Consider the following 144,179-nt stretch of genomic DNA (forward strand, 5'->3'; position numbering starts at 1 on the left):
AAGGATCCTGGTTCGAACCCCGGCTCCCCACCTGCAGGGGAGTCGCTTCACAGGTGGTGAAGCAGGTCTGCAGGTGTCTTTCTCTCCTCCTCTCTGTCTTCCCCTCCTCTCTCCATTTCTCTCTGTCCTATCCAATAACGACAACGACAATAATAACTACAACAATAAAACAACAAGGGCAACAGAAGGGAATAAGTAAATAAAATAAATATTAAAAAAAAAAGAGAGAAGGTGCCTGCAGGATTCAGATTCCAATCCAAATGCAGTAGCTTGTAAGTCACTGTCATCAAAGTCATGAACTGATTTGTAGTTATCTTGGTACAATGTTGGTACTTCCCCATGTGGTTGCCACTCTTTGGCCAACTCCCCTCTCCAAGTCCCCTTGAGACAGTCACTACTTTTACAGGCCCTGGAGCAGGCAATTCTAGAAAATTAGTTTCCCACAAACCTGGGAAGTAAAGATGAGAACAAGGAAAATGATTCCTGAACTTGTGGGAATCTTCCCTTTAAAGTTCTGCTAATTACACCTAAAAATAAATAAATAAATAAGGTACGAGGCATTTTTCCCAGAATGATAAAATTTAATTTGAGCCTCTCTTCCTTGTCTTTCTCCTCATCTACGATAACATTTTCTCAAATTAATTATTGTAGGTGCAGTCTGTGGCTACAGAGGCTCTGAAAGGGTTACCCACTTAAAAAAAAAAAAAGAGTTGGGAGTCGGGCTGTAGTGCAGCGGGTTAAGCGCAAGTGGCGCAAAGCACAAGGACTGGCATAAGGATCCCGGTTTGAACCCCGGCTCCCCACCTGCAGGGGAGTCACTTCACAGGCGGTGAAGCAGGTCTGCAGGTGTCTATCTTTCTCTCCTCCTCTCTGTCTTCCCCTCCTCTCTCCATTTCTCTCTGTCCTATCCAACAACGACAACAACAATAATAACTACAACAATAAAACAACAAGGGCAACAGAAGGGAATAAATATTTTTTTTAAAAAAAGAGTCAATATTTGAATCTAATGCCATACTAGGTGAAGAAGTGTGTACAGAAAACAAAACCCCTATCTGTGACCCCCATAGGAGTTGATTTCCATTGTCTGCTGTGGCAAGTAACTAAGTGTGGGGGAACGATACAAGAATAAATTTGAGTGGTCTGGGAGGTGACACAGTGGATAAAGCACTAGACTTTCAAGCATGAGTTCCCAAGTTCTGTCCCCAGCAGCACATGTACCAGAGTGATGTCTGGTTTAAAAAAGAAAAAAGAATGAATTTGAGAACTGAGAGACAGCATAATGGTTATGCAAAAGACATCCATTTCTGAGGCTCTGAGGCCCCAGGTTCAATCTCCAGCACCACCATAAGCTGGAGCTGAGCAGTGCTCTGATCTCTTTTTATTTTTCTCTCTGTAAATCTCTCATTTAAACAAATAAGATTACTTTGTAAAAAGCAAGAATGAATATAAATTCATATCAAATTGTGAACTGCAAACTCCCTGCATGGTAAGTTAGAAAGAGAGAGGGGGGCATAGTGACGCACCTGGATAAACACACATATGCCTACGGACTCAAGGACCGGCGCAAGGAACCTGGTTTGAGCCCCTGCTCCCAACCTGCAGCCGGTCTCTTCAGGAATGGTGAAACAGATCTGCAGGTGTTTATCTTTCTACCATCCCCTCCTCTTTCAATTTCTTTCTTTTTTATTTAAATTTTTATTATATTTATTTATTGGATGAAGACAGCTAGAAATCAAGAGGGAAGGAGGGATAGAGAGGAAGAGAGACAGAGAGACACCTGCAGCACTACTTCACCACTGGTGAAGCTTTTCCCCTGCAGGTAGGGGCTGGAGACTCAAACCTGGGTCCTTGTGCATTGTAACATGTGTGTTCAAACAGGTGTGCCACCACCCAGTCCTCTCAATTTCTCTTTGTCCTATCCAATTAAAAAGACAAAAAAAAAAGAGGAAAAAATGGCCACTAGGAGGGATGGATTCATAGTGCTAAGCCCCAGTGATAACCCTGGAGTCAAAAAAAAAAAAAGTTAGAAAAGGAAGAGAGCCCTGTTAATTATAGTCAGGAGACCATAGTGAAAAAGATTCCAGTGCCATTCTTGGGCCCTGGGCAGTGGCTCACCTGGTTAATCACACAAATCACCAAGCACAAGGACCAGGGTTCAATCCCTGCCTCCGCAGCTGCAGGGGGTCCACTTCATGAGTGGTGAAGCAGGTCTGTAGGTATCGCTCTTTCTCTCTATCTCCCCATCCTCTCTCAATTTCTCTCTGTAATATCTAATAAAAACTGGGGGAGGGGAGTTGAAGGGGGAACTGCCCGCTGGGAGCAATGGATTCATAGTGCCAAGCCCCAGCAATAATAACCCTGGCAGCTATAAATAAATAAACACATAAGTAATTTTTTTAAAAAGAGAGAGATGCCATTTCCAAAGAGTGGTAAGTTGGAGCCATCCTGTAGCCGCAAGACCCTACATCAACTTAGGGAAGCAGTTCCAGAGGAAGAGCAATTTGGCCAGTGAAGCTCTGAACACCTGAAATTCAGGGACACACAGTCATCCCACCCACATCTCTGCACTCAACCACAGACAACAAGCAAAACCATGAGGTCTTTTCCTAATGCCCTTCCACACACATGTGCACAGTCAGCCACAACTGGCCATGGCTCCTTAGTGAAACTGGTCCAGCATTTGGCTCTATGAAATGGAATGAAATACTAATCTGGAAGATTTTCAGTATCTGATACCAAAGCATCAGGGACAAATAATATCCAGTTCTACTCTTTTTTTTTAAATAGCTTATGTTCTATTTTTTTTTATTATCTTTATTTATTTATTGGTTAGAGACTGCCATAAATCGATAGAGAAGAGGGTGATGGAGAGGGAGAGAGACAGAGAGATACCTGCAACACTGCTTCAAAACTCGAAAAGCTTTCTCCCTGCAAATGGGAACCAGGGGCTTGAACCCGGGTCCTTGTACACTGTAATATGTAATACCTGGCCCCTCCAGTTCCACTCTTTACCACAAGCTCTAGTATGTGACTTAGACTGCCGGGGGCCAGGCGGTGGTGCAGCGGGTTAAGCGCACATGGCACGAAGCTCAAGGACTGGCTTAAGGTTCCCAGTTTGAGCTCCCGGCTCCCCACCTGCAGGGGAGTCACTTCATGGGAGGTAAAGCAGGTCTGTAGGTGTCTATCTTTCTCTCCCCCTCTCTGTCTTCCCCTCATCTCTCCATTTCTCTCTGTCCTATCCAGCAACAACAGTAATAACAACAACAATGATAAACAACAAGAGGAAAGGGAAAAATGGTCTCCAGGAACAGTGGATTCCTGGTGCAGGCACCACACCCCAGCAATAATCCTGGAGGCAAAACAAAAAAGAGTTTGCCATCCTAAACCTTCCATATCTGTCAAGTATGGATGATAATAGCTCCCTTTTAGGATTATTATGACGATTAAGTAAAAGATATACAGGGCCTGGGTGGTGGCACACTTGGTTGAGTGTACATGTTGTCATACGCAAGGACCTGAGTTCAAGCTCCTGGTCTCCATCCACAGGAGGAAAGTTTCACAAGTGGTGAAACAGTGCTGCAGGTGTCTCTCTTTCTCTCTCTATTTCCCCTCCCATCCCAGTTTCTCTCTCTAACCAGTAAAATAACAAATGAATAAGATAATTTTTTAAAGAATTTATTTATTTATTTATTCATGAGAGAGATAGGAGGAGAGAAAGAACCAGACATCACTCTGTTACATGTGCTGCCAGGGATCAAACTCAGGACCTCATGGTTGAGAATCTAATGCCTTATCTACTGTGCCAACTCCCGGACCACAATCAATAAGATAATTTTTAAAGTTCACTGCTTTATAAAAAATAATAATAGCCGGCATACCTAGTTGAGCGCTCATGTCACAGTGCACAAGGACCCAGGTTTGAATCCCCGGTCCCTACCTGCAGGGGGGAAAATTTTGCAAGTGGTAACGTAGTGCTGCAGGTGTCTCTCTGCCTCTCTCCCTCTCAATTACACTTTACCCTCTTGATTTCTGGTTGTCTCGATCCAATAAATAAATAAAGATAACAAAAATTTAAGTAATAATAATAATAGATGTACAGTGTTCAGTAAGTAGTATACAGTAAGTCTACTACTGACACTACCTTTCCTGGAGTAATAGTAGAAAAATAGAGCTCCCATCCAAAAATGGGCAGAGGATATGAACAAAACATTCACTCCAGAGGAGATCCAAAAGGCTAACAAACATATGAAAAACTGCTCTAGGTCACTGATTGTCAGAGAAATGCAAATTAAGACAACACTAAGATACCACCTCACTCCTGTAAGAATGGCATACATCAAAAAGGACAGCAGCAACAAATGCTGGAGAGGTCGTGGGGACAGAGGAACCCTTTTACATTGCTGGTGGGAATGTAAATTGGTCCAGTCTCTGTGGAGGGCAGTCTGGAAAACTCTCAGAAGGCTAGACATGGACCTTCCATATGATCCAGTAATTCCTCTCCTGGGCTTATACCCCAAGAACTCCATAACACCCAACCAAAAAGACGTGTGTACTCCTATGTTCATAGGAGCACAATTCATAATAGCTAAAACCTGGAAGCAACCCAGGTGCCCAACAACAGATGAGTGGCTGAGAAAGCTGTGGTATATATACACAATGGAATACTATGCAGCTATCAAGAACAATGAACCCACCTTCTCTGACCCATCTTGGACAGAGCTAGAAGGAATTATGTTAAGTCAGCTAAGTCAGAAAGATAAAGATGAGTATGGGATGATCCCACTCATCAACAGAAGTTGAGGAAGAAGATCTGAAAGGGAAACTAAAAGCAGGACCTGACCAAATTGTAAGTAGGGCACCAAAGTAAAAACCCTGTGGTGAGGGGTAGACATGCAGCTTCCTGGGCCAGTGGGGGGTGGGAGTGGGTGGGAGGGATGGGTCACAGTCTTTTGGTGGTGGGAATGGTGTTTACGTACACTCCTAGTAAAATGTAGTCATATAAATCACTAGATAATTAATACGAGAGGGGAAAAATTAATTGTATGTCTCGAAGTTTTTCAAAACACAAACTGAATCTTTTCAATATATAGACTGTGTAATTGATATGCAGACTCAAAAGCCTAGACCAAGTAGATCAGAAGCAACCAATAGCAAACACAGCTATATACAAGATACTGGGTACTGTACAGCAAACCCTAACAAAAGGACTTTTCAAAGTTAACCCAATTACCAAATAACTTGATGATAACATTAACTATCGATTGTCTTTTTGAACCCTAAGACAGCAGGAACCTCACATCTCCACTATAGAGCCTCTACTTCCCCCAGTCCTGGAACCATTGGATAGGGCCCACTTTCCCGTATGCCTTTCCCAATCCATATCAAATAATATTGCATCTGCCGATCACAACCTAACCAACACAACAATTGCCACCTCAACATGCTTCACTTCAGACTGTGTCCAGAGACTTCATGTGTGGAATGACAACCCTTCAGCTTCATTACTCGGGTGAGACCTTTCCTTTCATAGTATACTCTAATTCCATTTCAGGTGGTTCACTTTCTAACAAAGTCCCAAAACCTAGATATACACCAGTTTCTGTGAGAGAGAATATATGTTCACACGTATCCATAAACTACTGCAAAATATATACCTGAAAGCAGAAGTACACTAGAGTTTGCAGTGAGTACCCCCCTAACACTTCCTCTCCACTATTCCAAGCTTGGGATCCATGATTGCTCAACAATTTGTTTGGCTTCGTATGTTAACTCTCTTTTCAGTCACCAGGTTCTAGATGTCATCAGGATGCTGGCCAGACTTCCCTGGACTGAAGACCCTACCAATGTGTCCTGGAGCTCCGCTTCCCCAGAGACCTATCCTACTAGGCAAAGAGAGAGGCAGACTGGGAGTATGGACCGACCAGTCAACGCCCATGTTCAGCGGGGAAGCAATTACAGAAGCCAAACCTTCTACCTTCTGCAACCCACAATGACCCTGGGTCCATGCTCTCAGAGGGATAGAGAATGGGAAAGCTATCAGGGGAGGGGGTGGGATATGGAGACTGGGTGGTGGGAATTGTGTGGAATTGTACCCCTCCTACCCTATGGTTTTGTTAATTAATCCTTTCTTAAATAAAATTTTTTAAAAAATTAAAAAAAGAAAAAAAATTGAGCTAAGAACCACTGTCTCATTGCCACACTTTTCAAATCTATACTTTCTTAGATCACAAACTATTTCCATCTTTTTTTTTTTTTTTCCTCCTCCAGGGTTATTGCTGGGCTCGGTGCCTGCACCATGAATCCACCGCTCCTGGAGGCCATTTTTTTCCCCCTTTTGTTGCCCTTGTTGTAGCTTCGTTGTGGTTATTATTATTGCCCTTGTTGACGCAATTCGTTGTTGGATAGGACAGAGAGAAATGGAGAGAGGAGGGGAAGACAGAGAGAAGGGGAGAGAAAGATAGACACCTGCAGACCTGCTTCACCGCCCGTGAAGCGACTCCCCTGCAGGTGGGGAGCCGGGGGCTCGAACCGGGATCCTTACGCCGGTCCCTGCGCTTTGCGCCACATGCGCTTAACCCACTGCGCCACCGCCCGACCCCCCTATTTCCTTCTTGATGAAGTTGTTGGTAGTGTTTTTCCTTCTAGTGCATTTTCAGCAGAAATTTGAATTAGTTATAATTTCCACAGCAATTTGGCTTTTTTTTTTTTTCTGGGACTGGTAGAGCAGGTTAAACTTTAAGAAGACCGTGTCATTAAGAATTTAATTTGGTTTCTGGATTTGATCCATCACAGTGAAGCTTTTAAAAAGGAAGCTCCAATGAAACTTGATGCTGTTGAATGGTAACTCAGGCAGTCAGTTAACATTTACAGAGCTCCGGCTACACCAAGACCCCTGTGCCACATACAGGTGACTGCCTGTTTGTGCGCTCGTCTCTATCTTTATAGTAATAACAGTAGTTCTCATCAATAGTAATCAAAGGTAATGATAAGTGCTTGGCTCTGGAAAGGTGTGGAAACTAATTTTTAAGTGTGTATAATTTGTATATAATCATCCAAATCATATTTTAAACGTCATAAATCCCATTAAATCATGCTCAATAAAAGGACATTTTCAGGAAAAAAGAATTGAAATGATCAGTAGGCACACGGAAATGCAGTGGAAGGGGCCAGGGCGTGCTGCTCCTGGTTAAACACTTACACTCTGCCAGGACCCAGGTTGAAGTCCGTGGTCCCCACCTGCAAGAGGAAAGCTTCATGAATGGTGATGCAGGGCTGCAGGTGTTTATCTCTCTCCCTCTCTATTCTGTTCCCCCCTCTCAGTTTCTCTCCGTCTCTGTATGCGATCATTTAAATGACTATGTTAATATAGAATTGCCATATGACACAACAGTCCCACTGTGGCTGTCTACTCAAAGGAGTTGAAACAGGTATCTGCACACCTCTTCTCATGGCAGCATTATTCATAGTAGCCAGAAGGTGAGTATCTTTCAACAGATAAATGGGTAAAATGTGTTCTATGTGTATATAATGCAATTATTCATCCTTTAAAAAGGAAGGAAATTATGACACCTACTACCACATGCCTGCACTTGGAAGATAATATGCTTACTGCAATACGCCAGACACCAGAGTATACATATCCTATAATTCCAATTCTCTGAGGTATCTGGAGTTGTCCAGTTTATAGAGACAGCAACAAGAACAACCATTGTCAGGAGCTAGGGTGGAGGAGGGAAGAATGGGGGTGTTAGTGTTTCATGGATACGAATTCCCATAAGAGGAAATACGAAGACATTAGTGACAGTTACACAGCAATGCAAATTTCTCTGAAAACAATGAAAAGGGTTGTTTCTTTTTTAGTATCTTACCACAATAAAAAAAATTCTTTTTTTAAATTTATTTTTTATTTAAGAAAGGATAAATTAACAAAACCATAGGGTAGGAGGAGTACAACTCCACACAATTCCCACCACCCAATCTCCATATCCCATCCCCTCCCCTGATAGCTTTCCCATTCTCTATCCCTCTGGGAGCATGGACCCAGGGTCATTGTGGGTTGCAGAAGGTAGAAGGTCTGGCTTCTGTAATTGCTTCCCCGCTGAACATGGGCGTTGACTGGTCGGTCCATACTCCCATTCTGCCTCTCTCTTTCCCTAGTAGGGTGGGGCTCTGGGGAAGCTGAGCTCCAGGACACATTGGTGGGGTCTTCAGTCCAGGGAAGCCAGGCTGGCATCCTGATGGCATCTGGAACCTGGTGGCTGAAAAGAGAGTTAACATACAAAGCCAAACAAATTGTTGAGCAAAAAAAAAAAAAAATTCTAAACTTAGATTCCAAATAGCTATTATTCTCTTTTTACCTGTAATTATCTTTAAGAAATATTCTTCCTTCTGTTCCCATCAGTGGATTTCCTCAGTGTATCTTCACTGTTATAAAAATCAGAGGTGTGTGTGTGTATGTGTGTGTGTGTGTGTGTGTGTGTGTGTGTATAAGAACAAGGGAGACACAGAAAGAAGTCTAGCATGAATCATTATGAGGAAAGCATATGTAATATTCATCCATTTGTATTACAAAAACAAAACAGCATTGTGTGTATGAAAGCATATACTCTGGTTTCTCTTCAGATCATACAAATCTTTCGCCTTTTAAAAGCAAAGAGAAGTATCTCTAGGGGGGCCGGGCTACTAGTTCAGTGGGTTAAGTGAACATGGCACAAAGCGCAAAAACCGGCATAAGGATCCAGGTTGGAGCCCCGCCCGCTCCACACCTGCAGGGGGGTCACTTCACAGGTGTCTATCTTTCTCTCCCCCTCGCTGTCTTCCCCTCCTCTCTCACTTTCTCTCTGTCCTATCCAACAATGACAACAATAATAACAACAACAACAACAATTAACAACAAGGGCAACAAAAGGGAAATAATAGCCTCCAGGAGCAGTGTATTCATAGTGCAGGCACCAAGCTGCAGCAATAACCCTGGAGGTAAAAAAAAAAAATAGAAAAGAAAAAGAAATAATATTTCTGAAATCTTACCATTTTGTGAAACATTATTCAGTCACTAATAGAAACAGAAGAAAGAGAGAGAGAGAGAATTGTCTCTTTAAAAAAAAAAACACCTCAGGGGGTCAGGCGGTAGCTCAGTGGGTTAAGCACACATGGCGCCAAGCACATGGACGGGAGTAAGGATCCTGGTTTGAGCCCCCGGTTCCCCACCTGCAGGGGAGTCACTTCACAGGTAGTGAAGCAGGTCTGCAAGTGTCTCTCTTTCCCTCCCCCTCTCTGTCTTCCCCTCCTCTCTCCATTTCTCTCCATCCTATCCAACAATGAACAACATCAACAATAACAATAATAACCACAACAAGGCTACAACAAAAAGGGCAACAAAAGGGGGAAAAATGGCCTCCAGGAGCAGTGGATTCATGGTGCAGGCACTGAGCCCCAGCAATAACCCTGGAGGGAAAAAAAAACAAACACCTCAAACTGGTAACAGAAGTTGCCTCTGAGGTGAAGAAACGTCTGGCTTATCATTATTGTTGAATAATTAAAAATAAATCTGTGACTCCTCAGTACCAGAAAGGCTGGTGTCTCCTACCTAGTAGATTGGCAAAGTAGGCTAGGACGGCTGGGACTGGTTTTGATAGCATCCTACTAAGGGGAAAACAGCTAAGATATGCCCAGAACATAAGGAGACCATTCAGATTGCAAATAATATGAACCATTGTCTGTAAAAAATAAAAGCATATCTGTGAGATTATGAATGTCTGGTTTTGGTGTAGGAAATATGACCACCGCAGTTCTACTTGGGAGCAGCTCAGCCATGAGGCAGAAAGATACAGGGAGTCAGGATGCCACAGCCCTCCAGTTTATTGCTGTTTAATTTCTCCAAGCATCAGCTTCCTCACCTGTAAAATGGGAACAAGAATACAAAGAGGGGTGGGTGAGGGATGATTATTAAGAATCTTCTCATCTTCTTCTGGCAGGAAGAGGATCATAAGAACAGAGTTCTCAACAATGTCACTTAAGATAAGCAAAGTCGGGGCCAGGTGGCATTGCATCTGGTTAAGAGCATGTACTGCCATGCACAAGGGCCCAGGTTGGAGCATGGCGCGCTTCATGAGAGGGGAAGAAGGTCTGCAGGTGTCTTTCTATCCCCCTATCTCCTCCTGCCTCTAAATTTCTCTTTGTCCTGTTAAAAAAGAGAGCAAAAGAGAGATAAGCAAAGCCCTCCAACTCCTCCTCCTGGCCTTCAGCATGTACAATGTCACTTTAAGTTGGGAGAAATAATAAGCAGGGAAGAGGTAGAAAAGTGTGCTGCAGGAGAGGGGGAATAGAGAGTTAGGAGAAACAAACTCCAGCTGCAGCAAATACAACTAGGATGTGGACTCAGGTCCAGGTGAAGAGCCCTTGCTCTTTTTCTTTTTTTTTCTTTTTTAATTTTTTATTTATAAAATGAAAACACTGACAAGACCATAGGATAAGAAGGGTACAATTCCACACAATTCCCATCACCAGAACTCCTTATCCCTCCCCCTTCTTTGATAGCTTCCCTATTATTTTTTTGCTTAATATTTATTTTCCCTTTTGTTGCCCTTGTTTTTTATTGGGACCCTTATTCCAGTCCTTGTGCTTCGTGCCATGTGCACTTAACCCACTGCACTACCACCTGACTCCAAGTTTCCCTATTCTTTATCCCTCTGAGAGTATGAACCCAGGGTCATTATGAGGTGCAGAAGGTGGAAGGTCTGGCTTCTATAATTGCTTCCCCACTGAATATGGGCGTTGACAGGTCGATACATACTCCCAGCCTTTCTCTCTCTTTCCCTAGTGGGGCAGGGCTCTGGGGAAGCAGGGTTCCAGGACACAGTGGTGGGGTCGTCTGCCCAGGGAAGTCAGGTTGGCATTATGGTAGCATCTGGAACCTAATGGCTAAAAAAAAAAAAAAATTAAGATATAAAGCAGAACAAATTGTTGACTTATCATGAACCTAAAGGCTGGAATATTGCAGATGAAAATTTGGGGTCTCCGTTTTGGAAAAAGCTGGTAGGTCTATTTTAGGCATATTCCAAGGAGCCCATGGCTTTACTATTTTTTTTCTGAGCCTGACCTCTGATATGCAGGTGGACCCAAGTAATATCTGGGGAGATGATGTCATGGCTGGAAGAAGGGCTAGAAATCTGGATCAGGGAAGAGAGTAGCTCCCAAATATGGGAAAAGTGTATAAATATTCTTGACTGTAAACGCCATCGATTTGATCTGAGGCCCATGAAGTGCCCCTTTTCAACACTCTGCAAAAATTTTTAAATTTATTTTTGTTTTATTTTGCTTCATTGTTCTGGACCAATTTTTCAGACACACACACACACACATGCACACACACACACACACACACACACACACACACCCCACAGCACCAAAGCTTTTCCAAATGCTATAGTACTTCCAATATTTGCAGTCCTGGGGCTGGAACTTGGGTCAGGCACCTGGCAAAGCAGGTCCCCTTCCCAGTGAACTATCTCACTGATCCTTTTGTTACCTTTTAAATAATGAATAAATAAATAAAAGCTAAAACTCACCTAATGCCACTCTTAAGGGACCTAATGTTTCCCACTGCTCTGCAAACACCAACTAATGAATTCATCTCTGCCCAGTGCTGCCCCTGGGAGAGAGGTAAACAGTCCAGAGCTCTCAGCCCCAATCTGCTAAGTAAACCGCACTAACAATGGGCTAGAGGTGAAGCAGCTTGTGTGGCGAGAGGCTGCAGAGAGTTAATTAATTGCTTCACGTCTGCAGCTTATAAGGCAGGTTGATGGGGTGGGTATTTTACAGTCCCATGACTTTAAAAGGTGGAAACTGGAAATGAAATTAGCCATTTCTCCAAGAGATTTGAAGACCAGCTAATGCAGTCATTCACCTACATTGGTCAGCAAAGACGTAAATACAATAAAGACACACCCACCAGGACCAGGCACCTAAGCCATGTTTGTCCAGCTGTGGCCCCTCCCCCATCATATCTGAGCTGACCCCCCACCCCCACACCAGTGCAATGTGCTTGACAAATTTTTCAGAGCACTTTATTTGGTAAATGCTGATTTGCAAGACTTGTCACATATCTATCTCCCCAGGATAGGTGTCAGCATGTCACACCCTTCGACAGTTTGTCATCCTTCACCTCAGGACACTGGGTTCCCCTTCCTGCCTCCCCTCTTTACAGTCCTTGGGTCTGCTCCAATAAACTACAGCTCATTCAAGTTTCACCTTGTACTTTCCCTTTTCTGTTTAACTTAGTAATTGTTTAAGCTATTTATAGTGCTGGTGAAATAGTTCACTTGGACAGTGGGTTGCTTTGCCATGTGTGAGACCCAAGTTCAAGCCCAGATCCCACTATAGTGAAGGAATCTTCGGTGCTGTAGTCTCTCTCTCTCTCTCTCATTCTCTCTCTCTACTTATTTTATTTTGACAGGACAGAGAGAAATTGAGAGGGAAAGGGAGGAGAGGGAGGGAGAGAGGCAGACAGACACCTGCAGTACTACTTCACCACTCATGAAGCTTCCCCCCTGTAGGTGGGGTCTTTCACTCTATTTTGAAAAAAGAAATCATTATAGATTTCCCACATGTGTGCCGCCTTTCCCCACCTCCAATAACTCACCCAGCCTCCATAATTAACCAGTTGATCAAAAACCTGTAGTCGGTGGTGCTCAAACTATTATAGAATGATTGTGAACATCAGAATGAGGTATCTGTTAAAAAAAAAAAAAAGATCACTGGTGAGGCAGAGCTGAAGGTGTCTCTCTGTCTCTCTCCCTTGCTATCTCCCTTTCCCCTCTCGATTTTCTGGCTGTCTCTATGCAATGAATAAATAAAAATAATTTTTAAAATTCCTAAAAAAAAAAAACCCAAAAGGGAGTCGGGCGGTGGCGCAGTGGGTTAAGTGCACGTGGCGCAAAGCGCAGGGACCGGCGTAAGGATCCCGGTTCGAGCCCCCGGCTCCCCACCTGCAGGGGAGTCGCTTCACGGGCGGTGAAGCAGGTCTGCAGGTGTCTATCTTTCTCTCCCCTCTCTCTCTGTCTTCCCCTCCTCTCTCCATTTCTCTCTGTCCTATCCAACAACAAAGCAACATCAACAATGGCAATAATAACTGCAACGAGGCTGCAACAACTAGGGCAACAAAAAGGGGGAAAAATGGCCTCCAGGAGCGGTGGATTCATGGTGCAGGCACCGAGTCCAGCAATAACCCTGGAGGAAAAATAAATAAATAAATAAATAAATAAATAAATAAAATAAAAAATTTTTTAAAAAACTAGATCACTGGGACAAGGTGACGGCGCATCAGGTTGAGTGCACATATTACAATGCACAAGGACCTGGGTTTGAGCCCCCTAGTCCCCAAATGCAGAGGAAAGCTTTGCAAGTGTTAAAGCAATGCTGTCTTTATCCAATAAATAAATCAAGATAATTAAAAATTAAAAAAAAAAAACCAGATTTCTGGGACTTCTCAATTTTGGGTTGTGTAGAGGTAAGGTTGGAGAATTTGGACTGTGGGTTCCTAGCTGAAACTGATATGATGATGAAAGAGAGTGCTGGTTTCTATGTCCACTCACTGCTTGTCCTGGTATTCCTAGGGAAGGCCTTCTCAGGCTTGACATCACTGCTTCTGAAGCTGTCAGTACTCTAAATGATCATACTGGAGCCCCACCTAAAACCAGTAATAATTTATCAATGTCAAGTATCTAGTAAGTGCTCAAACTTGTAATTTTTCTCATACATATCATCTTTGAACATTTCGTTTTAAGAAGAATCCAATTAGGGGCTAGGTTGGTGGTGCACCTGGTTGAGCACATATTACAATGTGCAAGGACCCAGGTTCAAGCCCCTAGTCCCCGCCTACAGGGGGAAATCTTCACAAGTGGTGAAACAGTGTAGTAGGTGTCTCTCTGTCTCTCTCCCTCTTTATCTCCCCCTCCCTTTCAATTTCTAGTTGTCTCTATCCAACAATAAATAAAAAGGTTTAAAAAACTAAAAAGAATCCGGTAGATATACATATTATGACTGTCCCATGTATCTGGTATGTATGCATGCAAGAAAGCAAGAGAACAGAGCACCACTCCACCATGTGTGACGCTCTGTTTGTTTTCCCTCCTTCTTGTTGTTAGGTGGTGCCAGGGGTCAAATGCAGAGTCTCCCACATGCCAGAAATTTCCACCTTTCCAGTTGCTGTCTTCATGTCTTTCCATCTTCCATGTCTTTTCATGTCTTTTATCCTCCTTCAACTCTTTTAATTTTGTCGTAGTCAGCTTGTTGAAGAATCTTTTTTACTTTTTAGGAGGTAGAATACTGTGGCAAGAAGTTCTTCCAAGTCATGTGCATACTTAGTTCCAAGCTCTGCAGCCTTGTCAACTTAAGTTACTAAGTGTATGGGTGTGTGTGTGTGTGTGGGGGGGGGTTCCTGGTAAATGTTTAACAGCTAGCTCTGGCGGGGGGGGGGGGGGGGGGAGTACAAGCCTGAATCATGGGCTTGCCAGTTTCCTGAGCTGTTATCCAGATACAATAGATATGAATATACTCAGAAACACAGGTACTGGAGACATTGTAAAATAATCAGGGAGCAGTGAACTTGGAACATTCATACACTTTGTTTTGGGCATATTTGCTGACTTCTTAATAGTGGCTAGATTTAACCCCTGGCTTGCCAAGTTTACACACAAGCTGGAGAGCCCAGGGTTTGCTCCCGCACACAGCTGTCTCAAGCCTGGTCTTTCTCACCTGTGAAGTGGACACTTATAGCAACAACCTTGAGCCATGAGGGTGGAGGAGGACCGTGCACTTGAGACTACAATATAACTAAGTGAATGTATTTGGTCAAGTGGACATCAAATAGCAAGTTACTTACTCTGCTTGGCCAGGAAAGCAGCACTGTGGGACCTAGAATTGGTTTACTACACACAGGGATGCCCTTTCCAAAAGTCCAGGGAAAGAAGTTGCCAAGAGGGGGTGAGCTTGGCTGTCCAGGCCCAGGAATTGGCCCTCAGGCCTGGCTTGATCAGCACACAAATTCCAACTGCCCAGAAGAAATGCAATTTAGTTGAACTGACTCAGGCAGACTCCACCCATCCACTTTACACAGAGGCCACTTAAATTGTTTGCTAAAAAATCAAGACCCTTCCTTGGAGATAGATCTGGTTACTGGGCAAAGTGATTATTGTTTTAATGGTCTGCAAACAGGTTTTCTCCACTGTTAACCCCTCCAGTTTCTGGGGAAGATTTGGACAAGCTGAGTTTGCAGAAGGGAATTCAAGCACCAGGAAAGAGCCCAGGGATTGAGAGATGCTCCAAAGAGTCTGGATTTAAAGGGTCCAGTGCTAGAGAAAGCAGTTTGAATCTGAACACCAAGTGAAATGCTCAGTTTCTATGTTTGCTCCTCAATGACATTCTCTAGAAAGGTTCAGGTTTCTAAGAGGCCCTAACTTTAAGCCAGGGGCTGGGACGTTCCTAAGCACAACAAACACACTGCCCACAAAATAAGTAAAAAGAAGAAGCAGGATGGAATAATCGTAAATTCTTCATAGCTGTTGGATGAAATTCTCAAGCCACCATTTCCCATCAGTCTAAGTGTGGGCGAGTTACTTAACCCCCCTGAATCTCAATTTCTTTCTCTAGTGTGACAAAAAGGGCCTCTCCTTTGGAGGGCTGTAAGGTGAATCATAGATAATGCATGCTGAGCACTTTGAATGCCTGGTACTTAACAAGTATACAATAAATAGTGGTTTCTATTACTGTTTTAATGTTATGTTAGTGAATAGGTACTGTCACAGTTAATAAAATGCAAATCCATTCAAAGACATTACATTTCATCATACTTTTCCCTCCCTTCCCATGTATTTTCATATGCAACACATATTAAAAGGTCATAGGGGGTGACTTTGGTTATTTAGAAGTGGTCCCCATTCTTGGGAGACTGCTAGTCTAGCTTTTGAGAAATCATCACTTTCCTTACCCACCTTAGGAGGACTCAAATTCATGAAAGGGGACTATTTTGCACAGTTAGAATGAGGAAAAGACAATAGAGATTAAACAGCTTGGGGGCTGAGTGGTGGCACACGACTCAACAGTGCACAAGAACATGGGTTCAAGCCCTTGGTCCCCACCTGCAGGGGGAAAGTTCACAAGTGGTGAAGCAGGGCTACAGGTGTCTCTCTGTCTCAGAGAGATAATTCAGGCCTGAGGCACCAAAGGCCCCAGGTTTAATCCCCAGCACCACCATAAGCCAGAGCTGAGCTGTGCTCTGGCAAAATAACAATAATAATAATAGTAATACAAAGAGAGAGATTAAACGACTTCACCCTAAATGTTGAAAAAAGAGGCAGGATTTTTTTTTTTCCCATGAAAAGTCATTTAGAGCAATATGATGTCACAAAGGCACTCTTTATAGTGACATCTACAAAAGCTGCTGAACATGGTGAAAGCAATATTTAATATGAAAGCAGGAATCCTTTATTGTGGTGCCATGTGTTTGTAACACAGCATAATTCTCAGGTATACAGTTTCGTACTTCAAGAGCTATTTTTTGTTGTTGTTGTTCTTGCTTTTAGATAGAGCAAGAGAGTGAAAGAGACCACAGTACTGAAGCTTCATTCGATGAGATGGTGGACTTGACTCTGACCTAGGCGGTGCACATAGTAAAGCCATGCACTATATAAGAGAGCTATTTTGCTCGCCCTCTGCTTCAACATCTAAATAAACTACAGTATGATCACCACCCAGGGCTGGTTTTCACCCATCAGAATGCAGTTGACCACCTTTATCTTTCAGCAAGCAGGAAATGACTAACACTCTGATATGGCCATTTCACTCTTGCTACTTATTTCTTTTTCTTTTTTTTAAATATTTATTTATTATGTATTCCCTTTTGTTGCCCTTGTTGCTTTATTTTTGTAGTTATTATTGATGTCATTGTTGTTGGATAGGACAGAGAGAAATGGAGAGAGGAGGGGAAGACAGAGAGGGGGAGAGAAAGGCAGACACCTACACACCTGCTTCACTGCTTGTGAAGCGATTCCCATGCAGGTGGGGAGCCACGGGCTCGAACCGGGATCCTTACCGGGTCCCTTCGCTTTGCGCCAGGTGCGCTTAACCCACTGCGCTACCACCCTACTCCCGCTGCTTATTTCTTTAGCTCTGTGTCTTATGGAATAGGTTAATGCGAAGTGGGCCCATGTATGAAGGAGTACATTCATGTTCTCTAGAAAGAGTCTCTGGAAAACGATCATGTGAGATAATAGCCAACTCTGGGATGAAATTCGAATGTACTAAAAACAATGTTTGCTCACCTCACTACTTCCATATGCAGTTTTCCAACTGTAATGAACTACCTTTTTCCTTATTTTTAATTTTTAGATATAACTTATGGTATTGAAGTGCATGTTTCTTTTTTTCATCTTTAAAAGATTTATGTATTTATTTATGAGAGAGAGACCCCTAGCATCACTCTGGCACATGTGATCCTGGGGAACAAATTCAAGACCTCCTGCTTGAGTGACCATTGTTTTAGCCCCTGTGCCGCCTCCCAGGCTGCTGAAATGTGTCTCTTAAGTATGTAGTTCAAACAGTTCTAATAAATACACGTAGCATGTGAGTCATTCTCCAATTAAGATATGCTACTTTCTCAGAGGGCTGGGTGGTGGCGCACCTGGTTGAACTTACATATTACAATGTGCAAGGACCCAGGTTCAAGCCCCTGGTCCCCACCTGCAGGGGGAAAGCTTTGTAAGTGGTGAAGCAAGGCTGCAGGTGTCTCTCTGCCTCTCTCCCTCTCAATCCCCCCCTTACCGCTCGATTTCTGGCTGTGTCTATCCAATAAATAAAGATAGCAAAAATAAATAAATGAATAAATAAAAACCTTAATAAATAAACAATTAAAACAAAAAGATATATGACTTCCTCTCCACCCTAAAAAGCTCCTTCATGCCCTTTTCCAGTTAATCCTCTCCTCCTATACACCTCTGTCCCTCCCGGCCCCTGCAGGCAAATACTGGTTTGCAGTTTGCCTATTCTAGACCTTGCAAGTAGAGTCACACACGGTACACTCTTGTATCTTGCTTCTTTCTTTCACCCAGCCTATCAGTTTCATCCACATTGTCACATGTATCAGAGTTTGTTTTTGTTTTTTTTTTAGTTGATGACTAATATTCCATGACAGTTTGTGGAGTCATCTGTTGATAGAAAGATAGACTATGCATATGTACTTTTGGATTACTATGAATAAAGATGAAAAAAGAATCATGCCCAAGCCTTTGGGAAGGCATTTGTTTCCTTTCTATTGAGTAGAATTGCTGGATCAGAGTCACCTGTTTTATGCAGTCCTATTCAGGCCCAGATCCACTGCCAGGAGGAAGTGGGCAGGGGGCGTCTGAGGAAATGAAGCTGCGGTAAGAAGGAGGCCATATCTAAGACTGTTGTTTGAAAGCCCATGGTTAGCCCTGGCTTCTCAAGCCAGCTCTTTCGCTGGGCCAGGCAGCCGCACCACTTGAGTGCACACGCGTGAGGACCCAGGTTGGAGTCCCCTAACCCCCACCTGCAGGGGGGAAGCTTCATGAGCAGTGAAGCAGGTCTTTTTTTTACAGGTGTTTTTCTTCCTTTTTCCCTATCTCTCCCTCACCTTTCAATTTTTCTCTGTCTCATCAAATACATGGGGGAATAAAGGCAAGGGAGTGGGAAAGAAAACCAGCTCTTTCTTTGTGGGTAGATAACCACTTCAGATCTCAGTCTCCTCACCATGAGAAGAGGAGCAGTGACGCTAAGGACAAAGAGGCAAGGGAGGAGCCGCCATTTGTAGATGGACACGCCCAGGTGGGCAGGCCGTTATCAGGCTTCACAGCCCAGAGAGGTGTGAGCAAACATCCTCAGCGCACCAGACCCTCAGCCTGAGTGAGGAAAAGACAATGTTGGGAGTCAGGCAGTAGCGAAGCGGGTTAAGCACAAGTGGCGCGAAGCACAAGGACCGGCGTAAGGATCCCAGTTCAAGCCCCCGGCTCCCCACCTGTAGGGGAGTCGCTTCACAGGCGGTGAAGCAGGTCTACGGGTGTCTTTCTCTCTCCCTCTCTGTCTTCCCCTCCTCTCTCCATTTCTCTCTGTCCTATCCAACTACGACGACTTCAATAACCACAACAATAATAACTACAATAATAAAACAACAAGGGCAACAAAAGGAAATTAAAAAAAAAAGACAGTGCTGACCAGGGCATTCTGAGTGTGACCAGAGAAGAATAAATGTATGATGGGTTTACATCCAAAAGTTGACTCTGTGGAGTCTCCATCTCAAGTCTTTTCTTCTGCACCTACTCTTTCTTCCTCCACACAGAAGAACTGGAGGTCCAGGCCCAGAGTTCACATACTCATAGTATCTAAGTGCTCTAGTGGGAGCGGAGGTAGCTCAGTGGGTAGAGTACATGCTTTACTATGACCCGGGTCCTGGGTTGGAGCCTCTGCATCATACAGCAGAATCATGGGCAAGCAGCAGGGTGGAACTCCATTAGATGGTGGAATAGTATGTTATTCTCTCTTCCTCTTGCCCTCTCTTCCTTGAAAAATAAAATAAGTCGAAGAAAAATTGATCTGGAAGGAGGCAGTTTAGTGGTATTGCTCATACATGAGCTCATGTGTTCATTCCCTGGCACTACATAACAATGAACACATGAATTCTTCTTTAGCCAGTCAACTGTTAATGGACATTTAGGCTGTTTCCACTCTTTGGCTAGTATGAATAATGCAGCTATGAACATAGAGGTGCATATGTCTCCTCTAATTAGTGTTTGAGTGTCCTCTGGATAAATGTCTAAACCTGGTATTGCTGGATCATAAGGAACTTCCATTTTTATTTATTTATTTATTTATTTATTTATTTATTTATTTAAATAGCATTTTTATTTAATTCAGTATGTCCAAAATGTTATCGTTTCAACAAGTAATCAATATAAAGTAACTAATAATATATCTTCCATTCTTTGTCTTATACTAACTCTTCAAACTGGTGTCCTGTTTACACGCTAAGCACATCTTTCACACTAGCCGTGTTTTAAGTGCTCAATGGCAGAACCGTCCGGCGGTTGCCCCAGTGGACAGCCCAGGCTCAGATTGAAGCAATCAATGGAGCAAACTGCAAAAAGGTGCAGATTAAGCTGAAGAGCAGTGCTGCGGCTGAGAAATGGCAGTCCAATTAACATCACTGGTTCAGAAAAGAAATCAGGCCATTATCAGAATTGATGCTCAACTTGTTGGGAAAGGAACAGTATAGTAAACTAAACAGTGGTTCCTAAACCTATCAGATCCTCATCCTTGGAAGTTGAAAGTACTCTTCACACTTGTATTTTCTTTAGACTTTGCCAATCAGAGGATTGGCATCAGAGCATTGGCATGGGGAGATTAGGTTTTATAGTCGAAGTGGGCTGCCCCAGTATGCATTCCCACCAACAATGTAGCAGAGTTCCCTTTTCTTCACAACCTCTCAGACACCTGTCATTCCTTGGTTTGTTGATGGAAGCCATTCTTTCAGGTGTGAGATGGTATCTCAGTGTAGTTTAAATTTGCATTTCGCTAATGATAAGGATCCATTGATCACTGAGTCAATCAACTAACCATTCCTAGTATGGCTTCAAACTGAGGAGAAGAGAGGCTGAGGCAACATTTTCAAAGCTGTACAGGAAGGCTGCATTGCCCAAGTGACCTAATCTAGAATCATTATTTCCAGAGTTAGATTCCCCTGCTGCCAATTCCAGTGTAAGCCTCAGAGGCATGAGTCTTCTTCATGACACTTTTAGTCTTTGCTTTGGGGCAGGGATGTCCCCTGCTCTGTGTCCCCATCTTGGGCATGACATCAGCAGGGCAGAAATCTGCTCTCCAAGGAGAACTTCAGGAGTAAGACAAGAGAAAAGGAATGTTGGGATTTTTCAGAATTTCGCCCACTGCCCAGTGGAATGTCTGTGGCTCTGACTGCCATAACTTCACCTAGATCTCTAGCTCTTGTTTTACCCAAATGGCTTGCTTTTGTTTTTTGCTTTTTATTTTTTTTTCCTCCCATTTGTTGCCCTTGTTTATCATTGTCATTGTTGTTATTATTGGTGTTTTTATTGTTGTCCTTGTTATTGGATAGGACAGAGAGAAATCGAGAGAAAAGGGGAAGACAGAGAGGGGAAGAGAAAGACAGACACCTGCAGACCTGCTTCACCACCTGTGAAGCGACCCCCCTGCAGGTAGGGGCTCGAACCTGAATCCTTACACTCCTTACACGGGTCTGTGAGCTTTCTGCCATGTGCGCTTAACCTCCAGTGCCACCGGCATGGCCTTGGGAGACAGGGTGCTTTGGCAGCTGAGAGAAGTGGAGGGAAGTGGAGACACTAGACTCGAATATAAACCAGACACCTGAGGAGTGAAGTTGTGACCGCTGCTCTGTGCAGGCTGCAGTCCCAACCAATTCTGCCACTGAAGGGACAATACTTAGCTTTATTTTATTTCAAACACAAAAATAAATTTCACCAGGGAAGTAGTTTAGGTTCCGTTCGGTTTTGCGCACCATTCACCCTAGAAACTTGGGCAAGCCTTTTCTCATCCAGCCCCTCAGGAAGCCTTCATTCAGAAACAGAGCAGTGAGACAAGAAAGCTAGAAGTATGGGGAGTCGGGCTGTAGCGCAGCGGGTTAAGCACAGGTGGCGCAAAGCACAAGGACCGGCATAAGGATCCCGGTTCGAGCCCCCGGCTCCCCACCTGCAGGGGAGTCGCTTCACAGGTGGTGAAGCAGGTCTGCAGGTGTCTATCTTTCTCTCCTCCTCTCTGTCTTCCCCTCCTCTCTCCATTTCTCTCTGTCCTATCCAACAACAATAATAACTACAACAATAAAACAACAACGGCAACAAAAGGGAATAAATAAATAAAATAAAATAAAAAAAAAAAAAAAAAAAAAAAAAAAAAAAAAGAAAGCTAGAAGTGAGCCCCTGGAGGTGGTGCAGGGAATAAGGTGTCAGACTCTCAACTGTGAGTTCAGTCTCCAACTTTGCATATGTCAGAGTGATAGGCTGGTGTGTCCATTCTCTCTCTCTCTCTCTCCCTCTCCTTCTTTCCACTCCCCCCCCCCCACTAGTGAATAAATAAATCTTGGGGCCAGGCGGTAGCTCAGCCAGTTAAGCGCACATGGTGTAAAGCGCAAGGGCCAGCGTAAAGATCTAGGTTCAAATCCTGATCCCCACCTGCAGGGGGGGGGGGGGTCGCTTCACAATCCGTGAAGCAGGTCTTCAGGTGACTTCCTCTCTCCCTCTCTGTCTTTCCCTCCCCCCTCTGTCTTCCCCTCCTCTCTAGATTTCTCTCTGTCCTATCCAATAACAACGGCAGCAATAAAAATAATAATGACAACAACAATGATAAACAACAAGGGCAACAAAGGGAAAAAATGGCCTCCAGGAGCAGTGGATTTGCAGTGCAGGTATTGAGCACCAGCAATAGCCCTGGAGGCAAACAATAAATAAATCAATCTTTAAAAAATATTTAATTTTTTTTCATATTTATTTATTTTTCTTTTCTGTTGCCCTTGTTTTCTATTGTTGTTGTAGTTATTATTGTTGTTATTGATGTCATCATTGTTAGATAGGATAGAGAGAAATGGAGAGAGGAGAAGACAGAGGGGGAGAGAAAGATAGACACCTGCAGACCTGCTTCACTGTCTGAGAAGCAATTCCCCTGCAGATGGGGAGCCGGGGGCTCCAACCGGTCCTTGCACTTTGTGCCACCTGCGCTTAACCCGCTGTGCTACCGCCCTACTCCCTAACAAATCTTTTTTAATGAAATTTTTTATTTAACTACTAAGACAGGGTAATAGAGAAACAACTAGAGCATCATTCTGGCATATACAATGCTGAGGATTGAATTTGGAGTCTCGTGGTTGAAAGCCCAACATTATATCCAATGTGGAAGAAAAGAAGGAAGAAGACGGGGAGGAAGGAAGGAAGGGAAGAAGGAGGAAGGAAGGGAAGAAGGAGGAAGGAAGGAAGGGAAGAAGGAGGAAGGGAGAGAGCAAGGGAGAGAAGAAGGAAGGGAAGGGATGAAAGGAAGGAAGGAAGGAGAGAAGGAAGAAGAGAGGGAAGGAGGGGAGAAGGAAGAGAAGGAAGGAAGGAAGGAGGAAAGGAAAGAAGGGAGGGAGGGAGGAAGAAAGGAAGGAAGAAAGGAAGGTACTACAACTAAGGAGGACTAAGGAGGACTAAGGTTTAGGGATGTAGGGAAAATAAATCAAAGGGCCCAGCAATCAGCTTCTTCCAGTCGCCTGCAGTCTTCTCTTTCACTATCTTTCCTAGTTTTCCAGTCAAGTGGAATTGCCCCTTACCCCTTAACCCCCCCCCCCCCACACACACACACACAAAATGGTGATTTATCACTGGGCTCCAGCTGTTTACCTGACCTGGAAGGTTCTTCCCTCATCTCTAAAACATCACATGCTTCCTCAGAAACTAGATCAGCAGTTACCCCAGGAATGAGGACCCCTTTGCAATCTCTCAACACCCCTAGACATTACTCTTTCATATCTATGGAATGAGGAAATGCAAGGCAGGCCAGTGAAATAGCTCATTTGGATAGTGTGCTGCTCTGCCTTGTGTGTGACCCAGGTTCGAGTCTGGCTCCCAGAGGTAGTAGCATCAGTGCTGTGGCCTCTTTCACTCTCGCTCTGTCTCTTTGCCTCTCTGTCTCTAAAGAGAGAGAATACAAGGAAAGGAAAAACTGCTATTAATTAAATGACATTAATTAGGATTTTATTACTCATGGCAATATTTCCAATGCATTACAGTATTAAAATGATAATGGCAATGATTATTTGATGAGCCAACCCAGGATGAACTGGGTATGGACATTGGAGTGCTGACTCCACCCTCTACTATGCAAACGTGGATTTGGGTCAGTTACTTAATCTTACTCTTCTCACATGCAAATAAGGCCAGTACTCCCTTTCTTGAATCATTAAGAGGACTAAATTAATTATTTTCCTATTCATCTGTGTGTGGAGGGAATAGAGACAGAGAGAAACTGAAGGGGAAGGGGAGGAAGAGAGAGAGAGAGAGAGATCTGCAGTGCCTCTTCTCCTCTCCTGAAGCTTTCCCCATGTGGGTGGGGGCTGGTGGTTTGAACCCTGGTCCTTGTGCATTATAACATGTGCACTCTTACTGGTGCACCACCACCTGACTCAAGAGGACTAAATTAGAGTGTGTATCTGACCCAATGCTAGCAGAACATCGTAAGTACTCAAATAAAGATCTGAGAGATGGGGCCAGGCGGTGACACACCTGGTTAAGAGCACAACGCACATTACAGTGCACAAGGACCCAGGTTCAAGCCCCTGGTCCCCACCCACAGGGGGAAAGCTTCACAAGTGGTGAAGCGAAGCTGCAGGTGTCTCTCTGTCTCTCTCCCTCTCTATCTTCCTCTCCCCTCTCAATTTCTGTCTCTATTCAATAATAAATAAATATATTTTTAAAGGATCTGAGTGACTAACAGTATAGATGAAAAATGGGTGTTTGAGGAGTCATGAAGAAGGTCTGTTTAGCCAAGTGATAGATATGATCAGAAAAGGAACTGGAATCATGATGCTCATGAACTTAGGACCCAGCCTGTCTTATTCACCTGGCACTGTGCCAGGTGTGTCGCTGGCACTTGATTAATGTTTATCCAATGAACTGTGTCATATGGAGGCTTTGATGGCAGATTCAAAATCTGGTATTTGGTCCTTCATTCAAGTAGCATCTATAAAGGTCAACTGTGGCAGCTCAGTCACCTCTTTTTTTTTTTTTTTAGAGATTTTTTTTTTTATCTTTATTTATTGGATAGAGACAGCCAGAAATCAAGAGGACGGGGGAGATAGAGAGGGAGAGAGACAGAGAGACACCTGCAGCCCTGCTTCACCACTTGTGAAACTTTCCCCTTGCTGGTGGGGACCGGGGACTTGAACCCAGGTCCTTTCACACTGTAACATATGCATTCAACCAAATATGCCACCACCCAGCCCCTCACCTCTTTTTTTTTTTTAATAAGTTAATAGAAATATATATATATTGCTTTATTGGGGACTTAATGGTTAATGTATAGTAAAATACAGTAGTTTGTACATGTGTAACATTTCTCAGTTTTCCACATTACACTCTAACCCCCCATCTAGTCCTCTTCTGCCATCGAGTTGCAGGACCTGAACACTACCCCCCACCCCAGAGTCTTTTACTTTGGTGCAGTACACCAAGGAGTGTATTTTAACACTGTTCCCACCACCAAAGTTCTGTGTCCTTACTCCCAACCCCCCTACTGTGGACCTGAAAACCCACCCTCCTCCTCAGAGTCCTTTTCTTTGGTGCAGTACTCTAAACCCAGTCCATATTCTGCTTTATGTTTCCCTTTCCAGTCTTATTTCTCAACTTCTTGTTATGAGTGAGATGATCCCATATTCATCCTTTTCTTTCTGGTTTATCTCTGGTCCCCACCTGCAGGGGAAAAGCTTCACGAGTGCTGAAGCAGGACTGCAGGTGTCTCTCTGTCTCTCTCCCTCTCTATGTCCCTCTTCCCTCTCAATTTCTGGCTATCTCCATCCAATAAATAAATATAATTTTAAAAGATTTAAGGGAGTCTGGCTGTAGCGCAGCGGGTTAAGCGCAGGTGGCGCAAAGCACAAGGACCAGCATAAAGATCCCGGTTCGAACCCCGGCTCCCCACCTGCAGGGGAGTCGCTTCACAAGCGGTTAAGCAGGTCTGCAGGTGTCTATCTTTCTCTCCTCCTCTCTGTCTTCCCCTCCTCTCTCTATTTCTCTCTGTCCTATCCAACAACGATGACAACAACAATAATAACTACAACAATAAAACAACAAGGGCAACAAAAGGGAATAAATAAATAAAATAAAATATTTTTTAAAAAATGTAAAAAAAAAAAGATTTAAAAAAAACAAAAAACATTAGTGTTGTCTTTAGAAAAAAACAAGTGGGGGAAATGGCTGCTGGGAGCAAAGGATTCTTCATGCAGGCACCGAGCCCCAGGGATAACCCTTGTGGCTACTAATAATAATTAGATAGTTATTAAAAAGTTAAATATCACTACAGTCTTTGAACCAGCAATTCAACTTGCAAGAGTTTATTCTAACGATATATTCTCACAGATGCCAGCGCTTAGATTTAAGGAGATAATAAACGACTGTGTTAAATTCAACTTAAAATGAACAGTTACAAGTCAAAATAGAAAACAGGAGGAAGACAATAGCTCAGCCAGTAAAATACATGCCCTATCCTGTGCAAGGGTCCAAGTCTGGTCCCCAGTGTCTCACAGAATCACCACAGCACTGAGGAAAGCGGAGTAGGACAATGGTGTCACTTCTCTACCTCTTGCTTCCTCTCCTTTCCTCTGTCTAAAATTAACAAGAACAAAAAAGTCAGTGTGGGGGCAGGAGAATTAGATACACGAGGTCCTCACACTGCAACAATAAGAAGGAAAGAACAACCCACACATTCACCAACACAAAACTAATAAACTATAACTCTAAACAATAGAATACTCTGTCAAAAAAAAAAAGAGGGTTAATTTGTATTGAAAGAGGAAAATATCTTCAAAACAAGATTATTCTAGGGGGAAAAGGAATGTATATTATAATGCCTGTCTTTGAAAATGCATATAATTATGTGCATACAAAGACTAGATTCTACTGAGCTAGACAAGGTAAGCTCTACGACCCTGAGTCCCAACTGCAGTGTGCTGGGAGTACAGAATTCACAGGGATTTTCAAAGACTTGGTACAAAACCAAGAATGCAAAATATATCAATAATTATTTTTGATTACATGTTGAAATGATATTTTGAATACACTGGGTGAAATAAAACATACTGTTGCAATTGACTTCACTTAAGAAAAACCTTTACAGTATGTTTATGAGAAATGTAAAATTATATTTATATCTCACATTACATTTCCATTAGACAGCAAGCATTAACTTTAAGAAGCAAAGCTATCGGTTGAGTGCAGCATATCTGCTTGAACACACATATTACCGTGCACAAGGAGCAGGGTTCAAACCCCTGGCCTCCACCTGCTGGGGAGGAGAAAAACTTCACATGTATTGAAACAGACGTCTCTTTTTCTGCCCCTCATTATTTTTATTAATTAATTTATTATTGGATAGAGACAGAGGAAAAATTGATAGGGGGAGATAGAGAGGGAGAGAGACAGAGAGACACCTGCAGACCTTCTTCATCATTCATGAAGCTTTCCCCCATAGGTAGGGACCAGGGGCTTGAACCCAGGCCTTTGCACACTGTAGTATGTACCCTAAACCAGGTCCACCGCCTCTTGGCCCCCTCTGCCCTTCTCTATCCTCCTTTCATCTCAAATTTTCTCTGTCTCTACCCCCCCAAAAATAACAAATAACTTAATTAATTTTAATTAAAAGAAAAGAAACAAAGCTGTAACGGGTCAACAAAATAGTTCAGCTAGGAGAGTGCCTGTTTCGTCATGTACCTGATCCAGTGTCAATCCCCCAGTACATGGTATGACACTGCTACAGCACTGGAGAAAACACTCATGCGCACATATGTATGTGTTCCTTAAAATGAATGTATGGGGAGGCAGGCAGTGGTGCACCTGGAGTCTGAAAGGACACCTTACAGTCTGAAAGGACCCAGGTTCAAGTCCCTGGTATCCACCTACACGGGGAAAGCTTCATGAGTGGTGAAATGGTGCTGAAGTTATCTCTCTGTCTCTTCCCCTCTTTATCTCACCTCCTTCTTAATATTTTTATATCTCTATCAAATAAATAAATAAAATGAATATATCTTGGGTTGGGGAGATAGCATAGTGGTTAAACAAAAAAAATTTTCATGCCTGAGATTCCAAAGCCCCAGATTCAATCTCCAGCATATATATATATATATATGTATATATATACATATACATATATATACATATATATACATATATATACACACACACACATATATATATAAAATGAATGTATCTTGGGTTGGGAAGATAGCATAGTGGTTACACAAAAAGATTTTTTTCATGCCTGAGATTCTAAAGCCCGAGCGAGATTCAATCTCCAGCATAACCATGAGCTAGAGATGAGCAGTGCTCTGGTAATAAATACATACATACATACATACATACATACATACATACATAAAAGGCTGGGTGGTAGTGCACCTGGTGAGTGCACAGGTTACAATACATAAGGACCCAGGTTCGAGCCCCCGGTCCCCACCTGCAGGAGGAAACCTTTGCGAGTGGTGAAGCAGTGTTGCAGGTGTCTCTCTGTCTCCCTCTGTCTCCTGCTACTGTCTCAATATCTGGCTGTCTCTATCCAATAAATAAATAAAGATAATAAATAAATAAATAAATAAATAAATAAATAAATAAAGGTGATGTGGTGAAGTATTGAGTTCATACTTCACCATATGCACAAGGACCCTGGTTCAAAGCCCTGATCTCCACCTGCAGGGAGGAAGCTTTACAAGGAGAGGGAAGGCGGAGAGAGAAGAGACACCTGCAGCACTACTTCACTGCTGATGAAGCTTTCCCTTCTCCATCTCAATTTCTGTTTCTATCCAATTAAATGAAAATACTGAAGTAAATGCAAATAAAATAACCAATCAACAAAATCAATATATCTTATCATATAGTGAGTTATCTGTGACATATCTAGAAAATTTCAATTTTACTATAAGTTCACAGGAGTGTTAGGCATCAAATAAGGAAGATTTCCACTACCGGTCTTACACTACTTGTGAAATACTAAATAATTGAAACAAAAAGCAACATTCCCATTCTGTGCTCTCTTTCCCTCGTACTCCAGCTAAAGGGTGGAATCCTAGAGTAAGAACATGGAAGAACCATTTGTACCTTTGTCTTTGCTTTGGGAAGAGAAGATATGCTTTCGAGTCCTCTGTAGACACAGCACTGGCAGCGGGCAGTTCTGGATGGGTTGGACAATGTGCTCGGTTTCAGTTTTCACCCTGTTAACTGTCTGCAGACAAAGAGCCGGAGAACAACTGAAGGTAATGGACCATCGAATGCTTATACAATCAACAGCGTTATACCCCAGTAAAACCCAAAATAATAACCGTTGTGATAATTATGAGTTGCCAGAGGGAATATCAAAGCCATGTCCAGGCAGGGCATGCAAAGGAATAATGCCTTAATGTCTGTTTCTCTTTCTACTTGACCAGTCACTGGCAAGGCCTGGGATGTCTTCACCTGCTCCCTGGACACCTGACATGGTCTTCAAAAGTCCCCTAACCTCAGACCTCCTCTTGGCAGAACATGGTCAGACTATATTACATGCCTGAAAGCACTGCTTTGTACACATTGCCCTGGCTTAAGCAGTACAACAAAATTCCAGATCTCTATCTTGGTGTCCAAGGTCCACCTCAGTGTTGCCCCTACCTACTGATCAGGACCTATCACTGAGTCACTTCCTACTCATCTACTTCTTTCCAGGCACTGTAGACCTCTCTGACCCGGGCTCACCTTGCCAATTCAAAACTCTGCAGAGACAGTCTGTCACAATCCTCTTGCTGTCTCTAGGCTTTCTCTTTAAAAATAATAATAATTTTAAAAAGCTAGGACCTCACATATGTATAATTTCACTACTCCAGGACTAATTTTTTTTCTTTGTAATTCAGATAGAGAGATAGAGAAAATTAAGACAGAAGGAGCAAATCCCTATGTAGTGCAGGGGTTTAGACGCGGAGTTGCTGGGGTGGTGAAGCACGTGATACCTCACCTGCTGACACATCTCTCTCTAGCCCTCCCTTTTCAAACTCAACTGGGGTTCTCCTCAAAACTCTCGATCCCCTCAAGCTCAACCATCTGACCATGTGATGACTTCAGTTGTTAGTTAGCTACCCTATACAAAATTCATGGACACCTCACCTAGAGTTTTCTGAGAGCAGTCTTCTTTCCTACCACTTCATATGTTATACAATGTATATCTAAGCACCTGCCACACAATGCAGAGGCAGTAAGAGTTGGCACACATTAAAAAAGAAACTTACACGGTGTATTGCACCAAAGTAAAGGACTCTGGGGTGGAGTGAGGGAGCAATGTTCAGGTCCTGGAACACGACAGTGGTGGGGGAAGACCCAAGTGGACAGTTAGAGTGTTATGCAGAAAACTGAGAAATGTCACACATAAATAAATAAAATGTACCAACTACTGCATTTTACTGTCAACTGTAAACCATTAATCCCCCCTAAAAAAGAAAAAAAAAAAAGAATATGAACACTAAAAAAGAAGAAGAAGAAGAAGAAGAAGAAGAGAGAGAGAGAGAGAGAGAGAGAGATGGAGAGGGAGAGAAAGAGAGAAAGAAAAGAAAAAAGAAGAAACTCACCACCTCTGATCCAGTCAGTCAAGTCATGGCAGTACTCTCTCTGGAATTCTACAGACTCCACCTGCCTTTTCCACCGGCATTATCATGCCACTGTTATTTACCAGGGTATCTCAAGAATGTTCTATATAAGCATACGCAAAGATTCCTTTACCTCCTCCTCTCCTTTCTTCTTCTCTTACTTGTTCTTTCTCGTTACCTATGATTCCATCCTTTAGATCTTCCATGACTTTATTAAACTCTTCCTTGTAGGAGATCATTGACACTGGTTCTAATATTTCACTAGAAAAAACAGTGCCACTCTGAATCATTTTGTACATCTGTAAATATTTCTGTAAATCTTCAAATTAAAATTATTAGGACAAAAAGCATGCTCATTTGCAATTTTGACATATATTTTCAAATCATAACACTCCTTGGCTCTGATGAATAGTTAAGTTTGATGAATCATTAATCATAGTTATTACTGTCAAAATATTCCACTGGACAGAAGAATCATATTTGATTAAATCATTTTCTTGCTTATTTATTTAAGTTTCACTCCTATTCAACAGAAAAATTTCTTCCATAGTCCTAGACTGAAAACATGATTCCTCAGCTTATAAATTCCAGTTATTCCATGGAACAAAAGCCCAAGTATTTAACTACACATATATATGTATCCCTAAAGCAGTAAGTAAAACAAGTATATATAAATAAAGTCAAACAATGAACAAGAGGATTCAGTACAGTTCTGTAGGAATAACATATCTCAATGTGAAAGGTGTAATTATTATTATTATTATTATTTTACCTAGCTCTTAAAAGTTGTGTGGCTTTGGACAAGCCACTTAATCTCCCTGAGCTCTAACTTTCCTCTCAGAAAAAGGGTCCTACGCAATGTATGTTGACGTGACTAACAATGTATGAAGAACCCATCTAGCCAACAGGCTGGGGGTATGGGTCCATCTGCCAATGCCCATGTCCATTGGAAAAGCAATTACAGACGCCAGAACTACTACCTTCTGCAGCCCAAACGGAATTTTGGTCCATACTCCCAGAGGGGTAAATAACAGGTGAAGTAAATCAGAGGCCTCTGTACCCCCATTCTACCAGGACCCGAAGCGTTTGTCACCAGGAATCTTGTTTTTATACCATCAATGAAAAGCAAGCGAATCTGGAAAACACCAGAGGAAGCCAGACACTGTTTCTCTTATGTGAGAAAGAAGAGGAAAAAGGGAAAGACACTTGGAAGTAGTAGTAATGGATGTAGGAGTGACTTAGAAAGGAAGTGAAGGGGGCCGGGTGGTGGCGCAACTGGTTGAGTGCACATGTTACAACGGGCAAGGACCGGGGTTGGAGCCTCAGGTCCCCACCTGCAGGGAGAAAGCTTCACGAGTGGTGAAGCAGGGCTGCAGGTGTCTCTCCCTATCTCCCCGTTCCTCTCAATTTCTGGCTGTCTCTTAATAAAAATAAAGATAGTAAAAAAAAAAAAAAAAAAAAAGGAAAGAAAAAAGGAAGTGAAGTCAGGATCATTGGAAAAATGGGAGGGTGGGGGTCAGATGGTAGTGCAGCGGGTTAAGTGCACATGGCGCCAAGCGCAAGGACCCGCGCAGGGATCCCTGTTCGAGCCCTCAGCCCCCACCTACAAGCAGTGAAGTAGGTCTGCAGATGTCTGTCTTTCTCTCCCCTTCTCTGTCTTCTCTCTCGATTTCTCTCTGTTCTATCCAACAACAATGACAGCAACAACAACAATGATAATAACAACAATGGCAACAAAGGAGGAAAAAATAGCCTCCAGGAGCAGTGGATTTGTAGTGCAGGCACCAAGCCCCAGCAATAACCCTGGAGGCAAAAAAAAAAAAAAAAGAAAAAGAAAAGAAAAAAGAAAAATAAAAATGGGAGGATGGATATCTATATATAGAAATAGTTATAGAGGGAGTCCGCGGTAGCGCAGCTAGTTAAGCGCATGTGGTGCAAAGCACAGGACCCGCATAAGGATCCGGGTTTAAGGCCTCGGCTCCCCACCTGCAGGGGAGTCGCTTCACAAGCAGTGAAGCAAGTCTGTAGTCTATCTTTCTCTCTCCATCTCTGTCTTCCCTCCTCTCTCCATTTCTCTCTGTCCTAACAACGATGACATCAATAACAACAACAATGATAACTACAACAATAAAACAACAAGGGCAACAAAAGGGAATAAATAAATATTTAAGAAAATTCTTCTAGCCTAGTTAGTAATCAGCTTAGGAACTGTATCTCATTCACTGTTTAATTCCCAGTGTCTAGAGCATTTCCTAGAATGTATCATGTAATCAATACAAAATGATTGAATAACCCTTATTTTATCCACTTTGACCTAGGATAGGTCATATTCAAGGTTAGATAAAAAGCAAAAAAGAAATTTCAAGATGGGGGCTGGGCAGTGGTATACCCAGTTAAAGGTAAATAGTACTAAGTGCAAGGATCTGCACAAGAATCTGAGTTCGAGCCTACAACTCCCCACTTTCAGGGGGGATGCTTCACAAGTGGCAAAGCAGGTCTGCAAATGTCTATCTTTCTCTCTCCTTCTCTATCTCCCTCTCCCCTCTCAATTTCTCTCTGTCGTACCTATCCAATAAAATGGAAGGCAAAATGGCTACAAGGAGCATTAGAGTCATAGTGCTGGCACTGAGCCCCAGCAATAGCCCTGAATGGAAAGAAAAGAAGGAAGGAAGGAAGGAAGGAAGGAAGGAAGGGAGGAAGGAAGGAAGGAAAGAAAGAAAAAAGGGAGGAAGAAAGAAAGAGAGAGAAAGAAAGAAAATAAAGGAGAGAGTGAGAAAGGGAAGGAGAAAAAGAAAAATTTCACAATAACAAAAAAGGAAGTTGAGACAGGTGATCTGCCAGTCTGACTTACTTCCTCTCCATTTGATCATAGATTTCAGAATTTCCCCAAACCCGGAACCTTAGAGATTCAAATATGCAAGTCTTTTTTTTTTTTTTTACATAACCATTATACTGTTTCCTTGCCTCAGGAAGATGCCTCTTATAAGCCATTTTCAAATTTGTTTTCTCTCTTACTTACTAATGCATCTCAGAAGCAGCTTTGGTCTCTGAAAAAATAAGATTTTATTTTCTTTTTGGTCTCCAAGTCTACTCATCTTGAGATTAAACCCATTCTTCATAATAATCCAATTCCCAACTCAGTGAATCGATTCCTTTTATTTGGATATCACATTTTGTTCATCCCCCAGTAAAATATCTTCTGTTCTCTCTCCCACCTTTCCCACTTCTTTCCAGTTTTCTCACCACAGAATATTTGAATCCATATTAATTTTCTAGCATCTTCCTTCTCTTATAATTGTGTGTCTGCAAACCAGCTCTGTCAGACTGTATGAGAAGATCCAGAAATGTTAAATTATCTTCCTAGGGAGTCTGGCAGTAGCGCAGCGGGTTAAGCGCATGTGGCACAAAGCACAAGGACCGGCTTAAGGATTCTGGTTCGAGCCCCTGGCTCCCCACCTGCAGGGGAGTCGCTTTATGGGAGGTGAAGCAGGTCTGCAGATGTCTATCTTTCTCTCCTCCTCTCTACCTTCCCCTCCTCTCTCCACTTCTCTTTGTCCTATCCAACAACCACGACAGCAATGACAACAACAATAAAAAAACAAAAGCAACAAAAAATGGAATAAATAAATAAATATTAAACAATTATCTGCCCAGCTTTATAGAGTAGTTTGGGAAAGTGAAGTAAACATGAACTCAGACCTTCAGGTTCCTAGTCCAGAGTTTGTTCAACACTTCACTCCTCTCTGCACCCCTGCAGCTTCGCACAGATAGAATGCTTTAGTTTCTGGTTGCTTATGCAATTATCATAATAATCTTGGAGGGCATGGCCTCATCACTGTTGCTGAGCAACAGACCACCTCAAATTTCTGAGGCCTAAAACAACTATTGCTTCATACTTCAGCTCCTGCACCACAGTTCATGTTGGCAGAGAAGTCCTTCTGGCCTTGCCTGGGTTTGTACAGGTATTTCTGGGCAGTTGGTTGGCTTTGTTCTAGGCTGGATGGGCTGGGGCGGCTTCCCGGGACAGCTCTTCCCCACATATCCGTCATGCCCCTCCTAAGACAATACACTAGCCCCAGCATGCTCTGCTCAGGGAAATAACAGTAGCACAAGACAGCAAGCCCAGTGACAGAAGGACATGTTCCAACCTCTGCTTGGATCACATCAGCTAACATCCTCTTGACCAAATAGGTGGTATGGTCAGTCCCAGTGGGTGGGGGAATAGACTCTTATCTCATCTCTCAGTGGGAGGAACTGTGAAATCACAGGGCAGAAGGTAGTGACATAGAGAGGAAAGGAGACTGGGGGCACTGATGCAATCTAACACAGCGTCAAATAGCAAGCCATTATAGACCAAGCCAGTTTTGCTTCTTGCCTCTAAGAGCAGCAGAGTTTTCTAAAGCCCCATCTCCAACTCATGTAGAAGCCCAGATTACGCGGAAGTAGCCACAGTCCACACAGCTGACAACACTTCCATTGCTGGCGATTTCAGTAGGAGGTTGCTCTTCGTCTGCCAAAGAGAGGAGGATGAGAAGCCGACGCTGGCTCCAACCTCCTGGCTCTGTCTTCAGCAGCCCCCACCCTAATGGCTCCTTAGTGTGTGATTCACTGCTCTAGAAGGGAAAAGTAATTGAGGGTGTAATTTACATTAGGAAAATTATTCTGAAAAAAAATTAGGGAGCAACAAACCCGACACTCTGGCTCAAAGGGAGTTTCATACCAAAAGACCAGAGAAACTGAACAAAGAAGATGAAAGGGTGTGGGGAATGTGACGAGAAGAGATATCTGTGCAGGAGAGATGTGGGAGAGAGAACTAGGGGGGTGGAGGTGGACCGTATCAAGGACCTCCAAAATAATCCTGGAGAAGAGACATGGAAATGTATGCAATAATAAACCTCTATTTTCTGAGCTTGTTTTTGCTTTGGGGTGAGAGACAAGACACAGTTAACACCAAGTTTGCAATGACAACTTCTCAAATTTTTCTCTCTCTCGCTTCCTATTCCTCCTGTTGCCAGAACAAATATGCTAAGAGGTTGACCACATATAACATGCAAACAAAACAAACCTGACAAATGCAGAAGAACCTGAGACAGGTTCACTCTGTGCTCACCTGTTCTCTCTATGGTTTAGATGACAGTCTCACCTGACAGAGGTATTTATAATCACACAATTAACAACATTGATATGTGGCTTTGCTAAGGATGCTGAATTAGATAAGGATAGCAATATCAGTAGCCACAGAGCTGTACTAAGAAAGGCCACAAACTTGTGCATGTAGGGGTCAAGGGAAATAATTAAAAAAAAAAAAAAGGGAGTCGGGCAGTAGCGCAGCGGGTTAAGCGCACGTGCCACAAAGCACAAGGACCAACTTAAGGATCCGGGTTCGAGCCCCGGCCCCCCACCTGCAGGGGAGTCACTTCACAAGTGGTGAAGCAGGTCTGCAGGTATCTTTCTCTCCCCCTGTCTGTCTTCCCCTCCTCTCTCCATTTCTCTCTGTCCTATCCAACTACAACAACAACAATAATAACTATAATAGTAAAACAACAAGGGCAACAAAAGGGAAAATAAATAAATATTTAAAAAGTAAAAAAAAATCCCTACCTGCTCAATGCAGGCCCTACCCAACCTTTCTCCCTGAGAGTTTAACTCACTCCAGTTTCCTCCCTTTCAGCTTGTTAAATAATCCAAAATCTTCTTTCTTGGCCCACTTTCTCCACCTGTGAAGTAAGGAAGCAGAACTACATGATCATCAAAATCCATTCCAACAAACAGGTAATTCTGTGATTCCCACCCCCCACCACCATCCTGGCTCATTCCACTGAACATTGAAAGAATGAAATCGGTTTGGCACAAATCTTTGTCCAGGTATTTATTTGAAGAGGCAGGTTGACAGAGATATTTAAAACAAACTCCACAGTGGGGATACAGCAAGAAGACTAAGTTAATTAAGCTTTGTCAGTTTCAAACTATGTGCCCTGTGGGGAGTTACTTCATCTCTTTCTGTCTAGGCTTCCTCATCTGTAAAATGGGAGAAATGAAAGAACCTATTATTACTAGGTGTTGTGAGGTTCAAAAATGAGATCATGCATGAAGAACTCCATAATTTTGTTGTTGTTGTTGTTATAACCTGCTCATATGATTTTGGCAGTCATCAGGAAGGCAACTCTTCTTTCACTAAGAAGTGAATGCTGAGAAAAGTTATTTATAAGTGAGAAATCTTGAGGTTTTGTGGCATATATATATTTCATCTATTTTATTATTTATTTTTTATTTAATTTTTTATTTATAAAAAGGAAACATTGATTAAACCATAGGATAAGAGGGGTATAACTCCACACAATTCCCACCACCAGAACTCTGTATCCCATCCCCTCCCCTGATAGCTTTCCTATTCTTTAACCCTCTGGGAGTATGGACACAAGGTCATTGTGGGATGCAGAAGGTGGCTTCTGTAATTGGTCTGGCTTCTGTAATTGCTTCTCCGCTGAACATGGGCGTTGACAGGTCGATCCATACTCCCAGCCTGTCTCTCTCTTTCCCTAGTGGGAAGGGCTCTGGGGAAGCAGAGCTCCAGGACACATTGGTGGGGTTGTCTGTCCAGGGAAGTCTGGTTGGCATCATGCTAGCATCTGGAACCTGGTGGCTGAAAAGAGAGTTAACATACAAAGCCAAACAAATTGTTGACCAATCATGGACTTAAAGGCTGGAATAGTGCAGATGAAGAGTTGGGGGGGTCCTCCATTTTGTAGCTAGCTACTAGGCCTATTTTAGTTATATTCCAAAGGGCCTGTAGCTATACTCGTGTTTTCTGGGGTTTTTTGTTTGTTTGTTTCATTTTGTTTTTTTGCCTTAGCCTGAAATCTGGTGGATCCTAATTATTGTCTGGGGAGGTGATGTCATGGCTGGCATAAAGACCAGAAAGCTGCATCAGGGAAGAGAGTAGCTCCCAAATATGGGAAAGGTGTATAAATATTGTTGACTGTAAACCCCATTGATTTGATGTGATTTTTATTTTTTATTTTTTTATTTTTTACCAGTGCACTGCTCAGCTCTGGCTTATATGATGTAGGGATTGAACCTAGGACTTCAGAGCCTCAGGCCTGAGAATCTCTTTGCATACCCATTATGCTATCTACCCCGTTATATTTCATCCTTGTTGATTTGATGATGTGAAGTAAGACTTACATATGCCACATGGGAAGTAGTCATTTTGGTTGAGATGGGTGGCTTTCACTGTTTCTTATTTATTTATTTGTTTGTTTGTTTGTTTGATTTCATTTAAGTCAACTTAGGGTTTACTTTGCCTGTGAGTAAGCATTTGGATTCGCTCAATTTACAACACATAGAGAGGACAAGATATAGAGTTCTCAACTGTGGCTGTACATTAGAGTCATTTGGGGGAACTTTACAAATCGCTCTGCTGAAAATACGTGTGCTCATAAAAGTCAGGTTGCGGTTGGGAGCGAGCTGAGGTAAGGATGATGAAAGAACAGAGCATGATGCATCTACGGTGCTTGGGGGCGAGCTCTGGTTCTTCAGCTGGGCAGTGGTTTACACAACAACCTGCAGTTGGAGAAAATTCACTGCCAAGTATACTTAAGGTATGTGCATGTTTCCACATGTATAATGTACCGCAATAAAACGTTAAACACATATCTCTATGATGAAATTGCACTGAAGACCAATTAAATACAAATCTTTAAGAGTGGGAACCTGGCACGGACATTTTGGTCAGGTTTCCCGGGTGATTACAATAGTGTGTCCAAGGTGACACCAGTGTTCACAGGTCTCAGAATGGCCATTCAAGTAATAATATAGAGGAATCTGAGCTGCCAGGAGTCAGTGGGATTGACCTGGGATATGCTTAGGCAGGTCCCAAATGCAAATGTCATGAGGTAGCGTGCTGGAGGCAAGAGCACTGGACTTGGAGAGATGTGGATGTACTGCCTGGATCTGGCAAGCCAACAACTAGTCTCCCAGGTAACTTCACAGACATCCTGCTTCTTCACCTGTGACTGTGGTTTCACACTAGGACTCCACCTTATTCTGAGTGGTCATCCTTCCCCTTCGGTCACTCCAGAAACAAACCGTTGTTATCAATTGTTGCAAAGAAGCCCTTTTGTTTTTTAGTCTGATTCTCAGGGTGAGAAGAGCCTGTTAAGTCAGGCTTTTATATTTTTAGTGCCGTGGCTTCTACTGCTCACCCTCTTGTCCTGGGGCGATGAGGAAAGAAGAGGCACTGATTTCAGTTTGATTGGTGCACAGTAGTTTACAAACTAACAGTCCCAAGGGCATGTGGATGAGAAATGGGTCAATTCTCTCTTAATATCTCCCTGTCTTTATCCAATTAATTAAATATTTAAAGAAAGAGCAAGACAGAGAGAGAAGGAGAGATAAAAAAGACACCTGTAACACTGCTTCACTGCTTATGAAGCTTCTTTCCTACCCCCCCTACCCCCCCTACCCCCCGCAGGTGGGGCCTAGGAACTTGAACTGTAATTTGTGTCATCAAGTAAGTTACTGCCTGGCCCCAACAACTTTACTTATTTATTTATTTAAACAATTTTCTATGTTTTTTTATTGTCTTTATCGATTGGATAGAGACAGCCAGAAATTGAGAGGGTAGGGGGAAATAGGGAGAAAGACAGAGAGACCCCTGCAGCACCGCTTCACCACTCACAAAACTTTCTCCCTGCAGGTGGGGACCAGGGGCTTGAACCCGGGTCCTGTGTATTGCAATGTGCGTGCTCAACTAGGTGTGCCACCACCCATCCCTGCTTTATTTTTAGTTGCCAAAATTTGGGTGCAATCAAGATGTCCTTCAGTAAGTGATCAGATAAAAAAAAATGACGGCACATCAGACAGCAGGATATTACTCAGTGGAAAGAAATGAAAGAGAGAGAGAGAGAGAGAGAGAGAGAGGTGAGCTATCAAGTCATGGGAAGATAATGGACAAACCATAAAATGCCTACTACTAAATGAAAGAAGTCAGTCTAGAAACACTATAGAATGCATGATTTCAAATACTTGGCACTGGAAAAGACAAAATTATGAAGAGTAAAAGGTCAGTGGTTTCCAAGGACTGGGAGGAGGCAGAGATGAATGGTGGAACAAACAGAATTTTTAGGGCAGTGAACTGATTTCATATGGTATTATCATGGCAGATAGATGTTCTTATTCATTTGTCAAAACCCACGGAATGTAGAAACCAAGAGTGAAACCTACTGCGAACTGGTCTTTGGACCGTGATGTAAGTTTATCCTGTCAGTTTATCAGCTGGAACAAGTGTACCCTTCAGGAGCAGGATGTTAATGATTCAGGAAGCTGGGGGTTAGGGGGGCAGAGTGTGTATGGGAACTCACTGTACTCTGCAGTAATTTTTACTATAAACCTAAAACCCTTCTTAAAAAAAAAAGCCACCAAGCATATTGAAAGGAAAAGGAACTATGAAACCCTTAAAAGAGAAGAAGAAAACTTCATTGCATATCCCTAAATGAAAGGAGCCAGTATGAAAAGGCTACATGCTATATTATTCCAATTATATGACATTCTGCAAAAGAAAAGGCTATAAAGAGAATAAACAGATCAGTAGAGCCAGGCTTTGGGAGTGAGGTGTGTACATGTGGGGGGGGGGGTTAGGGAGAGGGAGTCAGGAGGGAGACAGTTAAAGGAAGAACAAAGAGTCTTTAAAGTGATGAAACTATTTTATCTGGTTCAGTTCAGTGGTTACATGACAGTATTTGTCAAAACCCATTGAGCTTTACAACACAGAGAAGAGAATCCTGATGTAATGATGTGCACTATATCAACACTGGTGCATCAGTTATGATAAATGTGCCAGGCTGATACAAGATGGTGGTGATGGGAGATAAATGGAAATTCTTGGTTCTGTCTGCTCTGTAAGTCTAAAACTGCTCTATAATTCTATACATTAAATAATAGTGATGATGATAATGCTTATGGCAGTTTTGCAGAGTTTTAAAATATTATTTATGTATTTATTGTTGCATAGAGACAGAGGAAATTAAGGGGGGGAATAGAGAGGGAGAGAGATACCTGCAGTACTGCTTCACCACTCGTCAAGTTTTCCCCCTGCAGGTGGGGACCAAGGGCTTAAACCTGAGTCCTTGTGCACTATAATGTGTGCACTTAGCCAGGTGTGTCACCACCTGGGCCCTAGAGATCACCTGTTGGTAATGATAAACTAACTTTTCAGAGTGCCTTGGAGCTGCATAGCTAATATGGGCAGAAGGGTAAGTAGTCAACAAACCTTCAAAGTTATCCTCTAGCTAGAGAGAGAATGTGATGCTTGGGGTACAGAGTCCCCTTTATAGCTATTGTCAGAGAATCATGAGCCCCGGAAGGCAGCCTGGTACAGGCAGACCACCCCTCTGATTTGTTTCAATTCTGTTTTCACCAAATAATCTAAAAAAGCAAATGATAACTAAATAATAGGGTCAGGGGAACAGCATAATGGTTATGCAACATTCATTCACCCCTGAGGCTCAGAGGTCCCAGGTTCAATCCCCAACACCACCATAAACAAGAGCTAAGCAGGCTCTGGTCTCTCTGTATCATTCTCTTTGTATCTATTTCTCATTCAATAAAATAAATCAAATATAAAACAACAATGCATCCAATAATCTCCAATTTTCCTATTGTTACAACTAAGAGGAATATCTGTTACAGATGCTGCTATAACATCATCAGTCCTTTGCTAAAAAATATTTTATTTATGAGAGGGATAGGAGGAGAGAAAGAGCCAGACATCACTCTGGCACATGTGCTACTGGGATTGAACTCGGAACTCATGCTTGAAAGTCTAGTGCTTTATCCACTAAAAAATGTATATATTGGGGATCAGGCAGTAGCGAAGTGGGTTAAGTGCACATGGAAGCTCAAGGACACGGATAAGGATCCCGGTTCGAGCCCCCAGCTCCCCACCTGCAGGGGAGTCGCTTCACAAGTGATGAAGCAGGTCTGCAGGTGTCTATCTTTCTCTCCCCCTTTGTCTTCCTCCCCTTCTCTCTCGATTTCTATCTGTCCTATCCAACAACAACAACATCAATGACAACAATAAAAATAAATGACAACAAGGGTAACAAGGTCAACAGAATGGGAAAAAATGGCCTCCGAGCCCCAGCGATAATCCTGGAGGCAAAAAAAAAAAAAGTATATATTGAGAAGATGAGTAAAATGAGACCAGGCTAAGACTGAATGCCTTCTCCAAACAGTAAATGATGACTGCTTTCCTTTTTTTAAAAAAAAATATTTTTATTTATAAAAAGGAAACATTGACTAAACCATAGGATAAAAGGGGTACAACTTCACACAATTCCCACTACCAGAACTCTGTATCCCATTCCCTTCCTCGATAGCTTTCCTATTCTTTATCCCTCTGGGAGTATGGACCCAAGGTCATTGTGGGGTGCAGAAGATGGAAGATCTGGCTTCTGTAATTGCTTCCCTGCTGAACATGGGCATTGACAGGTTGATCCATACTCCCAGTCTGCCTCTCTCTTTCCCTAGTGGGGCAGGACTCTGGGGAAGCAGAGCTTCAGGACACATTGGTGGAGTTGTCTGTCCAGGGAAGTCTGGTTGGCATCATGCTAGTATCTGGAACCTAGTGGTTGAAAATAAAGTTAACATACAAAGCCAAATTGTAGACCAATCATGGACCTAAAAGCTGGAATAGTGCAGATGAAGTGTTGGGGATTCCTCCATTTTGTAGCTAGCTACTAGGCCAATTTTAGTTATATTCCAAAGAGCCTGTGGCTATACTAGTTTGCTTTTTTCTTTCTTTCTTTTTTTCCCTGAGCCTGAAATCTGATATGCAGGTGGATCCAAGTTATTGTCTGGGGAGATAATGTCATGGCTGGCAGAAGGACCAGAAAGCTGGATCAGGGAAGAGAGTAGCTCCCAAATATGGGAAAGGGGTATAAGTATTGTTGACTGTAAACCCCATCGATTTGATGTGATCTGGGGCCCATATTCAGCTTAGGAGCCTATGTGACCTCTGCATCCCTGTAGATCTGAGCTCATATTCTGTGGTCATGAGTAGGAACATTCCAAGCTGCCCCAATATCGGCCCATCTTCCTCAGGTGTAGCATAAAGTATGTTGTCCATCCTCCCTTTGGAGGATGGTACATTCTCTACCATTGTTGATCCAAGTTGAGGGCAAGGTCCTATGCGGGCCCACAAAGGGGTCTATTGTGTTGTTTCTGATAGAGATGACCAGTAACAATGGAGAGAGGGATTTATTCGACGTCTAGGTCCATCATATCTGTTTGGGAATCTCAGGAATCCCTGATTAGGACCCCAGCTGGACTGCTTTTCTGAAGAGGATTGGAAGACAGTTTCAGACTGCTTGAGATTCACCTGGATAATTCCTACTGTCTTGCTCCCTGGGACAATATTGTTTATTTACTCTAAGGTGACCACGTAGTAGAAGTGTAAGACCTTTCATCCCAATTATTTAAAAATTACTTAATTAATTATTTAAAAATTACTTATTTAAAAAATATCTTATTGGGGGTTAGGCGGTAGCACAGTGGGTTAAGCGCGCGTGGCACAAAGCGCAAGGATGGCGTGAGGATCCCGGTTCGAGCCCCCTGCTCCCCACCTGCAGGGGAGTCGCTTCACAGGAGGTGAAGCAGGTCTGCAGGTGTCTTATCTTTCTCTCCCCTCTCTGTCTTCCCCTCCTCTCTCCATTTCTCTCTGTCCTATCCAAAGACGAACAACATCAACAACGACAATAATAACCACAACAAGGCTATAACAACAAGGGCAACAAAAGGGGAAAAAATGGCCTCCAGGAGCAGTGGATTCATAGTGTAGGCACTGAGCCCCAGCAATAACCCTAGAGGCAAAAAAGAAAAAAAAAGAAAAAATATCTTATTTATTAATTTCTTATGTATTCTGGATACATATGTATTTTTGGATAGAGACAGAAAGAAAACAAGAGGAAAATAGGAAATAGTGAGAGAGAAAGAGAGACCTGCAACACTACTTTGCAGCTCATGAAGCTTTCCTCCTGCAGGTGGGGACCAAGGCTTGAACCTGGGTCCCTGTGCACTCTAATATGTACTCTCAACCAGGTGTGCCACCACTTGGCCCCACATTCAGCATTCTTGAAATATTGCTCTGAGAATGAGTTCAATGCTATCCTTAATAACTAAGGAAGAAATAAGCTTCAAGAGAAGTGATATTTTCTTCCAGAAAGTTGCTGAGTTGGCAAACGGTAAAGAGCAAGGACTGTGAGAGTTTTTGTGTTATTGTTGTTGTCCTCATTGTCCTTTTTTAAAAAAATATTTTGTTTATTTATTATCCATTGGATAGAGACAGAGAGAAATTGCGAGGGCAGAGGGAGATAGAGAAGGAGGGAGACAGAGAGACAACTTCTTCTTCTAGCATTTGCCAGAGAGACAACTGCAGCACTGCTTCACCACTTGTGAAGCTTTCTCCACTGTAGGTGGGGGCCGGTGGTTTGAACTTGGGTCCTTGTACATTATAATATGTGAGCTCAACCAGGTGCACCCCTGCCTGGCCCCCGTTTTTGCTTTTCTTTAAATCTCCACTGAACACCTTGGCCCCTACCTCTGCCCCCCAAAACAGACAACCTATAGTTTCTGTGTGGCTGTTCGGGCTTCAGACCCCATCTTCCTTCTGCTCCCCCTATCCCCACAATGTATCTCCCTTCCATATAGTTCATGCCCAATTACTTTTTACAAGGTCACCGCACCAACCTTTCTCATCACTTGGCATGAAATTGGCCCAGAACAAATGTGCAGCCAAGCAGCTGTGGTTGCCAAGAGGCTCAAGATAGCAAGACTGAAGGTGGTCAGAGGGTGGGCATGGGCCCAGACTAAAAGGCCTCAGGCAGTAAGAGCTGTCGCTTAATAGTCACAGCAGAAAATATTCATGAAGACTGAAGCCGAGCCTTTTTGTTTGTTTGTTTGGTTGGTTAGCTTTTTGCTTTTGATACTGTTTGTTTTCTAAAAGCTAGAGATTTGGGGGTTTTTTTTTTTGGGGGGGGTGCTTTTTAGTACCATTTTAGGGGTAAAAAGACACACTGCTGAATGCAAACCATTTCTTTCCATGAGTTCCTATGACTAATGTTTCAAAATGATTGGTAGACTCCTAGAACTCCTAAAATGTAAGAGGCAGATGTTTGTCACAGACCCCCTCAGATTGGATTTTATTCTACAGGAGAAAATGAAACCCGGAGCTAAAGTGCAGCATCTGAAGGCACACAGCTCACTCACGAGATGAGACGTAAATTCAGACTTACCTGCTAGGGAGGTAACTCACATGCGAGAGCACAGGACTTGGATGCTTGAAGCCCTAGAGATCCCAGGTTCAATCTCTGGCATTATCATAAACCAGAGTTGAACAGTGCTCTCATCTCTCTCTCTCTTCTTCAATCCCCTTTTAAAAACATTAATTGGGAGTTGGGCGGTAGCACAGCAGGTTAAGGGCTTGTGGCGCGAAGCTCAAGTACTGATATAAGGATCCCGGTTTGAGCCCTGCTCCCCGCCTGCAGGGGGAGTCGCTTCACAAGCGGTGAAGCAGGTCTGCAGGTGTCTATCTTTCTCTCCTCCTCTCTGTCTTCCCCTCCTCTCTCCATTTCTCTCTGTCCTATCTAACGACATCCATAACAACAACAATAATAACTACTACAACAATAAAAAACAACAAGGGCCAGTGGTCTGGGAGGTGTCGCAGTGATAAAGCTTTAAACTTTCAAGCATGAGGTCCTGAGTTCAATCCCCGGCAGCACATGTGCCAGAGTGATGTCTGGTTCTTTCTCTCTCCTCTTATCTTTCTCATTAATAAATAAATAAATAAAATCTTTTTTAAAAAAGAGCAACAAAAGGGAAAAAAATAAACAAATATAAAAAATATTAATTACTTCTCAAAATTCCAACTGTTGGGGGCCATGTGGTAGTACACCTGGTTGAACGCAAGGAGGAGAATTCAACCCCCCTAGTCCTCACCTGCAGAGGGAAACTTCCTGAATGGTGAAGCATTGCTGCAGGTGTCTATCTCCCATTTCCCTCTCAACTTCTCTCTTGTGTCTATGCAAAATAAATAAAATAAAAATATAAAATTATTAAAAAATTCAGATGGAGGGAAGTTTCACAACCGTGAAACAGTGCTGCCGGTGTCTCTCTGCCTCTCTCTCCATCTTTATCCCCCTGCCCCCTTAACTTTTCTCTGTCCTATCAAATAAAAATAAATAATAATAAAAAATTCAGACTGTCCATGTACTTGTTTTATGTTCTACCTACTATACATTGGACCATTTACTACCACAGGAAGATATCCACTGCCTCTTGCAGAATTTAGAGACTATTTTCTAAATAGCTGGAACTGAATCTATGACTAATTAGAATAAAGTGATCCATCACTTTTAACTTACCAGCTAGAATTCACTACTCCATGTCACAGTGGGCCCAAGCCCTTTTGAGTGACCACCTCAAAGAAAAGACTATTGTCTCAACTCAGTTCTCTTTGTCTAGGTGCCCACAAAAAAAAAAAAAGAAAAAAAGAAAAGAAAAAGAAAATCGCTTTACTTGGGGAAGAACAAGAGGACAAGATGAGATGAAAAGGCAGCATGTTTAAAATAGATAAAAAGAGATACTTCCCCCCCCACCCCACTACACACAATTGACCTGCAGAACTCACTGCAGCAGGATATTAAGATCAATCATGAAGATTTGTGTTTTAAAAGATTAGACATCTCCCATGCATATCATCAACAGTGAGCCTCAGTAGGATAAAAGTCATCGGGATGAAAGTTCTTAAGCTCCAGCACAGAAGTTGATCACCAACTGGGTCAGGTGAACAGAGAAAGACGTTGTCTACCCAGTTAAGATTTCACAGGAAGGCAGCTTTGGAGGTATTCCCGCCATCGCTACCATGTAATAAACTACTCCAATGCAATGGTGCAGACTTTCTCTGTGCTCATGGATGCTGTGGACCTAGGATTTCCAGAGGACTCAGCAGGGATGACTTGTCTTCACTGCTCCATCCCTGGATGGACTATGCATTGGGGGGAGTGACTTAAAGCTGGGGGCTGAAATCATCTAGAAGCTTCTTTCTGCAATGCCAGACTCTTGGTCTGGGATGATTCATAGGCTCACCTAACTGGGACTGTCAACTGGAACATCTGCATATTGGCTACAAGTGGCAGCGTCTGTCCCAAGAGGGATTATTTCAAGAAAACAAGTGTTTCAAGAGAACAGGTGGAAGCAGCATGATCTTTTAAATAAGCAATTCCTGGAAGTCCCACACTACACATGGTTCCAACATATTCTCCCCCACCCCCATCTGTCTGTCTGTCTCTCTCTCAGTTTTTTGCCATAAGAGACTTGCTACCAGATGCTCTTAACCAGGCATACCACCACCCAGCCCCATCACTGGAACTTCATATCTGTACAACTCCACTCTTACTGGTGGCCTTTTTTTTTTTTTTTTTTTAAGTTTTTCTTTCTTCAACAGAGAGTGAAAGTGATAAGAGAAATGAAAAAAAGTCATGGGGCCTGGGTGGCACACCTAGTTAAGAGCTCACATTACAGTGTGCAAGGACCCAGGTTCAAGCAAGTGAGTGGCGAAGCAGGCTACAAGTGTCTCTCTGTCTCTCTCCCTCTCTACCTCCTTCTCCCCTCTCAATTTCTGTCTCTATCCCATAATAAATATATAAATAGAATTTAAAAATAAACAAAGGAAAACCTCCACCAAACTATTAAAAAAATAATAAAAAGAAGGGAGTCGATTGCAGCACTGCTTCACCTCTCATGAAGCCTCTCCCTTGCAGGGGGTCCCTGGTCCTTGCACATGGTAACAGATGTGCTCTAACAAGAGTCAGCACCCAGATCCCAATATATTCTTTGTTCTTTTTTTTTTTTTAATTTATTTATTTTCCCTTTTGTTGCCCTTGTTGTCTTTTTATTGTTGCTGTAGTAGTTGTTGTTGCTATTGATGTCGTTGTTGTTGGATAGGACAGAGAGAAATGGAGAGAGGAGGGGAAGACAGAGAAGGGAAGAGAAAGACATCTGCAGACCTGCTTCACCTCTTGTGAAGCGACGCCCCCTGCAGGTGGGGAGACAGGGGCTCGAACCGGGATCCTTTCGCAGGTCCTTGTGCTTCAAGCCACGTGTGCTTAACCCGCTGACCGCCCGACTCCCGGAGTATATTCTTTGGATCAAAACCATCAGGAGTGTACCAAGATTTAAGCGGAGGAAAATTAGGCCTTCCAGCGTTGTGCTCCTATGGGGAAAGGTCATATCAAAACAGAACACAGGGGATGGGAAACTTTTTTTTTTTAAGAGTATATTGTCTTCAGCTGAAGCTACTCAAGACACTATCCAATTCTTCTTTTTTTTTTTTTTTTTAGTATTTATTTATTCCCTTTTGTTGCCCTTTTTGTTTTTATTGTTGTAGTTATTATTGTTGTTACTTATGTCGTTGTTTTTTGATAGGACAGAGAAATGGAGAGAATAGGGGAAGACAGAGAGGGGGAGAGAAAGACACCTGCAGACCTGCTTCACCACTTGTGAAGTGACTCCCCTGCTGGTGGGGAGCCGGGGGCTGGAACCGGGATGCTTACGCGGTTCTTGCGTTTTGTACTGTGTACGCTTAACCCGCTGCGCTACCGCCCGAACCCCGGATGGGAAACATTTTTAAGTCATCTTTGAAAAATACCATCTCCCAGAGACAGAGAGAGATGTGGGCTTACAGAGCATACAGTCTATTGTGTCTGTATGCATGGGAGCGGATACTCATAATACAATAAAATAAATTCCAGTGCAGTTATTTTCCTCACTGACTTGGGCCTGGACCCAATTCTCTCTAGTGTAAGAGCAGTTGCATCTCAAGGCCAGCAGGAAGCCCTGCTTTTGAGGTGAGAGGGAGGAGACTGTGCTCTCTCCCAGGGTTCCAGGCTTCTCAGGATGTTTTTGGGTGAAAGCTGAAATAAAATTGGGTTCTTGCTACAGAAAAAAAAAATCTTTTTTTTTTTCTTTTTACCTCCAGGGTTACTGCTGGGGATTGGTGCCTGCACTACGAATCCACTGCCCCTGGAGGCTACTTTCCCCCCCTTTTGTTGCCCTTGTTGTTTATCGTTGTTGTTATTGTTGTTAGATAGGAGAGAAATGGAGAGAGGAGAGGAAGACAGAGAGAGGAAGATAGACACCTGCAGACCTGCTTCACCGCTTGTGAAGTGACCCCCCTGCAGGTGGGGAGCCGGGGCTCGAACCCAGATTTGTGCCATGTGTGCTTAACTCGCTGTTCTACTGCCTGGCCTCCTCTACTTTTCCTTTTAATTTGCCCTTTTTTGTTTGTTTCATCTCACTAAGCTTTTTTTTCTTTTATTTTTTTAACCTCATTCATTTTCTGTCTTCTCACTAGACTGGAGTCTCCATGTATCTAGTTCCCTGCTGTAACCTCTGTGCCTTAAAGATTACAGAGTCCAAAACAGGTACTCAATAAATACTTGTTGCAAGAGCAGAGGAGTAAAGTGTTGTAACAGAAGACTAGTGAGGAAGGGTGCTGGGAGTACAAGCAGTAACAAAGAACTCAGCCTGACTGAAGTGACATTTGAGGGAGTCAGACGGTGGAGCAATGGGTTAAACGCAGGTGGCACAAAGCACAAGGACAGGTTGAGGATCCCGGTTTGAGCCCCTGGCTCCCCACCTGCTGGGGAGTCATTTCACAAGCAGTGAAGCAGGTCTGCAGGTGTCTTTCTCTCCCCCTCTCTGTCTTCCCCTCCTCTCTCCATTTCTCTCTGTCTTATCCAACAACAACGACATCAAGAACAACAACAATAAAAAAATACAGCAAGGGCAACAAAAAGGAAAATAAATAAATTTTTTTAAAAAAAGAAGTGACATTTGAGTGGGTCTTGAATGCTTTTAAAGGATGAGTAACAGCTTTTCTGGTTGGGGGGTGGGGGGAAGGAGAAGAAGGAATATATTTCTGACTTGAAATCTTCTCCAGAGACTTCCATTAGCCAAGTTTAAGTGGGCAGATACTCAGGATATCCTAAGTGCACAGACTGCGCATAGTACTTATGATGTTTTTTATTGCAAGTGGCAGAAGACACTGATCCAACTGGTTCACAAAACAAGCACTGCACTGTATCACATAACAAGAAGTCTGAGGCAGCAGAACAGGCAGCCTTGAGATCATCCTTCCTTGGTGTCAGCTCAGCTCTTGAGTGGTCACAGGATGGCTCCAGCCATGATAGGCAGCACATGCAGAAAAAGCAATCAGTACCCAACAGGAAAAAGGACTTGATACTTTGGAGTAAAATCCTTCCCACAAGCCTCCTGACATAATTAGCTCACACTGACCCATTCCCACACATGTAACTGAAAAACTGATTAGAATGTAACTGAAAACCCGATGAAAAGGGGGAGTTAGCATGATGAGGCCAGGTGAACAGACATGACTTCTTGGGACTTGAACTGGAATTTCTGCTTCCATCTCCTGAAGCTCTTGGCATATAAAAGGATAGACTTCCTCCCAAAACACAATACAGTGAAACACCAGGGTCCTTTAACTAGGGAATCAACAGTTTTATTTGCATTATTAAGCTTGGAGAAGCTTATGGTTCTATCCCCCCCTGGGGGGGGGATCACCTGGCACTTTTGCTTATCTTCTTTTCTGCTTTTGGCTCATTTTCCTTCTCCTTCTGCCTCAGTAGTCAGGTGGATAAATTGAGCACACTATGAATGAGTTATGCGGAGCCAGCACAGTTGAATCTAGTTCATTATAAAAACACATTGGTCTGTGGTCCGGGAGGTGGCACAGTGCTAAAGCTTTGGACTCTCAAGCATGAGGTCCCGAGTTCCATCCCTGGCAGCACATGTGCCAGAGAGATGTCTGGTTCTTTCTCTCTCTCTTCCTATCTGTCTCATAAAATAAATAAAATCTTTAAAAAAATATTTTAAAAAAAACATTGATCAGGGGGCTGGGCGGTAGGGCAGCAGGTTAAGAGCACATGGCACCAAGCGCAAAGACTGGCACAAGGATACCGGTTCGAGCCTCTGGCTCCCCACCTGCGGGGGGAGGGGGGCTACTTCACAAGCAGTGAAGCAGGTCTGCAGATGTCTATCTTTCTCTCCCTCTCTCTGTCTTCCCTTCCTCTCTCTGTCCTATCCAACAACAGCAGCAATGGTAACAATAAAAACAACAAGGGCAACAAAAATGGGAAAAGTGGCCTCCAGGAGCCGTGGATTCATAGTGCGGGCACCGAGCCCCAGCAATAACCCTGGAGGCAAAACAAACAAACAAACAGACAACAACAAAAACAAAACCCCATTGATCAGATATACATCCAAGTGAAAGCCTCAGTTCTTCCCTGACAGCATAGCTATGCCCTTTTGTTCAATACGTGATCTCAATTTCTTTTGTTTCACCAGAGCATTGCTCAGCTCTGGCTGATGGTAGTACAGAGAATTGAACCTGGGACTTTGGAGCTTCAGGCATAATTGCATAATCATTATGGTATCTACCCCACCCCTGTGTCTTATTAATGTGCTGAATCCTCTAGGACTCCAGGAAGTTCTCACTTGTTTCCAGCTGTACTATCATAGACACTGAGAACTGACTTTTAGGAGTCCTCCCAAAGACACTGGAAACCTCAAAATTACATATCCCCTTGCAGCTAGGATTTGGACCTAAAATAAGCTCTGTTGACCCAGTGTACTCACGAGAGACCTGGAAGACAGATGCTAAGAAAGACATTCTGTTGCTGTCTGCAGACAAGGTTTGAGAGGCATTTTGTGCCGTTGGATTCCATGTTCCATCTCAGTGTCCAGATGCCAGCTTCGAGGATGTAAATAATAGTTATAGGTGGTCCAGGAGGTGGCGTAGTGGGTGAAGCATTAGCCTCTCAAGCATGAAGTCCTGAGTTTAATCCCCAGCAGCACTAATATCTGGTTCTCATTCTCTCTCTCCCTCTCTCCTCTTATCTTTCTTATTAATAAATAAAATCTTTTCTAAAAAATAGCTAAGCACAAGTGGCGAGAAGAGCAAGGACTGGAGTAAGGATCCCAGTTCGAGCCCTTGACTCCCTACCTGCAGGGGAGTCGATTCCCAGGCGGTGAAGCAGGTCTGCAGGTGTCTATCTTTCTCTCCCTCTCTCTGTCTTCCCCTCCTCTCTCCATTTCTCTCTGTCCTATCCAACAACAATGATATCAATGACAACAATAACCACAACAACAATTAAAAAAAAATAAAACAAGGGCAACAAAAGGGAAAATAAAAAAAAATAGCTGTAGGAGCAGTATCATTACCCTGATTTGTGGAACAATTACCATAGTAGGCCCTCAAAAAAAAGTACAGCCCTAAGTAGCCCCTGATTTCTGTCCTTCCAACAACTTTGTAAGCTCATGCTTAACTGTCAGTATTACATCCTTCTTTGCTTGTAAGACCTAGAGTTGAGGGGCGGGGCAGTGGCACTCCCAGTCAAGTGTATATGTTACCATGCTTAAGGATTTAGGTTCAAGCCCCTGGCCCCCCACCTGCAGGGGAAATTTTCATGAGTAGTGAAGCAGGGCAGCAGGTCTCCTTCTTTCTCCCTATCTTCCTTTTCTATCTGTCTTTATCCAAAGAAATAAATGATAATAAAAGGTGAAATACCTACAGTGGTTCCTATTTCCTGTGTTGAGCCTGACAGACAGATGACTTTCAATCTTCCAGGCACTGCCTGTCTTTTCGGAGCTACCTGACTGGGTTGGGTGCCTCCCTTATGCTTCTAGAATGCTCTGCCAGGTAAGTGTATGACTCGTCATCTTTCCCCTTGCACCTGTGCTTCAATATTTGCTGAACAGAAGCTTCTTTGGCCTGATAGCAGGAAGGTTCCGAGCTAAGGGTGATTCCTCCCCACCCTACACCTGATCTGCAAAATCCAAAGAGCAGATTCACTCAAGACCTACCTGGGTTCTAAAGGAATCTAGAACATTCTGTTTCTCCACACTTTTGGCTTCTTTTTTTTCTTTCTTTTTAAAAAATTTTTTAAATATTTATTTATATCTATTTTCCCCTGTTTGTTGCCCTTGTTGTTTTCTATTGTTGTTGTAGTTGTTATTGTTGGATAGGACAGAGAGAAATGGAGAGAGGAGGGGAAGCCAGAGAGGGGGAGAGAAAGACAGACACCTGCAGACCTGCTTCACCGCCTGTGAAGCGACTCCCCTGCAGGTGGGGAGCTGGGGTGCTCAAACCGGGATCCTTACACTGGTCCTTGTGCTTTGCGCCACGTGCACTTAACCCTCTGTGCTACTGTCGACTCCCACACTTTTAGCTTCTACACACAGGAGAACATATGAAACTATAGATTTGGCCTGATCCTCCACATAAAAGATGCAAAGGAATAAGGGAAGTTACTTCTCTCAAAACTTACCATGTAGTTCTCAGTAGTCCATACTCCTGACCTACATCAAAGTCTGAAACTGAAGGTCTGTAACCTTATGCAACAAGTTGCCTAATGTGAGCTTTAGTTTTTCTCATCAATAAAATGGGAATATTACGGTATTCCAGGGGACAAAAGAGATTTGGGGGCCAGGGTAATGGCACACCTGGTTGAGCACACACATTACCATGCTCAACGATCTGGGTTCAAGGCCCCAACCCCCAGCTGAAGGGGAGGTTTGGGGGGGTGGGGAAAGTTCACAAGCTGTGAAGCACTGGTGCAGATGCCTCTCTTTATCTTTCTATCTCTATCTCCCCTTTCCCTCTCAACTTATCTGTTATATCAAAATAAATAAATGAAAGGTTTTAAATAACCGAAAAAAGAAATGACACAGTTATTACAGCCATCATTGTTTTTTTGTTTGTTTTGTTTTTATTTATTTAGCTATTTTAATTTTTAAAATTTATTTACTTTCCATTTTGTTGCCCTTGTTGTTTAACATTGTTGTGATTATTGATGTTGTTGTTGTTGGGCCATCATTGTTTTTAATATATGGTGCCACACTCCTATTGTTTTGTACAGATCTTCCTTCAACTCAAACTCACATACAATTAGCCTTGAAAGCACTCCTTTTTGTACTTTCTTCATAGATGTTCCATTTTTCCAAACTAATGTAATTAACCTTTTGTGTAGATAATCCAGTAAGACCCAGACTTGGGACTGTCCCAAAGAAATACCAAAAGGAACCAATGCCAGTAGTTTCTAGTCACAGCTGAAAACCAGAATCAACCAGAGACATAAAAACAAAACAGCCACAAAAATAAGGCATAGGGCCCTCGGATTTCACAAGATTCAAATGTCAGCATTTCTTAAAGCTCCCCTGGTGACTGTAATGTGCACCTGAAAGCAACTGCTCAATATAGGAAAGATTAGCACTTCCATTACCTCAGGAGGGTGGGGAGGAATGGATGCTTTTACTTTTCTATAATCTCCACCACGGTGGGGAAGGGCAAGCACAATAGGTCATAGTTGAATTATTCTTTTTATAACATGAACAAGACATTCTCATTATGGACCTAGATAAATGTCTCTTCATTTTAATCCTGTGCTTAGTGTCTTGGTTTCATAGTGGTATCTGATCTGGTGAGAAGTGATCAGAAATACTCTCAGACATATACAGACTGAGTCTGGAAATATCTGTGAGGGAGACATATTGATGTACAGGTGTCTGCTCTGTACCAGCTCTGTGCAAGCTTACACGCTAATGCCTATTGGATGTACTTTGATCTTGGGCAAAAGCAATGATGCCTGGAAATTAGCATGGAAATTTGACTAATATCTAAATGTGGAAATAGCTAGCTGGTGGAGCAGAGAGTGTGTTAAGACACAAAGTACATCTAAAAGTGCATTTTCCCCAATTCCTAAATTAACATATAAGGAAAGTATAAAAGATTGGGGAAGCAGAAAAACAGAATTGGCTTAGCGGAAGTCAGGCATGTTTCTAAGCTGCTCACCATCTAACTCTGTTTACTCCTCACTACAAACCCTATAAGTTGTGGCTGTATTTTATAGATGAGGGACGAGAAACCAGGACTACTAGATGACTTGGTTCTAGGTGTTTCATCAAAGTTTGGGACTATTAGTATTTAACAAAGTGTGGTCAGTCTCAGACACACACACACATACACACACACACACACACACAGAGAGAGAGACACCCCTTAAAGACTAGATGCCAGTTGCTAAAGTTTAAAAAAGCTAATCTCAGTATTTATTGAAGGTATTTTTTTTTTTGCCTCCCGGGTTATTACTGGGGCTCAGTACCTGCACCATGAATCCACTGCTCCTGGAGGCTACTCCTCCCCCCCCCTTTGCTACCCTTGTTGTTTTATCGTTGTTGTGGTTATTATTATTGTTGTAATTGGTGTTGTTGTTGTTGGATAGGACAGAGAGAAATGGAGAGAGGTGAGGTAGACAGAGAGGGAGAGAGAAAGACACCTGCAGACCTGCTTCACCGCTTGTGAAGCGACCCCCCCTGCAGGTGGGGAGTTGGGGGCTCCAACCAGGATCTTTACGCTGGTCCTTACGCTTTGTGCCATGTGCACCTAACTGTTGCACTACCACCCGACCCCCTTTATTGAAGATTTTTATGGACAAGCTTGAATATCAAGATGTCAAAGAATATAGAAAGGTTACCTGTCCTTTCAATTCTTATAGCACTGAACTCTTAAGCATCTTACCGGAATAATGCATGCACAAAATCAACAAAAGGCTAGTAAGATATCAATTGTTGTAACTATTCCCTAATGAAAAATATAAAAAGAACACTATAGCACTTTTGGAACGTCACATAGTTACAAGATGGAATGTTTAGTTTTGTTCTCTATTTTTTCAGCATGTGCACTTAACCTGCTGTGCTATCGCCCGGATCCCTATTTTTTCATAAATAATTAAACAGAACTTGGGGCCAGGGGAGAGATGCATAATGGTCATGCAGAAAGACTCACAACCCTAAGGCTCCAAGGTCCCAGGTTCAAGCCCCTGCACTGCCCTTAACCAGAATGGAGTTCTGGTAAAAACAAACACACATTCTTTGGGGCACAATTTGAGTTGAATTTCAAGAATCCACCTATGTAAAAATGTTTAATATGGTAGAGTATCTTCAACTGAGAAATCTGATGTCTATGAATGGATGTGAGTGGAGATAGACATAAACTAAGAGGATAGAATACTTGGTAACAATGGTCGGTCTTTAGAACAGCGGGTTAAGAAACTCGAGGACCTGTGTAGGGATCCCGTTAGAGTCCCCAACTCCCCACCTGTAGGGGGGTTGCCTCACAAGAGGTGAAGCAGGTCTGCAAGTGTCTATCTTTCTTTCCCCATCTCTGTCTTCCCCTCCTTTCTCCCTTTCTCTCTGTCCTATCCAACAACAACACCAATAACAACAACAGTAATAACAACAATGATAAAAACAAGGGCAACAAAAAAGGAAAATAATTAAAATATTTTTTAAAAGAATACTTGACAACGTCCCAAATTCTTAGAAATTGCATTCTCAACATAATTCAGTGTTTTTTTAAAATCTTATTGTTTAGTGAATTCTGATGTAGGAGAATAAGTTTATTTTTACCCTTTTCTTGAACTAAATAAGTAACTTCAAGCAAGTCAGTATGGCACCAGTTTCATCTAATTATTGTGAGGATTCAAAGAGCTAACGTGAATGAATTATTCAGCACCATACCTATCACAAGTCAAACGGTCAGCATATTTTAATCTACCTCTGAATTGAGACAATCTTTGTAAAAGAAAAATAAGTCAAAATCAAAATCATGTGCAAATACAATGTAAAGCAAGCCTCCTTTTAACAAAGTTTTCTGCTGATATTACTTCTGTTTATTAGAGATCTCCAGGCAAAAAAAAACATTTCACTGTTGATTAAGAAGACAGAGTTTTACAGACCAGCAGATAACATCCTTTGAGTCAGAACCAAGTGAAATAACACAAGTATTTTGGCTAAATTCCAATGCGAGTGATTAACATTCTCTAACTTCAAATAATTTTTATTATTAGCCAACACTTGTCCATCCTTTTAATATGCACACTGCATAAAGGGCACAGAATGAAACAGCCCTCCCTTGGCATGCTTACACCGTGCACATACTTTCCACTGAAGGTTTCCGTTTCTTTTTGACTGTTACTCCATTTCAGCTCCCACTACTTCTAAACTGTGGGATGCTCGCTGACCCAGAGAGCCTAAAAACAAGAGGTCAAACATGAGCACCTGTAGAATTCCAAGGAGTTTGTGGTCTGGAAGGTGGTATAGTGGATCAAGCATGGACTCTCAAGCATGAGGTCCTGAGTTCAATCCCCAGCAACACATGTACCAGAGTGATGTCGGGTTATTTCTTTCTTTCTGCCTATCTTTCTCACTAATGAATAAATAAATAAAATCTTTAAAAAAAAAAAAAAAGAATTCTAAGGAGTTCATGATGTAACACACATGTAATGTTTTTATTAGTAGTTATGATGCTTGTGAAGTGAGAGATAAGTATGCCCTTAAACTTGGACTTTAAGATTTTTTTAAATATATTTTTATATTTATCTCCCTTTTGTTGCCCTTGTTGTTTTTCATTGTTGTTGTAGTTATTATTGTTGTTATTGTTGTCGTCATTGTTAGATAGGACAGAGAGAAATGGAGAGAGGAGGGGGAGACAGTGGGAAAGAGAAACCTGTAGACCTGCTTCACCGCCTGTGACGCGACCCCCCCCTGCAGGTGGGGAGCCCGAGGCTAGAACCGGGATCCTTAACCACGGTCCTTGCGCTTTGTGCCACCTGCGCTTAACCTGCTGCGCTACCGCCCGACTCCCGGACTTTTAAGATTTTTAATACACATTTTCTTTGTTATTACCCACCAAATCTTCTTGATAAGCAAGGAGATATGGGAGAGAGGGCTGTTCTGTAATTTATTCTCAATCTCTGCAAATGTAATCTATGATGGAAGGACAATGACCAGTTTATTTCAACCCTTCAGTCCAGTTCTATGTCCTCAGGCCCCTTCTCTTTTAGCCTTCTTCCCAGTGGAAGGCAGGGTGGGTGAGATGGGAACAATTCAAACCCTCTTTGTAAGCGTGTGAATGAATTTCAAGTATGCTAAACACCTCACTCAGTCTTCCAGTCTAATTAGAACACGTAGAAAAGAGGCATTTTCAGGACATTTCAAACTTGCAGCATAAGAACCCATCTGGAGAGCGCCCTGTGTGTGCCCGCACTCGGGGCGCCCGCCCAACCAACAGGTCCAGCCCAGCAGGATGGGGAGCCCAGGACATAAAGGAGCGCGCATCTAAGCCGTGGGATGTTTCCAAAAGGGGGAGGGGGGAGGCAGAGGCGCTCTGTCCAGCTCAGAACCCACGCGGTTTCTCTGAGGGGCACTGCGGACCAGCCTGAGATAGTAAATCTCCGTCTGATTAAGGATGAACATTTCTCGAGTTTTCCAAAGACTGAAAAAAAAAAAATCACTTGTCATAACAGTTAACGATTTTTTTTTTTTTTTAAAGCAAAGTCTGAAACCTGAGAGATAGTGGTAGTATAATGTGGTGGAGGGAGGGACACAACACTGTGGATGCCGCGGTGCACCTGAAACCTACTTGGGTTCGAACCCCGAGCTTGCCACTTGAATGCCTAGTATGTGCCAAGAGCACATAGAATACCGCGAAGAACAATAATGTCCAGGTGGCGCGGCTGGGTTGCAAGGAGCCCCTCCCTCAAAAGTACTGCGCAAAGAAGTCGGGGGTCTTGTATTAAGATGCAAACGACGACTGTGCCATCCGGCACACAGCCGGGGCTTAATCACCATGCTCGCTTCTCTGAACGTTGACTCATCCGGTTATCAGGACAGCGAAAAGGGCAGACAGGTGCCAAAATTAATACTGATTCTTTGAGCAATTTCTTTTAGACAAGCGCCAGAGTCCGTAAGGATGCTTAGATGCAGAGAGAAGGTCTGATGGGACCCCTAGAAGTCAAGATTCAAGGGCTAGGACATTACAGGAAAGTGACTCCAAGCCTGGGCGCACGCTGAGAACTCCGTGGCGATTTCTAACCGGGCTTTCCCGCTCCGGGTCCCCAGCAGGGTCGTTAGCATTCGCCCCGCCTCCATCGCTTCCAGGCGGGCGATTGGTCGAAGCTCCGCGGCGACCCGCTCCGGGTTGCAGGCGGGGCCGAAGGGCGCCCCGGGAGAGGCCGGAGCCGGCGGGCAGTGGGCGGGGACGCGCCGGGAGCGCGGCGGGGCGGCCGGCTGAGGTGCCCCAGTGCGAGGGGGCGGGCCGGAGTGGGGCCGGGGCGGGGCCTCCCGCCGGGCATTAGAGGCAGGTGACCCGGGCGGGGCGGGAGAGGCCAGTCCGACCGCGGCCGTGACTCCTTCGCCGCCGCCGCCATCGTCGCGCGCAGTTCTGTACCCTCCGGAGGTGGGCGACTGGGTGCGAGTGCGCGGAGGAGGAGCCGAGCTGGGCGCGCCCGGGGAGCGCCGCCACCGGCCCCGGGAGTCCGCTGGAGCGCGGAGCCCCCTGCAGGGGAGGAGGCGAGCGGCGGCGGGGCGCACCATGCAGTCCTGGCGGGGCAGTCGCGGGCTGCTGGCCGGGCTCTGAGGCTGCAGGGTCGGCCGGGCGCTGCACTCCGCCTCTCTCCCGCTCAGGTGTGGCCGGGGGCGCTAGCCCTCCGCCCAGCTCCCGCTGGAACGCACGGCCTTGCCTTGCCCTATCCCGTCCGGACCATGCGGGGGGACCCGGAGGAGAGGGCGAGCGAGCTACCTTTGGCGACGACGTTCGGGGGGCGACCTCTCTGAGACGCCCCCCACCTGCTGCCATGTGCCGCCGCCTCGGGAACCAAGCCTCTCGCCAAACTTTCCCGGCGCTCGCTGGGCTCGGAGCCGCGAACTGAACGCGTGTCCCAGGCACGGAGCACTCGGGCTGGCGGCGGAGTCTACTTGTCGGAATCCACGGAGGTGAGAGCCCGCGCCTTCCTCCCCTTCTCTCTCTCTTTTTCTGGAGACGGGACGTTCAGACCTCGGGGTACAGCCTGGGGGGGGGGCAGCAGGAACGGGAGGCAGTAAGTGCGTTCCAGGAGTTGGAGTGGGAGAAGTTAATAGATTTTGGAAGCCGCTTGCAGGAGGGAACTGAACCTCTGACACCCCTCTAATTGTAAGTGGTTGTATTTCCCCCCCCCCCTTTCTTGTTCTTTCCTCCCTACTTTCATCTCTAGAGAGGACTTTTCCCCGAGATCGGACCCCTAACCGCCCCTCTCCAGCCATACTCAGACAAGAGCCCAGCGCTGCCGGCAGTTTATCTTTGGACTGATTGCTTTGAGAATCAAGAACCAACAGGTTGCAAGTCCCCGGCGCCACACACAAGTCCTGGGACAGGGGAGCTCCGGCTCGGGTTCCCCGGCTTGCGCTGGCCCCGCGCGGGCTGCGGGGGCGCGGGGAGCGAGGGGGCTATGGCTCGGCCTGACCCATCCGCGCCGCCCTCGCTGCTGCTGCTGCTCCTGGCGCAGCTGGCAGGCCGGGCGGCCGCCGCGTCCAAACCCCCGGTGTGCCAGGAAATCACCGTGCCCATGTGCCGCGGCATCGGCTACAACCTGACGCACATGCCCAACCAGTTCAACCACGACACGCAGGACGAGGCGGGCCTGGAGGTGCACCAGTTCTGGCCGCTGGTGGAGATCCACTGCTCGCCGGACCTGCGCTTCTTCCTGTGCTCCATGTACACGCCCATCTGCCTGCCGGACTACCACAAGCCGCTGCCTCCCTGCCGCTCGGTGTGCGAGCGCGCTAAGGCCGGCTGCTCGCCCCTCATGCGCCAGTACGGCTTCGCCTGGCCGGAGCGCATGAGCTGCGACCGCCTCCCGGTGCTGGGCGGGGACGCCGAAGTCCTGTGCATGGATTACAACCGCAGCGAGGTCACCACGGCGCCTCCCAAGTCCTTCCCGGCCAAGCCCACCCCCCCTGGGGTGCCAGCCCCCGGGGGTGAGTGCACCAGCGGGGGACAGTCGGTGTGCAAGTGCCGGGAGCCCTTTGTGCCCATCCTGAAGGAGTCGCACCCGCTCTACAACAAGGTCCGGACGGGCCAGGTGCCCAACTGCGCCGTACCTTGCTACCAGCCCTCCTTCAGCCCTGACGAGCGCACGTTCGCCACCTTCTGGATCGGCCTGTGGTCTGTGCTGTGCTTCATCTCCACCTCCACCACGGTGGCCACCTTCCTGATAGACATGGAGCGCTTCCGCTATCCGGAGCGGCCCATCATCTTCCTGTCCGCCTGCTACCTGTGCGTGTCGCTGGGCTTCCTGGTGCGCCTGGTCGTGGGTCATGCCAGCGTTGCCTGCAGCCGCGAGCACAGCCACATCCACTATGAGACCACGGGCCCGGCGCTGTGCACCGTCGTCTTCTTGCTGGTCTACTTCTTCGGCATGGCCAGCTCCATCTGGTGGGTCATCCTGTCCCTCACCTGGTTCCTGGCGGCTGGCATGAAGTGGGGCAACGAGGCCATCGCGGGCTATGCACAGTACTTCCACCTGGCTGCGTGGCTCATCCCCAGCGTCAAGTCCATCACCGCGCTGGCCCTGAGCTCGGTGGACGGGGACCCGGTGGCCGGCATCTGCTATGTGGGCAACCAGAACTTGAACTCGCTGCGGGGCTTCGTGCTGGGCCCGCTGGTGCTCTACCTGCTGGTGGGCACCCTCTTCCTGCTGGCGGGCTTCGTGTCTCTCTTCCGCATCCGCAGCGTCATCAAGCAGGGCGGCACCAAGACTGACAAGCTGGAGAAGCTCATGATCCGCATCGGCATCTTCACGCTGCTCTACACGGTGCCTGCCAGCATCGTGGTGGCCTGCTACCTGTATGAGCAGCACTACCGGGAGAGTTGGGAGGCTGCGCTCACCTGCACCTGCCCGGGCCCGGATGCCGGCCAGCCGCGCGCCAAGCCCGAGTACTGGGTGCTCATGCTCAAGTACTTCATGTGCCTGGTGGTGGGCATCACGTCAGGGGTCTGGATTTGGTCGGGCAAGACGGTGGAGTCATGGCGGCGCTTCACCAGCCGCTGCTGCTGCCGCCCGCGACGGGGCCACAAGAGCGGGGGCGCCACGGCCACCGGGGACTACGCGGAGGCGAGCGCGGTGCTCACGGGCAGGACCGCGCCCCCCGCCGCCTACCACAAGCAGGTGTCCCTGTCGCATGTGTAGGGGACCGGCAGCCGGGGGAGGGGGGTTTTGTTTTGTGCGGTCGCTTTGCCAAGGTCACTTCCGTTTACAACTTCATGGTGCTGATGTCCTCTCCTGGGGCGCCTTGGTGCAAGGGCAGAGTTGGGTGTAGTTTCAAGGAGGAGGCCCTGTCCCGGGAGTTCTCCAAGGGGCTCAGCTCTCATATATTCTAGTTTGCGTTTCTTAACTGCCTTGGGGTGGGAGGGAGGCCCCCCCTTTTTAATTTATATGTATTATTTCCCCCCCCCCCTTAATTTTAAGCTTTGTTGCATTTTAGCAACAAAATGTACCTTTGCTTTGGGGCTGTACGATCCTAACGCTGACATTATAATCAAAGTCCACATGGTTCAGGTTTCTTGGAACTGTGTGATCTCATTTGGGAAACTTTATTTCCTGTCCTTGTGTCTTTGAAGCAAAAAATGTGAAGGGTGAGAGTTTGGGCCGGTGGAACTGGGCAACCACCTGCTGTAGTTTTTCCAACTTGTTTCTCCTTCACTGCTTTGAGGTGTTGAGATGTTTTAAGGTGAGCTGCTTGTACCTGTTTATACTTAGGGGAACTATAGACGCTGAAGTCAGGGGAAACCCCAAGTTAAACCAAGGGAGGGGGTGCCTAAGGTAGCTAGGTCCTCCCCAGAGTGGCAAGGTTAAGGGAATGCTTTACATTCATCCTAACTTTCTTTAGGAAGCTTCTGTTTATTTTCTGTAGTACTTGTAATCCTTTTCATTCTTTTTTTTTTCCTTCTTCTAATTTAGATAGGATAGAGAAATTGAGAGGAGGGGGGAGATAGGAGGAAAGAAAGACACTTGCAGACCTCCTTCACTTGTGAAGTGGATGTTCACCCGTCCCCTCACCCCCACAGTTGGGGAGTGGGGGCTGGAACCCGGGCCCTTGCTCTTGGTGGTATGTGTGCCATACCACCAAGACTGGGTGCGCCACCACCTGGTTCCCTAATCGTTTTTATTCTTAGCAGTGCTGTTGTGACTTGAAAAAGAGGTAGCACCATAGAGTGTCCTGTCTAAATATTAGTAATAGTGACACGCTAAGGGATGGTGGTTAAATTCTAAACTGGGAAGAGGGCAGCTTTGAGACAAAGAAGTGGGTAGTTTGAAATTGACTTCTGCGACCCTGATATATATAAAGAAGTTGTTATAATTTGGTAAAGATTAACCCACTAACTACTTCTGTAAGTACTTAGTGATAGCTGCTGAAAGGCACTTGTTTATTTTTAGGTTTAAGGACTAAAATGGATAGACCTCCAGTAATTAAGAAAATTTCCAACACTTATCTGCCCCACCTCCCCCCCTTCCTACCTCCTTTATCATGTTAAACAGTTCTTTTGCTTTCCTTATTCCTCCTCTCCTGGTGAGCTGTGATTAGAAACCACACCCCCTTTGAATGAGGTGCTCAAACTGGGGGAGGGGGGCTGGTTACCTGTGAACAAACATTGGCATTAAGGAAGGAAAATAAGTGTCTGTGGACTTTGGACTAGCTTAGTCAGATATTCCAAAAGCAGTGACACTGTTCTTTGCAGTCTCTGAAAACAAATGAGACCCATAACACACCTGCATCAGTTTGTACAATGTGAATCAGTACGCTGCATCTGCATGAGGAAAGGTCCTTGTCTCCCCACCCCCACTCCAATGTATTTTTTTTTCTCCTAAGAAAATGTATATGTTGATGAGCACACATCTGTTGTTAGAAAACTGTTTGCTTTCCTAATCCGTTAACCATTCCTTCACTCCTATGAAGGACTGATAACTTATTGATGGGTACAGGGGGGCAGAGAAGAGCACTTTCTTGACTATTAGAAAATGGTTTGCTTTTCCTAACCTCTTGAACCATTCATTCATGGAGAGTGTGAGGCCATTACTAGGGAAGGGGGGTGACTGTGCTTTAACCAGCAAAATGCTAGTGACCAGGACTGAGTGGGGATGGAACTTGGGAAGCTAAAGTGGCCATAGCAATTAAATTGTGAAAATACCTCCCTAAGAAAAACAGATCTAGGCATTTGCACTTCATTGATACCAAAACTGCAAAAGATTTAAACCCAGGCCAGCTTTTCCTTTCTGAATATTAAGTCAACAAATGCATAAAAAAATTAAATGATGGGGCCCGAAGCCTGGTGTTAAAATTCTAAACATTTTCAAAAAGCTATTTACATTTATACATAGCTTTTACACACTCACCCTTTGAATTAAAATTTCAGTGACTTTAACAAAACCTAATACACACATCTGTAAACCTTGTTGCATATTGTATCCCCGTGTGATTCAGGAACTACTTCTTAGGACACCGAAGTAAACCTGCCAGTCTGAGAGCCAGTTTCTCTTCTGTTTTTCTATTATAGATCTTTTCTCTTCACCTTGACTTCTTCCCTCATTTAGTATGTCTTCCCAGAAAAGTACATGAATTATTTTGCCTAAATTAGGCTGCTCCCCATCCTTTGCGGAGGAATACTAGGCCAAGGAGAGACAATCTAAGTAAAATTTGGGGTTACTAGTTCTAGGCCATCTCTTTAATGTCATTCTCTATTCTCACTATCCCCTTTCCCTTTCTTCCCTCAGAGACAAAGCCCACCTGTTTCCTTAACATCTTAACTATTATCAGTCACCCCACCTCCTACCCAGGTGAGCAGCTGAATCTATTGATGGTCACTCCCTTCTAAAAATACACTGTTTTTCTCCTGGCTTGAATTTTAAAATATACAAACAACTCATGTGAAAAGTTATAAAATGAAAGTTTGTCGGGGAGGCTGAGCAGCTTCCTTCACGCCAGTTCTTGTGAAGAGAAGACCTAGACCTCAGTTTGAGTGCACATTACAATTCCAGTCCATCCCTTTCACAGTTAAGTGATTTTAAGTGATGTGTCACTTCAGATATTAGGGGGTGAAGATTTAGATGGTTGTTGAGGAAATCATGTGGTCAAGACATAAAGAAAAATGTTATGATTTCCCTCATAGTTTTAAGTTCTCTAAATTAGCTGAAAATAGTTTTTCTTGGTGCCTTATTGATTTATCCTTATAAGCCTTTGTCATATTCTCATGCAGCCATTTCCAGTATTTGTGTGTGTGTGTAATTGTGCATATGCACAAGCTGAAGTAATGTGCCAACAGTACTGTATCAAAGTTGGTATCATTAGGCCATTTCCTTCGGTCCAGGGCTACACTAATCCTGAAATTGGTGTCACCTCATGGATCCCACACCAAACCTCAGTAACAGCATCTGTGACCTGCACTTTCAAGTACAGAATAGAAACGCCAGAGCTAGGAATCAGAGTTATATATTTAGTGACCTGTAACTCTGCTATAGAGGCTTCTCTCACTTTTGTGCTCTAACAAGAAGTCCAAGATGGGGTCAAAGGGACGAAGGGTTGAATAACTGCTTCCTAATCAAATGTGGCCAGCAGGACAGAACATCACACATCTAGGTGGGCCGTGAGGTACGGTGAATGAAAACTATGCCCTTTCTTGCCTCCACTGTCCAGTCCAATGATCCTGGGAAAGAAATGTGCCTGGGCTGGAAAGGGGGGTTCTAAAAGAAAAAGCTACCGAGATATTAAAGCAGGGTGAAGGATAGCAGGGTATGTGTTACTAAGTAACCCAACTCAGAACTCTCAAAAAGCTTCTAGTAGCTTGATGACAATGATGGGACTTGTTTCATCCAGGCTAATATCTGTGGTACATCATTTTAAGATACTTCATGTTGCAAACTGTATGTATAATAATGTATGTGTTGTGGGTATGTATATACATAATATATATTATATATGAGAGATTTAGTGACTTTTGATACGGGTTTGGTGCAGGTGAATTTATTACTGAGCCAGATGAGGCACATACCGAGTCAGTAGCTCCACGTCCAGGGCAATTCAGTTCTTCTTCTGATTTTCATAGATGTGTAGTGCCTATCTCATACAGTACCCTCACTGTCATGGCAAATCCAGAACTCATACATCAAGAGCCAGCGATATTGTGTTTGTAGACAATCAACTTGAATTTCTACATTATTACTGGCAGATAATTTATCATTCTGCATCCATAACGCTAACACTGAGGAAACCCTGAGCATCTTGCTAGTCTTTGGTTTGGTTTTGTTCTTGGAAGTAAGCGGAAGAGCAGTTGTATGTGGTTGTTAAGTCTCAACTCGACTTGCTGACACTATTTCAAAAACTTTTGTATGTATTATATATGTGGGGAGGTAAAATAATGGCTTGAGATTTTTATCAAATATGAAGAGTAGCTATTTATGAAAAGCAAAGAAATGTCTATTTTTGTTTCTTTGTTCCCAGTTGATGTAGATAAATTTTAAGGTGCATTAAAGCAGTGATAAAGAAAATAAAAAGATGCTGTATTTTTCTTTCTCATGCTTTCTGAAGAATACACTTTTCTCAGAGCATCTGAGGAGATACAGGGATTCTAATTTCATAATCAGAATTCTGAAATGTACTTATAAGTGGCAACACTTTTAATTAATAAAATCAATCTTCCTGTCACCAGAAACAAAATGAAAGAAGTTTGACTTGAATATACCTCAAAGCTTTTTCCTGCTGACCCTGTGACTGTTTTATGATTTATTTGAAGTAAAAAAGGAACTGCACAGAAGAACAGACACACTGAGACGGTACTGTATTTTCGCAGCTCTCTGTATTCTGCTGAACCTATCAGATCTATTTGTGCTGCCAATCTGTTTTTCTGGTTGAGGGCAGGAACTCCCCCAACTCTATCAATCAGTGATCAGATCCACAGCTTGGTATCCCAGATAAAAGGGTATGCGGTCGTGCGTCCGATAGTTTGGACAGATGCTAACCGGAGACAGTATTGTCAGAGTGCTTTCAAAGTGGCTGCTGCTTGGGCAAAATACAGATGAGCCACCAACCTAGCAACCTTCATCTCAGTGTTTTCCAACAATGCTCTAAGGGTAAGTATGTTAATTAGGAACTTAAAAAGCTAGAGGGCGCTAAGGCCAACCCAGTGAGAGATAAATAGCCATACAAGAGTGTGTAATTAAGAGTCACTGAGTCCTGTGAGCATTAGATTGGACACCAGTTAGGGTAGCTGAGAGAACAAAATACTATGTGCTAAGAGTACCTTACCTAGACAGGCACAGTGATTTCTCATTGTTCATTTCCCCACAACAGAATAAAAAAGGGGGAAGGGGGGGGTTTGGTTGGTTTGTCATAAGCTGGAGCAATGGAATTACTGCTTGGGTAACAGGTTGGCCTAGGATATCAATGGTAATAATACTTATTATGTTTTAAATATTTATTCCTTTTGTTGCCTTTGTTGTTTTATTGTTGTAGTTATTGTTGATGTCGTCACTGTTGGATAGGACAGAGAGAAATGAAGGGGAATAAATGAAGAGGGGGATAAAGACACCTGCAGACCTGCTTCACTGCCTGTGAAGCGACTCCCTTGCAGGTGGGGAGCCGGGGGGCTCGAACCGGGATCTTTATGCCGGCTGTTGTGCTTTGTGCCACCTGCACTACCACCTTCTTCTTCTAGCGTTTGCCCTTCTTCCGTAGCCAGTCAACAGCGTCAGGTTGAGCCTGATGTAAAGTTTCGAGACCTCCTTTGAATCTGGAGAGGTGGCAGTCGTTGACTATGTGGGTCATAGTCTGTCTGTAGCCGCAGGGGCAGTTCGGGTCGTCTCTGGCTCCCCAGCGATGGAACATAGCGGCGCACCGGCCATGGCCTGTTCGATAGCGATTGAGGAGGGCCCAATCATAACGTGCTAGGTCAAAGCCGGGTTGACTACCACCTGACTCCCAATAATACTTCCTTTAGTGACTTAGTGACAGAGTTCTGTCATGTCCTATAGAGGTTGGAAATAGGATTGAGAGATTATAGAGTTTGGAAATGATGATTACTAGGCATGCAGATCCCAGGTCCACTATCCAGGAGCTGTGTGAATCTGGACACATTGCTTAACCTCTCAGTACACAAAAAACAAATAAATAAATCCGTGAGGTAACAGTACTTACATTTTAGGATTGAGAGGATCAAAAAGACCAAGTAAAGATGAAGCATGTTAGACATTGCATGGAAAGGGAGCTAGAAGACAGGGTTTTTAAATTGAGTTTCGGGGGCTGGGTGGTGGCACACTTGGTTGAGCTCGTCTATCCACATGCACAGGGACCTGGGTTTAAGCCTCTATCCCCACCTGCAGGGGGGAAGCTTCATAAGCAGTGAAGTAGTGCTGCAGGCAGGTGTCTCTTCCCTTATCTTTCCTTCCTCTTTCAATTTCTGTCCTATCAAATAAAATTAAAAATAAGCTGAGTTTATTTAATGATTTGACATGTTCTATAAAAACTCTATAGATTTCCAACTCTCAGAAATTAAAATTCAATAGGTCTGGGCTCAAGAAGCTAGCTGGAGCTTTTTCTTTTTTTTTTTTTTTCTTTACCATGGCTTCACTACTCTAGGCTAACTTTTTGCCGACAGACACACAGGGAGAGGGGAAGACACCATAGCTTGAAACATCCCCAGGATGGTGGGGGTAGGACTTGAAACTGCCACCCTCCCAGATGAGCTGCCTTGTTTTAAAAGGTATTTTTGAGAGAGACCAGAACGCCACCCAGTTCTGACATACAGTGCTGCTGGTGTCCAAACTGGGGTCTCAGGCACGTAAACCCTGCACTACACAGCTGAACTTGCTGCCTGGTCCTCTTGCTTTTTTTGTTTTCAAAGTAGACTTTACTTTGGAACACTAGGTTCACAAATTGCAAAGTTAGTTCAGAATTCGTATGTACCTCTTACTGCAAAGTCAACATTTGCAGTTTCTAGTAATTCCAGACTTCCAATGAGTTCCATCAGATTTTCCATTGCTATTTGTTCCATAGGATCCAATCCAAGATTCCACATTGCATCTAGTGCAGCTTCATTTTTCATAGGCACTTTCAGCTTTTGAGAGGCAAGTGAGTCACGTCTTGAGAAAAGCTAAGCTGTGTGAAGGACTGAAGTCATACTGCCCCATGCCCACAGTGGGGAGCTGAATGTAATTTCCAAGCAGAGGGGCATGGAGAATCAACGGGGGTGGTGGATACTGAATGTTGATTTTAGAGTTGGGATGCAATCCCCTCCACTGTGTGGGAGGGAGCTGGTTACCTTCAGAAGGAAAGCACCTATCCCTAATGAGTTCGGAAGGTAGGAATACTGCTCAGACTGTGGTACAAGTCCAGGGTAATAGCAGGTCTGAGGGTCAGCGAGTGCAGTACGTTGGGAACAGCTGCTTGAGCCACACAGAAGAGGGCTTAAACAGGCGGATTACAGGAGCCCGTCTGTGAACCACATACAACCTGTATTTCCTGGAAACTGACCATGTTTTGAAAATGGGTCATAACAGTAACCAATATAGGCATTACCACACTCAACACTGGCTAAAAACCAGAAACTGAAGGCTGAGCTGACCTTACTGAGGGAGGTCCTAAACTAACAATCGGAAGGGGACAAAACACTAAACAGTTGCCTCTGAAAGAGTCAACCCACTTGGGGCCACCACTTGGGCTGGAAGTAAAGGGAGCTGACAAAAGTAGGAAAATAAGGGCATAGAGGTTTTAAGTAAAGAGTAGCAGAATAATTTCAGGTCTTGAAGTAGCTATATCTTCTTGAGGACATTCAGTTCTTAAGGTTATTTTTAAGTTTGTCTAATCACACCAAAAGCAAAGCACATAGCTACTTTTTTAAAAAAACAAAATAACTTATTTTAGTGACAGGAATAGAAAGATAAGAGAGGGAGAGAGAGACCAGAGCACTGCTCAGCTCTGGCTTATGGTGGTGCCAGGCAGGGATTGAACCTGGAAGCTTAAGAGCCTCGGGCAAGGATGTCTTTTTGCATAAGCATTATGCTGTCTCCCCAGCCAGCACCTAGCTGCCTTAACAGCAGTCTTAATAAAATTCTTTTCCTTTCCATTTAACTGAGGATTCCTTTTAATTTGTAATGTACTTCACTTTCCCATATTCTGCTTAAACTAAACCAAGATATGAGTCTTGACCTGTTACAAATCTAGAATTCGGTGTCATCTGTTTCAATACAGGATATATTAAGCATGAAAGAATGGATGGAGAAAATTTTTTAACCAGAACATTGGGCCCTAAAAAGTTGTCTTAGGGTGAACCATGTGCAATTACTGATAGCCACCTTTGACATCCAAAAATGGCAACTTCATTCTATCCGAATATACAGTTCATACCTCTGCCATTTACTTGTAATAAACTTGTATGAGATCCTGAGTTCAATTCCCAGCAGCACATGTACCACAGTGATGTCTGATTCTTTCTCTCTTCCTATCTCATTAATAAATCTAAAATACAAAAGCTACATCTTCCCATTGAAAAAAATTCAGAGGTCAACATTCCAACAGAAGAAAACAAACAATGGAAATATATTTGAGTGGAAGTCCTCAGATATCCTTTGACAGTTCTTTACTTTAGGGAACAATGCCCTTCTGGGTAGAAGACCTTTCTGCCACCTATTGGTAACTCATTTCTGTGCTCCAGAGTGTCTGCCAGTTACTTGCTGTCAGGGATGTTTACTATATGCTTTCCCCTAATTTGACTTGATTTTCCTCTTATCAAGATTGTATTGTATTGTCTCCTAGAATGAAAGCCTACGAGCACTGTTAGTGATTCTACTTATTCCCACAACTTGTTCTTGAAGCCACAGTCATGTCCAATGTCTCTCTCTTCCAAACTTTAAAACCTCTATTTCTACTTAGCAACTGATATACCATAGTGTGCAAACTATCTTAGAAAAGATTTGAAACTAAATCAGTGTGACAATAGGTAGTGAGATAAAGTAGGTGAAAATATAGCAACACTACCAGGACTTATTAATTGTGCCCTAGTAAAAACATTACTGTTTTAAGCTGAGCGATTTGGGACTTAGTTTCAAAGAAACCTTAAAACAGTTGGTTTCAGGGTCAGGTGGTGGCACACCTGGTTGAGTGCACATTACAATGCACAAGGACCCAGGTTCGAGCCCCTGGTCCCCATCTACAAGGGGAAAGCTTTGCAAGTGGTGAAGCAGGGCTGCAGGTGTCTATCAGGAGACAGGTCTTCCCTCGATTTCTGGCTATCTCTATCAAATGAAAGATTAAAAAATAAACCTGGATTTTAAAAAGTTGGTTTCTAGTATCACTATTTTGCTTTAAAATAACATTTTAAAGTCATTATTTTTAGTGTAACCACAATTCTAGTCTCTGTCACTTCATTTTCTTTACTATTTACTTGCATGAAATCCTCAATTCACATTCCAAGTCTATAGTGAGCCTATAAGCTGTTCTCTTTGCTATACTTAATTTTATCTTCAATGTGTCCTTTTTGGGACAATAGTGAGTCATTCAAGATGCCACCTAGTACACTATGCCACTGACTATTGTGGTCAGTCACTTTATTTTTTAATTTAAAAGTATTTTAATGAGAGGTATACAGAGAAAGACAGAGACAAAGACCAGAATAATACTCAGCTTATGGCTTATGGGGGGGGGGGAGTGTTTGGGTACTGAATCTGGGACCTCAGAGCCTCAGGCATGAAAGTTTTACATAACCATTTTGCTGTCTCCCCAGCCCTGGTCTGTCATCTTAAGTGTAACAAATTATTTTCCAGTTAAAAAATAATAATAATAATAAAGGGACTATACATTAACTAGAGGCAGTGGTCAAACCAAGTAACCATGGTCTGCCTGCCTGAGAAAGCTATCTGACCCCACTGTTACTGTTACTGACATTTTAGGTAGAGATGTAATGTGTGTGGTTAGAGGTGTTATGAACAAACTAGACATCTTGTAATTAAAATAGAATTTATTAGCTTTTCTTTTAATATAAACATGAGAAAGAAAAACCATATAAGTTGTAGCATTAATTTCAAAGCAAAACTGCAATCAATACTTGAATAATTTCTAATCTACAAACTCCATAAACTATGTTTTTTGAGGTGGTAGATTGTAATATTTTATATACCGTTATCATTTGTCCTTTAAAAATGATGGAACCTGCAGCATTCAATATAAATGAAGATTGCTATGTTGAAGTGTCCCTGGCCCAGAATAGCTTTGTTTGCATGCAAAATTCTCTTGTAAACACTGATCTTTTTTGATTAAAAAGCTTAGTTCTTTCCACTGATTCTCAAAAAATACTTCAAGTTTAGGTGACACTGTTCCCCATCTCCTAAAAGACTAGTTACATAACTACCTGTCCTTTACAGCAGTAGGTAAGAACGGTTCCTCTATTGTTTATATGCTTCCTCTTAAATAGCAGGACTTGAAATGGTTCATCTATGGCCAACTTCACATGCAGGAGAGAAACTTTTCATACTTTCATATCACTACTAACGTCCAATTCTTCTTAATTATATAGAAACAAGCACTGCTATTATTCAGAATCTTCCTTCACCACGTCTAGGAAAAAGAAATGTAGCCAATCAAGCCGGGAAACATAACTATTTTAACAAGAGGGCACTTACAGGAAAACACAAGGCATTCCTAAAGTCTTAATGCAACTTTAAGCTTTGATACTTGTAGAAGTTCCTTTTAAAGATGGCAGGTGCTGGCTGAAATATATGAAACTTCTCTCAAACTAAGAGACATTTAACCTTTTCAATAATGTCTTCTAAGTTTCTGGCATTTACACTTCTGTAGCAATGTCCCAGAGGGTCTGAACACATATACATATGACTCAGTTTTTTAAAAAACACTATTATGCAGTAAGACTTCTGGGAATACCTATAGATAGTGCTACTAGGAAAATATCTTTCAATGATTTATAAGATGTGGAATAAAGTAGATGAAAATCTATCAATACTATCAGGATTTAATGAGTATTCTTCAAGCTAAGTGGTTAGAGTCTCAGTTTTAAGGAAATCTTACAGCAATTTAGTTTACTTTTAATTGTATTATTAAGTCTGGAAGCAGCATTTCAAAGTCACCCTGTTCTGAGTATACATGTATATAGTAGGGGGTCCTCAGATGTTAAAAAAAAACAAAAACTTTTATTTCTTAGAAAGTCAAGACCACTGTATTAATGAACACATGAAACTCATATCCTTAAAAAATAATTATCCTATATACTGCAATCACAGTTTGAATTCCTATTCTTTCATTTTCTTTCCTGCCTGAGATTCTCAGCTCATATTCTGATTCTAAAGGGTGCCTGAATTCCTCAGTACAAACTTGAGAAAGGAAAATCAGAAAATGAGAAGCACCATAATAGTTCTCAATACAACGGCAGGACCCGACAGCAGTAGGTAATAACTGAAACTTTATGATCCCACACATGCTAGTAAGTAGTGTTTGCAAAAAATTCGAAATGGCAAGTGTTATTCAGCAGGTTTTTGGCTTAAATTGACTGCCAGCATTGAACCAATCACGGCTACCCTGGAGAAAAAGAGTAATTCAGAGAACCACAAACCAGGAAAGAAGCATGGGCCGGAGGATCACAAACCAATAAAAAACCTGGAGAGATGTCAGCAGTACACATACGTACAACTATTCCATGGGATAATAAAAGTTATATATACAACTTCCCATAAAGTTTTAGAAAAGAACATTGCAGTAAGAGAAATACTAATGTAGAGTTCAGAAGCTGGCACCTATGGGCCAAATTCAGCCTGTATTGTAAGTAGAAACCTATGGAAACACAATAGAACCACTGACACAATATTGTCTGTGTTGATATCGTGCTACAATGGCAGAGTTTAGTAACTGCAATGGAGACCATGTGTTCCACAGAGCTGAAATATCTACTCTTCAGCCCCTTAGGATAATCATCCTTGCCATTTCTGAGAAAAATCGCTGTTTTAGACTTAACAATCACCCCAGTCAGGTGATTCTTTCATAGCAATGAAAGAAAAAAGTTATGTTAAATTATATAATTCAATGTCCTAGATGCTCTATGCTTCAATAAAGCAAGTCAAGCAGAAATCAAGTATTGAAAAACTACAGACTGAAAACAATGACCAGAAGCTTCAATAATATAGTAGGCAAAAAGCATCCTTTAGTACCTAACAATGCTAGTCTGTTTCTTACTGGCATTACAAGATGTTTCAGAGTCCCATGTTTTGATAATACTGCACTGATTCTAAAGGCATATACAGAACATGGAATAAAAATCATTTTCATTAAAATCTAAAAATTTAAGCAAAAAACCTGATGGATGCCCAAAAGTAGATTAACTAATATTTTCTGCTTATGATCCCAAATACTAGTGGTGATTGCAAAGAATTTGAAGATTATTCAATATATATATTGAATAATATATATTCAATTAAAAATATATATATATATACATATATATTTTTTTGGTTTCAATTAATTGCCAGTATTGTCTGGCTGGTTCTGTAATATGGTAGAAGAAGGTGTCAATACTCAACAATTAAGTCTGGTCTTAAGTGACTTAAAGAGCCCCATGTTTTGATATAACACTTCACTGACTCTAAAGGCATATGCAGCAATGGAAGGGGGGTGGGGGTGAAAATAGGAAAAACATAAAAGTTATATAGTTATTGTCTTTACAGTAATCTAAAATTTTAAACTATTTATTAAAAAATTCATATAGTTTCACAGCTATCTGCCTACATAGTAAGCAAGTGTCTGTGTGTGGATTAGGAGCTTTTGCTTTGGAAGGGGGCTTTTATAACTATTTACATTAGAAAACGGATAGCAGAGTGTCACTTTAGTAGGTCCCAATCTTTCCAGTAAGGATAATCCTTGATGGGCTGTCCATGAGTCTCTTTTGAGTCCAATTTCTTTAGGTGGAAATACTAACTTTGCTGGTTTTTGAGCAGAAGAGGTGCCATTTTATAATCCTTGTAGCTGAGAGGTTCGCGATACTATAACCCGTTTCTCCCAGAAGAGAGAATGGCATTAGGTGTTTTGAATCTGATGTCTCTCACATGCCAGTACTAACTTGCTGGTTTTTTAAGTAAGAGAGGTGATATTCTCCAGTCTTGTAGATGAAAGGTTCATGATGTTATGCCACCTCATGTTTCCCCCTTAAGAGAGGATCGCATTAGAACGCTGAATACCAATGAAATTATCAGCACTGGAAGATCTTCTCATAGCAGCTCTACACAAGTCTTTGTTTTCACACAGTCTTGAAATGGCCTAGGAAAGTCAATCAAACAGAACACAGGGTCATTTTCCTTTTTTTTTCTTCCTTACCTCCAGGGTTATTGCTGGGGCTCAGTGCCTACACTACGAATCCACTGCTCCTGGAGGCTATTTTTTTCCTTTTGTTGCTCTTGTTGTTGTTGGATAGAAAAGAGAGAAATTGAAAGAGATGGGGAAGACACAGAAGGGGAGAGAAAGACACCTGCAGACATGTTTCATTGCTTGTGAAGCGACCCCCCACAGGTGAGGAGCCAGAGGCTGGGACTGGGATCTTTAAGCCAGTCCTTGCGCTTCGCGCCATGTGTGCTTAACCCACTACGCTACTGCCTGGCCCCCTGGGTCATTTTTCTTTAAATGTATTTTAACCTTTAAAAAAAATAAAGTATCACTCATAAGCCACACATCTGCACTTTAGAGAACAGGTTCCCAGGTTAGTAAGTAACTTTTTCTTTTTCTTTTTCTCAAATAAATTCAGAAGACTGGAGTGTAAACACTGAAATGATTTGCAAACTAAGTGAAACATACCCAAGAGCAGTAAGTAGGCTATATAAATCGGGCTTAGGAATACGACTGTAAGAAATGATACACAGTCACATGAAAGGGGTTCAAATGCAAAACCATGTTAACTTAAAACCTGTCCATTTTCATTAATGATACTCATTAGTATCATTTGGTTATAGGTGTTGGAGATTGGTGCTGACAGAAAATTCTGCTCAGCTCTTTCTCGGTCTTACCTCTAGATTCTGTGCTCTTTCTTTGCTAAGAGGAGCAAACAGAAAATTCAGGTTGTTGTCATCTCCTAAGGAACGAAGGTCAAAGTAGTATTTGGCATAAACACTGGCAGGAACATTGATATTAAACTGAAGCAGCTCCAAAAAATGCCTTTCCATCTCATTCCTGGAGGAGGAGACAATAAAACCAATATAAGGACAATTTTAGTCAACTGGGTTATTTTCAAAAATATCATTCTGAGCTACTAGGATGGCTAGAAAGTGTTTGGAAACAAATAAAGGCTACCAAGCTGGATTAGAACACTAATGTTCAAACACGGTACAGCTATTTGTGGTCCTTTCTGCATCCCAGCACTTTTGAGTTCGGGACAAGGGGGAAGAGGTTATGGCCCTCTTATGCACTCGTGCTGCTGACTCGAAGGCTCATTCTTCAGAGTTCCATTAGTGCAGCTGTATGATTCATGCTCCACACTCACTCACAAGGCCCCACTATAGTGATCAGATGAAAGGAATGATGTATGCTGTTTATTAGCTCTGAAGAACTTGCAGACATTTTCACCAGGCTGATAACAGGAAGGGGCTTATTGAAGTACAGAAGCGCCAACAAAAGAAGCGGGCACATCACCAAGGCAACAAATGGATCCATCAAGAGCCCACGCTATTATCTCTAAGGAGGAAAAAACTCTTGAGCAACAAGGATTCATCTCAAATAATAAATAAATAAATAAATAAATAAATAAGCAAGCAAGATACATTCAAAGGGAAAGGGAATCCCCTTCCCCTGTGCATGGGTCTATGTCAAAGGGCACAATGCAAGTTTTTGTTCACCTTCACCGTACTAGGGTGAAGAACTACCACCGACAGGATACTTTTTCAACTCTGGAAGGCAGAAAGATTAAAGATAGATGTCTTGGCTGGACTGCACCTGCTTTGTGATGTGACCTCTGATAAGAGTCCTGGGCTCGAACTCAGTTTTCTCCCACACTGGGAAGGCAATCCAAGATGCCCAGCATCCACTGCCCCTTTCCAGAACCGACTGTGCACACACACGCACGCACACGGGGAATTCAATCAAGTGCGAAAGGAAAATGCTGGAGCGGTCCTTTGCTATTATGGCCATACAGCAGTTGCTTGCATATGTGTAAGTAAATATTCATGTCAGAGATTACTTTCACAGTAACCAAACCCCTTACAGAGTTAAGTTAGATTAAAAATGACAAGTACTCGAGCAAATGTGAAAAGGCTTGTTTTACAATATACTTTTGACTGTGAGGTTTTGAAATTTTAATATTTTACCTACTGCATAGGTCAACAAATGCTTTATGTTCTTCTGTACGGTGAACAGTCAGAATATCAGCAGATAATGTTTTTTATCTTCACTTGCTGAAGTTTAAATCCAAGTGTACCACCCTCTAAAATAATTTCCTATTCATGTGGCTTTATGTCTATAGACATGTAAATCAGATGTTTTGCTAATCAGATCTTAATTTACTACAGGGATACATGCACTTCAATATCCTTTTATATGTTCTCCACTAATACATTTTAACTGTGTGGAAATATAGTCCTTCACAGGATTACCATGTCTGTTAATAGAGGTTTAATCATGGAAGGAAAGCATTATGTTTTCAGAATATGCATCTTCTGGGCTTTTTGTTTGTTTTTCAATAGCTAGGTGGCTGAAGCGCTCGCTCAACATTTACAGGGAGAGCAAATTTTCTGGATAGCAGCTACCCGGTTTAACTTACACTTTCGAAGAGAGATATATTTGAACAAGACAGACAGATGTTAGAAACTTAACAAAAAGGTGGCAGACACCAATTTTTCAATTTAGACTCAAAATGAGACCATTACAAATAGTAGTCAGCAGCAGGGGATGAAACAAATGTGTATTTAACACTGTTGTAATGCTTCCCAGTTCCCAAAGATCAACAAAAGCCACCTATTATAAACACAGCTCCTGGTGTTTCTCTGTTCGGACACAAAAAGCATTGTTTAGAACTAGTCTCCCTGTAGCCAGCCACCGCTCCTGGCGCAGAGATCTACAAAGCCCAGACATCTACCTCCCCCTGCATGCTCTCTGATACTATAGCTAGAGTCGGAGTCCCAATCAGTTCCGTTGTGGTTTTTGAGAAAATTTCAGCTGCTATTTTGACAGAACTAATATTCATGACCAGATTTTCCTTCGTTCAAGCTACCATTTTGATGCCTGACAACAGTGATGATAACATTCACTTTAGCTTCTGCAACATCCCAAAACATATCCGTTTGACTTCACTGTCTGTTGCTACACTGTATATTAAAATGACTGCCAGTAGCCTCAAAGGTGCACAGTGAAGAGCACATTAGACTCTCAAGTGTGAAGTCGAGTTCGATCCCTGGCATCACATGTGCTGGAGTGATAGTCAGCTTCTATCTTTCTTACGTCAAATCTTTTTTTTGCCTCCAGGGTTATTGCTGGGGCTTGGTGCCTGCACTATGAATCCACTGCTCTTTGTGGCCACTTCCCCTCCCCCCCCATTTTATTGAGTAGGAAAGAGAGAGACTGAGAGAGGAGATAAAAAGGAGAAGAGAGGGGGTCGGGCGGTGGCGCAGTGGGTTAAGCGCATGTGGCGCAAAGCGCAAGGACCAGAGGAAGGATCCCGGTTCGAGCCCCCGGCTCCCCACCTGCAGGGGAGTCGCTTCACAGGCGGTGAAGCAGGTCTGCAAGTGTCTTATCTTTCTCTCCCCCTCTCTGTCTTCCCCTCCTCTCTCCATTTCTCTCTGTCCTATCCAACAACGAACAACATCAACAATGGCAATAATAATAGCCACAACAAGGCTACAACAACAAGGGCAACAAAAGGGGGGAAAAATGGCCTCCAGGAGCGGTGGATTCATGGTGCAGGCACCGAGCCCAGCAATAACCCTGGAGGAAAAAAAAAAAAAAGGAGAAGAGAAAGACAGACACCTGCAGACCTGCTTCACTACTCATGAAGCAACCCCCCTGCAGGTAGGGAGCCAAGGGCTCGAACCGGGATCCTTACGCCGGTCCTTGCGCTTTGCACCACCTGCGCTTAATCTGCTGTGCCACTCAGCCCCCAATCAATCTTCTTCTTCTTTTAAGATGTATATTTTTTTTATTTGTTAATGAGAAAGACAGGAGAGAGAAAGAAAAAAACAGACATCACTCTGGTACATGTGCTGCCAGGGACTGAACTCAGGCCCTTACGCTTGAGAGTCCTATGCCCTATCCAATGCGCCACTGCCTTCCGGACCACCCAATCAATCTTCTTAAAAAAAAAAAAAGAAAAAGGGAGTCGGGCGGTAGCGCAGTGGGTTAAGCGCAGGTGGTGCAAATTTCAAGGACCGGCAGAAGGATCCCGGTTCAAGCCCTAGGCTCCCCACCTGCAGGGGAGTCACTTCACAGGCGGTGAAGCAGGTGTGCAGGTGTCTATCTTTCTCTCCCCCTCTGTCTTCCCCTCCTCTCTCCATTTCTCTCTGTCCTATCCAACATCGACGACATCAATAATGACTACAACAACAACAACAACAACAACAAAGGGCAACAAAAGGGAATAAATAAATAAAATATTTTTTTAAAAAGAGAAAGATACTGTTCACATGTGACAAGAGCCTCATATGTCACTTTCCCAGTAAAGTTATTTAATTAAAAAAAAATTAAATTAGCTGCTACCAACATCAACATGACCAGAATTGACACTTATCAAAATAGGCATTTCACCAAAAGTGACCGTGACAGCTTTTGGCCCCTTACAAGTATCCTCACTTCAGAACACAATAATTCTGAATGAGCTTTGTAGCATAATGGGCAAAGGTAACAAAACCTCTCAGTCTGTCCAATATATGGTCCTCCATGCTAGTTAGCCTGCCACCTTCAAGAAGCACACTCACGGTCTGGAGTGTTGCTGTGGTTGCTGAGTGCTAGGAGTTCCCCTGTTTCAGCAGAGCCATTTCTTTCTTTTTCTTTTTCTTTTTTTAAAAATTTCTTTATTGGGGAATTAATGTTTTACATTCGACAGTAAATACAATAATTTCTACACGCATAACATTTGCCAGTTTTCCATATAACAATACACACCCCACTAGGTCCTTTATCATCATTTTTGGGCCTGTATTCTCCCCCGCCCCACAAACACCAGAGTCTTTTACTTTGGTGCAATACACCAATTCCAGTTCAACAGCAGAGCCATTTCTAAATTCCTGCAACATTAATTGGGGAGGACAGAAGTACAGGAATCAGAACTTAAAAAAAATTTTTTTTTGATATTTATTTTCCCTTTTGTTGCCCTTGTTTTTTATTGTTGTTGTAGTTATTATTGTTGTCATCAATGTCGTTGTTGTTGGACAGGACAGAGAGAAATGGAGAGAGGAGGGGAAGACAGAGGGGGGGAGAGAAAGATAGACACCTGCAGACCTGCTTCACCGCCTGTGAAGCGACTCCCCTGCAGGTGGGGAGCCGGGGCTTGAACAGGAATCCTTATGCTGGTCCTTGCACTTCACGCCACGTGCGCTTAACCAGCTGTGCTACTACTGCCCGACTCCCTAGGAATCTTAAATATGTGTGTGTGTGTGTGTGTGTGTGTGTGTTTAACCAGAGAGCACTGGCTCAATTCTGGCTTATGGTGGTACAGGGGATTGAACCTGGGAATTTGGAGCCTCACGCATGACAGTCTCTTTGCATAACCTTTATCCTATCTATCCCTTGCCCTATGCAGTGCCTTTAGTACCATGGCTAATGTGACAGTATGTCAGAGAAAATGTTAAGACTAGCAAGGGCTGTCAGAAAAGTCATATTTTTCTTTCCTTTTTCCCATTAATATTTATTTATTTATGAGAAAGGAGAGAGAGAGACAGCGAGAGAGGGAAGGTGAGAGGGAAAGCACTGGGCATGGCTGGTAATGTGCTACCAGGGACTGAACTCAGGACCTTCGTGCTTGAGAGTCCAACGCTTTATGCGCCACCACCTCCCAGACCACTTTTTCATGTTTTTCTATATAAAAATGTCATGACTTTTTAAAAAAATTATCTTTATTTATTGGATACAGACAGCCAGAAATCAAGACGGAAGGGGGAGATAAGAGATACACCGGCAACACTGCTTTCCTACTCCCAAAGCATCCCCTCTGCAGGTGGGGACCAGGGACTTGAACCCAGGTCCTTGTGCACTATAACGTGCACTCAACCAGGTGTACCACCACCCAACCCCCTGCCATGACTTTTCCAACAACAACCAAATAGTGTGATTCTAGTTGAAGTTGTAACCTCAATAGTTTAGTAGGAGCTAAGTACTAATTTCAAAGGCCTGATGAGTAACCCCCTATAAACTGGAATTGGTTTACACAGTGTTAAGAAAGTGATGAAAACACTTATTGTTCCATGTGGCTTTGGTAGCGAGCTTGTAAAATGTTTGCCAAAAACTACCAGAAAATTGCATTTCAATTAAATGAACTGACTGTTAACAATAAATCATCAAAGACCTACTATTTAATGGTGGGAAACATGAAATGCTATACACCGTTGGAAAGAAATATGTAATTTTATGCTTATTTTAGCTCTCTTCACAGTATAAATTAAAAAAAAAAAAGACTTCTTAAAATGTAAACTTTATGGGGGCAGCAAGGGATTGGAAAGTGTTTAAAAAGCCGTAAGCACTTACATGTCTTCAACTGTAATGTCCTTGAGGATCTGGCAGTAGTCCACATTCCATACGGCCTGATCATCCCAGACTTTGGAGGCAAGAAGAATGGCTCCCAGAACAATCCTTTTCCAGTTAGTGGGACAAATGTCGATCTCGGCGTAAGTTAAGAGCCTTTCTAAGTAAACCTGCAAAAGTACAGCACTGCTGTTTGGTCTGAGTTCAGTTTAAGTTCTAAGATAACAACCATTAAGGATCACAGGCCGCAGCTGTTTTGATATGCCTTTTGCAACTTTAGAATGTGCAGAGACTGTCTCAGTCAACTATATCAAGGGATCAGGTCACATTCAAAGTCAGAGAGACCCGTGACCTAATCTGCCCATAAGAATTTCAAGCACACATTTGTTTGTAACGCAGGAATAAATGGACATCTCAGCAAAGGAAATCCTTAAGACAGGCAGGTTACATGCATTGCCTTTTTGCTCTTAAGGGACAGTACACACTTAATGCTGCTCTCAGTTTTTATTAGTACTTGGTTGGTTACATACTGTGTGCAATATGTAACATCCCGTTAATACCAAGTACATCTTATCTCACAGTAGTAAGTCCTTTTGCGGCAGGAGCTTGAACATAAGAACTGATGGTCTAGAGTGCCGCCTAGTGGCCTCTATGTGGTGTAGCAGGACAGGACCACTTGCAGCCAGTCTTTAAGACTGCCAAATACTTTAGATTTTTTTTTTTTTAAGGAGCACACATACAAAGGAGAGTACTTCTTATAGCCCTAATTTTCACATTTTCATTATAATTTCACGATAATTCATTTCTGCCCTACGTAATCTACAGTCCTGTCACTTTGGCCAGTTTTAGGGCAGTAACTCTACAAAGAAACAGGTTAAGTTGAGAGTCAAGTAGAGATTATAAGCATAAGCTGTGATTTGTCATTAAGGAATGTCAAAGAGGGGGAGCTGGGTGGTAGCACAGTGGGTTAAGCACAGGTGGCGCAAAGTGCAAGGACCGGCATAAGGAATGGCAAAGAGGAATGTCATTTTACAAAGAAAAATGTCCAGTTTTTGAGTATATTATTTGAAGGCTGTCAGGCTGGTAGTTTAGATTTGCTATCATTCTCCTAATTCAACTGTATTTTCAAAAATAACTGGCTACAAAGTACTATACTTTCTTGGCAAACTGTTGCTTTTAACTCCCCAAACTAGTTGTTTGGTATTCTAAAACAGCCTGAGAGCTGTTAGGTGCAACTCTACTTTGTGGGTGTTAAGAGTGATACCCATGGGTTAGAGATACCTAAAAAAAAAAAAAAAATACCAGCAATCTCTCAGTTTGCTGTCACCTTCACTGAAAACCTTGGTACGTGCCAATATTAATTCACTTACCCCACTTGTCCTCCTTTATCAGTGATACTGTTTTTTTTTTAATTTTAATTAGCTCTATTTATTTATTGGATAGAGGCAGTTATAAATCGAGAGGGAAGGGGGTAATAGGCAGAAAGACAGAGAGACACCATAACACTTCTTCAACACTTGCAAAGCTTTCCCCCTGCAGGTAGAGACAGAGGGTTCGAACTTGGGTCCTTGCACATTGTAACATCTGTGCTCAACCAGGGGCATCACCATGCAGCCCCCTTGGTTTTTCTTTTGTAAAGCTAACTTTTTTTTTCTTGGATAGAACAGAGGACTTGAGAGGGAAAGGAGATAGAGAGACACAGAGACACCTGCAGCACTGCTTCACTGCTCATGAAGCTTCCCTCCTATAGGTTGGGACCGGAGGCTTGAACCGGAGGCAGATCCTTGTGCACTTAACCGGGTGCACCACCACTGGCCCCCTAAAGCTAACTCTTCTATCAGTGAAGTGAAGTCAATCCCAACCCACTTCTGCAAAACCTTATTTCCTCGAACCAGCTTCCTAAAGAATTTCTCCTTGTCTGCAAGTGCACTCCCTCAATGTGAACATTTCTATCACCTCTCCTGCCACCCACAGACTACTTTGTGCTTATAATAAATGTCCTGGTGTTGGCTTCTGTCTCCCACTCTCTTTTAACCCAATTAAACCTCTCCCCTTCCACTACTGCTCTACTGAAACTACCGGTGCTGAGGTCACAGGTACACGTGCACACAGACATCAAAACTCCCAGGCCTTCTCCAATAACGTGAAGGGCATTGCCTGGCACCTAGCTGCAGTAACCCAAGACCTCCATTCCAAGTCATCCTGCTTTAGACTGAGGCAGCACGCTCCGATCAGTTAGCAATCCCTATAATCTCTGCCTTTGCTGGCTATCTGCTTTCTATTCTGCTTCATGTGATGGCTTCCTAACTGCTCTGCTGACACCCTTACTTCCAACTATAGTCTGTCCTCCCCAAAGCAGCCAGGATAGGGTCATTTCTAAATTAAGGCCATGTTTTGGCTAAGAGATAGCTCAGTGGTTGCGCGCAGGCCTCGCACATATATGAGGTCCTGAGTTTGATCCCTGATATTGAATATGCCAGAGTGATGCTTTGGTTTTCTCATTAATAAACCTGTAAAAATAAAAAGGTCATTTTACTCTTCTGTTCAAGATCTGCCAATGGTTTCCCAACAAGTGAATAAAAAATTCACTTCTTCCCAAGACTTTCTAAGCACCCTGAATGACTTCTGCAGCTCCATGACAGGACTGTAGCTGATGCAGTACCCACTGAGAGGTCTCTTTTCAAAAGCACAAGCTTCTCTTCCTAAATTCAAACTGGGTACTATACAAATAAGTACAAACCTACATATTCTGATCTTCCAAACCGTGCACTTGAATCTCCCTGACTTGTTTACTATTTTAAAAAAATCCCAATCACCTCTCACTTGAACAGAATTACTCAGTGATAAGCTCTTGCCACAGAAAATCTGTATGTTAAGTACCCGAGGAATTCCGTAGCTGCAGCTTAGCAGGCTAACTAGCAAAGCCTTTCCAAATACTACTTGCAAGATAATCCTGAGTAACTTCAGAGACAGACAAGACACAAGAAGATGGATTAACAAGTCATTCCAAAAAATCCAGAGAGGTTAAGGCAGAAATTCTCAATCAGAATTGTCTACCAATTAGTCAGCAACTCAGCTGACAACTCCACTGTGCTTGGCCTGTGAATGTTCCCATCCTGCCCCACCAGGTCACTTTGTACGCATGCATGTATGTTTACATATATGTACTGTGTGTGCAGATGTATGCTGAGATTTGAAGATAGGAGCCAGAAGTATCTCCTAGCATTGGTCATATTTATGTAATGATGGAAACAAATAGCAGTATGTAACACCATAATGACTACTTTCATTGAGCGTGTATATTATACTGATTTTTGGTAAATTTCTCTTAATAAAGTTTTGGTAGTCACTGTACAAGCCCACTTTTAGTTGACCATACATTATGTACAAAACAGAAATTCAAAGACTTGAAGGAAAAAGGAGCTTACCAAAGTTACTATTGCACACTCAGCTGTCAGTTGTGCAGCACTAAAGAGAGTACGAACAAATCTGTAAATAAACTTGTGTTCAGGATCATGTTTAAAGTATTCCTCTGGGACCTTTTCCTGCTGAAAAGAAAAGAAAAATGTAATGTAAGTATCCACTGGGGAAAAGAAAAACATTCATGTACTCTGCAGATAACAATCTTCATACATGTGTCCCTCACAATAATTTTGGGTGATCTCTCTTAGTCTTTCAAATATAAAAGATGGAATTCTAAATGTCAGAGTGATCTGATACTACCATTCATTACAGAAAAGTACAAGCACAACCTCATAAAAACTAGGTATGTTCCTTCTACTTTATTCCCTCCAGAATTCTACCCAAATGTATATGGTTTTTAAGCTCTAGTCCTCCCCCTCCCCCAGGGTGTGTGTATGCGTGTGTGTGTGTGTGTGTGTGTGTGTGTGTGTGTGTGTTGTGTGTTGTGTGTCATGCACATGGCAAAGCAATGTACTATCCAAATGATATCCAAGTATCAAAATCTTGTTGGTCACCACATAGTACACCATATAGTACACTTCTAGAAATCAACTCTGCAACACTGTTTTCAGCTTCCTGTAAGAATATAGTTCCAGGGGGAGTCAGGCTGTAGCGCAGCGGGTTAAGCGCAGGTGGCGCAAAGCACAAGGACCGGCATAAGGATCCTGGTTCGAACCCCGGCTCCCCACCTGCAGGGGAGTCGCTTCACAGGCGGTGAAGCAGATCTGCAGGTGTCTGTCTTTCTCTCCTCCTCTCTGTCTTCCCCTCCTCTCTCCATTTCTCTCTGTCCTATCCAACAACGACAACAACAATAATAACTACAACAATAAAACAACAAGGGCAACAAAAGGGAATAAATAAAATAAATATTAAAAAAAAAAAAAAAGAATATAGTTCCAGGGAGTCGGGCGGTAGCGCAGCGGGTTAAGCGCACATGGCGTAAAGCGCAAGGACCGGCAGGAGGATCCTGGTTCGAGCCCCCGGCTCCCAACCTGCAGGGGAGTCGCTTCACAGGCGGTGAAGCAGGTCTGCAGGTGTCTATCTTTCTCTCCCCCTGTTTTCCCCTCCTCTCTCTATTTCTCTCTGTCCTATCCAACAACAATGACATCAATAATAATTACAAAATGAAAAAAACAAGGGCAACAAAAGGGAATAAATAAATAAATATTTAAAATAATAATAATAATATGGTTCTAAAAACTGGAATTGGTGTATTGCACCAAAGTAAAAGACTCTGGGGTGGGTGGTGGGGAGAATACAGATCCAAAATGGATGACAGAGGACCTAGTGGGAGTTGTATTGTTATATGGGAAACTGGGGAATGTTATGCATGTACAAACTATTGTATTTATTGTCGAATGTTAAAACATTAATCCCCCAATAAAGAAATTAAAAAACATGCAGTGCTCCTGGTCCCAGCACCATGTTGATTCATCTGGGCGAAAATAGAAAACCCTGCCATGTGTTAAAAAAAAAATAAAAGAATATGGTTCTAAAGACTCTGCCGTCCCGCAGCAGTCACTAGCTACATGTGGCTGAGAGTGTGAATTTCAAGGTGTGTGTTTGTTGCCATTCTCTCAGTTTCCTTTTGTGGAGGAAAATGAAAATTGAAGGCTGTGACACGCTGACACCTATCATGAGAAGCTATAAAGCTGTACTACTGTGACAACAGTCTTAAAAATCAACATTTACCCAATAATAAGACCTAAATTTTGTTTTTGTCATCTTGCTACACCGCTTGTGAAGCCCTGCCCCCTGCAGGTGGGAACCAGGGGCTTGAACCCAGGTCCTTGCACACTGTAACATGAGTATTCAACTAACTGGCCACTGGCCAGCCCCTACAACACTATTTTTATTTTATTATTATTTTTTGTATTTATTTATTTTCCCTTTTGTTGCTCTTGTTTTCTTTTTATTGTTGTTGCAGTTATTATTGTTGTTGTTGTTGTTGGATAGGACAGAGAGAAATGGAGAGAGGAGGGGAAGACAGACAGGGGGAGAGAAAGATAGACACCTGCAGACCTGCTTTACCGCCTGTGAAGCGACTCCCTTGCAGGTGGGGAGCCGGGGACTTGAACTGGGATCCTTCAGGTCCTTGAGCTTTGTGCCACCTGCGCTTAACCGGCTGCGCTACCGCCCGACTCCCTACAACACTATTTTTATAAAATGACAAGATACAGTACAGGGTGGGAAAGAAAAAACAGTTTGACTAAGCTGGAGGGAGTACTTCTAGAAATTTCAAAGCAAACTGGCATGCAATAAATATAAAGCTGCACTTACTGTGAGTGGATGTGATCTCTCATCAAAAATATCCAAGGATCTATTTGCATCTCTATAACAAGAATGTGCATTTAGAAATTAATTCAGGAATTGATACCTTAATAAAACATATGACAGTGCAAAGTAGAGGGAGGAGTGCAAGGGAAGAGAATAACCTCCAACAAAATAGCTTCCAGAAGTCGTTCTCCTGGGCTCTGGCCTTTAGTGGGTTTCCTGAACTTGATTTACTCTTGTAACATCTTTTCTACAATGGCCGGTCCTCGAGTTGTTCTTCTAATAAGCACTGATCCATTCAAACAGGTAATGCTTACAAACCAAATATACTTCTACGCCTCTAACCTCACACTGGGATACAAGAAACACTTCAAGTAGTAACAGTGGGTCAATAAAGTCTTCAGAACCTTGAAAACGGAGTCATGCCTCCTCCCTCCTAAGGTTAGGATCTCTATACTATATTCCTAGCAAATGTTTTCTCCCTTCCTCCCTCCCTTTTCTTTCTCTCTTTCTTTCTTTTTACCAGAGCACTCACTGCTCAGCTCTGGCTTATGTTGGTGCAGGGGATTGAACCTGAGACTTTGGAGCCTCAGGCGTGAGAGTCTGTTTGCATAACCATTATGCTACCTACCACCCTCTACCCTCAAATATTTTCTTATCTCTTTTAAACAGTTGCATAGGTGTGGCCATGGAGTAGGAGCCATTTCAGATGGTACTCCTGATAAACTGGGGGGGGGGGAGGAAACTACGAAAAATCACCTAGAAACTCAACAAAATATAGGATTTCCCCAGAAACTTTACTAAGCCACAGCCACCAAGTTGCAGATGTTACTTCAATTTCATCTTGAAGTCCCTGGATAGACGACCTTACCAATGTGACCCAGAACCTCACCTCATCAGAACCCTACCCCACAAGGGAAAGATAGAAACAAGCTGGGGGCATGGATCAACCTGCCAACATCCATGTCCAGTGAAGAAGCAATTACAGAAGCCAGACCTCCCACCTTCTGCACCCCATGAAGAATTTGATCCGGGGGGGTGGGCAGTGGCACACTGGGCATGCACACACTCTCTCCCCTCCCCTAACTTTCTCAATAAGTAAAATCTCTAAAAAATAAATAAAGTTCTTTAAGTTTACAAATACGATTTATAATTCCATTGTAACAAAGAAACTAGTACTCATGGGAGCCTGACAGTAGCATGTCCATTAGAATGCACATGTTACAATACATTAGAATGCACATTACATTAGAATGCACATGTGGCCGAGTTCTATTGGTACATGTTACAATGCACAAGGACCCCGGCTCAAGCCCCTGCAGGGGAGAAGCAGGGGAGAAGCTTCTGCTAAAGTTTTCAATTCACAGTTAAAATATCTGTTTCATATGAAACGGTCTTTTCAGAGCACAAATGAAATAATTTTAAACCAGGCATTTTTTTCCTGTGTACTCGACTCACTTGATGCCAGTATCATTTTCTCCTCTACTCTACAGGGTGACCAGCAGAAATGTCTCTAGTCGTGGGTGAATGAACCCTGGGGGCAAAAAAAAAAAAAAAAAATCACCCCGAGCTGGGAACCACAGTGTTAACATAAGTTCAATTTTTTAATTTTAAAATGACTTTTTTAACAACAAAAAAGTTGAACTGAGAAATGTCATTTACATTTCTGTAAAACTAATGTCTGTCTCAGTAGAAGACAGCTGATTATCATAGCTACTTTTTTCTCAGTCAGTTTCTATCCTTTTCACTTGCTTCTTTGAAGAGTCAAATCTCCACAGATGTATAATTGACAAGAAGTGATTTTTCAAAAAACCTTCAGATAATTCTAGGGCTTTGGTACTGTATCAAAAGTTCATAAGTACTAGTTTCTTTAAATATTTTAGTTTTTATTTTATTTATTTTGGATAGAGACATGAAAAATTGAGGTGGAAGGGGGCTAGAGAAGAGCAGAGACTATCACTACTGCTTCACCACTCATGTAAGCAAAAACTACAGGATTCTCAGTAACATGAGTTAACGGTTCTAAGTGACAAGCACAATGACTCACTTCAATACTGTAATGAAAATACTATACAACTTACTCCAACAGGGTCTGAAATTCTCACCTAACACTAACGTTGGCATCTTGCAAACTGACTGGGATAACGAGAAAGGTTTTTAAAGAGCTCACCTGTTCTTTATGTGGTAATATATTGCTAAGGTCACACTGTGGAGGGAAAAAAAAATTATTAGTAACAGTTGATTCTATCCAGACACTCTTTAAGGGGGTTAGAGGAGGGGTGTGGAAGACCACGCCAGCTTCCCAGTTACCCCAAGAATCGCTTAATTCAGAACAGCCTGCCTGAGTATTTGTCCCCATTTTAATTTTAGGGTACAGACAGAAAAACCAAAATGGCAAGAAATACACTACATGGGAACATGCTCCAAGTTGAGTGAGGTAACACACACATTACATATTCCTGTCAATGCTGCTTCTACCTGTGGGGAATTTTCACCTTACACAGACTATCTCCACCTGTACACAGGTTTCAATTTACGCTAGAGAGCAAGCAGGTTTGTGCTTTCAAAAAATGACTATTTACCTCCCCACCGTTTCCTATTATTTCTCTAAAAATAAATTTTTAAAATTACTGTAGGCAAAACAATTTAAAAATTGACCTTATGTAATTATGAGAAAATTCAAGAGCAAATTAAACAATAAATCTAGATAAAATCTATTCGCCGAAGAGCAAGCAGTGCAAGCAATGCAGCACAGTTATCACCTGGTTTACTCATGCCGTGGTATTCCCAAATGAGTTGAAGCTAAATCTTCACCAACAGGTTAAGTCCTCAGGCGCTCTCTGTTACTGCATCCCTAAGTCATTAATCGACACTATGCACTAGCAGTGGGTTTCTTTTGCTTAGTATATTCTGCTTTTGCCCTCAGTGTCTAAAATGAAGTTCAAAATAATTGAGGGGAGGCAAATCTGAATTTTTAAAGTAAATCTACACAATATTACTAGCATTTGCAAAAATAAAGGCCTGCAACATACTATGGATACTTCTAGAGTGCTTCAGTTTATCTTCAAAGTTACTTTAAAATGACAGAACTCAAAGTTGCATGCTTAAAGAAGACCTTTTGAGCCACAGATAACATTTAACTCAATAATCCAATTCACAGATAGTGGAATCAAGACTTAAAACTGACTGACTTGAGTCACAGAAGTCGGAGCAGTTCTTCTGCCTAGCCTAACTAGACAGCGGTGCCCAAACTTGGTTGTGTATTGGGATCACCTAAGAATCTTTTAAAACCACGTCTTCCACCTCGAGACGCCCTGATTTAACTGGCATTGTACATATGACTTGGACATCAGGACTGTCTTTAAAACTTACTAGGGGACTACAATGTGCCACAAAGCTTCAGAATGAACGAGTCAGTTAAAACCAGAATCACCCAGGATGCTCTTGTCCTGTCCTTCCTCAGTCTGGGCAGGTGGGGTACATGGGGAAAAATAATGCAAGTGCGATTTTTAAAAATATTTATTGATTTATTTAACTGCTAGCAGGGTTATCACTGGGGCTCAGTGCCTGCACAACAAACCCACCATTCCTGGTGTGTTTTTTTTTCCCCCTTATATATTATTTGATAGGACTGAGAGGAATTGAGAGGGAAAGGGGGAAAAGGGAGACAGAGAGGTAGAAGGAGACACCTATAGCACTGTTCACCACTCTTGAAACTTTTGCCTGCAGGTGTAACTGGGAGCTTGAACCTGGATCCTTGTGCATGATAGCATGTACACTCAAACATGTGTGCCACCACCTAGCCCTTTTTTTTTTTTTTAAATCTTTTCCTTTAGTTGATAGGACAGAGAAAAACTGTGAAGAGGAAACAGAAAGGGAAAAAAGACAAGACATATGCAGCACTGTTTCACTATTTATGAAGCTTCCCCCTTCCAGGTGGGGACTTGGGGGCTTGAGACCAGGTACTTGCACATGGTAGCAAGTTCACTCACCTGCCCAGCTCCTGTCTAAGTGATTCTAACACAGCTCATCCACCCCACTGAAAACAATACACCTCATGATCAACATTTTTCAAAATCATTAAGTTAAATTTCCTACTAATGTTCTCAACAAATCTTTATTTCACCAATATTAAATGTATAGTCTTTTTTAGAGTAAATTAAAATCAGACTTCTAAAATTTAGACTAACTCGGGGGGGGGGTGAGCCTTAAGCCTGAGCAAGGTTATCCTTTCAAACATACTATATATATATATACAAGACACCAGAATCTTCCCAACTATAAAAGATGATTCTGGCCAAAGTAGAACTTTTCCTTTTTCCCATGGATTAAGTGTCTTGGATGAATAAAAACATTCAGGAGTGATCACTTGATGTCCCTAAGATCAAGATGTCAGAATTGAGGCTCAGTTTCTGAACCAATCCTGTGAGAAAGAAATATATAATGATTGTTAACTTAGTTTCCTTAGAAACTGGTATAGTAAAAACAAGCTCAGGAGTCGGGCGGTAGCGCAGTGGGTTAAGCACACATGATGCAAAGCCCAAGGACTGGTGTAAAGATCCTGGTTCAAGCCCCCAGCTCCCCACCTGCAGGGGAGTCGCTTCACAAGTGGTGAAGCAGGTCTGCAGGTGTCTATCTTTCTCTCCCCCTCTCTGTCTTCTCCATCTCTCTCCATTTCTCTCTGTCCTACCCAACAACGATGCCAACAATAATAACTACAACAATAAAACAAGGGCAAAAAAAGGGGAATACATCAATAAATATTAAAAAAAAGAGAGAGAAACAAATTAAGTTCATAAGTTAATGCTTTAAAACTAAAGATTAAAGGATTAAAGGTATTCAGAAGTATCATTTCCCAAACTCTATTCTGGCAAATCAGTATTGATGTCCTGAGGAAACATTAATAAATATTCCTTGGACAAATCCAATGGAGGAAATAAACTTTAAATTTTGGGATCTATCTTTCTTAAGTAAACTTGAAAAGTTCATCTGAGGGTGTTTTGACAGTGAGCCTCTAACTGCACTCTTGAAGTACCACCAGAAATTAAGGAGTAGCTTTCCCCCCACCCCTCATGACACTATCTGTGTTTACTTGATCTAAATCATGACATTGGTTATATTTGCTGAAGCATAAATCTAACCAAAGTTGTTTTTAAATTTCATTTCTTTCACTATTTTCACTGCTGTAATTTTAGGTAAACTGATATAGTAGTGTCTCAGAGACATGCTTACGTATCTACGTACACATGTAAAGTTAAATCTCTTAAATTGAAACCTCAGTTAAATCAATTACATCCATAAAGGAAAAGAAGCTTGTGAAATAGATGTTCCCTCTCTTTGGGAGAGAGAAAGGAATGAAATGCTTTCTCATACAGAAATACTGTGGGAGTTGCGTGTGTGTACGGAGTTGGGAAAATCTGGCAAAAGCCAGCTAAATTTAAATGCAGATATGCTGTGATGCCAGTAGAGGACCAACTGGTGTAACACAAATGATTTTTCCGCTAAAATACCCAGTCAGAAACACCTCACCTCATTCTGTTCAGTAATGCCAATATAAATGCACTAAATAAGATGGATGCTTTTTCAGACAGCTCTTATTTTACTAACTGGCAGTCCCTTTACCCATGCACTGTAAGATTAAGACGAAAACTGAAAGACTTGTACTTAGGTCTTTGAAATCAATACAGAGACAATGCCAGTTTCTTACCCTAATCACTGAACATGACAGTCAGATGACTAGTCAGGAATACTAGGAGGCGTCCAGCAGATACTGTCACTCAGCCCTTGGCAACCTAGTCGTACTCACCATTTCAGTGTGGTTCTAAGATTAGGCTGGCTGACTGTGCTGTCATCTAGAAATATTGTTGAGCATGAGCTATACTTTTTAGTAAGCTGCCCTGGAGATACCTGAAGGGGAAGGGAAATAGAAGAAAATGTCACAGTAAGTTAAACCTAGGAAAGTGTGGTTCCCCGCCCTTGGTTAAATGTAATGTGATAAAGCATTAATTAAGATTTTTCTTAGACTGCATGGGTATGTCATACGCAGCTCGATGAGAAACCCACTGGGTACTCTTTCTTTCACAGAGGAGATCTGATAGCTTATGAAATGCTGCCAGCACCTATTATAAATTCCCTTTATAATAAAACATTATAGTGATTTTTAAGCAATAAAAAAATCTTAGATTTTTCTATTTAATCACTATATTAAAGTGCAATATTGACATAATATGCAAACAGTTTATTGCAGTAAGTGAAAGTCAGGAATAAATGTCTTAGTTCAGAAGGCAGTGTGACAAAATAAACATCAGAAGTGGTGTATGCCAAGGTTGTTCCATATCTAACTGGGGGGAGGAGGTGGAGGTATGTCTTTCTGGGACCCAGCTTCATTACACAAAGAATGAAATATCACTTTAAGATTCTCTCACATCAGAGGCAGACTGGGAGTATGGACCGACCAGTCAACGCCCATGTTCAGCGGGGAAGCAATTACAGAAGCCAGACCCTCTACCTTCTGCAACCCTCAACGACCCTGGGTCCATGCTCCCAGAGGGCTAGAGAATGGGAAGGCTATCATGGGAGAGGGTGGGTTATGGGGATTGGGTGGTGGGAATTGTGTGGAGTTGTACCCCTCCTACCTTATGCCTTTGTTCACTAATCCTTTCTTAAATAAAAAATTAAAAAAAAAAAAAAAAAAAAAAGATTCTCTCACATCCAGAGACCAGACTGGGGGGTGGGGGGAGGAAGAGAAAGAGAGAGGGAGAAGGAGAGGTAAGAGGGGTAGAGAGAGAATTCAACTCACTGCATGCTTAGATAAAACTGCCATTAGTGAGAATCTCAGAATACCTTCTATTCATTTCAAAACCATATTAATTCTATTCTTTAAGCTGCTAGTCATCAGAACACTTTGCTGCCTCGTTCAAGCTGAACTTTCTACTCACATGCCACTCTTCTTCCTTGTCCTGGCAAGTTTTAACTCATTTACCTCTAAGATACTTCTGCTAATAGCCATGCCACCAATCTTCTCCCTTTCTGTGCACACACCTAACTGACCACTTGTACATGACATCAAATTGCTTATAGTAAAGTGAGTCTCTCCAGGAAAGGTGTAATTCCTATTATTCCTACTTGCAGTTGCTAAGCACAAAATCCAGGATAAATCAGGAATTCAACAAATGTTTGGCAGTTATTTAAAATCAACTACAACTAGAAGATAAATCTTAATATGAATACAAATTAATGTCAATCTACCTGCAGTGAGATTTAGCAGTAATGATGAATTTTTCCAAGATCCTCTAGAGAATAAACCATCTCTAAGACACTTTAGAAGTATCCATTTAAGTTTTGTGAAGAGCCCACGAACACAGTTAATAGTCAAATAGTGAAATCGTCTAAACTATGTTGGGATAATTCTCTTCCAATAAGATTAATAGACAAAATCACTGTAAGTAGTTGAAACAACAGTGTTTAATACCACAGCATATTAATGACTAAAATGCTAGGATTATATGATTTTTTAAAATAATTCAGATGTGCCTTCCTTATTATTAAGATAGAATAGTTTCTTTTTTCTTTTTCCCTCCAGGGTTATTGCTGGGCTCGGTGCCTGCACCATGAATCCACTGCTCCTGCAGGCCATTTTTTCCCCCTTTTGTTGCCCTTGTTGTTGTAGCCTCGTTGTGGTTATTATTATTGCCCTTGTTGACGCTATTCGGTTTTGGATAGGACAGAGAGAAATGGAGAGAGGAGGGGAAGACAGAGTGGGGGAGAGAAAGATAGACACCTGCAGACCTGCTTCACCGCCTGTGAAGCGACTCCCCTGCAGGTGGGGAGCCGGGGGCTCGAACCGGGATCCTTACGCCGGTCCTTGCGCTTTGCGCCACATGCGCTTAACCTACTGCGCCACCGCCCGACCCCCAATAGAATAGTTTCTTGCTTGATAATTTAAGATATATGCACTATATATTTAACTTTATCAGTGCTGGCTCTTACCTGCAATAAGATACACCAATATATATAAGAATGTAAAATGCACATGTTTTAAAATATCAAACAGCAAAAAAGCACTACTGACAGCTTAGTTTTCATAGGTCTTGTTTCAATTGGTCACTAGGACAAAGACTAATAATTATCTTCCGACAAACTTTTATGAACTTTATCAGAAAGGAAAATATTAACAGGCCAAAGAGATACCAGAAATCTAATAATCCCAGCCATACCGAGTCAAGTACCTGTTGAAAATCTGCCCCCTGCTCAGTGGCATGCACCCTCCTGTGCCTACTGCCTCTTTAACCTATTAAAAATCAGACTTAATGAACTGCAAGATAGCTCTCTTGGCCAGTGTGCTTGCTTTGCCAAGCACAAGACCAGACTAAAGCCGGATCCCCAATGTGCCAAAAAAGAAGGTCCAGTGTTATGGTGCCTTTCTTTCTTCCTCTCCTCTCTCTGCAGGCCTATCTGAAGAAGCCGGCCTGGACTTGTACAGCCCCAGTGATAACACAAATAGTTAAATACACACACACACACAGATACACAGGCTTGAAATTTATTTGTCAGTGAGAAAGAGAACCAGAGGAGTACTCTGCCAGGGACTCAATTCAGGAGCCCAGGCCTTGGGATCCACTGTGCCACCTCTAAGGCCAACGATAAAGTTGTTTTTTTTTTTTTCTCTCTCTCTCTACCTTTTTCAGAAGATGAGTTTTAAATCTGCTTACTAATAACTAGTAACTTATAATAATTAACTGAAAAAATGTCTCCCACTTTGTGCATTAGTGAAAATACTCCGTAAGTCACACATTAATGGGACAATGTGGATGGATTTATAGTTTGGTGTGGAGAGGACTCTTTATTAAGAAAGGTCTCAAAGACAGGCTGGGAGTATGGATCGACCTGTCAACATCCATGTTCAGAAGCAGGGAAGCAATTACAGAAGCCAGACCTTCCATCTTCTGCCCCCATAATGACCCTGGGTCCATACTCCCAAAGGGATAAAGAATAGGAAAGCTATCAGGGGAGGGGATGGGATACGGAGTTCTGGTGGTGGGAACTGTGTGGAGTTGTACTCCTCTTATCCTATGGCTTTTGTCTGTGTTTCCTTTTTATAAATAAAATTTTTTTTTAAAAAAAGGCCTCAGAGCAAAGATGAGTAATATATATTCATTGCAAGTACAGTCCCAAATAAGCCTGAGGCTCTGAGCTCCCATGTTCAATCACCAGCACCACCAAAAGCCAGTGCTGAGCAATACTCTGTTATCTTTCTCTCTCTCTCCCCCACCCCTCTCTCTCTATATATATATATAAAATATTTTAAGAAATGAAAATAATGAAGTGATCTCCTTCACCTCATCCTGAATGGAGCTTGAAGGAACCACATTAAGTCAGACAAACCAAAATGAGGATTAATACTGGATGACCTCACTCATAAGTAGAACTTATTAAACAAGGACAGGAAGAGGAAACAAAGAAAACTTGGACTTAAGAAAGGTCTGAGAGCAAAGATGAGGAATATATTCATCGCAACTACAGCCCCAAATAATGTCTGAGTGCCAGTCCTTATACTGGATTGGTTTTAGTGCACTGTACAAGAAGGGACTCTGGGGATGGAGGGGAAGGGATGGGACTGGGGAGGCTTTGGAGCCCTAGCGCATGATGGTAGAAAAAGAACTTTAAGCTGGTGGTGAGAATGCCTTCCAGACATCTGTATCGTATGTCAACAACTGTATTGTAATCCATTAACCGCCACCCCCCACCAATAAAGTTAAAAAAAAAAAAAAAGACCGAGATAGTGACCAGGTGGTGCACCTGATTGAGCACATTATGTTAGCAGATGCAGGGACCCAGGTTCAAGCCCCAGGTTCCCACCTGCAAGAAAGGCTTCCTGAGCAGGGAAACAGAGCTGCAGGTGTCCTATTGCTCTATCTCCTCCCTTCCTCTCTCAATTTCTCTCTGATGGACCAAACAAAAGATGAAGAAGAAAGGATAAATTCGACAAAAGAAAGTAGTACAAGGATGGGAGAATGTCAAGGAAAACTCCAGGAAATAGAGAAAAGTTATAAAGTGTGTGTGTGTGTGTGTGTGTGTGTGTGTGTGTGTGTGTGTACACATGAGGGGGAGGGAGGTAAGATATTAGATCTAGGTGGGAATACTGTTCTAAGAGACCAAGATCTGAGTAACAGAATTACCAGAAACAATGAGGGAAGAGAGAAAATACCAAGACAAAGAGATGGTGTTCAGATTCAAGAATTTAATAAAATGAAAGGTTAATTATTAAATCATACCAAGAGGTTTCAGAATTCCAGGGAAAAAGAAGGCATAAAAAGTTTCCAGTAGGGTAGGGGTAGGTAGCAATGATGTTTCTGCAAAGAGACTCGCATGACCAAGGCTCTTAAATCCCAGGTTCAATCCCCCACACCACCAACTAGCCAGAGCTGAACAGTGCTCTGGTAAAACAACAACAACAACAACAACAACAACATGTGGTCCGGAAGGTGGCAGTGGATAAAACATTGGACTCTCAAGCATGAGGTCCTGAGTTTGGTCGCCAGCAGCACATGTACCAGAGTGATATCTGGTTCTTTCTCTCTCTCTCTCTCCTCTTATCTTTCTCATAAATAAAATCTTAAAAAAAAAAAAGTTTCCAGTAAAGGAAAGGTTGGGGGAGTAGGAGTGATAATAATCGTTATGTACATTGTATCATACTGTCAAGAGACTTAAGAGTACCATAAATAAGACAAAATTTCCAGAGAAATGTCTTTGGAACTTCAAAAATTAATTCCAACCTAAAAGTATATATTTGATTAAATACAAATTTCAGAGATTCCTGATCTCGAAATCCTTCTGCCTGTGTGCCCTTCATCAATAATAATACGTGCTCCAGTGGAACAATAGCAGACAAGGCAGAAGAAAACACACAATCTAGGACACAGGGGATCCAACACCAGCGAGCAGTTATGTGAGATCCCAGATGACTTCAGAGATAGGAAATAAGGCAGAGCAGGCCTGGAGAAAAGCCACAGCTATGCTGGAGCAAGATGGCAAAAGGCTCCAGAAAGCTGCTCAAGGCAGAAAAGGAAAGAAAAGGAACCCATGTACTTCTGTGTACAAACGTATTTCTGGTAGGCCTGTGACAAATGCTCCAACCCAGATAGGAGACGGCTGTCAGAAAACAAGCAAATGAATACAACTAGGAAACTAATGCCACAGCAAAGGCAAGAATGTGGAAACAGGAAGCTACTGACTGCACTGGGTTGTGGCAGGGGGTGCTGAGGACAAGGCTAGCCTGGAGAAGGGTGGAAGTACTCCAATGCCAGGTGTACCAAGAGAAGGTGTACAGGAGACTTCCGTGGCTCAGCAGTGAACAACATCTGACCTGTCACAACAGCATAAACACTGACCCTCACTTAGTAAATGCCAAAGTAAGTGCTGAGAGAACAGAAAGAATTGAGACAGTGTTCATGATGGAGTGAGACAGACAGCCTTCCCCCTCCTGTAGCAAGAAGTCAACAGTTAATGCTAAAAATGAAATGAGCAATTGTACCTTTTGTTGCTTTACTTGAAAAATAAGATGAAAATTTAGGCAAAAAAATTTAAAGGCATACGTGCAACCACGCTACTGAACTTCAACTTAGATGTCCACAGTCTGAAAAATAGGTAATGTTAAGCCAAAGACTCCCCTATAGATACCTGATAATTAGAAAAGCAGAAAAGTTTTCTTTAATAGACAAAGAGGTACATGCTAACCATATTGATTCCACTGTATTTCCTAGAAATCGCAACAGAAATATTTTAATTAAAACTGTCAACATCTAATTAAGTATTCAACTGTTTACTTACATGGTTTAAATGGTTGCTTTTCCGTTTTTCTCGCACTAAGAATAAAAAAAATAATACATGATCAATTCTGATATAAGTGCCATAGAAAAATTTCCAATAAGATTTATAATTCACCTTGTAAAATAAGTTTCCTAAATCAAAATCTAAAGTCTTAGTTATAAAACAAAAACCGGGTGCCAGGTAGTGGCACACCTCGTTGAGTTACAATGAGTTACATGGTACAATGAGCAAGGACCAAGGTTTAAGCCCCCAGTCCCCACCTGCAGGGGGAAAGCTTTGCGAGTGGTGAAGCAGTGATACAGGTTTCTCTCTCCCTGGCTATCTTCCCCATCCCTCTTAATTTTCCTCTGTCTGTATCCAATTTAAAAAACAAACAAAAAAAAAAAACCTATATTCTGACAACTGAATGCAGGAGTTATGAAGGGTCAGAAGTGAGGGCCTGGAGGAACTTCAAGGGGGGCCAGTTTAACAGTCGTGGATGCTAACTAGATTGTTGGTGGTTGAGCATGGTGTATAGCACATTTTTCAAGGCAGAATGTAAACCTCTCTGGCATAAACCAAATAGGTCCTCATCCTTATGCAACTAGAAAGGAAGGTAACCCGTCTTGATTTTAAAATGGGTTAATCTAATCTAATATGTCTACAACAGCCAACTTCATCTGACTCTTTACAAGTCAAAGGAAGTACAGTCTATACTGGCTCCCTGCATTCAAGACACAAGTCACACATTGCTTATGACTAGAGAGAAAAGAGACAGTTTTCCTGTGTGTGACTCGTCCTACTTGGGAGTAGCCCATGACTACGGTGAAATACAGCAATCCTAACCAGGAGGGATGGAAACAATACAGGCAGTGCACTCACACAAACACAAAATGAGAATACAAGTCAGAAACACCTCTTTTCTTATTCTGTATGACACCCTATGTCAAATACTATGAGACCCTCAATTCTTATAGTCCTGCTATTTTAATCAACAATAAATTTGGTCATATGTGGTTTTACAGTGACTAGCTAGATTTAATAGAAAATTTAAGATAAACAGGCTGGCAGACAAGAGTGTTAAAAATCCCACCGCTTTAATTCTCACCTACAAAAGCAGCACGCAGGTAATTTACACTGGTTTCACACACTAAGGGTAACTCTGGGATCCTAGAGGGCATGTCTGATTTGATGTATCCTGGTACAGCACTACATTTGGATGAGACGGTACTGAATAGCTTAAAGTTCTGAGTAGCATACATCTGGGTGTGAGAGAAACTCATTTGGTTGAGCACTATAGAATGGAGCCAAAAGGGAGTCAGGCGGTAGCGCAGCGGGTTAAGCGCAGGTGGCGCAAAGCGCAAGGACCGGTGGAAGGATCCCGGTTCGAGCCCCTGGCTCCCCACCTGCAGGGGAGTCGCTTCACAGGCGGTGAAGCTGGTCTGCAGGTGTCTGTCTTTCTCTCATCCTCTCTGTCTTCCCCTCCTCTCTCCATTTCTCTCTGTCCTATCCAACAACAATAACATCAACAACAACAACAATAATAACTACAACAATACAACAACAAAGACAAAAAAGGGAATAACTAAATATTGAAAAAAATAAAAAGGAAAAAAAAATTAAAAAAAAAAAAAGAATGGAGCCAAAAGCACACATTCAATCCCCAAATATAAACAACTGCTGTTTAAAATGTGTTCACATGAAAAGTTGTGACTTAGGCCTTATTATTCATCTTCAAAATGCATGCTCTATGGAGCCCAGGGGAAAGGACAAAGAAGCAAGCAGAAATAGTCCGCTGTGTTAATAAGGAGGTGGCAAAACGTGTAAATGGCCTGCCTGTTTTCTGTTCATCTCACGAAAACAGTGACAAGAAAAGAACAAGTGTATGTAGGGCTGGGGAGATATCAAAATGCTTGTGCAAAAAGACTCTTATGCCTGTGGCTCTGATATCCCAGGCTCGATGCCACCATAAACCCAAGCTGAATAGTGCTCTGGTCTTAAAAAAGAGAAGTACCAAAAAATACATCGTCACATATTAAAGTCGGACAAATGAATACACTCCAAAGTGAAATATATATGTATGTCTGAATTCTTCTAAATACTTTCTGTAATACACAAAACATTTTCAGTCTTCTCAAAGGAAAGAAATTTTGTCTTACCGTCTGTTTGAGATTTACTCAGGAAAATTGTGCTTGCCCTTGGGTGGTCAGAAGGATTTGATTCCAAAGCTAAGTCTGGATGGGAAGAAGAAAAACGGTGGGGTAATTTAGCTAAAGGAAAAATGATGATTTTTAAAATAGCCACACATTTTAATTACTTTTAACATGAAAGTCTTTGGTAACGACAAAAAGGTGTTTTACTTGAAAAAACTTGTACCTAAATAATCAACGCAAGATTCAAATGAAACATATCTGCCTTCTACTTATCAATTAGGAATATATAAAATGTTCTTCATGCTGATATTTCTGGAAAAAAATCTCTAAATGCAAGTTATACTGTGGCCAATTGCTACCTGTTAATGTATTGAATATGCCCAAACCAAAGTTGTTTTACATACAAAAAAAATTTTTTTTGGACAATAAAAGTTAATACTAACTCCATTTAGCAAATAAAATAATTTATCAACAGCGGTAGTTTATTTGGGGACTGTTCACATTGACAGAATTAAAAGGGTTACAGTAACAAGTTCTATCTTTTATGTTACATGATCATGAGTAAAAAAAAAAAAAGTTTTTAACTTTTGTCCTCTAACTCTAAAGCTAAATTCTCCTTAGGTGCTACATAAAGAGCACTTCTGGGGATTGTAGGGCAGCGCCGTCCACACATAAAGGGGAGGTGTGCCAGCAGCATACCTCGCACAAAGGGGTGGAGATATTCTTCTAGTTAGGCATTTTCAAATAGGTACCTGATTTTCATAAAAGTTCGCCACCATATGGAATCAGGGTTATCAATAAACAAATCAATCTGACAGTATTCCACAACAAAGTATATCTTAAATCACTCAATCTCTAAAGAAATTACACCAAGGTGGTCCGGGAGGTGGTGCAGTGGATAAAGCATCGGACTCTCAAGCATGAGAGTCCTGAGTTCAACCCCCGGCAGCACATGTACCAGGGTGATGCCTGGTTCTCTCTCTCTCCTTCTACGTTTCTCATTAATAAATAAATAAAATCTAAAAAAAGAAAGAAAGAAATTACACCAAGACCAAGATACTGTAACAGCTAAGGCAGTATTTCCCAAACTGTTTTTGTCTGTTGTAACCAGAGCACTGCTCAACTCGTGACTTGTGGTGATGGTGGTGGGGACTGAACCTGGGGCTTCTGATGCCTCAGGCATAAAAGTGTTGTGCTATCGTTGGTGCTATCTCCCTACACCCACCCCAAGTTTTGTTGTCAGTTTTTTTTTTAGGGGGTTGGGCATGGTCAAATCAAAATACATTATGTTTCTGTCTCTTAGAAAATAAAAACATTGACCCACCTAATCATGAATACTCAGCATTTCAAAAACATCTTAAGAGTCTTCTCGAATAATGAGAATCTTTTTTTAAATTTTTTAATATTTATTTATTACCTTTTGTTGCCCTTGTTTTTTTTAAATATTTATTTTATTTATTCCCTTTTGTTGCCCTTGTTGTTTTATTGTTGTTGTCGTCGTTGTTGGATAGGACAGAGAGAAATGGAGAGAGGAGGGGAAGACAGAGAGGAGGAGAGAAAGATAAGACACCTGCAGACCTGCTTCACCGCCTGTGAAGCGACTCCCCTGCAGGTGGGGAGCCGGGGTTCGAACCGGGATCCTTATGCCAGTCCTTGTGCTTTGCGCCACCTGCACTTAACCCGCTGTGCTACAGCCCCACTCCCTGTTGCCCTTGTTTTATCGATATAGTTATTAATGTCGTCGTTGTTGGATAGGACAGAGAGAAATGGAGAGAGGAGGGGAAGACAGAGAGAGGGAGAGAAAGATAGACACCTGTGGTCTGGGAGGTAGCACAGTGGATAAAGCATTGAATTCTCAACCATAAAGTCCTGAGTTCAATCCCCGGCAGCACATGTACCAGAGTGATGTCTGGTTCTTTCTCTCCTCCTATCTTTCTCATGAATAAATAAATAAATTCTTTTTTAAAAAAACAAAGAAATATAGACACCTGCAGACCTGCTTCACCACTTGTGAAGCGACTCCCCTGCAGGTGGGAAGCTGGGGGCTCAAATCGGAATCCTTACGCCGGTCCTTGTGCTTTGCACCACCTGAGCTTAACCCGCGGCTCTACTGCCCGACTCAAGAGAATCTTTTTAAAAATGTTTTTGTTTACTTACAAAGACCGAGATAGATAAAGATACCAGTTCTGGTTTACTGCAGTGTTGGGGATTGAACTCAGAGCCTCAGGCATGAAAGCCTTACCACAGCCATTATGCTATCTCCCAGCCCTAGAAGCTTTTTTTAAATTACTATATTGAGCGGGAGATGGGGGGATAATGATTTACATAACAACAGCTGTCACATGTGTAGTTCCTTATTTCCCTGTGATAAGTGTCTGCGCACCACGCCCACAGCTATCTTCCTCCCTCATAAAAACCTCTAAAAATCTTCCATGCTCTTAGAAGAACATGGTTGAAGTCATAAGGGGTTATGATTAAAGCTGTCTTTCAAGAACTACCACATTTGTATTGTTAAATTGCAAATCTGATGTGACAGCATGAAAAAGTACAGTTTTAGAAAATAATTAGGCTGGAGGTTTAAGGTAAATATTCCTCAGCAAGTGGGGGGTCGGGAGGTAGCACAGCAGGTTAAGTGCACGTGGTGCGAAGCGCAAAGACCAGCATAAGGATCCAGGTTCGAGCCCCTGGCTCCCCACCTGCAGGGGGTCACTTTATAAGTGGTGAAGTGAAGCAGGTCTGCAGCTGTCTTTCTCTCCACCGTCTCCCCCTCCTCTCTCCATTTCTCTCTGCCCTATCCAACAACGACATCAATAACAATAATAACCACAACAACGATAAAACAAGGGCAACAAAAGGGAGGGAAATGGCCTCCAGGAGCAGTGGATTCGTAATGCAGGCAGACCCAGCAATAATCCTGGAGGCAAAAAAAAAAAAAATACTGACACGGAATGCTACTTTTCCTTTAAGGTTCTATCAACTATAAAATCCATTTCAACTTGCACAGGTGAAAAGAGACAACTGAGAATAAATGCAAAGTATTAATAAATACAAAAAGTGCTGAAATTTATACAATGTTAGCTCTCAATACATGACTTTTCCTTGTCAAAAATTAGAAGGAGAGGGTAGTGACCAAGCAATTATCTGACAGAAGCAGCATATTTTAGAAAGAGATTGATTTCAATATATTTTTATTAGACGATGTCAGCAGTTTCTGGGCCAAATGCTGCTGTTCCCTGTTTACTTAAAGGCTGACTGTGTTGCTGAACTGCTTGATCACCCCTCCCTCAACTACTTGTTGCACAGTCCTTAACACAAATATTTCAAGTCTTGAAACTACCTCGGAAACAGATGATTTCATTCCTGCGTCCACACTTCCTGCCCTTGTCAGGTACCAACTCCTACCCGCTGCCCTCAGGCCTGTCTCATCCAACGGAGCCCATTCTCTCAGAGTTCCCCATTTCACTGCCCTCTCCTCACTGACATCCAGACCACCTCCTTACCTCTCTACCTTGGTGGTCAATCTTGGCTTAACCTTAATCCATCCTGGTGACCGTGACTGAAATGTAGCAGTTCATACAGTGAAATATCCCTTCCTCCCTCCTAAAAAAGCAATTTGCTCAGTTTCTTGAACTTTTACAAACGGTTCCAGGTTATAAGTTACATCTGTTTCATTTTATATTAAATAAATTCACTGTACTAACTCCCTAAAATACACTTAAAAACAAGGGGGAGGTGGAGACTGGGGAGGGTTTTCCAAAGAAATCTAAATAACAAGTCAATACTCTCATTAAAGTTCTGTACTCTTATCTAATTTACATGCCTACCAACTCTTATTATTCTACACCTATCAGAGCCAATCACAGATAAAGCACATGACTACCTAACTCAAACATTATTTGATAGGATCAAAGGAAAATCAAGGTCAATCTATGTAGACAGAAAGCACAATAAAGAGCAAAGCAAAACCTTCACAAATTAACTCAAAAGCAAAAAGGGAGCATCTAACACTTCCTTGGAGAATGTTAGGCATGTCTACTCATTCATTAGCTCACGCTCAAATACCTTAAGCAAATGAGTGCTTTGGCTATCCACTAAAGGAAAAAAGAATAAATGTCATATGATCTGCAAGATTTTCCTCAACTTTTTGTTAAGAACAAATATTTCCCCCCTGCTTCTGGCATACATACTACACTGTAGGTTCTCTAGCTTTCTTCAGGTTTTCTCTTGCTTTTTACCTTGGACATGACACCACAGGAGTAGAGATCTCACTTTCTTTTTTAATGTTTAACTTGTATCGCATTGTATTGGGGATTTTTCAGTCCTAACTGAGGCATATCATTGAATCCATGTTTCTCTCTCCCTCTCTCTCAATGAGTGCCCCAACACGTGTCGGTGTATCCAAAAACCAGCCAGGCCGTTTCTTCAAATGGTCCCACATCGTCTGAGACTTCGAAAGCTACCTTTTGACCAACAAGTCGCAGATGCTATCATGATTTCACCTTAACTTCCCTGGGGAGAAGACCTCACCTCTCCAGAGCCTTTATCAGGACCAGGAGAGAGAAGAGGGAAAAACAGAAAGGACATTCAGAAGTAGTAATAGGTGTATTGTGTGACTTGGAAAGGAAAATGGGACCATGGAGGGGAAAAAACTGGGCACATATACACAAATATAGACAGTTATAGAAATAATAGTCACCCATATCTGCAACCTTGGGAGAACTGCTGTAGCTTCCAACAGAAGGAATGGGGATATAGAACTCTGATGGTGTGAATGGTGCAGAATTATACCTGTTATCTTAAAATTGTGCAAATCAATACCAAACCACTAATAAAGTTAAAATAAAAAACAGTTATCTTCTGATATGTCATCTAAGACCAACGCTACTTTCAAATCTTAGTAGTTATCCACAGCTAAAAACACAAGACAATCTACTATCAAAAACTATAAATGCCTAAAACAGTTCTAGTGTCCAGTGAAAAAATCAGTAATTTTAATTTAAAATAAAAACATTAATATTAAAACGCTTTAACCACAAAGTGACTCACCCTATGCATTTAATTAAGTCATAAGATAAAGCATACCATCTGGATTCTATTAGGAAGTACAAAGCTTAAATTTTTATCTGTGTCCACAAATTAAGCATTAGAATGAAACCATGCACGGCTTTCTACAAAGGATGCACAACCACAAAGGGTGGGCAGATGAATGATGACCCATGGTAAACTAGACTGCAAAGGCATTCAGTGTCCCTATATGCAGTAGCACGGAAATACATTCTGCGACATTGTCTAGTTGCCCCAGCACTGTCTGAGGAATTTTTAAGTCATTACTTTGTTATACTAAACAAACAAAGAAAAATGGGGGGGGGGGGGAAATGGCACAGTGCTCTTATTTCTGTCAAATAAAGTGCTCCGTTTATGTACATATAACTGAAAAGAATCAACACCGAAAATTTAAAAGTTCTCGAGTGGTCCGAGTATGAGTGAATGAATGAATGAATGGGTTTCCTGTATTTTCCAAACTCTCTACACTAAATGCTTAATGCCGAGAGATAGAGATAGAGAGAGAGAGAGAGAGAGATGGAGAGAGATGGGAAGAATAAGATAAGGAAGGTTGAGAACAACCAATGAGAAAAGATAAGTTTTGCCCACATCACAATGCCAACTCCCTCCCTAGCCTCACTTCTCGGGGAAGGAAGTCACTTAAAGAGCACCTTTAGCCAGCAATCATCAAAACTTATCTAGTCAAACTGCAAAGGGCTCTGTGAAAGCAATACTGACAATAAAGCTGAGTAGAACCTTAAATCTCAGTATTTTCTTCTTTGTTACTGATAGCCCTATCAGTTCTATTAGATACTGCTAGGTGCGTATGAGGTAGTAGAGAAATAATTCTAAGTCAATTTGAAATATATACTAGAGCTCGGAAAATGGCTTGAAGAGTTCATGTTCTTTTTTTAAAAAATTTTTTAAATTATCTTTATTTATTTATTGGATAAAAACAGCCAGAAATCGAGAGGGATAGGGGGATAGAGAGAAAGAGAGACACCTGCAGCACTGCTTCACCACTCGTGAAGCTTTCCTCCTACACGTGGGGACCAGGGACTCTAACCTGGGTCCTCATGCATTCTATTATGTGCACTCAACCAGATGTACCACCACCCAGCCCCAGAATTCATATTCTTAAAGGTTTCAAAAGGGGAGAAAGCAGAGTATCATCTATGTATGATTTTGTTGAAGTAACCAAATAAGTCAACTCTTTTTTAAATTTTTATTATCTTTATTTATTGGGTAGAGACAGCCAGAAATCAAGAGATGGGGAGATAGAGAAAGAGAGAGAGAGACACCTGCAGCACTGCCTCACCACTTGCAAAGCTTTCTCCACTGCAGGTGGGGACCGGGGGGTGCATTTAACAGGTACACCACCACTCGACCCCTATAAATCAACTCTTTACTACAGTAAAGTCAAAATGTTTTGTTTACATAAAGTAGAAATCTCCCAGTTTCCAGGGCAACTGATATAAAACTGTCTGAAATAAAGGTATTAAGAACAAACTTTCAATGTGCCTGTACTTTATATTTGGTGTTCTAGCCTTGTTTCCATGGAGACTTAATAGACAAATGCTGACATTGACTTTTTTCTTATCACTACTTAAAGCCAAAAAAAAAAATTTAAGAGTTTAAAATGAAATTTCAGACTGGAGTGGGGTGGGAGGAGAGTACAGGTCCTGGAAAAGGATGGCAGAGGACCTAGTGGGGGCTGTATAGTTGTGTGAAACACTGAAATGTTATGTATGTACAAACTATTGTATTTACTGGCGACTATAAAACATTAATCCCCCAATAAAGGAAAAATGTTTTAAAAAAATGAAATTTCATCAAGCCCCCCGGTCCCCACCTGCAGGGGGAAAGCTCTGCTAGTGGTGAGGCAGGGCTGCAGGTGTCTCTGTCTCCCCCTTCCCTCCTGATTTCTAGCTTTCTATCCAATAAAGATAAATAAAAAAATTAAAAGGAAATTTCACTAAAGACGACAAAAACCTGTACCCATGAACAATTTTTTCAGCTCTAAACACTCCTCGGTTGTGCAGTCTTATGCTTAGTGTATACACTTCCCCTGCCCTCTGGCCAAACTTCTCCCAAACTCCCTCTGTCCAGGGCTTTCTCAGCTTCACTGAAAAGTTGCCACGTAGGATGGGTTAAGCGCACATGGTACAAAGTGCAAGGACCTGATAAGGATCCTGGTTTGAGCCCTGGCTCCCCACCTGCAGGGGGGGGTCGCTTCACAAGTGGTGAAGCAGGTCTGCAGATGTCTATCTCTCTCCCTCCCTCTCTGTCTTCTCTCTCCATTTCTCTCTGTCCTATCCAACAACGATGGCATCAATAACAATAATAATAAAAAACAAGGGTAACAAAAAAATATATATATATTTTTAAAAAGTCACCAGGTAGGGGCCTGGCAGTGGCTCACCGAGCAGAACACACATGCTGACATCAGTGAGGATCTGGGTTCAAGACCTCAGACTCTACATGCAAGGGAGAAGCTTCACAAGTGGTAGAACAGTGTTGTAGTTGTCTTCCTGTCTGTCTCTCCCTCTCTATCTCTGTCTCTCATTATCAAAAAGAAAAATGATGGGGGAAGGAAACAGTCACTAGGAACAGCGGAACAGTACAAGCACACAGTCTCAGCAATAACCCAGGAGGCAAAAGTAAAAAAAAAAAAAAAAACCTTCATCTCAATCTCCTGTGCTCAGTTTTGTCATACTCCTCAGATCTCTAGAACTCCGTTTCTTTATCAACAATACAGGGAGTGTATACATGATTCTTAATAGCCCTGAATATGTACAGCAAACTTTAAAAGACTATATCAAAGTCTCTAATCCAACACTACTCACCTACTAATTGGTTCATAAAACCACTAGAAGCTTAGGTTACAACCAGCAGAGAGGTTTTTCACAAGAGCTTATTTTCTTCCTGGAGGACTGCTTAACTTCGGTTTCAGGTGCTGCCAGGGATTGAACTGGAGACTTCCCGCCTCTCTTTTGCAATAACCACGAGGCCATCTCCCTGGCCCATCACAAGTTCTTGGCTGTTGATTGATTCACAGCATTCCAAAGAGGGTACTTTCCAATTACACAGTCAGGTCCCTTTCACTTATTTTCTAAGAAATAACTTTGTTTTGTAAGCAATCAAGAATCCGGGAAGTCGAGCGCAGCAGGTTAAGCACATGTGGCGCTAAGAGCAAGGACCGGCATAAGGATCCCGGTTCAAGTCCCCAGCACCCCACCTGCAGGGCAGTCGCTTCACAGGAGGTGAAGCAGGTCTGCAGGTGTCTGTCTTTCTCTCCCCTTCTCTATCTTCCCCTCCTCTCTCCATTTCTGTCCTATCCAACAACGTCAACGATAAACAACAAGAAACAAAAAGGGGGGAAAATGCCCTCCAGGAGCAGTGGATTCGTAGTGCAGTCACTGAGCCCCAGCAATAACCTTGGAGACTACATATATGGAAAAAAAAAAAAAAGAAATTAAGAGTCCAAGCAAAGTTATACTCCCTCTATAGTATCTAGCACTTAGATAGACCAAATGTCCCACTCTGGGCTTGCCATTTTTATGACACAATGTTTTCTACTTCAAATCAATGGCTCTTACCTGGAACCCGAACACCCTCCTCTCGGCCCCTCTCGCTCCTGCCCCGCCCACCGCAGCCTCCAGCTCCACCCGCTCCTTCTCCCGCAGGCAGCCGGCAGGAGCCTGAGAAGGAGGAGGAGGAGGAGGAGGAGGAGGGGGAGGAGGAGGAGGAGGAGGAGGAGGAGGCCGTTCCCGTGTGGGGTCTGACCTCTGTGGTCCGGAGCCTCTGTGCCACAAGTTCAAGCTCTAAGCCCCGCTTTCGGCCTTTTGACCTGTTGTCTCATGAAGTCATCCCAAGCCCTAAAGTGGAATCTGAGCCGCTGAATCAAGGCTGAAGACAAGTGTGTTAAGAGTGTGACAGTCTCCAAGCTAAACTCCGTGGATATTAAAAAACAAAAACAAACAAAACCCTTCCCCGCAGCCTGGAGCCACACTCCACGTTCTCCCACGTCTCAATTACAGTTGGGAGGGATAATGCAGCTCTCGTGGAGGCGAGTGGGGGAAGAAAAAAAAATCAAGACTACTTAAACGGTATACAGACTCTCCTACGTCAATCTCGGTTTTGAACTTAAAAAAAAAAATCTGTACGGGGCGAGCGGCAGGAAGGTGCTGGAGCCCCTCGCCATCGGCGGAGGCAACGTGACGCGGGCACAGGTGCCCAGTTTTCACATGGGGGGGAGCGAGAGAGAGCACAGGAAACAAAAAAAAAAAAAAGGGAAAAGGAGAAAGAAAAAGTCTTAAAGAAAGTCCCCCAGCGGACGTGCAATCGGCTGGGCCGGACAGCCGCATCGGTAACGGGGGACAGGGGCTGCCGGCCGGCGGGGACAGCACCCCGGGGCGGGGGCAGCTTCGGGGCTCGGGGGCGCCCGGGGACCGCCTTACCTTCGGGCATCTCCCGGTCGCTGATGTGCTGCAGGTGGTGGCCCTCGCCCGCCCCGAAGTCCAGCTCCGCGGGCTCCACCGTCGCCGTGTCTGGCGCCGCGGCCACCGCGTCCCCGGCCGCCGCGGCCGCCGGCTCCGACCCCGCCGCGGCCGGCTCCCGCGTTCCCGCGCTCCCGGTCACCGCCTCGTACAGCTCAGACTCGCAGTCCGGCTCCGCGGACCCCCCGCGCCGGCCCAGCTTGGGGCTGGCATTGGGGGACACGCAGCAGGACAACGTGTTCCCCATGGAGCGCGGCGACTCCCCGCCGCCCCGCCGCGCCGCCGCCGCGGCCGGCCGCGCTGAGCCCCGCAGTCCGCCGCCGCCCCCTCCCCCAACAATGGCGCGCCCCGCACCGGCAGCCCCGCTGCAGCCTCGCCCCGCAAATCGCCCCTCCGCCCCGCCGCCGGGCCCGGGCAGGGCCCCGGCCCCGGCCCCGGCCGCACCCCCCACGCCGCGCTACTGCCGCCGCCTCCCGCGAGTCAACTAGTCTGCGAGGGCGGTGACCAGCTCAGCTTATTTAAAAGGGGTGGGAACCCGACGGGCGCCGAAAAGCGCAGCCACTGCCGGCAGAGAACGCGGCCAGAGACCCTCCTCCTTCCGCCGCCGCCTCCTAACTGAAGGCCGCTCACCATGGCCCGCGGCTACCAACCGGAACGCGCCCTGCGGTCACCTGGTGCCCACAGACCAATCATACCCAGAGCTCCTTCCACGCGTCCGCCCCCGCAGCGCGGACACGTGACTCACTATGCCCCGCCCCGTGGCGGCTCCGCCCCCTCTTGAGGCGCGCCCGGCGACCTAGCTTCCCATTCATCCTGGGAAGCGCCGGGCTTTCCGGTCTCGGGGGAGCGCAGTCCCGGTTTGTTAGCCCGAGTCGTGTTCCACCGGCTGGCTCTGCGGGAAGCATCGGTTAGTGAAGAGCCGATTCTGTTAGTCCTCGGTGTTTGCGAGTCTGACAGCTGACTCCTGAGATGTACTGCCCACCGAACTTAATAAACATCTGAATTGTTGGGTGTTTTTGTAACCGAATGCTCCTCCATAGCCCTCTGAAATGGGTTCGTTTTCCCGCCCTGCAACTTTAGCCATGGCAACTCCTGGGACCCCGGTTGTACCCTCAGTAAGAGCTGCCACCGTAGGTTTGGAAGGAGGCTGGAGGACACGTCACTCCTCCACTTCCTCGTGCACAAAACAGGGAGCTCACTCGTCCCTTCTTGGCTCGGAAAACGCGGAGATTCGCCAGGCAGTGTCTCCTTCCCTCTTTGCCAACGACGACGAGGAAAGCACGATTTTCTCATACACGATTGAGGCACTCAGTTTATTCTAGCCCCCCCCCCCACACACACACCCTCCGTTTTCTAGAAGTCGAGATGTGCAAGTTTAACTTTCCCAAGGTTACACGATTGCGGATGTGTGTGTGCAGACTGACCCCCAGAAAGCTTGAATCTCCACTAGCCTCCTCGCCACGATGGTCAGAAAAATCATAAGTAAAACGCTGCAGGAAGTGACATTGTACACCTCGTTTTATTTTAAATGAATAACCTTGCGGGGATGTGTGTGGATTTTATGATACTTTCTCTTGATTCAACATTAAGTCCCTCCGGTGTGTCAAGCGCATATGTGAAACTGTCCTGAAAAAAGCAGAGGTAGATGAGAAGACAAAGAGAGTTTAGGTCACAATGGGGAAATGAGCTTGAACCTGGGGTTCAAACCTAACCCTCACTGACCTAAAAGCAGACTCTGCTGAAAGGGATTTGATTTTTATACTGGACCTATGAGGTCCATAGAAAGATGAAAAGTTGAGGAGCAGATGGTTCGTAGTGCTGTCATTCAAGGCGATCCTCATTGAAGGGGAAAACAAGACCACTTAAGAGACTATGTTGGTCTAGGGAAGTAATGAAGCTTCAAACTAAAGGTAGTGGCAGTGGCTAAAGGAAAGGGATTTGAGGTCATTTAGGATCTAGCTTGGTCAACTGACTAGCTGCAACTTTCTCCTAGGGAGTTCAGGGATAGGAGTATGTTTGGAGAGAAAGATTACTTTGGGAATCTGTTAAAAAGGGATCATGGAAATGAAACTCTGTGATTGAAATATAGATATAAACTTAATGTAGACTAAGTCCACTCTATGATATTCCAACCTGTGTTTCTGAAAATAGCACACAAGCAAAATCAAACCAAGGAAAAGAATTGGGAGCACTTTCCCAAAATGAGCACACTAGGAATACCATGGTTTGATTGGGCAGATAGCTCACCTGGATAGTGTGCTGCTTTGCCATGTGTGTGACCCAGGTTCAAGTCTGGCTCCCACCACACTAGAGGAAGCTTTGGTGCTGTGGAATATTCTCCTCTCTCTCTCTCTCCCTCTGTCTTTGTCTCTCTCCATCTGAAGAAGAAGGAAAAAAAAAGTCAGGGATGGCGAAGCCCTAACAATAATGACAAAAAGAAGGAAAAAGAGAAGTTCACGTTCTGACTACATAGAAGGTAGTGTAATGGATAAGGTGTTGGACTCTCAAGCATGAGATCCTGAGTTTAAACTTGACATTGCATATACTAAAGGAATGCTCTGATCTCTCTCTCTCTCTCTCTCTCTCTCTCTCATAAAGAAGTCTTATTAAAAGAGATAGATGATAGAGAGAGAGTTATCAGGGGCCAGGTGGTGGTGCACCTGGTTGAGTGTACATGCTACAATACACAAGGACTGGGGTTCATGCCCCCAGCCCCCACTTGCAGAGGGAAAGCTTCACAAGTGGTGAAGCTGGGCTGCAGGTGTCTCTCTGTCACTCTCCTTCTCTATCTCCCCCTTCTTTCTCAATTTCTGGCTGTCACTATCCAATAAGTAAAGATAATACAAAGAGAGAGAAGCTTTAGTGCTGTACTCTCTCAAAAAAAATTTAATGTTGTTATTAGAGATCAAAAAGTAGTTGAAACCATGAACATAGAAGTGATGCCTTGAGCACATGCATATAAAAGGATAGAAGAAGAGGGATGTGGAGAATGGAGAAATTTAAGTGATTCCTGCTAAAGTAAGCAGTGGAAGTCAAGGGGCCTGTGTATTTATCAGGAATGGCTGATGAAGTGAACCCCAAGAGAGTGGATACCATCTGCCTTTTAGAGTGTCTAGTTCAGGAAAGAGTACACCTGCCTCTTACTTCAATAAATGTAGCATCTAGCATAGCACCTAGCAATAGCTAATTCCCTAAGGAGAATCAAATGCTATCAGGAGTAAGAAAACTGCAAATATGCTTGACTATGGCAACTAGGTGTAGGGGTGTGTGTGTGTGTGTATGTGTGTGTGTGTGTGTGTGTGTGAGAGAGAGAGAGAGAGAGAGAGAGAGAGAAAGAATAGATGTGGGAGCTGGGCTGTATCGCAGTGGATTAAGCACAGGTGGCGCAAAGCGCAAGGATTGGCATAAGGATCCCAGTTCCAGCCCCCCCACACACCTGCAGGGGGGTTGCTTCACAATCGGTGAAGCAGGTCTGCAGGTGTCTATTTTTCTCTCCCTCTCTCTGTCTTCCCCTCCTCTCTCCATTTCTCTCTGTCCTATCCAACAACATCAACATCAATAACATCAGTAACATCAATAATAACTACAATAATAAAACAAGGGCAAGAAAAGGGAATATTTTTAAAAAAAGAATAGATGTATGAAAGTGAAGACAAGAAATGAGGACTTCTCTTTCAAAACATCTGACTGAAAAGAAAGATCAGACAGAGGAAGAGACATTGTTAAGGACACTTTTTCTGAAGATTAAAAAAAAAGGGGGCAGGGGCAGATAGCATAATGGTTATGCAAAGAGATTCTCATGCCTGAGGCTCTAAAGTCCCAGGTTCAATCCCCTGCACCACCACAAGCCAGAGCTGAGCAGTGCTCTGCTCTGGTGATTCTTTGTCTTTCTCTGTATGTCTCTCAAAAATAAATAAATAAAAATACTTTAAAAATATTTTTAAAAATAGAAGGAATTATAGGGTTTATCATATTAAAAAAAAAAAAGGTCGGCAGTGAGTTTATCATGCTTGCGAAGTGGTTCAGTAGGCAAAGAACACTATAGTAGGCAAAACCCACACCTTCCATGTGTGAGACCCTGAGCTCAGTCTCCAGCACCATATGAGAGAACAAAGACAAGACAGCCAATGGTGGAGTGAAGCCTTGGTTGCTCTTTCAAAAAATAAATATTAAAATTGGGCAGGGGTGGCATATCAGTGTTAAAGCATATGTTAGAGAAGTTAGGCTCAATCCTGGGACCACATAAAAGCATTGTAAATGTATTTACAAGCTAAGAGGCAATTTCATTTCATTTCATTTAATTGCCACCAGGGTTATTGTTGGGACTTTATGGCTTCTGGCAACCATTTTCCCCTTCCTTTTATTTGATAAGACAGAGAGAAATTGAGAGGGGTGGGGAAGCTAGAGAGAGAGGTGGGGGGAGGCATGCAGTACTGCTTCATCTCTCTTGAAGCTCCTTGAAGGTGGGAAACAGGGGCTTGAACCCAGATCTTTGTACATGGTAACATGTATGCTCACCTTAAGAGCATTATTGCCCAATCCCTAAAGGGAAAAAATTAATGGAGGAAAAAGAAAGAAAGAGAGAGAGAGAGAGAGAGAACTGAAGTGAGAAATGGGAGATATAATGGAGCAAGGTTCATTCCAGAAAGCAGAAGTGGAAGCATTTCAGAGCAAGGATAACTTAGCTTTGGACTAACTTTAAAAAATCCAGGCAGTAGAAAACATTCCTGGTAGAGGAAAGGTTTAGAAATAGCTCATATGTGGTCCGGGAGGTGGCACAGTGGATAAAGCATCAGACTCTCAAGCATGAAGTCCTGAGTTCAATCCCCGGCAGCACATGTACCAGAGTGATGTCTGGTTCCTTCTCTCACTCCTCCTATCTTTCTCATTAATAAATAAATAAAATCTTTTTTTAAAAAAAAAAAAAAGAAAGAAATAGCTCATATGATGACCTCTATTTCTATTCTATTAAGCAGCTGTTTGGAAACCTACTACAGGAAAGCAAGGACATTGTGTAGAGAAGTCAACACTTCAGAAAAGCTCAGTGTGCCTGATGAAAACCAAATAATACCCTCCCTCCAAGGTGGGTAGTTGGGGGTAGAGAGCTCACCCAGTAGGGTATGCGCCTTGCCATGCTATGTGCCTAGATTTGAACCCCCACGACCACCACATGGTAGTGCCATGGTGTGATGGAAAGCTCCAGTGCTATGGTGTGTCTCTCTGTCTCTGGGTGGCTATTCTCTCTGGAATAGAAAGGATGAAAAAGTTAGTTCAGGAGCCGGAAAATTATGTGCATGTAAGACACAAGCAGCCAAAAAAGAAGGAGGAGGAGAAGGGGGAGGGGGAGGGGGAGGGGGAAGGGGAGAGGGAGGAGGGGGAGGGGGAGGGGAGGGGAGGGGAGGGGGAGGAGGGAGGGGGAGGAGGGAGGGGGAGGAGGGGGAGGAGGAGGAGAAGAAGAAGAATTAAAACATGGCGTGGTCCAGGAGGTGGCGCAGTGGTAAAGCTTTGGACTCCCAAGCATGAGGTCCCGAGTTCTATCCCCCGGCAGCACATGTGCCAGAGTGATGTCTGGTTCTTTCTCTCTCCTCCTACCTTTCTCATAAATAAATAAAATAAAATAAAAATCTAAAAAAAAAAAAATTAAAACATGGGTAGTTTGGAAAACAAATTGGAGGGGTCGGGTGGCAGCGCAGCGGGTTAAGCGCACGTAGTGCTAATCGCTAACTGGTGGAAGGGTCCCGGTTCAAGGCCCAGCTCTCCACCTGCAGAGGAGTCGCTTCTCAGGTGGTGAAGCAGGTCTACAGATGTCTGTCTTTATCTCCTCCTCTCTGTCTTCCCCATCTGTCTCCATTTCTCTCTGTCCTATCCAACAACGAATGACATCAACAATAACAATAATAAATAACCACAACAAGGCTACAACAACAAGGGCAACAAAAGGGGGGGAAAAATGGCCTCCAGGAGCAGTAGAATCATGGTGCAGGCACTGAGCCCCAGCAATAACCCTGGAGGCAAAAAAAAGAAATTGGATCAAAAAACCAAATCAATCTAAGTATATATTTAGTTAATTAAATTTATTATTTTTTAAAAATTTCTTTATCAGGGGTTAATGTTTTACAGTAATTAAATTTATTAACCAGAACACTGATCAGCTCTGGCTTATGGTGGTACAGGGGGACTAAACCTGGGACTTCAGACCCTCAGGCATGAGAGTCTCTTTGCATAACCATTATACTATCTACACCCCCCCCCCCCCCCCGCCCCATGTGATTAACCATCTTAGTTCTGTGAAGGACTTAAGTCAAGACAAGGATAGAAGCTTAAACTGTAGACCAAACCTAAGGTTTATGGTAATCAAGTATTTTCTGGTTTAACAGTACTGACTATCCATTTCTCTCTCTCTCTCTCTCTCCCTCTCTCCCTCCCTCCCTCTCTCTTTCTCTCCCGCTCTTACCCCCCCCCCCAGCAACCCCTGGCTTTTCTTTCAGGAGAGAAAGACCAGAACATGGGGCTGGGCAGTGGCACACCTGGTTAAGCATATATGTTAAAAAGTGCAAGGACCTAGGTTCGAGCCCCCAGTCCCCACCTGGAGGGGGAAAGCTTTGCAAGTGGTGAAGCAGGGCTGCAGGTGTCTCTCTGTCTATCTCCCTCTCTATCATCCCCTTCCCTTTTGATTTCTGGATGTCTCTAGTCAATAAATAAAGATAATACAAAAAATAAATAAATAAATTTATGAAAGGCCAGAGCACCATTCCACCACTTATGATCTCCTATTTTGTTTCTGTTTTTCAGGCTTTTATGCATTGCTAACATATGGTGCCAGGGATCATAGCTAAGGCTTTGGGCATGCAAGGCATTAACCTTGTCTCTGGGTCCTTTTTTTCTTAAAGAATAGCACTATGTGGGGGCTGGGTGGTAGCACAGTGGGCTAAGCGAACATGGCCCAAAACGCACAGGACCAACATAAGAATCCTGGTTTAAGCCCCCAGCTCCCCACCTGCAGGGGGTCGCTTCACAGAGGGTCACTTCACAGGCAGTGAAGCAGGTCTGCAGGTGTCTATCTCTCCCTCTCTGTCTTCCCCTCCTCTCTCCATTTCTCTCTGTCCTATTCAACAACAATGACATCAATAACAATTCTTCTTCTTCTAGCGTTTGCCCTTCTTCCGTAGCCAGTTAACAGCGTCAGGTTGAGCCTGATGTAAAGTTTCGAGACCTCCTTTGAATCTGGAGAGGTGGCAGTCGTTGACTATGTGGGTCATAGTCTGTCTGTAGCCGCAGGGGCAGTTCAGGTCGTCTCTGGCTCCCCAGCGATGGAACATAGTGGCACACCGGCCATGGCCTGTTTGATAGCGATTGAGGAGGGCCCGATCAGAACGTGCTAGGTCAAAGCCGGGTTGATGCTTGCAGGGGTCTGTGATGAGGTGTTTGTAATAACCACAACAACGATAAAACAACAAGGGCAACAAAAGGGGGGGGGGGAGAAAAGCCTCCAGGAGCAGTGGATTCCTGCTGCAGGCACCAAGCCCCAACAATAACCCTGGAAGCAAAAATAAATAAAAGAATAGCACTGTGTATAAGAAACATAAACATTTCTTTTTTCCGGGCAGAGTTTATTATCATTACATGCTCACATATGTGAACAAAAATGTTATGAATAACTATTACAGATGAAATTTTTAAAGACTTATTCTATCTATTTCTATGAAACTTTTTTTTTTATTGTGTGTGTTTTTGTTTTGTTTCATTTTGTTGCTGTTTTTGATTGTTTGTTTTTGCCACCAGGATTGTGGCTGGGGCTTGGTGCCTGAACAACAAATCCACTATTCCCAACAGCCAATTTTTTTTTCCTTTTTCTCTCTTTATGACAGAGAGAATGAGAAAGAAGTGGGTAAGAGGGGAGAGAGGAAGAAAGACAGCTGCATCACTTCTCCACCTCTCAGGAAGCACGCCCCCTTCAGTGGGTATAGAAGCTTGAACCCATTTCCTCACACATGGTCATGCTTGGACTCTACCATGGTATCACCATCTGGCTCTTATACACAATTTCTTCAAGAACAACTTCTCTAATTCCCAATTTCTGAAAGTTATATCATTTTTTTTTTTTTTTGGGAAATTGAGCATTTGAAGGTGCTGTAACATTCATAGTTCAGTAAACTTTTTTTTTTTAGTTTTTTTTTTTTAAAGTCCAATTTCTCATCTACCTGTCTCCATTCTGAATGACTCTCCCACTTTCATTTATTTATTTATTTATTTTCCTTTTTGTTGCCCTTCTCCCATATTTCTTTTTCTTTTTTTTTTTAATAATTTATTTCTTTATTGGGGAATTAATGTTTTACATTCAACAGTAAATACAATAGTTTGTACATGCATAATATTCCCCAGATTCCCATTTAACAATACAACCCCCACTATGTCATTCATCATCCTTCATGGACCTGTATTCTCCCCACCCACCCACCCACCCCAGAGTCTTTTACTTTGGTGTAATGCTCCAATTCCATTTCAGGTTCGACTTGTGTTTTCTTTTTTTTTTTTTTACTTTTGCTAGTTGTTATAGACCTGCTTTACATTTTTATCCTTTGTACATTTTCCATATATATATATATATGTATATATATTATTTATTGAGAAAGTGGTTTACAAGGTCCTTACTATCCTTTTTTTTTTCTTTTGTTGCCCTTTTTTTTTTTTATTTAAGAAAGGATTAATTAACAAAACCATAGGGTAGGAAGGGTACAATTCCACACAATTCCCCCCACCCAATCTCCATATCCCACCCCCTCCCCAGTAGCTTTCCCATTCTCTATCCCTCTGGGAGCATGGACCCAGGGTCATTGAGGGTTGCAGAAGGTAGAAGGTCTGGCTTCTGTAATTGCTTCCTCGCTGAACATGGGCGTTGACTGGTCGGTCCATACTCCCAGTCTGCCTCTCTCTTTCCCTAGTAGGGTGGGTCTCTGGGGAAGCTGAGCTCCAGGACACATTGGTGGGGTCTTCAATCCAGGGAAGCCTGGCCGGCATCCTCATGACACCTGGAACCTGGTGGCTGAAAAGAGAGTTAACATACAAAGCCAAACAAATTGTTGAGCAATCATGGACCCAAAGCTTGGAATAGTTTCTCCCATATTTCTTATAGCATGTTGGTTTGTTTTTGCCACATGTGTCCATTGGGGATATTACTTAGAATGAGAACACTCATTTGCCATAGCTAACAGGTTACTTCTGGCCTCTAATGTCTCCTATGATTTCATTTTCAAGTATCAGGACATTTCACGAGACAAATTCTAAGAGCTTTCATCTGCTTTTCCGGACACTTGCCTTTATTTATTTATTTTTTCCTCCAGGGTTATTGCTGGGTCTTGGCGCCTGCACCACAAATCATTTGCTCCTGGAGGCCATTTTTTCCCCATTTTTGTTGCCCTTGTTGTTTTTGTTATTGTTTTTTAATTATTCATTTATTTATTTAATAGAGAAGTTGAGAAGAGAGGGGGAAATGGAGAGAGACAGAGAGACACCTGCAGCCCTGCTTTACCACTCATGAAGCTTTCCCCCTGCAGGTGGGGACCAGGGGCTTGAACCTGGGACCTTGCACACTGTAATGTGAGCGCTTAACCAGGTGTGCCACCACCTAGCCACTTATTGTTACTGTTGTTGTTATAGCTGTTGTTGTTAGATAGGACAGAGAGAAATGGAGAGAGGAAGGGAAGACAGAAAGGGGCAGAGAAAGATAGACACCAGCAGACCTGCTTTACCACCTGTGAAGTGACCGCCCTGCAGGTGGGGAGCCTGTCGTTGTAACTGGGATCCTTATGCCAGTCCTTGCGCTTTGAGCCATGTGTGCCTAACCTGCTGCAACCGCCTGGCCCCCACGTATCTCTTTTTTTTTTTTTCATCTTTAATGGGCTTGTGCTTCCAGTCCCAGTTGCCTAGGTGTGATAGGGAAGCAGACCTCAGCTCTACTCACAACAATAAAGCCTATAACAGCATGAGATTGGCTCCGCATTTACTCACTTCACTAATTCTCTGCATTGGCTCAGGAAATAAACCCATGGCCAAATGCCCTTTGGAACAGGACAGAGTACTGAGACATGAACTGTGTGCTTCTTCCCCCAGGCATATCTTCCTACCTTTCCTCCACACACACCAGCATTTTCAAGTTTCACTGTCTCTACTTGTGTCATTTGCGTATTATCTCCATACTTTGGAGATGTGTCAACTTTTACTCTCTGAAGGAATCCATGGCCAAGATGACATAGGGAAGTTAGAACTATTTCCTTGCAATGATTTAACATATTCCCTTCAGCTTCTTATAGTAGCCTTTTTGAAAGCAACTTCATCAACACTGTAGAAGGAGGAGTTTTGTTAAACTTGACAGCAAGGAACTTGAAGATATTTTTATTTATTTATGATTGGGTAGAGACAGAGAGAAATGGAGAAGGGAGGGGGAGATAGAGAGGGAGAGAGATAGAGAGACACCTGCAACCCTGCTTCACTACTCATGAAGCTTTCCCTCTGCATTGCAAAAAGAAAGCAGGGTCTTGAACTTATGTCCTTGTGAACTGTAATGTGTGCACTTAACCAGGTGCGCCACCAGCCGGCCCCCAACAGCTTGAAGACATTTAAAAGCTAAGTGTGGCCCCAGAGCTCATAGACATTACAACAACATTATCTTTGCCTCATGTTAACTCTAGTGCCCTATTGTTGTGGTAAATCCATTTTCATCCTCAGAGCATGGAGTCCAACTTGAATTACCTCTAAAATGTTTTCTATCAGAAGAGATTAGAGCAACAATCTAGATGGAGGTAGGGACCAGGAAACAAAAAAGACAAATCTAAAGAGAAAACACACTTAAAACAACAACAACAACATCCTGGGGGGTGTTATTGATATCGTCGTTGTTAGATAGGACAGACAGAAATGCAGAGAGGAGGGGGAGACAAAGAGGGGTAGAGAAAGATAGACACCTGCAAACCTGCTTCACTGTTTGTGAAGTGACTGCATTGCAGGTGGGGAGCTGAGGACTTGAACCGGAATCCTTATGCCGGTCACTGCGCTTTGTGCCACGTGCACTTAACCCGCTGTGCCACCGCCCGACCCCCTTCATTATCTTTTAATAACCTCTATTGCTTCTCCTCTTTGTGGAAATAAAATGCACACTCACTGAAGAGAAATTAGAAAATACACAGAACTAAGGCCAGTTGAAGAGATTGAAATCCCACTCTACAGCTACCCACTACTAGCATTTTATTGCGTATCTCTCCAAGTTTTAATAAAAGCCAAATCTACGCATATGACTTAAACGTGGAGCTATAACACACAGGATGTTTTGTAATGGACTTTTTTTTTTCACCTTGAATACTTTTTGTCTGTCAGTGTTGAACAGAATGATCTATAATAGATTCCTATTATGCATTTATTTGTTCATGAATATTTATTGCGGGCAAAACAAAGAATCTGGCCCTCTAGGCTTGGCTTGTTTTACCAGAGCACTGCCTAGTTCTGGCTTATGATGGTGCTGAGGATTGAACCTGGAATTTTTGGTGCCTCAGGCATGAAAAGCCTAGTGGGTTAGTGTTCTGGAGAGGTGAGGTCCCGGGGCAAATTGGTGAGGCCTTCTGACCAGAGAGGGATGGAATTATAGTAGCAGGTGCAACTTGGTGTCTGAAAGGTGGTGTTAAGATATAAAGCAGGGGGAGTCAGGTGGTAGCGCAGTGGTTTAAGTGCAGGTGGCACAAAGCCAAGGACCGGTATAAGGATCCTGGTTCAAGCCCCTGGCTCCCCACCTGCAAGGGGGGGGTCCCTTCACAAGCAGTGAAACAGGTCTGCAGGTGTCTATCTTTCTCTCCCTCTCTCTGTCTTCCCCTTCTCTCCATTTCTCTCTGTCCTATCTAACAACAACGACATCAATAACAACAACTACAACAACCATGAAAATCAACAAGGACAACAAAAGGGAAATAAATAAATATTTATTAAAAAGATATAAAACAGGACAAAATGTTTTATAAGGGAGTCAGGAGACTTCTGGAGGCTGGGCTATGGAGCAGCAGCAGCTGTGTTTCTCTCCTCTCCTCTCCCAGGTCAGCTAGGAATACCAAAGCAGACCACCTAGGACCACAACAAGGCAGGACTAGAATGACTTCAGGAACCCACCAAACCACCAGTGACATGATAATATACATAGAAAAACATAAGAAATCCAGCAAGAAGCTTTTGGAAATCATCAGGCAATACAGTAAGGTGTCAGGCTACAAAATTAACATTCAAAAGTCAGTGGCATTCCTCTATGCAAACACTAAGTTAGAAGAAGATGAAGTCCAGAAATCAATTCCTTTTACTATAGCAACAAAAACAATAAAATATCTATGAATAAACCTAACAAAGAAGTGAAAGACTTGTATACTGAAAATTATGAGTCACTACTCAAGGAAATTGAAAAAAACAAAGAAATGGAAAGATATTCCGTGTTCATAGGTTGGAAGAATGAACATCACCAAAATGAATAAACTACCCAGAGGCATATACAAATTTAATGCTATCCCCATCAAATTTCCAACCACTTTTTTAGGAGAATAGAACAAATGCTACAAATGTTTATCTGGAACCAGAAAAGACCTAGAATTGCCAAAGCAATCTTGAGACGAAAGAACAGAATTGGAGGTATCATACTCCCAGATCTCAAATTGTATTATAGGGCCACTGTCATTAAAACTGCTTGGTACTGGAACATGAATAGACACATTGACGAGTGGAATAGAACTGACAGCCCAGTAGTAAGCCCCCACACCTATGGATAGCTAATCTTTGACAAAGGTGCCCAGACTATTAAATGGGGAAAGCAGAGTCTCTTTACAAATGGTGTTGGAGAAAATGGGTTGAAACATGCAGAAGAATGAAACTCACAATATTTCACCAAATACAAAAGTAAACAGTGGATCAAGGACTTGAATGTTAGACCAGAAACTATCAGGTATTTAGAGGAAAATATTGGCAGAACTCTTTTCTGCATAAATTTTATTTATTTTATTTTATTTTTACTTTTTTATTTCTTTATTGGGGAATTAATGTTTTACATTCAACAGTAAATACAATAGTTTGTACATGCATAACATTCCCCTGTTTCCCATATATCTGCATAAATTTTAAAGACATCTTCAATGAAACGAATCCAATTACAGACTAAGGCAAGTATAAACCTATGGGACTACATCAAATTAAAAAGCTTCTGCACAGCAAAAGAAACCACTACCCAAACCAAGAGACCCCTCACAGAATGGAAGAAGATCTTTACATGCCATACACCAGACAAAAGACTAATAACCAAAATATATAAAGAGCTTGCCAAACTCAACAACAAGAAAACAAATAACCCCATCCAAAAAATGGGGAGAGGACATGGACAGAATATTCACCACAGAAGAGATCCAAAAGGCTGAGAAACACATGAAAAAATGCTCCAAGTCTCTGATTGTCAGAAAAATGCAAATAAATACAACAATAAGATACCACTTCAGTCCTGTGAGAATGTCATACATCAGAAAAGGTAACAGCAGCAAATACTGGAGAGGTTGTGGGGTCAAAGGAACCCTCCTGCACTGCTGGTGGGAATGTCAATTGGTCCAACCTCTGTGGAGAACAGTCTGGAGAACTCTCAGAAGGCTACAAATGGACCTACCCTATGATCCTGCAATTCCTCTCCTGGGGATGTATCCTAAGGAACCCAACACACCCATTCAAAAGGATCTGTGTACACATATGTTCTTGGCAGCACAATTTGTAAGAGCCAAAACCTGGAAGCAACCCAGGTGTCCAACAACAGATGAGTGGCTGAGCAAGTTGTGGTCTATATACACAATGGAATACTACTCAGCTGTAAAAAATGGTAACTTCACTGTTTTCAGCTGATCTTGGATGGACCTTGAAAAAATAACGTTAAGTGAAATAAGTCAGAAACAGAAGGATGAATATGGGATGAATCTCACTCTCAGGCAGAAGTTGCAAAACAAGATCAGAAGAGAAGACACAAGTAGAACCTGAACTGGAATTGGAATATAGCTGGAATATAGCTCCAAAGTCAAAGACTCTGGGGTGTGTTGGGGGGGAGAATACAGGTCCAAAAAGGATGACAGAGGACCTAGTGGGGGTTGTATTGTTATATGGAAAACTGGGAAATGTTATGCATGTACAATGTTATGCATGTATTTACTGTAGAGTATAAAACATTAATTCCAATAAAGAAATTTAAAAAAAGGGAGTAGGGTGGTAGCATAGTAGGTTAAGTGCACGTGGCGTGAAGCGCAAGGACCAGTGTTAAGGATCCAGTTCGAGGCCCCAGTTCTCCACCTACAGGGGAGTCGCTTCACAGGCTGTGAAGCAGGTCTGCAGGTGTTTATCTTTCTCTCCCCCTCCTCTCTCCATTTCTCTCTGTCTCCTGTCTAACAATGACAGCAACAATAATAATAACTACAACAAGGGCAATGAATGGAAATAAATATTGTTTTAAATGTTTAATAAACAGAAACCAAAAAGTAGGAACATTACAGATAAGAATAGACGATTTTTTTTTTCCTTGTGCTCGATCTCATGGGCACTGGTCTATATCTAGGTTCTGCGGCTTTGTTAGGAGGTGCGCCACCCGATATGGATATGAGGAGTCCTACGATTTAGTAACGGCCTCACCAGAGTACTGGAGCTGAAGGGTTGACATTCCACGCCTGGCCATCTCTGGATACAATCCAAAGTGAAACCTGTCAAAGTGGTACTGGTTGCATTTTGTTAAGATCAGACAATGTGTCTTTCTGAGAAAAGAAAGTTTGGCAGCTTGGTGGTGGTGTAGCCAGTTTAGCACACACATTACCATGATCAAGGACCCAGATTCAAGTGCCCTCCGTCGCCCTGCTCCAGTTCTCCACTGCAGAGGGAAAGCTTCATGAGTGCTGCAGGTGTTGCTCTCTCTTCCTCTCTATCTCCCTTTCCCCTCTGCCTTCTGTTTCTGATTTCTCTGTCTCTATCCAATAAAATTAAAATACTTTTTTAAAAAAGAGGGGCCTAGCTAGGGAATTTTTGGATTCCCCCATAGATACAATGGGCCTAGACCTCTAAATAGACCCCTCTGTCCACCATCACTGGTCACTTCTTTCTTTTTAAAATTTTTTTAATATTTATTTATTTTTCCCTTTTGCTGCCCTTTTTTTTCATTATTGTTGTAGTTATTATAGTTGTTGTTATTGATGTCGTCGTTGCTGGATAGGACAGAGAGAAATGGAGAGAGGAGGGGAAGACAGGGGGAGAGAAAGACACCTGCAGACCTGCTTTGCCGCCTGTGAAGTGACTCCCCTGCAGGTGGGGAGTCAGGGGCTCAAACCAGGATCCTTATGCCGGTCCTTTGGCTTTGCGCCACATGCGTTTAACCCGCTGTGCTACTGCCCGACTCCCCACTGGTCACTTCTATAGGAACTTCAGCATAAGCCCTCTTGTGGGCCTCCCCACCATACCCTTTCTATGAACTAGCAATGATAGGGGCTGTTCCACTCTTGAAAGGGAGGCTGGGTCACCTTGCTTTGTCACTTGAGGAGAACTGGTCCTGAAATGAGTGAGCCTAGAATGTTCCCAGCTGTGACCATGGACAGTGGGACTCAGAGATCACACAGGATCCTGTGCTAAGTATAAACTCATATGGGCCCTGGGTCAGATCAACATGGTAAACTGTTCATTGCACTTCTATATTCTCTTCAAGTTTGGGAGCTACTCTCTGCTGTAATCCAACTTTTTAGCCCCATTCTCAGTTCTGACACCATCTTCCCAGACAATATTTTTGTTCAATTTTATGTAAGCTATCAAACTCCAGAAAAATTACCAAAGTCCCAAAGGACCTCTAAGAACATACCTAAAATAGACTTCGCAGCTTTTTTTTTTTTTACCCTAAAAATCCCTATTCTAGTCTACTCTATTTCTACTTTTTGGTTCTTGTTTATTACACATTTTATCCTGCTTTATATGTTGGCACCTTTCAGACACCAAATTTCAGATTCTACTATGATTCCATCCTGAACTCCCTGGGCAGACGACCTTAGCAACGTGTCCTGGAACCTCACCTCTCCAGAACCTGACCCCTCTAGGGAAAGATAGAAACAGGTAGGGGTATGGAACAACTTGTAAATGTCCATATCCAGTGGAGAAGCAGCTATAGAGGTCAGACCTTCTACCTTCTGCACTTCAAAAAGGATATTGGGTCCATAATCCCAGTGGGAGAGAAATGATAGAGGAAGATGACCAGAGGATTCTAAACTCTAATTCTATCAGGACCCCCGAGAGAGAAGAGGAAAAAAGCAAAAGGACACTCAGTAGTAGTGGGTGCGACTCAGAAAGGAAGAGAAGGCAGGACCATAGGAAAAAAATAGGCAAATATGTAAAAATATAGATAGTTATAGAAATAATAGTCAACCCATATCTGTGATTTTGGGAGAACTAATGCAGTTTTCAATGGAAGGAATGAGGACACAGAACTCTGGTGGTGGGAAAGGTGTGGAATTATACCGCTGTTAACTCATAATTTTGTAAATCAATATTAAATCACTAATAAAAAAAACTTTTAAAAAATGTGGTTTGGTGGCATATTGCACCAAAATAAAAGACTGGGGGGTGGGGGAGGGGAAGAATACAGGCCCAAGAAGGATGACAGAGGACCTAGTGGGGGTTGTATTGTTATATGGAAAACTGAGAAATGTTATGCATGTACAAACTATTGTATTTACTATCGAATGTAAAACATTAATTCCCCAATAAAGAAATTTTTTAAAAATGTGGTTTGGAAACAGACACAAGTAAAAGGAAAGCCATGTAAAAGTACAGAGAAGGAAAAAGCGAGCTAAGAGCCCAGGCAATAGTACTAGACCAGACCCTCCCCTTAGAAGAAGCTAGTCTTCCCGGGACCTTGATTATGAATTATCAACCTTCAGATTTGAGGAAATAAAGTTCTATTGCTCAAGGCACCCAGACTGTGCTGCTTTCAAGTAGTAGCCACAGGGAACTCATAGTGAGGTACAGAAAGAGGTCTGAGTGGAGTGAAAGGTGATGGTCTCCTGGTATGAGGAAACAGTGAGTGCTAACGTTCGACCAGACCTGCCAATATATGCGGATATCTTCGCCCACCCTGTCCAACGCTTGACGTCTCGTCACCCAATCTGGTCCCCTACGCCTACACTGAACTTCTCTGTTCCAGACTCTTGGAAACAGAGTTGGCAGTCAGCTGAGGTAAAGAACAAACACCTCATCACAGACCCCTGCAAGCGTCAACCCGGCTTTGACCTAGCACATTATGATTGGGCCCTCCTCAATCGCTATTGAACAGGCCATGGCTGGTGCGCCGCTATGTTCCATCGCTGGGGAGCCAGAGACGACCCGAACTGCCCCTGTGGCTCCAGACAGACTATGACCCACATAGTCAACGACTGCCACCTCTCCAGATTCAAAGGAGGTCTCGAAACTTTACATCAGGCTCAACCTGACGCTGTTGACTGGCTACGGAAGAAGGGCAAACGCTAGAAGAAGAAGAAGTGAGTGCTAAGACACCAAAAGGGAACTCTGCTGTTTGCATTAGAAAAGAGAAGGGGTCAGAGTGGTGGTAAGGTAACTGGGGGGGAGTGGAAGGAGGTACAGTCAGAAGAATCAGCAGGGCACCGCTTGGTACCAAAGGGTCCACAGACTGGAACGGATTTTAGCTTACTCTGAAGGAAAGTAATGGAGAACCATGGGATCTGACATATTTAAACAAAGCTCCTTGGAGCCCAGACTAGATACATCAATAAGCTTGTAAATCTCTCATTAATTAACAAAATTATTTAGCATGCATCTTATAAGTTTGAACTGACAGATGGGAAACAACACCTGGGACACTGGTCTCAACTCAAACACCTTGTTCATAGGCCCCTTCCCCATCCCATCTGGCCATCATATTTCCCAACCTTGTAAACTGACTGATGGTTTCTTTGTGTTGGTTTTTCTTGTTTCTTTTTCTTTTCTTTTCTTTTTTTTTTTTTTTTTGCCTACAGTGTTATTGCTGAGGTTTGGTGCCTGCACTATGAATCCACTGCTCCTGGAGGCCATTTCCCACCCCCACCCCTTTTGTTGCCTTTGTTGTTTATCATTGTTGTTGGATAGGACAGAGAGAAATTGAAAGGAGGGGAAGACGGGGAGAGAAAGACAGACACCTGCAGACCTGCTTCACTGCTTGTGAAGCAACCCCCTGCAAGTGGGGAGACTGGGGCTCGAACCAGGGTCCTTACGCAGGTCCTTGCTCTTTGTGCCATTTGCACTTAACTGGCTGCACTACCACCAGGCCCCACTGTCTGACATTTTAAACCAGCTCTAGATTTTGTCATGAGCACATCCCCACAGGATCACTCAATGGGATACTCTCCCCTGCATTTTAAAGCAAGTTAGCAGGGCCGGGTGGTGGTGCACCTGATTGAGTGCACATGTGACAAGTGCACAAGGACCTAGGTTCAAGCCCCAAGTCCCCACCTGCAGGAGGAAAGCTTTCTGAGTGGTGAAGCTGGTCTACAGGTGTCTCTCTGACTCTCTCCCTATCACCCCCTTTCCCTCTTGATTTATGACTGTCTCTATCAGGTAAAGATAAGAAAATAAATAAAATAGAAATAAATAAAGCAAGTTAGCTACCATTCTATCCCCTCTCTTATATGTGGTGCCTTTCCCTGGATCTTAACACCTAGGGCCCATTCCTCAAATTCCCTCTAAGTTTAGCTTTGCTAGTTCACTGCTATTCTCTTCCCCTATTCCCTCATTCCTAGCTTTCCACAAGAAGTGGAGAAATGGAAACCCCCACACCCCCCCCCCCCCGATATCTAAGGAGATGGAGTCATGGCTACCCTGCCCAATTTGGAAGCCTCATGTCTTTCTACCAGTCAGAGGTCATGACTGAGTGAATAAAAACAAGAGTCTAGCATTGAGTCTAACTTTGACCAGAATGTTCCCCTCAGGAGGCTTGTGTTAGTTTCTAGACTCCTCTTAAACTACTGAGTGGCCCTTGCTTATGGAAGGAGCCAACACTTAATCAGTAAGTTCCTTTCTTTTTTTTTACTTCAGCATTAGCAGCCATTTTTCCATTTTATTGGATAAGACAGACAGATTGAAAGGGAAGGGGGAGAAAAAGAGGGAGAAAGACAGACACCTGAAGACCTGCTTCACCACTTGTGAAGCATCCCCTTTGCAGTTGGGGAGCTGGGGTGGGAGAGTCTGGAATCTGGATCCTTGCATGGGTCTTTGTGCTTAGCACTATGTGCGCTCAACCGGGTGAGTTCAACCCGGTGAGCTCCCGCGAAGCCTCCACATACATTCTTTAAGCCTCCTTTAAGAATGTATGTACAGCAGCTAGGTGGTGGCACACATGTTACAATGCACAATAACTCAGGTTCAAGCCCCCAGTCCCCACAGGCAGGGGGAAAGCTTTGCAAGTGGTGAAGCAGGGCTGCAGGTGTCTCTCTGTCTCTTTCCCAATCATCCCCTTCCCTCGCGATCTCTATCTCTATCCAGTAAATAAATAAAGTTAACAAAAAATTTAAAAAGAAGGTATGAAAAAGAAGGTATGTGCAGGGGACAACTGGTTCAGCACACATGTTACAATGCTCAAGGACTTGGGTTTCCCCATCTGTCAGGGGGAAAACTCTGCGAGTGGTGAAGCAGTATTACAGGTGTCTCTCTGTCTCTCTCTGTTTATATCACCCCCGTTCCCCTTGATTTTTGGTTGTCTCTATCCATTAAGGAAAGATTATAATTTTTTTAAAGAATGTATATACATCCCCTTTCCCTCTCAATTTATCTCTGTCTTATTAAATAAGAGGGACGGAGATAGAGATAGAAATAGAAAAAACTGCCAAGTAAATTCTGTGTCCTGTCACTGGGTCATGTTTGTTGTGAAGGATGAGTTAATATTTTTAATCTCCTAAAACTCTCCTAAAAATAAGCTCTCTGCTTTTTTATCTTAGACATGACATGATACTGAATTAAATGTGTATATATGTACATACGAGGTTTGAAATTATCTACATCCTACATGTTGACATTTAAAAGATAATATAATATTTGTAACCTGGTTCAGCACTGATCCCCTCCCACCTCCTCCTCCTCCTCCTCCATTTCCTTCTTCTCCTTCCTTTTGGTTTGTTTTGGGGCTTTGATCTAATATGGAAGTGGCCTGTACCTCTCCTGACTTTTGAAAGGCCCCATGAGAACTTGAAACCAAGGCAAGGTGACAAAGTCTGGTCATTCAAGCACTGAGGACCTCCTCATATTACATCTGTATTTAAGAAAATAAAAGGGAGTCGGGCAGTAGCCCAGCGGGTTAAGCACATGTGGCACAAAGCGCTAGGACTGGCGTAAGGATCCCAGTTCGAGACCCTGGCTCCCCACCTTCAGCGGAGTCACTTCACAAGTGGTGAAGCAGGTCTGCAGGTGTCTTTCTCTCCCCTTCTGTCTTCCCCCCTCTCCATTTCTCTCTGTCCTATCCAACAACAATGACATCAATAACAACAACAACAACAATAAAGCAATAAGGGCAACAAAAGGGGAAATAAATATTTTTTAAAAACATTAAAAAAGAAGAGAAAATGTTATTACAGAAGACTCAGAGATGCAATATTTTCCCAGCCTATTCAGTTTCTAAACTCTTAGGTTTTCAATTTAAGCTCTCTGGGAATTTTCTAGACTGGCAATATGTAGGCAAGACCAAAGCAAAACCTCCACTGTAAATCTATGCTTTTAGGTTGAGTAAGAAGAATCAGACATGCTGCTGATCTGAAGCAAGCAAAGGAGCTAATGCACATCACACACAATCACCTCAAAACAGGATAGAAGGGGAGTAAAATGGGAGTTGGGCAGTAGCACAGCAGGTTAAGCGCAGGTGGCATATAGCGCAAGGACTGGAGTAAGGATCCCGGTTGTGCCCCCGGCTCCCCCCTGCAGGGGAGTCGCTTCACAGATGGTGAAGCAGGTCTGCAAGTGTCTGTCTTTCTTTCTCCCTGTCTTCCCCTCCTCTCTCCATTTCTCTCTGTCCTATCCAACAACGATGACAACAATAATAACTACAATAAAAAACAAGGGCAACAAAAGGGAATAAATAAGTAAAAATTTTTTTAAAAGAAGGCGAGTAAAACAACACACATATTTTGTTGCATTGCTTACCAGATTCTCATCCTCATTTTTCCCAAGAAAAGAGCTAAATGCCTAATGCATTTTGTAAAGTTTACCTAACTACAATTTAATCTCTGTGACTACAATTACGAGCCAGACACTAACATGTCCATATATTCAGTTTAGAAAGGACAGCATAAAACTTTGCAGCAGCATTTATCCTGTATAACAGCACTGTCATCTTGAGTTTTAGAGAGCACGACACTGTCTGCATGTAGTTTTATTCCCTACTGATGCCAGATATATTTGTGTCAACAGACACTGTTCCAAAATACCAAAGTTCAATTTAGCTGAATACCAGGGGACTGACTCAAATCACTTTGAAGGAAATAAATATCTAACTCAGATGTCAAAATGTTGAAAAGTCAGAAAAACTGCACCACAAAGAGACAGAAAGTAGGAAGACATCTGCAGAAAGGCTAATAAAATTTTATGCTTTCTTTAATTATATTATTGTAACCCTACTCCATTCACACCTTTTCTCAGCCATATGTGAAAATGCTATTTTTCCCCAACTTGTGATAGCATCTAATTGCTAATAACATACCATTGTTGTTAGAAATGCAGAATTTTTCTAATAATATAGAACTGTTCAACACAGTGAGATATCAATAATCAGAGTAATAACAATCACCAAATTATCATCTAAATCTGATTGAGCACTCAAGGTGAGCTAGAAGATATACAAAATAATTTTCATGGATCTTTTAATTTGTAAATTCCATAACTACTTTATGAGACAGGTAAGCTTATTTGTTAATTCACTAGACTAGACTGTGATGGGCTAAGACTTTTTGAGGACTTACTGTATGTACCAAGCTCCGCTCATGCATTAACTCATTCATACGTCACAGATGCCCCCCAAACCCACGCCTTGCTGCCCTCATAAAGCAGGTGCTTTTGTTATTTTCCATGTCAGAAGTTAGGAAAGGTACAGAGTTGGTGTGACCTGCCAAGTGTTACACAGCTGTCATGAATCAGGTCATGAAACAGGAGTGTACTGCACCTTAGGCAGTCAGGAGAAGTGAAGTAGACAGCAGTCACTATTCATCTCTCTGCACCTTCCAGCATGCTGGCCCCTAAACAATGAAAGAAGCTACCATCTTCAGAAGCCACCTTTTTTTTTCCCCCTCCAGGGTTATCACTGGGGCTCAGTGCTGATACAACAAATCCACTACTCCTGGCGGCCATCCCCACCTCCACCCCCACCCATTTTATTGGATAGGACAGAGAGAAATTGAAAGAGGAGGGGGAGATAGAGAAGGAGAGAGAAAGACACCTGCAGATCTGCTTTGCTGCCTGTGAAGCATCCCTCTGCAGGTGGGGAGCCAGGGTCTCGAACCCAGATCCTCATGCTTTGTACTACGTACGCTTAACTGGTTGTGCCACCACTGTCCCCAGAAGTCATCTCTAGAAGACACCCATCAGACTTGTTCTGGCAAGCCCAGGTTTGTGGGTTTGCTCAGTCTAACTTTCTAGATCCCTATTCTACCAGTTTCTTAGGTTTTTTGAGTTACTTAGGGTAGAGGTTTGAAAATGCTTCTCTCAGAGGCAAGAGGCAGAAAGAAGCCCAAACACCAGAGAAACTATTCTTGTAGAAGTGAAAACCAGCTTGTAATATTTCCTGTTGTTCATTCTAAGTTTCCTCTTCCTCGCCTTGAACAATTGTTTGAGGAGTGAAGTACGAAGCAGCACTAATTTCTATTTTCTGAAATTTGTATGACATCCATTCATAGACTCACATTTGATGGCAACTTTTCAAAAATGTGGTGTCGGTACCAGTTGAGCCTGTTGCACTGTGCAAAACTTTTTTCTCTTGGAAAAAAAAAAGCTTTACTTTTCTGGATTGTGTTCACAGTTTGCCACCTTTGTTTCTTTACAAATGAGTCCCTTTACACAATGAACTACTGGCATTTTTTCTTTGTGAAGTCATCTTGATCTGTTGTGTTTTATTTTTTTATAACTTTTCTTTTCTTTCCCTTCTCCAGGATTAGTGCTGGGGCTCAGTGCCTGCACCACGCATCCACTGCTCCTGGAGGCCATCTTCTCTACTCTGTTACCCTTATTGTTGTTGTTATTGCTATTGTTGTTGGACAAGACAGAGAGAAATCAAGAGAGGAGAGGAAGACAGAGAGGAGGAGAGAAAGACAGACACCCGCAGACCTTTTTCACCGCTTGTGAAGCGACCCCCCTATAGGTGGGGAGCTGGGGCCTCCAACCAGGATCCTTAGGCTGATCCTTGTGCTTAACCCACTGAACTACCCGCCCAGCCCCCATGCTTTATATTTTTAAAATATTTTAATTTACTTACTAGATAGAGACAGAGAGATAAATTCAGAAGTAGGGGGCTATAGAGAGGGAAAGAGATAGAGACACCTGCAGCCTAGCTTCACCACTTGTGAGGCTTTCCCTCTGCAGGTGGGGACCAGGGGCTTGAACTGCATCCATGAATATTGTAATGTGAGCACTTAGCCAGGTGTACCACCACCTTGTGCCAATCTGTTGTACTTTACATGTATATGTAATAATATCAATGTAAAGCACTTGAATTCTCATCCAGAGCTCACAATGAATTGTGCCCCCTCGGATTCTTCAGTGCACAAGCTCACAACCATAAGAAATACCTCGGAGTGAGAGGTTTGCACCAGGAGAGCCCAGCATTGGAGTAAAGCATGGATTTAGTAAAAGGAATTTGCTGTCCTTTGATTTCCCCCTACTCTATAATCTATCTCTCTATCTCTATCTCTCTCTGCCTCTCTCTCTCTCTCCTTTTACAGATAGAAACCGAACAGCAGAGAGAAAGTGAAAGAGAACACAAAACCTGGGCTTCCTTCATTCCCTGAGATGAAGTCCAGCCTCAAACATGGGTCTTCGTGGCAAAGCAGTAAACTATCCAAGTAAGCTATTTCACTAACCTTTTCTAGAATCCTTTACCTTATTTCCAGATTTTAACAGGACTTGTGAAAGATCAGGCTTTGTCTCTTGAATTAAAAAGATCTTAGGCAGGGGGCTGGCGGTAGCACAGTGGGTTACTTGTGAAGCGCAAGTACCAGCGTAAGGGTCCTGGTTCGAGCCCCCCCAGCTCCCCACCTGCAGGAGCATCGCTTCACAAGCGGTGAAACAGGTATGCAGGTGTCTGTGTTTCTTTCCTCCCCTCTGTCTTCCCCACTTCTCTTGGTTTCTTTCTGTCCTATCCAACAACAACAATAACAACAAGGGCAACAAAATGGAAAAAATGGCTTCCAGGAGCAGTGGATTCTTAGTGTAGGCACCCAGCCCCAGCCACAACCCTGAGGGGGAAAAACCATAGGCCAGGAAAACAGCTCAGCTTGTTACTGGCTGGGACACCAGTCTGAGACCCCACAGAGGTCCCAGATTCAATTCTTGTCATGATATTAAGCCAGAGCTGAGTAGTGCTCAGATCCTCCCTCTGACTCTCTCCCTTTAATTCTTTCTATCACTTTCACAATAAACAAATAAAAAAAAAAAGTCAGGGCAGGGGTAGATAGCATAATGGTTATGCAAACAGACTGTCATGCCTGAGGCTTCGAAGTCCCAGGTTCAATCTCCTGCACCACCATAAACCAGAGCTGATTAGTGCTCTGGTTAAAAAAAAAAAAAAAAAAGAAAGTCATAGATTATGCAGTGGGGCAGGGTGGTGGCACACTTCCTTGAGCATACACATTACCAAGCCCAAGGACCCAGGTTCCAGCCCCCAGTCCCCATAAGCAGTGAAGCAGGATTGTAGATGTCTCTCTGTCTCTCTCCCTGTCTATCTATTTCTTACCTCTCAATTTCTCTTTGTCTCTATCCAAAATAATAAATTAAATAAAATAAATTTGAAAATTATGCAGCTATAAAAGTGAAAAACCCAAGTCATATAAATGCGACAATTACGAGACAAATGGTAAATCCATGAGGAAATGATACATCCATTTAAATGTTATTTTATAACAAGATAAAAAAAAACATAGGCAAATGATTATGACAAAATGAAAAAGTCATAAAATAAGGGCTACAAACTGAATTTCAGTATACATTCAACTCCATAATTATATCCTGCACAGGATGAGAAGTTGGGTGGGGATATACTAAAATAGCAGTAGTGTTTAAAGGGTGAGACTATTGACTTTTTCTGCTTCATTTCCATAGTTATGAATGTGTATTGGATAATAAACCTAAATTATTTTGATAATTATAACAAACGTTCCTATGGGAAATTTTATTCGGGTAGCAGCTGAAAAAAAATCAATGAAAATTTATGCATTTATGATCTAAGCCAAACCCATCAGGTGGCTTAAATCTTATGAGTCACACAATAGTTTCTGTAATTTCTGCAGGTAATTTATTCCAAAGTATGACAAGCAACATTTTTTTAGGCTTATGTTCAGTTCTTTGGTTTCAATTTGCATCCATTATGAATCAATGACTTTGTAGGAATATGTGCACTTACGTCACATTCTAACATTTCTTTCTTTTTCTGTTTCAAACCATAACTAGTGATTTATGAGACTGTAAGATCACAGGGTTTTGTAGCTCCATACCACACTCACCATCAAAGTTCCGTGACCCCTTCTCAATGATATCTAATATTTCTTTCTTTTGCTGAAACAGCCAATTCCTTTCATTTTTTCTTCCTTGTTTTATCACGATGGTTTTTATTATCCCAAATTCTTGGGGATGCTAATTCTCTCACTTATTGAGTCCTAACTCCTGTGTGATAGGTCATCTCCTTGTGTAGTCTTTTAAAAATTTTTTCATTGCGAGCACGTGTTTAACAAGAACAGTTGTTTCCTCAGATGTCCTATTTTCAGTGATAAAAGTGACCCTAGGATAAAGAATAGGGAACCTTTCAATGAAGGGGATGGGATATGGCATGCTGATGGTGGGAACTGTATGAATTGTACCTCTCTTATCCCTCAATCTTGTGGATCATTATTAAATCACTAGTAACAATAATAGTAGTAGTAGTTGAAAAATACGAAAACACAAAGCAGAATTTGGACTGGGTTTGGTATATTGCACCAAAGTAAAGGACTCTGGGGTGGGAGGGTCATGTCCTAGAACAAAATGTTAGAAGACCTAGAGGAGGCTGAATTTTTTTTCTGTGGAAAACTGAGGAATATTATACATGTACAAATGACTGTATTTCATTTCATTTTATTTTACTGCATCTTATTGTTGACTGTACACCATTAATCCCTCCAGTAAAGAACAAAAAAAGTGTTCCTAGGGGGCCAGGTGGTGGTCCACTCAGTAGAATGCACACGTTACCATGTATCACCCAGGTTTAAGCCCCTGGTCCCCACCCATAGCAGGAAACATCATGAATAGTGAGGCAATGTTGCAGGTATCTCTTCTCTCTCTATCCCTCCTTCCCTCTCTATTTCTGTCTATAATTAATTGAAACCCTTTGGGGTGGGTGTCCCAAGAGAGATATTTTCCATTTGTTTTTTTTAAAAGATTCTATTTATTTATTAATGAGAAAGATAGGAGAAGAGAGCGAAGGAAGCAGACATCACTCTAGTACATGTGCTGCCAGGGATTGAACTCAGGACCTCATGCTTGAGAGTACAATGCTTTATCCACTGCGCCACTTCCCAGACCACGAGATTTTTCCATTTGTTTCTGTCATGCCTCAAGGATCCCATTCCATCAGGAAGCCATTTATACTAATATCTGGGCTTTGGAATTATCATACTATGTAGACAATAGAAATTCAGAACTTGCACCTTTATATAGGACTTTGATTTCCCGAAGGAAACCCCTCTGTCTCAAAGTGTTTAAATAAGCCTCCTTTAAGCCAGAAGTGTAGCATCCTTTTTACATGAAAGGTCCAGCCCTTCCAGGATTCTGACCTGCATAAGAGGGTTTGGTTTCAGTCTTCCAACTAGCAGGCAGGGTCTGTCTAGGGACAGTGTTCCTGGGACTTCTTTGATGCCATCTCAGTTATCTAGTGCTTTAGTCGTGAGTTCCATTTTTCAGTGATGGTGCCTAGAAACACCCCTTAGAAAGCTATATATTAACAAAAATATACTTACTGTATTTTATCCAGAACTCCTACTGTTTGCAGTGGGAAGAGTTCTGTGGAACTTTTGAGTAGGAAGAGTTGCCTTGGTTAGATTATGAGTGCTCAAGAGGGTTTTCTAGACAAGAGCATCTCAGACTCTATTATAAGCACAGCTGGTGTGTTGCCATCCATTTTTAGGAACATCACAAGAGATTAGCCATTAACAACAGGTGGAACATCTAAGTTCTTCAGTTTTTCACCTTTTATGATAAATTGAAGAATGACATGTTTCATGTGTATTGATTTGGGCATAGAAAGCTAGGAGGTTAACCTGGACTGAATTTACCCACCCCCCCGACACTACCTTGTTTTTTATTTTTTTGTCATCACCTGAAAACACCATCAACATCAAAGCTTCATCAAATTAATTTTTAAAGTGAACATCCTGCTTCATAATGACAAGCAGACAATTAGATTCCTGCATCTCTTCCAGATTTCTCTTTTATGATTAATTTCGAAGTGCATACACACCTGACTGAAACGTAAGTTGCCAAGTATATGCTTGTGGTATCCCAGCTTTGCAGATGGTAAATGAGCTGGACTCCTTCCAGTTTAGTCCTGAGCCCGATGAAGAAAAAAAAAAGGGGGGGGAAGCTACCATATTGGAACATTCCTCACTTTGTGCCTCTTCTCCAAGCCAGTGGCCACTTTTGCTACAGAGATCTCTGGCATTTGCAGTCATGTTCTCCTTATGGGTGAGGAGAATTTTAAAGGTGGGAAAGGGCTAGAAAGAGATAAGCAGAATACGAGGGAAATTGGCAGGTTCTTGCTTTCATCTGCATCTCTAAATTGAATTCTTCTCAAATAAATGACACCTTAGCAGAGAGTGATAGTCAGAATCACTATTGTTTTCTTCCAAATTGCCACCAGAGTGTGCGTTGGTGGTATATTGGTAAGCATAGCTGCCTTCCAAACTGCTACCAGGGCTCAGTGCCTGAATGATGAATCCACTGCTCCCAGTGGCCATTTTCCTCCCTCCTCCTTCCCTCCCTTCCTTTCTGTTTTTCTCTTTCTTCTCCTTCTCTTCCTTCTTCCTCTTTCTGATAAAGCAAAGGATTTGAGAAGGGAGGGGGACACAGAGACATCTGCAGTACTTGCTTCACCACTTGTGAAGCCTTCCCTCTGCAGGTGAGGAGGAGCAGGGGCTTGAACCCGGCTGCTTGAGCATGGTAATGTGTGAGCTTAACCAAGTGCGCCACTTCCCAACCCCGACTTAGAATCATCTTTTAAAAAAGTTAAAATAGTGCTCCAAGGAGTAACATGGTAGATGAAACCCTGGACTCTCAAGCATGAGGTCTTGAATTCAATCTTCTGCAGCACTTGGGCCATAGTGATGTCTGCTTCTATCTCTCTTGCTCTCACTTTTCCTGTCTCTCTCATTAATAAATAAATTTTTTTTTTTCCTCCTCCAGGGTTATTGCTGGGCTCGGTGCCTGCACCATGAATCCACCGCTCCTGGAGGCCATTTTTTTCCCCCCTTTTGTTGCCCTTGTAGCTTCGTTGTGGTTATTATTATTATTGCTCTTGTTGACGCAATTCGTTGTTGGATAGGACAGAGAGAAATGGAGAGAGGAGGGGAAGACAGAGAGGGGGAGAGAAAGACAGACACCTGCAGACCTGCTTCACCGCCTGTGAAGCGACTCCCCTGCAGGTGGGGAGCCGGGGGCTCGAACCGGGATCCTTACGCCGGTCCCTGCGCTTTGCGCCACATGCGCTTAACCCACTGCACCACCGCCCGACCCCCTCATTAATAAATAAAATATTTTTAAAAAAGGGTAGGGGGCACAGCATAATAGTTATGTAAATGACTTTCATGCCTGAGGCTCTGATGTCCCAGATTCAATTCTTAGCACCACCAGAAGCCAGAGCTGATCAGTGCCCTGGTGAAAATATAAATAAATACAAAATCCATCTAACTATTAAATAATAATTATAATAAAATAGTGGCTGGGGAAGTAGGTCAGTGATTCACACACATGCCTGGCATGTGAGAGGCCTGCGTTCAATCCCCAGCAACACACATGAAGAATTACTTTGATGTCTTTCTTTTTTTTTGCCTGCAGGGTTATTGCTGGGGCCCGGTGCCTGAACTATGAATCCACTGCTCCTGGAGGCCACTTTTCCTCTTTTGTTGCCCTTGTTGTGTATCGTTGTTGTTAATATTGTTGTTGTTGCTGTCATTGTTGAATAGGACAAAGAGAAATGGAGAGAGGAGGGGGAGAGAAAGACACCTGCAGACCTGCTTCACCGCCTGTGAGGTGACCCCCCTGCAGGTAGGGAACCAGGGGCTCGAACTGGGATCCTTACCCTGGTCCTTGCGCTTTGCGCCATGTGCGCTTAACCCGCTGCACTACCGCCCAGACCCCCTTTGTTCTCTTTTTCACAGAAACACACACTAAAATAAAGAAATAAATGTGTCTTATTTTTTAAAAAACAAATAACAACATGATGGCAGAGGAGGACCTAGTGGAGGTTGAATTGTTATGTGGAAAACTGAGAAATGTTACACATGTACAAACTATTATATTTTACTGTCAACTGTAAACCATTAATCCCCCAATAAAGAAATTAAACAAAGAAACAAACAAAAAATTGAATAACATGGAAAAATAGGATGACTGTCTAGTGGAGAGTAAGATGCACTGATGTCTGTTTCGGGGAAATATGAAAATATACACTTGCAATAACAATTCTGTCAACCATTATTCCCTCAGTAAAGTGATAGTGAAGTTGAAAAGAATTATAACAAAAATAGTTTTGCTTCACAAAGTTATTTTTTGTACATAACATATAAACATTGAATATAATTACTTGTAATTTGCTTCTTCACAAAGTGATAAAGTGTATATATATATATATATATGGGTGATTTACTTGAATTGTATACCATTTATGTATTTTGAATATTTTAGACATTTTTCTTTTCTTACATTTTATTAGTGACTTCATTTTTTAGTGACTTAATATTGATTTACAAAATTATAAGATAACAAGGGTATAGTTCTGTACTGTCCCCACCACCAGAGTTCTATATCTCCATTCTCTCCATTGGAAACTACAGCAGTTCTTCAAAGGTTGCAGATATGGGTTGACTATTAGTCCTCTATTTGTCTATATTTGCCCCTTTATCCCCCCTGTAGTCCAGCCTTCTCTTCCTTTCTAAGTCACACCTATACCTATTCCTACTTCTGAATATCCCTCCCTTTTTCCTCTTCTCTCTCTGGGTCCTGGTGGAATTGGAGTTCAGACTATAATAATCTTCCCCCTATCACTTTTCTCCTATTAGAAGTATTGACCAAAATTCTTTTTTTTAATTTTTATTTTCCCTTTTGTTGCCCTTGTTTTTTTTTTTAATATTTATTTATTCCTCTTTGTTGACCTTGTTGTTTTATTGTTGTTATTGATGTTGTTGTTGTTGGATAGGACAGAGAGAAATGGAGAGAGGAGGGGAAGACAGAGACGGGGAGAGAAAGATAGACACCTGCAGACCAGCTTCACCGCCTGTGAAGCGACTCCCCTGCAGGTGGGGAATCGGGGGCTCGAACTGGGATCCTTAGGCCAGTCCTTGCGCTTTGTGCCACTTGTGATTAACCTGCTGTGCTATCACCCAACTCCCTTAAAATTCTTCAGGGGGTGTTGAAAGTAGGAGTTCTGGCTTCCATAATTGGTTCTCTGCTGGTCATGGGTATTGGCCAGTCAATCCATAACCCCCAGCCTGTTTCTATCTTTGCCTAGTGGGGTAGGGCTCTGGAGAAGTGAGGCCCAGGGGCACATTGGTGAGGTCATTTTCCCAAGGAGGTCAGGATGGAATCATAGTAGCAGCTGCCAACTTGGATATAAAATGGTACAAAATGATTAATGAATATAGGAGTAGAGCAGATGAGAATAGGGATTTTAGGTCGGAAAGAAGCTGTGAAGTCCAGTTTAGATATGTTGCTGGGGTTCAGGGGCATGACTTTTGTGGTTTTTGCTGGAGTTTAATAGATAACATGAAGTTGAACATAAATATTGTCTGGGAAAATGGTGTCAGAGTTGAGAATAGGGCTAGAAAGCTGGATTACGGCAGAGAATAGCTCCCTAATTTTAAGAAAATCTATGAATAAAATGAACTATTTACCCCATCGGTCTGACCCAGGGCCCCTATATATTTATATTTAGCACGGGGAGCCTGTGTAACCTCTGAATCTCTGTCAGTCTGAGCTCACAATCCATGGTCACAGCTGGGAAGATTCTAGGCTGCACTCATTTCAGGACCAGTCTTCTTCAAGTGGCAGGGGAATATGACCTAGCTTCCCTTTGGAGAGTGGGGCAGTCCCTACTATTATACTTCATAGGGAGAACAGGTTCCTGGAGTCCACAAGAGGACTTAGGTCCACGTTCCTGATGGAAGTGACCAGTGGTGGTGGAGAGAGGGATCTTAAGAGGTATAGACCCATCATATCTGTGTGGGAATTCAATGATTCCCTAACTAGTGGCCCAGATGATGGGATGGTCTGATACTGACCAAATGAGCCAGACTCTTGTCCTTATCCAGCTTTTGTTGCCCATTATTTAGCTGACAAGCTTAGACTTTCTCCCAGTTGTTACAGCGTTGAGTGTCATTTGTCGTACCCAAACTGGTATTAAGTTTATGGAGTCTGCTTTCTCTGGGCCTTTCTTCTAGACTGTCAAGCTTATTAGGTTCAAATTTAATCACTTAGGAAGTTTAGGATGCCTTCTTTAGGCCCTTCTACTAGGATTCCAGTCTAATCATGGAGGGCTATTAAGCACTTTTACTTTGAGTTATATAATTGCCCCTTGCTTATGGACACATGTACACCTGTACCCAGTACCCTAGGCCCTAGCCTGTATCTAGTACCTGTAACTATGTAAGATAACATGCCATCTGAAATGGAACTAGGTAGCCTCATGTATTTGGAAAGATCTCACCAGATTAGAGGTGTTGGATGGTTGCCATCTCAGGCTTGGGGTCTCTGGTGACAGTCTGAAGTAACAAGTCAGTAGCAGCATAACATGGCATGGCACCACTGGTAGCATTGATTTGGCTGAGGACTCAGAGAGAAGAAACATCAAGAAAAATAGGCATGGTTGCAGAGGTTCCAGGACTAGGAGAAATAGGATTTTAAAAAGAATAGGAAGGATTTCCTTGTAGTGTTAGAGTTTAAAATAGTAATCGTTGGGGGTGGGTGGTATACCTGGTTGAGAGCACATGTTACAATGTGCAAGGACCCAGGTTCAAGCCCCCAGTCCCCACCTACAGGGAGAAAGTTTCCTAAGAGGTGAAGCAGTGCTGCAGGTGTCTCTGTCTTTCTCCCTCTTTATCTTCCCCTCCCTCTCAATTTCTGGCTGTTTCTATCCAATAAATAGAAGATAATAAAATTATTTTTAAAAGTTAATAATAGTTAATTATTATTATAACCAAGTTAGTTGGGGGGGGTTGTTTTTCTATGAAAAGTCCAATGGTTAGGATCTATTTTAATTCACTTGACCTCATTATGCTTTGCTTCACTAAGATTTTTGTAAGCTCTTTTTGTCACCTGTCACCTCAGTGGCTTTAAGACTGTCCTCTTGGAAAAGGAGAGGGCGTTATTACTCCTTTCTTTGGGGAAATTGCCCAGCACTTCTTCTTCTTCTAGTGTTTGCCTTTCTTCTGTAGCCAGTCAACACTAAAGGTCCTGAAGTCTTCACGGAGCAAAAGTGAGGCATCCTAGTTTTAACACTGATCTGAAACTTACCATGTCGTGATTTTCCTTTTCGAGACCATGATCTTAATTCAACAGTTCTCCCTCAATTGTTCTTCTCTTAGCTCAGTAGATGAGCTAACCAGGACCCCTCATTCTGGAAGGTTCTTCTGCCTCGGCTCCACCATTATCAAAATTCCCACATTGCTAAGCCACCATAAATCTCCCTCCAGTTACTCCTGAAATGAGTCTGCATAAGCTTCCGAGATCAGACGAGATGGGGTGTGTTCAGGGTGATATGGCTGTAGACATGAGTCTACATAAGCTTTCACATGAGTTGTTTATTGCTCTGTGTTGACCATTGGCCTCAATCTTCTAAGTCATAATAGATGAAGCAGTGTGATTCATACAATGAGTGGTAGGAATAAGTGACAAAGCTTCGGAAAGACAAACATTCCTCGGTACCCGACTGGTGATGGGAAAATATTCTAACATCTAAATTTATTAGGCTAGTGTGGCTATGATATAACTAAAAACATATGGACCTTTTCTCACAGTCTGATAACAGCTTTACTGCATGTTAACTCTTGTAATTGATTGTTCTCTGTAACTATAAAAACTCAAAAGAGCATGTTAGTACCTTGACTAACTGTCTTGGGTTTGTGATTTATTCAGTCAGAAATGTACCTTCTAATTGTGGTGATACTTGACAATAAATCAAAAAACGAAATTAAGAGATGCCTTAGGAGATCAAACTGCTTCCCCAAATTAACATTTCAGTTTCGTTTATTATTTTACCCCCCAAATTCTGTTTGCATGTTGCTTTATGTCCTGCAGCTTCATGTGAACTACACAGCTTAGTCAAAGGAGTTAATCCTTGAGTCCAAACTTGACCTCAATGTATCAGTGAATAAATTGAAACTTTAATGATAAATG

General features: G+C 42.9%; 2 protein-coding genes across 8 annotated transcripts; one reads left to right on the plus strand and one right to left on the minus strand.

Annotated features, from left to right (window-relative positions):
- The first annotated feature begins 59,189 nt into the window (after positions 1-59,189).
- Positions 59,190-66,146, plus strand: FZD5 (frizzled class receptor 5). Of its 3 annotated transcripts, XM_060194029.1 has the most exons (4): positions 59,190-59,311; positions 59,569-61,521; positions 64,126-64,188; positions 66,057-66,146. In XM_060194029.1, the coding sequence occupies exons 2-3, from the start codon at positions 59,803-59,805 to the stop codon at positions 64,156-64,158; spliced, it is 1,752 nt and encodes a 583-aa protein (XP_060050012.1). In that variant the 5' UTR covers positions 59,190-59,311; positions 59,569-59,802; the 3' UTR covers positions 64,159-64,188; positions 66,057-66,146. The 3 variants fall into 3 exon arrangements, with proteins under 3 accessions (XP_060050012.1, XP_060050011.1, XP_007520245.1); XM_060194028.1 differs by lacking the exon at positions 66,057-66,146 and having other exon boundaries at positions 64,126-65,880; XM_007520183.3 differs by lacking the exon at positions 66,057-66,146 and having other exon boundaries at positions 59,569-65,880.
- Positions 66,147-71,339: 5,193 nt separating this feature from the next.
- Positions 71,340-110,749, minus strand: CCNYL1 (cyclin Y like 1). Of its 5 annotated transcripts, none has more exons than XR_009550653.1 (11): positions 110,250-110,747; positions 100,753-100,827; positions 98,615-98,649; positions 92,592-92,692; positions 88,956-88,991; positions 86,792-86,843; positions 84,478-84,597; positions 81,053-81,219; positions 75,397-75,559; positions 74,319-74,656; positions 71,340-71,953 (listed from the first exon to the last, which is right to left on the minus strand). XR_009550653.1 is itself a non-coding variant. In XM_060194031.1 (10 exons), exons 1-10 carry the CDS (start codon positions 110,533-110,535, stop codon positions 74,546-74,548), a joined length of 1,143 nt encoding a protein of 380 aa, XP_060050014.1. In that variant the 5' UTR covers positions 110,536-110,748; the 3' UTR covers positions 71,340-74,545. The 5 variants fall into 5 exon arrangements, 3 of the variants coding, with proteins under 3 accessions (XP_060050014.1, XP_060050013.1, XP_060050015.1); XR_009550652.1 differs by having other exon boundaries at positions 74,198-74,656; XM_060194031.1 differs by having other exon boundaries at positions 71,340-74,656; positions 84,478-84,594; positions 110,250-110,748.
- Positions 110,750-144,179: the final 33,430 nt, after the last annotated feature.

This window comes from Erinaceus europaeus, chromosome 7 (assembly GCF_950295315.1).
Source record: "Erinaceus europaeus chromosome 7, mEriEur2.1, whole genome shotgun sequence".
NCBI lineage: Eukaryota > Metazoa > Chordata > Mammalia > Eulipotyphla > Erinaceidae > Erinaceus > Erinaceus europaeus.

Bases quoted from the DNA above. Each gene is read 5' to 3' on its own strand.
- FZD5 (XM_060194029.1), top strand. From the start codon at position 59,803: ATGGCTCGGCCTGACCCATCCGCGCCGCCCTCGCTGCTGCTGCTGCTC. The intron at 61,522-64,125 runs GTGTCCCTGTCG...TTCTTCCCTCAG, and splicing joins CCGCCGCCTACCACAAGCAG to AGACAAAGCCCACCTGTTTC.
- CCNYL1 (XM_060194030.1), bottom strand. From the start codon at position 110,535: ATGGGGAACACGTTGTCCTGCTGCGTGTCCCCCAATGCCAGCCCCAAG. The intron at 98,650-100,752 runs GTAAGACAAAAT...TTTTATTCTTAG, and splicing joins GAGTAAATCTCAAACAGACG to TGCGAGAAAAACGGAAAAGC. The intron at 92,693-98,614 runs GTAAGTAAACAG...CTTCCCCTTCAG, and splicing joins AAAGCAACCATTTAAACCAT to GTATCTCCAGGGCAGCTTAC.